This window comes from Schistocerca nitens, chromosome 5 (genome assembly GCF_023898315.1).
Source record: "Schistocerca nitens isolate TAMUIC-IGC-003100 chromosome 5, iqSchNite1.1, whole genome shotgun sequence".
NCBI lineage: Eukaryota > Metazoa > Arthropoda > Insecta > Orthoptera > Acrididae > Schistocerca > Schistocerca nitens.
This window is the reverse complement of record NC_064618.1, coordinates 484,673,597-484,817,775: the sequence shown is the minus strand read 5'-3', so window position 1 is coordinate 484,817,775 and position 144,179 is coordinate 484,673,597. Positions and strand designations below refer to the sequence as shown.

General features: G+C 40.5%; 1 protein-coding gene across 2 annotated transcripts; it reads right to left on the bottom strand.

Moving 5' to 3' along the window:
* Positions 1-26,944: 26,944 nt before the first annotated feature.
* LOC126259952 (protein arginine N-methyltransferase 5) lies at positions 26,945-113,037 on the bottom strand. Of its 2 annotated transcripts, none has more exons than XM_049957061.1 (11): positions 112,740-113,037; positions 104,388-104,506; positions 104,072-104,307; positions 65,107-65,219; positions 61,956-62,253; positions 50,602-50,810; positions 40,878-41,000; positions 40,628-40,803; positions 38,648-38,851; positions 36,710-36,891; positions 26,945-28,127 (listed from the first exon to the last, which is right to left on the bottom strand). In XM_049957061.1, exons 1-11 carry the CDS (start codon positions 112,826-112,828, stop codon positions 27,975-27,977), a joined length of 1,902 nt encoding a protein of 633 aa, XP_049813018.1. In that variant the 5' UTR covers positions 112,829-113,037; the 3' UTR covers positions 26,945-27,974. The 2 variants fall into 2 exon arrangements, with proteins under 2 accessions (XP_049813018.1, XP_049813019.1); XM_049957062.1 differs by having other exon boundaries at positions 104,072-104,289.
* Positions 113,038-144,179: the final 31,142 nt, after the last annotated feature.

Sequence of the window (144,179 nt, the reverse complement as noted above, 5' to 3'; positions counted from 1 at the left end):
TACAACACAGAACAAAATTATAAATGAAGAACAAAAAGGCTGTTGCAAAGGAGCACGAGGATGTAAAGAGCAACTGATAATAGATGCAGAGGTGACATATCAAGCTAAAACTAAACAAAGGTCACTACACTACGCATACATTGATTACCAAAAAGCTTTTGATAGTGTACCCCACTCATGGTTACTACAGATATTGGAAATATACAAAGTAGATCCTAAATTGATGCAGTTCCTAAACATAGTTATGAAAAACTGGAAAACCACACTTAATATCCAAACAAACTCTAATAATATCACATCACAGCCAATACAGATTAAGCGTGGAATATACCAAGGAGACTCATTAAGTCCTTTCTGGTTCTGCCTTGCTCTGAACCCACTATCCAACATGTTAAACAATACAAATTATGGATACAATATTACTGGAACATACCCACACAAAATCACACATTTGCTATACATGGATGATCTAAAACTACTGGCAGCAACCAATCAACAACTCAACCAATTACTAAAGATAACAGAAGGATTCAGCAATGATATAAGTATGGCTTTTGGAACAGACAAATGTAAGAAAAATAGCATAGTCAAGGGAAAACACACTAAACAAGAAGATTACATATTGGATAACAGCGACTGCATAGAAGCGATGGAAAAAACGGATGCCTATAAATATCTAGGATACAGGCAAAAAATAGGAATAGATAATACAAATATCAAAGAAGAACTAAAAGAAAAATATAGACAAAGACTAACAAAAATACTGAAAACAGAATTGACAGCAAGAAACAAGACAAAAGCTATAAATACTTATGCCATACCAATATTGACCTACTCATTTGGAGTAGTGAAATGGAGTAACACAGACCTAGAAGCACTCAATACACTTACACGATCACAATGCCACAAATATAGAATACATCACATACATTCAGCAACAGAAAGATTCACATTAAGCAGAAAGGGAGGAGGAAGGGGATTTATCGACATAAAAAACCTACATTATGGACAGGTAGACAATTTAAGAAAATACTTTCTAGAACGAGCAGAAACTAGCAAAATACACAAGGCAATCACTCATATAAATACATCGGCTACACCACTGCAATTTCATAACCACTTCTACAACCCTTTAGATCACATAACATCAACAGATACGAAGAAAGCAAATTGGAAAAAGAAAACACTTCATGGCAAGCACCCATATCATCTAACACAGCCACACATCGATCAAGACGCATCCAACACATGGCTAAGAAAAGGCAATATATACAGTGAGACAGAAGGATTCATGATTGCAATACAGGATCAAACAATAAACACCAGGTATTTCAGCAAGCATATTATTAAAGATCCCAATACCACAACAGATAAATGCAGACTTTGTAAACAACAAATAGAAACAGTAGATCACATCACAAGCGGATGTACAATACTAGCAAATACAGAATACCCCAGAAGACATGACAATGTCGCAAAAATAATACATCAACAGCTTGCCTTACAACATAAACTTATAAAACGACACGTTCCTACATACAAGTATGCACCACAAAATGTACTGGAGAATGATGAATACAAATTATACTGGAACAGAACCATTATAACAGATAAAACAACGCCACATAACAAACCTGACATCATACTCACCAATAAAAAGAAGAAATTAACACAACTAATCGAAATATCCATACCCAATACAACAAATATACAAAAGAAAACAGGAGAAAAAATTGAAAAATACATCCAACTGGCTGAGGAAGTCAAAGACATGTGGCATCAGGATAAAGTTGACATCATACCAATTATACTATCAACTACAGGAGTCATACCACACAATATCCACCAATACATCAATGCAATACAGCTACATCCAAACATATATATACAATTACAGAAATCCGTAATTATTGATACATGTTCAATTACCCGAAAGTTCCTAAATGCAATATAACATATACCGTACAGCAAAAAGGAAGTGACGCTTGATAAAGGTCCGCGTCACTCCATTCCTCACCAGACTTAACGTCTGAGAAAGTAAAGATAATAATAATATAGGGTGGCCCAATGATCATGAGCGGGCCAAATATCTCACGAAATAAGCGCCAAACGGAAAAACTACGAAGAACGAAACTTGTATAGCTTGAAGGGGGAAACCAGAGAGCGCTACGGTTGGCCCACTAGATGGCGCTGCCATAGGTCAAGCGAATCACAACTGCGTTTTTTAAATATGAACCCCCATTTTTTATTACATATTCGTGCAGTACGTAAAGAAATATGAATGTTTTAGTTGGACAACTTTTGTTGCTTTGTGATAGATGGCGCAGTAATAGTCACAAACATATGGCTCCCAATTTTAGATGAACTGTTGGTAACACATGAGCTTTTTGTAAATTAAAATACATAACATAGGTACGTTTGAACATTTTATTTCAGTTGTTCCAATGTGATACATGTACCTTAGTGAACTTATTTCTGAGAACGCATGCTGTTAGTGTGATTACCTGTAAATACCACATTAATGCAATAAATGCTCGAAACGATGTCCATCAACCTCCATGCATTTGGCAATATGTGTAATGGCATTCCTCTCAACAGCAAGTAGTTCACCTTCCGTAATGTTCGCACATGCATTGACAGTGCGCTGACACATGTTGTCAGACGTTGTTGGAGGATCACGATGGCAAATATCCTTCAACTTTCCCCAGAGAAAGAAATCCGGGGACATCAGATCTGGTGAACGTGCGGGCCATCTTCGACAACTAATCCACCTGTCATGAAATATGCTATTCAATACCACTTCAACCACATGTGAGCTGTGTGCTGGACATCCATCATGTTGGAAGTACATTGCCATTTTGTCATGCAGTGAAACATCTTGTAGTAACATCAGTAGAACATTATGTAGGAAATCAGCATACATTGCACCATTTAGATTGCCATCAATAAAATGGGGGCCACTTATCCTTCCTCCCATAGTGCCGCACCATACATTAACCCGCCAAGGTCGCTGATGTTCCACTTGTCGCAGCTATCATGGGTTTTCCATTGCACAATAGTGCATATTATGCCGGTTTACATTACCGCTGTTGCTGAATGACGCTTCGTCGCTAAATAGAACACATGCAAAAAATCTTTCATTGTCCCGTAATTTCTCTTGTGCCCAGTGGCAGAACTGTACATGCTGTTCAAAGTCGTCGCCATGCAATTCCTGGTGCATAGAAATATGGTACGGGTGCAGTCAATGTTGATGTAGCATTCTCAACACAGACTTTTTTGAGATTCCCGATTCTCGCGCAATTTGTCTGCTACTGATGTGCGGATTAGCCGCGACAGCAGCTAAAACACCTAGTTGGGCATCATCAGTTGTTGCTGGTCCTGGTAGACGTTTCACATGTGATTGAACACTTCCCGTTCCCTTAAATAAAATAACTATCCAGTGAACGGTCTGGACACTTGGATGTCGTCGTCCAGGATACCGAGCAGCACACATAGCACACGCCCATTGGGCATTTTGATCACAATAGCTATACATCAACACGATACCGACCTTTTCCGCAATTGGTAAACGATCCATTTTAACACTGATAATGTATCACAAAGCAAATACAGTCTGCACTGGTGGAATGTTACGTGATAGCACGTACTTATACGTTGGTGACTATTACAGCACCATCTATCACAAAGTGAAAAAAGTACTCCAACTAAAACATTCATATTTCTTTACATACTGCACGAATATGTAATAAAAAATGAGGGTTCCTATTTAAAAAAAAAAAAAAAAACTCAGTTGATATCCACTTGACCTATGGCAGTGCCATCTAGCGGGCCAACCATGGAGATGGGGAGGGAGAGAGAGGGGGGGGGAGGGGGAGGGGGGGGGAGAGAGAGAGAGAGAGAGAGAGAGTGAAACGAATGAGGGAGAAAAGAAAAGATGATAATGATAATAATAATAATAATAATAATAATAATAATAATGGTACATTACAATTGCCGCAGACTGTGCACTAACGCCATACATAGGTGCACTGTGTCTGAGCTTTTCTCTCTTTTTTATGGGTTGATAACCCTGGCTGGTATGGGCATAGCCTTAATTTTCGGCCACTAGAGTTATCCTACATGGTTATCAATTTATAAAGGCATGTCAGCTCCTTGAACACATACATAGATAAGTTTTCTCTCATAATAAAGTGCTTGCTGTAAGCGCATAGTCCCATTATTGCCACTCAGTATCTACCCAGTGTTTAGCTTGCAAACTATGTGCGCACAGCTCGATGTCCGTTACCATCCCTGCTTGCTTTCACATGTTTAAAACGAAGTCAGAAGCCCGTGTCGTACGATCACATAGTCTAAACTGCACAAAATTCGTGAAGCTCATGTTCAGGGGCGTGATCCTTTGTGAAATCTTCGATGCGGTGACAATTGGTTTCCATATAAGTGGCCCGAGGTATGTATTTCGACTCTTCGCACGCACTTATTCAGTTGGGACACCAGCCATACATCCGAAAAGGTAAGTTTCTTGCTGCTTCTACAACATTGTCAAGCACAGAAAATTCATGTTACACGAAGTATTGTTATTTTTAGCTCATCACACGCACAGCCACATATCTCACATGCACACTTAACGCTTTGCAGGCAGGTTTAGTATGTTTTTGCACTTTGTTTTTGAGTCTCTTTCATACTGTTGCATTACACAACATTTCTGGATTGTCCTTTCTGTAAACTATACACACGAAAAAAAAATACAAAAATACTTATCCTATTCATTTGCTGACATGCCATTATCATTGCTTATATACATTAGACCCGATTGTCATTTTGTTAAAAGAAAATTTGTTCAATTCCAATTATATGAGTACACTTTTTACTCTCGTTTGGTTTTACATATCATTCATGCAATAATATATTCGTTTTCGTTTAAGGCATAAATTGACATACATTTCATTGCAATTCACAGTGACTTCTTGTCGGAGCATATTTATCAATTTCAAAGAATTAAAGAAGTAAACAATAGTCGCTACAACAGATTCTACGTGCTGCTTAAATAACTACATGTGGCCTCTCTAGCCTTCTCCAGGAAGGATCTACACACTACAGGGTTGAGAAAATTTGATGGAAAGGCATTTATGTGCTCAGTTATGTCTCATTATTAGACTTAATTGTGATCCCAAGAACAAAATAAGTATGTTGCTTATAAACACAATGCAAACCTGATGATACCAATCACATTGAATACCTGTACAGTGTTAAGGTGCAGCTCTTTATCTAATTGTTATGTTCATTGTATAAAAGCTAACCATATCATATGCTGAGGCATACAGAGTTGTATCACCAATACCATATGTCGTGTACAATGAGCATAAAAGAGTATTTACATAAGTAACAAACGTGCAAAAAAAGTTCAATGTAAATCAGGTGTTTAATGCTTTCACGGGTAGTTGACACTCACCGTAGCTAGGTTTCGTCCCCTTGATTAAGTGTGCCACCTTAGTTCAGCATCATGATATGCGATGTACTGCAACTGTATTCTTCTACGCATATTTTCACACTATCACATTCATACATATCATAAACTTGCAACTAAATTTACGTGTGGTGCAGCCCTTTCTTATGTTTATATGTACCTAACATTCGACAAGCATTTATCTTTCTTCACTTTAGAATGTAACGATGCATCGTTCCCTAGAAGACAAAAACTTAAAACTAAATCTTCAAGGATAAGTGTACAGTGGCTTGGTGGTCACTAATACCTCTTTCGTATATTCAACCAAGTATTTATTTACTTCAGTGTGCAGTCGTGCTCTTGACAAACTCAGTTAATGGCATGTATATGTCTCTACTAACAATATAAATCTGAAAGAGAAGGTGTATTATAGGCATGATGTGACCACTTATTCAGTTTGCCACTCATATTCTACTCGCTTGTTTACCTGCAGCAAGTTTTCTGATCCCTCAATTATAATTAGTGCATATTGTTTCCACACTTAAAAACTTCAGTAAATATTTCGTAGTTTAGGATCCCTTTCCGTGTGTATAATCCCTTAGCTAATCTTCGTTTGTGTGTATTGTGTAGATAGTCGTAGTTGCAGTATAGACTCTCCCTTAATTTTCTGTGTCCCAGTTTATGCAATGGGCTTTAAAATTGCTAGTGCAGGCTATAGCTCATGGAGTTAGTTTGTTTTGGGCACTCCAACACTTTCAGCTGTGTCTGTCTGGCGCACACGTACTTGCAGTTTGTTGACTAGGTTTCTCCTCAATGCGCATGCACTGCGTCACACTCTTACCACTAACGTCATGGCGAGTTGTGTATTGCATTGTGCACTAACGTGCATTTCACAAGTTCGTTTATTCATTTACAACTGGGCTACGCGCAAGGTGAAGCATTGTGTTTGAAGTATTGTCATCTGAGTGGTCAGTGGGACAGAATATGAATCCTAAGGGGCCAGGTTCGATTCTCGGCTGGGTGTTGTATTGTCCAAATCATCATTTCAACCCCATCGACACGCAAATCGCCGAAGTGGTGTCAAATCTAAAGACTTGCACCCGGTGAACGGTCTACCCGACAGGAGGCCTTAGTCACATTTACATTTATCTCTAGACACACAAGAGTAAAATTCTTCCCTGTTAACATTCACATACCTTATCATTTATACATTTGACATATAAGACAAAACAAACAAAAATTTTCCATACAAACTAACAACATAAATTCTGGAATGTGATTTTCCAGCATTCTAAATCTAATATTATTATACATATATGCAACTTAGAGGGATCTGATAAAGCAAGTGTTGATCAAGCTCATACCCCTACTCTCCTTCAAAATCAAAGAACAGGGGCCTACTGTGACTGGTTTAAGTTTTCCGGCGTCGCCGTGGCACCGATTTCTTGGTTAGGCGTAACTTCTATGTTGATCATTGGTGTTTGGTTACACCAATTAGTGTTGCGAGAGGTTCTCAACTGAAATTCTATTTGCCTCTGTTATTCAGCATGTGTGTGTTACTTTTCTGGCCAAATTTCTCTGTCTGTGAGTTATTCGGTTGTCTGTTATTGTTTTGCATTTGCCAAGTGACTGGCTGATTATTGCCAGTAGCTTGTGTCTGCACATATTGTATAGGCTGGCTATACACTACTTGCCCATTGTAACTATTTCTGCTAAATTTTTGCCCATTTCTTTTATATTCACCTTCATATTTATGGCTTTCTCCATTGTCATTATGATTACTGTTACTATTACCACAGGTCCGTGTGGGGTAAAGTTGCCATCCGTGTTTTACCGTGAATCTGTTGTTCACTTGTTGGTCCATAAATTTCTGTTCCCTAATGTGGGCAGGAAGACGTCTCTCTAAATTTTCAGCACATCTACTTGAGATACCGGATTTGTCCAGTATCTGGTTTTATTCAAATATATTTCAAAATAGTCCCTTACGCTTCTATACTTGCTACTGAACGGAGCTGGATTCAATAAATGTCTGAATCTCTCTTGTATGGCCTCAGACCAATACTGATCCAGAAATACTCTCTCCAACTGTTGATAATAGTAGCAATGTTCCACCACATCCACAACCCATAGCAGAACATCACCCTGTGTGTGTCCAACAACAAATCTAATTTTCTGGGTTTCGGTCCAGGTGCAAGGTGAAACATTTCGAAATGCTCTGATAAAGACCACAGGGTGTGTTCTTTCCCTTTAGAAGTAAATATCAGGTATTGTCAATGCTTAAGTAATCCCTCATCTGCCACTAATGTTGACAAATACGCTGCACTGTCAGTGATAGGCGTGTTAATGTTCACTTGTGGGGTAGGGCATGGCATGGCAAATGCGCTTGCTCGACAGGTTCAACAGCCGCCAAATGATGTTGCATTGTGCAACCTTTGCTATTTCCCTTCGACAGACTAACCCCATATTGTGGGTAACCAGTGAAGGTATCTAATTTCTCTCAAAACATAGGTTTGTTTTGTCATATGTTGTTTTGGAATGTTAGTAGTTTTAGCAACACTGCCTCGTAGCCTTTCCTATACTTCCTTCAAACCAGAGTATTTTAGCTAGAAGTTGACTTACTTTCTCTTTTAGAGCTGCTTCTACAGTATCTACATAAATTTTGCATTCTTACACTACCTTTTCAACAAGCGTGTTGCCCTTACCCAGCTTCAACTTTTTCAGTTATTTCGTTTACATCTGCACAAAACTTATCTCTCTCTTTTTTTTTTTTTTTGCAAATTCTGTCTCTAAACTTAACTGATCTACTCAGACTCAACTTGTGTATTTCTTTAGGTAGGTTTTCGCACATGTCTTGCAGCTCACTGATTGCATTCATCACATTTTTGTCCAACGCATCCACTTGGGATTGCGTCTCCTGAATTTGAGAATATGCTTCACTAAGAATTTGTAACTCACCTGCAAGTTGTTCCTATTTACAATCTATGGATGTTACCTTATCCGTAAACGTTTTTATATAGCGGGACATGACAGCAATGATTTCTTGTTTTAGTTATTTACCGAGCACTGTCAATTTCCCGGAAGTTAGTCAGATAACTCGGTGCATTTAGTTTTGCTCACTTCACTGAACTGTTGAATAATACTATTCTTGAAATCATTAAATGTCTGATTTTGCTGTGTAAATTGTTGCCCTATAATTTCCTGTTGTTTTGTGAACTGCTGTCCTGTTTTCCTGATGTCTTGTGAGATGCTGTGTTACACTTTTAAGCTGTTGTTACACTTTCCGGAAATGCCTGTTTTTTGTAAGCTGTTGTCTTATTAGTTGCACGAGTTGTGTCAAATTGTGGGAGTCACTAGTATTTATACTGCTTTTTCGAGCTGTTTCCTGCTCTTCCGCTCACGAGGTCATGAGCAAATAATCAAAGGAATTTTCGCTGTCAGGCGCTTCAGTTTCACTATTTGAAAAAATGTCTCCCAGCCAGAACTGAGAAATTGTCTCCTGGATTGTCATAGAAGTGACATCATGATTAGTTATATTACCAGTGTCATCATTTTTTTAATAGTGGGACACCAACCTAGTTGTTTTGGTAGCCATCGGCTACTTCACGAGTTGGCACCTTACTTTCAACTGTTGCCAAGCTCAAATTTCTGGCATCTTGTAATGAGTTTTCAACCATGGCAATTTCCTTTGACTGCATTATGAACAGTGTTTAACAAAATTATGAAAAAAAAAAAAAAAAGATTTTCAAAAACGAAATTTTTTTATCAGTACTTTTCAATTAAAGCAGTTTTATGTGTATATTCATAAAAGAACCTGATATTCTTTGATGCAGTCTTACATAAATTGAATAAATTATACTGCACTTTATACAAATCACATCATACAAACTTTCATCTTTCCTACAGATATGCACTTTCTGTAAAGGATATTAATTGGAAGGAAAAGAGATTATTTACTGTGAGAGAGACGGCACCAAGTGTAGCCATATAAGCATACAGCTTCCTACCTTAACCGCTGAATGTGCATTCCCAGCGCGTCTCATTTGTAGGCAGTATCTCAACACTTGGAAGGTCTGTCCATATTCCCCTTGATGTCATCCTTTGAACAGTCACCATTAAATATTGGCGGGGGAATAAAATAAGGCGGTGTGCATAAAATATAATATATAGTGGAAACTGATTAAAAATTGGTGCTTAAATAATTAAAAAGGAATTTTGAAACAACAATTAAAATAAATTGTAAGGTACACACAACCTGAGTGAACTTTAACTGGCATTAATATCAACAGACCTTCAACATTCAATACATCTTAATATCAACATTCACCATTTAAATTTATGTACTTCCCATTATCGCCATTGTGCACAGAGCTGGTTATGACGATCGCCCCTCCACAGCTCATGCAACTTCCTCTTGTTTGCTTCAATCTTCTTGATGCAGGATTCTCGGCATGGGCGAAACGACGAACAGATGGTTCCTTAATCAACTTCTGTCTCGCAAATAATGTTTATAACACCTCTTTAGTGTCTGATTAAAATACACATTTTTGAACAATATTAATGCGGCGAAACTCTTAATACATCCGCCTGCTACCACTTATAAAAGATGAACAGATTTTTTTAAACAATGTTAACTTGGCGGAGCTCGTAGATGAATATAAAGAAATTCGAAGATCATATCTATACTTGTTTTGTTTCTATGCCAATGTTATCTATGGTACAAAATATGTGTGTGTGTGTGTAAAGAAAAGAATGAGGGAGAAAATAATAATAATAATAATAATAATAATAATAATAACAATAATAACAACATACATTACAGTGGGAAGCTTCGTTCTGCTGTTTGTGGAGGAGGGACGTAGCTGAAAAGGAGGCTGATGCCAATGCCATTGCAAAATGGATCATAAGAACTGATGGATCCGTACACAGGCGAGCTGGAGGGGCAAGGCCCAGAACGGAAGACTGCCACTGACAACCCTGGAGAGTGCAGAGTGTAGACCACACCCATGACCAAGGGACAGAAGAACCTAAGGAGAGATGGCATTCCTTACATACTCACTTGCTCTGTTTGATTAAGTGATGGGCTTTGGCATGAAAACTTTTAAAACTAAGAAGACCAGCAGAGGACATATGCTGCTTAAGATGTTGCAAGATGCAGTGGCAATCACGGATAGCATTGGCAATGGCTGTGCTCCACCATGAAACTGGCAGGCACCGGGTGGTCTCGTCAAGCAGGGAACGGCAATGCCAGCTGTGCAAATTGTTTTATCAAACAGATCACTGACAATTTCATCAATACAAACTAACAAAGAAGGTACAAACACGACCTGGGAGGTATATAGAGGTCAATCAGCACAATGGAAAGCGCACTGGGGTAACCTCGTCATCAGATTGGAAGCGAGTTAAAGAGTTAACGGGAAATGATCACTACTGCAGAGGTCATTGTGTGGCAACTAGTGTAAGGAAGGACAAACGGGAGAGGAAGTGAACGGAAGATCAGTGGCAGAGGTAGTGCCATAGGCAACACGAAAACGAGTAGCTGAACCACCGTCAAGAATGCACAGTTAGTGGTCCGCAAGAATTTTGTCAATGAGGAGACCCCAGCTACATGAAAAAGAACTGCACCAAAAATGGTGATAGGCATTAAAAGCCCCAAGAAGAAGGAAGGAAGGAAGGTGAGAGTTGCTGAAGGAGGGCAGTTACGGCAGTGGGTGTAGTTGGTGGCCTGACATGGGGGAGATAGAGTTTGCAAACTATGATCACAGAGTCCAAACGGATCTGGATGGCAACTGCTTCCAATCTCAAACGAAGTGGGAGAAATGTACTATCATCGTCTTCTGTACGGACAAACATGCAAATGCCACCAAAAGCCCCCAAAGAGCCAGCCTGGTTCCAACACAATGCATGGAACCCACAAAGGGTCAGTGAGTTTGCATCAGAAAAATGATGTTCCATAACAACACAAGCTGACAAGATTACAGTTTCATTGAATAAGCACCCAACAGGGATCCAAATGGCAGGCAGAGAAACTGGAGTCATCACACCATCAAGTCACCAACAAGAATGGGACGACATCTACAAATAAGAGGTCAGACTCAGGTTGTGATAAGGAGATGGCATCTTCAGGGCCACTGGAGGGGCCTAGTCTTGAAACTTATGCTTCTTCTTCTCTTCCGTTGGTCGAGAAAGGAAGGGCATGGAGAGAGAGCAGGCATCTGCAAGATCTGGAACACACACACACACACACACACACACACACACACACACACACACACACACACACACACAGAGAGAGAGAGAGAGAGAGAGAGAGAGAGAGAGAGAGAGAGAGAGAGAGAGAGAGAGAGATATGGGAGGGGGGTGGCCTTGAGGCGCACAGGCTGTGCGCCCCGTGGCTGTATTGTGGCAGCAGGCCTCCGTCCTGGGGCCCTATTCTGTATCATTCATACCGATCAGTGTAGAAGGTTAGTCTCGGTAGTGACGTCATTTTCGGTTCTTTATCGAAATATCCTAATAAGTAAGCTTCTGAGACTTGTTACAGAAGGTCCTCCCATCGATTTTACGACAATTGAACAGAGGGGTTTTGGATTTCAGTCCAGCCCTGCCGATCAGTGAGCTGTGGTTTATGTACACCTGTTGTTGTTGCGGTCTTCAGTCCTGAGACTGGTCTGATGCAGCTCTCCATGCTACTCTATCCTGTGCAAGCTTCTTCATCTCCCAGTACCTACTGCAACATACATGCTTCTGAATCTGCTTGGTGTATTCATCTCTTGGTCTCCCTCTACGATTTTTACCCTCCACGCTGCCCTCCAATGCTAAATTTGTGATCCCTTGATGCCTCAGAACATGTCCTACCAACCGGTCCCTTCTTCTTGTCAACTTGTGCCACAAACTCCTCTTCTCCCCAATTCTATTCAATACCTCCTCATTAGTTATGTGATCTACCCATCTAATCTTCAGCATTCTTCTGTAGTACGACATTTCGAAAGCTTCTATTCTCTTCTTGTCCAAACTATTTATCGTCCATGTTTCACTTCCATACATGGCTACACTCCATACAAATACTTTCAGAAATGACTTCCTGACACTTAAATCAATACTCGATGTTAACAAATTTCTCTTCTTCAGAAACGCTTTCCTTGCCATTGCCAGTCTACATTTTATATCCTCTCTACTTCGACCATCATCAGTTATTTTGCTCCCCAAATAGCAAAACTCCTTTACTACTTTCAGTGCCTCATTTCCTAATCTAATACCCTCAGCATCTCCCGACTTAATTCGACTACACTCCATTATCCTCGTTTTGCTTTTGTTGATGTTCATCTTATATCCCCCTTTCAAGACGCTATCCATTCCGTTCAACTGCTCTTCCAAGTCCTTTGCTGTCTCTGACAGAATTACAATGTCATCGGCGAACCTCAAGGTTTTTTATTTCTTCTCCATGGATTTTAATACCTACTCCAAATTTTTCTTTTGTTTCCTTCATTGATTGCTCAATATACAGATTGAATAACATCGGGGAGAGGCTACAACCCTGTCTCACTCCCTTCCCAACCACTGCTTCCTTTTCATGCCCCTGGACTCTTATAACTGCCATTTGGTTTCTGTACAAATTGTAAATAGCCTTTCGTTCCCTGTATTTTGCCCCTGCCACCTTCAGAATCTGAGAGAGAGTAGTCCAGTCAACATTGTCAAAAGCTTTATCTAAGTCTAAAAATGCTAGAAACGTAGGTTTGCCTTTCCTTAATCTAGCTTCCAAGATAAGTCGTAGGGACAGTATTGCCTCACGTGTTCCAGTATTTCTACGGAATCCAAACTGATCTTCCCCGATGTCGGCTTCTACTAGTTTTTCCATTCGTCTGTAAAGAATTCACGTTAGTTCAGTAATTTTCACATCTGTCAACACCTGCTTTCTTTGGTTTGGAATTATTATATTCTTCTTGAAGTCTGAGGGTATTTCGCCTGTCTCATACATCTTGCTCACCAGATGGTAGAGTTTTGTCAGGACTGGCTCTCCCAAGGCTGTCAGTAGTTCTAGTGGAATGTTATCTACTCCTGGGGCCTTGTTTCGACTCAGGTCTTTCAGTGCTCTGTTAAACTCTTCATGCAGTATCGTATCTCCCATTTCATCTTCTTCTACATCCTCTTCCATTTCCGTAATATTGTCGTCAAATACATCGCCCTTGTATAGACTCTTTACATACTCCTTCCACCCTTCTGCTTTCCCTTCTTTGCTTAGAACTGGGTTTCCATCTGAGCTCTTGATATTCATACTAGTGGTTCTCTTTTCTCTAAAGGTCTCTTTAATTTTCCTGTAGGCAGTATCTATCTTACCCCTAGTGAGATAAGCCTCTACATCCTTACATTTGTCCTCTAGCCATCCCTGCTTAGCCATTTTGCACTTCCTGTCGATCTCATTTTTGAGACGTTTGTATTCCTTTTTCCCCTGCTTCATTTACTGCATTTTTCTATTTTCTCCTTTCGTCAATTAAATTCAATATTTCTTCTGTTACCTGCCCGATTAAGGGATCTGACACTCCACGCTCCGATCCGTAGAACGCCAGTTTTCTTTCTCCTGATAACGACGTCCTCTTGAGTAGTCCCCGCCCGGAGATCCGAATGGGGGACTATTTTACCTCCGGAATATTTTACCCAAGAGGACGCCATCATCATTTAACCATACAGTAAAGCTGCATGCCCTCGGGAAAAATTACGGCCGTAGTTTCCCCTTGCTTTCAGCTGTTCGCAGTACCAGCACAGCAAGGCCGTTTTGGTTAGTGTTACAAGGCCAGATCAGTCAATCATCCGGACTGTTGCCCCTGCAACTACTGAAAAGGCTGCTGCCCCTCTTCAGGAACTACCCGTTTGTCTGGCCTCTCAACAGATACCCCTCCATTGCGGTTGCACCTATGGTACGGCTATCTGTATCGCTGAGGCACGCAAGCCTCCCCACCAACGGCAAGGTCCATGGTTCATGGGGGGGACACCTATAATTTGTTATTTTAAACAGATTTTGCTGTTTTAGCTTTGGATTTAGTGATTGTGTTACTAAAGGATGCATCTGTTTGGAAAGTGAGTTCATAATAGACTATTTTCGATTGTTATAAATATGGTTAGGTTGTTATGTGAATGATTACATTAAAAAAAAGTTTTCGGTCAATAATCTCTCAAAATATGTGTTATTTTTATGCAAATAAGAGTTTAAAGATCATTAAACATGAAGACATCGTCTCTGCTTACGTATATTACATGAGTGTAAACTGACGGACTAGTGCCTTTGTGCACTTTTTCCCCACAAATGGTTTAGTTAGTAATTATCGAAATGAGTTTACAATTTTCAAGTACCAATGGAAAGCAATTATGTGAAGCCCGATATTGGAAACCTTCCAAACTATCACGTATTTATGACTTACGCAGCACTGTTTGGCAATGAAGTCAGCCTGTTTGTCTACACAATACTACAAGAAATGAGCAGTGCGTGTGTTTTTTGGCGTTGCCAAGTGGTTAGCGCATGGGAATGCAATACGGAAGGACATGGGTTCGCGCATGGATGAACGCAAAATTTTTTTTTTCCTCTTTATATATGCAACACGTTCTGAAACATTGTTATTCATGTAAGTTAAGATTTTTCTGCAATATTCGTTATTACTTACATGTAAGAGCGCACTTCCTCAGTAATGATGTCTGTGTGTTTCAAATTTGAAATTGTTGGAGATGAAATTGCTATGAGTGAAACAACCGACAGTGACCTTAGTATTTTTTCTTGTCAGAGATAATTCACCATTTTTTACGAATATGTAGCGATTTCCGAGTATGCGGTTAGACAGGAATCTAAGAGCACAACTTAAATTACTGGGAATTTAACTAGCAGCCGTCATCTTCATAATCTTGCTTGACACTAGTATTTATCATTTTTTTTTGTTTAGGGCGCTCAACTACTACGGTCATTAGCACCCAGTCACAAACGTTAGTGCACTAATAGCGTAGAAAAATGCATGGGGGCAACACCAGAAGGTACTTACACAGACGCAGATAAACAAAATAAAAAGAGTTCAATCTGTTTGGACAAGTCCGTCAATGTAATAAAACTAAGGATACGAGCAGCTGCTCGAGCATCATCAGCTAAAAGTTCCTGTAAGGTAGACGGCAGACACAGGACAACATGAGAGTGAATAAAATGGGGACAGGACAATAAAATATGGCGCACACTGTCAATGGATGACCACAGGGGCACTGAGGGACGGGGTCACCAGACAACTGGTAGCGGTGGCTAAATCGGCAAAGCCCAATCCGCAACCTGGCCAAAATGACCTCCTCTCGCTGGGAAGGGCGTGAGGAGGTTGTCCAAGTCGTCGGGATCGGTTTGATGGCCCTAAGCTTATTTTCATGGAGAGAGGACCAAGCCTCATGCCACAATGATGAAACGCACCGACAAAGAACCCCACTAACATCAGTTGATGGGACACAAAAGGAAGCTGTCCGAGGCAGGACAGCAGCCTTGGCCGCAGCCATCAGCAGCTTCGTTCCCAGGCACACCAATGTGGCCAGGAATTAAAAGAGAGAGAGAGAGAGAGAGAGAGAGAGAGAGAGAGAGAGAGAGAGAGAGAAAGGGGGGGGGGGGGGCACGAGCGCCGGTATCAGCTACCGACTGAAGGGACCGTTGAATTCATTGCACGAGAGGGTGGTCTCAATAGGAGTCACAGAGACTCTGAATGGCACTCAAAGAATAAGAGCAGATGGCATAGGGAGAATGATGAGGGCGGCGGATATACTGAACAGCCTGATAGAGAGCAAAAAGCTGAGCTGTAAAGCTTGAACACTGGTCAAGGAGCCGGTATGGAAAGGTATCATCCCCAACGACAAAGGCACATCCGACGCCAGCGGTAGTCTTGGAGCCATCTGTGTAAATAAAGACGTTATTAGCGAGCCTCGAACGAAGTTCGACAAACCTCGAGCAGTATATCGAATCCGCAGTCATCTCCTTTGGGATTGAGCTGAGTTAAAGGTGAACGCGAACCTGAGCCTGGAGCCGAGGTGGCGTCGGGCTCTCACCCACTCGAAAAGTCGTAGGGAGGGTAAAATCAAGTTGCTGAAGCAGGCAACGAAAGCAAATTCCAGGAGGTAACAGGGCACAGACATACAGCCCGTATTGGCGGTCGAGACAGTCGACAAAAAAGGAGAAATATGACGGGTGGTCGGGCACTGACATCAGTCGGCAGTCGTACTGACAAAGCAACATATCGCGCCGGTAGTTTAGCGGTAATTCGGCAGCTTCAGCATACGGACTCTCAACAGGGCTGGTATAGAATGCTCCAGTCGCCAGACGTAACCCCCAATGGTGGATAGAGTATAGACAGCGTAAGATGGACGGCCGGGCAGAAGAATAGACAAAGCTCCCATAATACAGCTTTGATCGGACAATGGACCAATATAAGTAAAGCAGGACCATTCGATCTGCTCCCCATGACGTACCGCTGAGAACACAGAGGACACTTAGGGAACGGGTACAACGAGCAGCCAAGTAAGACAATTGTGGAGACCAGCAAAGTTTCCTGTCAAAGGTAAGATGTCAAAATTTTGTTGTCTCCACGAAATGGGAGAGCAACAGGACCGTGATGTAAGGATGGGGGAAGAAACTATTTGTAATGCCAGAAGTTCATACTGACCGTTTTCTCACCAGAAAAACGGAAACCATTAGCGACACTCCAGGAATATAGACGGTGTAGACAACGCTGAAGACATCGTTCCAGGAGACATGTTCTCTGAGCACTGCAGTAGATCGTAAAGTTGACCACGAGAAGGGAGCCTGAAACGTCAGCTGGAAGCCAATCCATTATTGGATTGATAGCTATGGCGAAGAGGGCCACGCTCAAAACGGAGCCCTGGGGCACACCATTCACCTGGCGAAAGGTATCTGACAAAACAGAACCCACACCTACCCTGAACATTCGATCCATTAAAAATGCATTAAAAAAAAGAGGGAGGCGACCGCGAATGCCCCAAGTGTGCATGGTGTGGAGAATGCCCGCCCTCCAACAGGTATCGTAAGCCTTCTCCAAATCGAAGAACGCAGCCACCGTCTGGCGCTTACGCAAAAAGTTGTGCATAATGAAGGTCGACAAGGTAACTAGGTGGTCAACAGCAGAGCGGCACCTACGAAAGCCACATTGGACATCGGTAAGGAGGGGTCGAGATTGAAGGAGCCAAACCAATCAAGAATTTACCATGCGCTCCATCACCTTGCAGACGCAGCTGGTAAGGGAGATGGGGCGATAACTGGAAGGAAGGTGTTTGTGCTTTCCTGGTTTGGGTATGGGAACAACAATTGCTTCACGCCAGCGTGTGGGAACATGACCTTCAGTCCAGATGCGATTATAGGCGCGAAGAAGAAAGCCTTTACCTGCAGGAGAAAGGTTGTTCAGCATCTGAATATGGATACCATCGGGCCCCGAAGTAGAGGATTGGGACCGGGCGAGTGCACTTTCGAGTTACCGCATGAAGGTGGCATTGTAACTTTCACGAATCAAAGACTGGAAAGAAGGTGGCCGTGCCTCCTCTGCTTGTTTTTGTGGGAGGAAGGCAGGGTGATAACGGGCAGCTCGAAACCTCCGCGAAAAAGCGGCCGAAGGCATTTGAGACATCCTCAGTATCCACAAGGACTTCATTCGCTACAGTCAGGCCAGAAATCGGGGAGTGGATCTTGGTGCCAGAGAGCTGGCACAGGCCACTCCAGACAACCGAAGGAGTAAAACTGTTAAATGAGCTGGTGAAAGCCAGCCAGCAAGCCTTTTTGCTTTCTTTGATAACACGACGACATTGTTCACAGGGTCATTTGTAACTGATACAGTTCGCCATCATAGGGTGGCGTTGGAAGGTGCGTAAAGCATGTCGCCGAGCACGAATAGCGTTGCTGCATGCTGTAGTTCACCAGGGGACTGTGACTCAACGTGGAGAAGAGGAAGTACGAGGGATGGAATATTCAGCAGCGGTGAGAATAATGTCCGTGAGGTATGCGACCTGACTATCGCAGCTGGAGAAGTTTTGATCATGGAAGGTCACAAGGGAGGTGAAAAGCCCCCAGACGGCTTTGGAAATGTTCCAGCTAGTGGAACGTGGAGAAGGGGGGTGATACAGGAGATGGATTGCACAGGGGAAATCGTCGCTCGAGTATGTGTCAGACAGAGCATACCAATCGAACTGACGTGCAAGTTGGATAGTGGATATTGAGAGGTCCAAGTGGGAATAGGTATGTGTTGCGCCCAAAAGGAAGGTAGGTGCACCGGTATTTAAGCAGACTAGATTGAGATGGTTGAAAAGGTCTGCCAAGAGGGAGCCTCTCATGCAGGATGCTGGAGAGCCCCAAAGGGGATGGTGGGCATTGAAGTCTCCAATCAACAAAAATGGTGTAGGAAGCTGGGCAATCAGTTGTATCATGTCTGCCCTAGTAAAGGCAGACGATAATGGAGTGTAAACAGTACAAATGGAAAATGTGAAAGTGGGGAGAGTAATTCGGACGGCAGCTGCCTGCAGATCTATGTGCAATGTGATTGGATCGTAGTAGACATCGTCGTGAACCAGCAACATGACCCCTCAATGAGCCGGAATAGCTGCCACAGGGGGGAGATCAAAACGCACGGAGGTGCCAGGTCAATACGATCTCATGGGCGTAACTTCGTTTCTTGGAGACCTACGACAAGCGGGCAGTGCATTCGAAGGAGCCTTTTGGTTCCTCTCGGTTGGACCGAATGCCGCAAATATTCCATTGAAGAAGTACCATTATGAAAATGAAAAGAAGAAGAAACAAGAAAGGGTCACCTCGATGGCCGCTGAGGGCCTGGCTTAAAGGGAGCACTGCTGCTGCAATCGATAGGTGGTGAGTCATGGTCCATCAACTCAACAGTTGCGTCTGCCACCTTCCTGAGCTAGTTAGGAGGGGCAGTTTCCTCCACCAGTGAAAGGCAAGACAATTGGCAACCAGCGGTGCGGCCTGGCAAAACTGAAGATGGCCGGGGACGGCAACTGCTGGGTGGCGCAGGAGAAGAAACGCACCTTGGCGGAGATGGAGAACTCTTTTTCTATGAGCCTTCATTGAAGAATTACGTTTTGTCAAAAGAAGAGTTGATAGCTGTGAAGTTTGTGTACGCAAGAAATCTTCGCTTTGAAGTTCCGAGCATCTGATTTAGAGGTCCTCGTCTTAGCAGTAGCAGATGATGATGTGTGAGCCTTAGGGTTGGTGGGAGGAGAAGAGACGTTGATCAGGCGATCTTAGCACTGGCCGATCTGACGACTGAATCGTTAAATGTTAGATCACATGTCTGTGTAGCTACCTCCCTTGTAGGCCGAGGAGAGGCGAGAACGGTACTGTATTTACCTGCCGGAAGCATAGTAGGCTTTCTGCTATTGAATAACTTGCGAGCAGCCGAGGTTGACACCTCTCTTTCACTCGAATTTCCTGTATACTTTTCTCATCTTTTTAGACGGGGCACTCGCGAGAGGAGGCAGCATGGTCGCCCATGCAGTTGATGCAACGAGGGGACGGAGGTGGACAGTCATCCTCATGGCCGTCCCTGCCACAGGTAACACATTTAGCCGCACTTGAACAAGATTGCCATGTATAGTTAAACCGCTGACATTGGTAACACCTTGTAGGGCTGGGTACATATGCCCGAACAGAAATGATCTCATTACCAGCTTTAATTCGTGAAGGCAATTGCACATTGTCGAATGTCAGGAATATGGTTCGGGTCGGTATGAGGTCCTTGTCGACCCTTTTCACGATCCGATGGACGGCTGTCACTCCCTGAGCAGAGGGGAAAGACAGAATCTCCTCATCAGTTAGACCGTCGAGTGAGCTGGTATACAACACGCCATATGACGAACTCACAAGGTGCGGTGGGCCTCCACCCGCACAGGAAAAGTGTACAAGAGAGTGGCTCGAAGTAATTTTTGGGCCTGGAAGGCACTCTCTGTCTCCAACAGAAAGGTACCGTTGCACAACCAAGTACAAGATTTCATTGGTCCTGCAATCGCATCTACACCCTTCTGAATGACGAAAGGATTGGCTGTTGAGAAATCGTGACCATCAGATCTTGTGACAACAAGAAACTTCGGTGCTGGTGGTAGAATTTTCGGAACAGGAGTTTCATCTAGCTTTCTTTTTTGGGCAGAAGAAGAAGAGAAATCCATTGCGGTGAATCCCCCACAACTTCCAGCCTCTCCGATGGCGCGCTCTTTCCTTGTGGGGGCCCTCTCAGAGGGCACTCCCGCCTTATGTGATTGTTCACACCTCAGGTCACACATCCCGAGAAACGAACGGAGGGACCAATCGGCACGTTTGGAAGGTAACAGCTCAGGCAATCACCCCTCCCTGGGCCTGGCCTTTACCAGGGGGTACATGCGTGCCTTACTTGTCTACCCAGGGTGGGGAATTACGCGTTACCCTGTCATCGGCTACGCGTGGGTTGGCCTTCAGACACGCACAGGGAGGAAAGAAGAGAGGAAAGGGAGAGAGGGATAGAAGAAAGAATCTCAAACGCTGAAGTGGATAATAAGACATGGAAAAGAAGACAAGGAGAATGAGGCAGAGAGAGAAGTAAGGGCATGAAGGCAAGGAGAAGAGTGAACATAGGGAAAGACCAACAGAGGAAGGGGAGAAAAACAAAGGAAATAGGATCCTGGAGTTTTCAAACGTCCTTCTTCGGATGAAGGCTCGATACATTACTCCCAAGAAGAGACAGTGTGAAGAGGAGGTAAAAGGGGGGGGGGGGCAGGATTGGGGATGAGGAGGGATGGGGAAAGGGGGGGTAGGGCAGCCCGGAAAGGAAGGAGAACTGCACTAGCTCGGGGCCCCGTGCTCACCACACACACATATCCACAAAAGAGTTGTGGACCCCCTGGAGGGTAGTATTTATCTGCGATCGAATCCTCAACCACAGTAGAGATGAAAGATCTCAGCCGTAATATGTTTAGACTGTAGCACCATATATGAAACGTTTTCATTCATGAGATGCATGTTAAAAACTTCAACAAACTGCAGGAGCTCTCGAAAATGCGTTTTTTTTTTTTCCAATTTTGTTTTTAAGACCCAAATCATTGACATATCATATAGGGAAGTAGGCTACTTAATCATTTGGATCTATAGGAGCGAGTTGTAACCACATTCTGTTTATCTTCTTATTCTTCGAAACTCTCAGAATCAATTTTTCAGGTGTTTTTATAGATGTATTAGTACGATGTGGTACTACACACTATTCCTAACTCATTTGACAAAATGTAAAATCCATGACACGATGTCAATGTGAATGACAATAAGATGACTTAACACGGCATTTACGACAATCTGCAGAATACAGCCAAATACGCTATTGTTATTATGCATGCATGCATGCATGGAAACATGCAATCAGAGAAACTAAAAAATTTATGCGTATCAGCTGAGAATCATCGAAATGGATATACTGCGCCTGATACTGTTACGGAGGAAGCAAGGGCGATGAAGGCAGGTGCGTCAGCTTAATGGAATGCAGCATCATGCGTGATGGCAACGTAAATGCAATTTTCTGTACTTGGAAGCATAGTGCACCTGTTTCGTCTGCTAGCCGCTTTGTGTTCGTGGTGCAGTGTGCATGCGCGGATCTGCGACCGCTTGCTTTTGATAGGCTTGCGCGACACGAACCGACAACAGCGCTTCAGTTCTCTAAACCCGAACGGTATTGCTACCAAAATGCATACTGAATAATGCTGGGACTCTTAATTCAAGTACTAGACCGTTCGGTGCTCTTGAGTACCAAAATGATCGGCACAATGGCGGAAAGACACAGAATAGGCAGGCGGCAGGGAGAGGGGTCCCCGGAGGGAGCCCCCTTACCGCCAGGCACCAAAGGGGGACACTTCTCCGGCCGGGGAAGTGGAGTGGCATCTAGAAAGGAGGGTGTGGAACCTATGGGTATGGGGAGAGGAGGGGGCCAGATGGGAGTAAGGAGAAAGAAGGATGGGGAAAGAATATGACAGAGTCAAAGTTAGATGTCATCAACACAGGGTGAAGAAGGCCATATTTCTGATGAGCCTCAGTACAGGATAAACAATCAAGGTACCTATACTCCTATATCTTCATCTCCTTATAAAACAGGCAATCTGGAGAGTGATAGTCATGACAATTAACACATAGGGGTATGTGGTGTGGGTGTCCACATTCACCACAGAGGATCCTCCATACAGAGGGAAGACATGTGCCAGAAACGCGAACACTGAAAACGCATCATGAGTGGCAGGGCTTACAGCTTCCATCACACCAATACTGACCTCCTCTGGGAGCATATCCTCCTCAAATGTAAGAATACAGACACCAGTATCAATGCGATTGGCCTTACAATCCTTCTGAACTCGCAGAATATGATAAACATCCCACCGTTCCAGATTGGCCCAAGTTCCTTATTAGTTTGAAGGATGAGGTCCCTATGAAAAATGGCTCCCTGAACCATATTCAAAACTGGTGAGGAGTAATGGACCCTAGGAGGTTGTCAAGATGGTTACAAGCACAGAGAGCTGCAGATTGGGTGTCAGAAGAAGTTTTGATCAACAGTAAATCCAACTGCATCTTACTGAAAGACTCCGCTTCGCCAAACTTGTCTTCGATATGGTCCGCAAAAAATAACAGCTTGTGGTGGTGAGTGTCCCCATGAGACACAGGTATGGGGAAAGCTTTTCATCCCAAGCAGGCATGCCTGGGGGCCACAAGAAGTATCATTAAATGATCCATTACCACCGGAAGAGATGGTCATAGAAGAATGGCCAGTTTTTCGAAGCTTAATGCATTTCATCACAAAGTACCCATTCTGATACCACCCAATCCAATCAGGAGCTCGCCCTGTGTGTGCCACCCAGCCACAGCAAGGACTGCCTGGCACGGTGGCTGTTGCTGAGAGTTCTGGTGCTCCATAATGACAAGCATCCACTCTAGGCATACACAGGAAGGCAACAGCTCAGGTATCAGAAGTGAGATGCCTGTGTCATCAGGAGGCTCAGCAAAACGGGCATATAACAGCCCACCACACAAACAGTCTGCAGGGGCTGGTGACCTAGCGGGGCAAAGGGGATGGAGGTGAGAGGGGGCACTGTGGTGGGGTAGGGGGAGAGGGAGAGGAATCCACACTGTAGATGCCAGGGGGGAATTGTTCTCCAAACACCTCATACCCTGGACAAAATTTAGGAAATGGATGTCAAATGCTAAGGGGAATCAAAATGCCAAAAAAAGAAAGGTCAGAAAGAAAAGGCGAGAGTAACAAAAACCAGTAGGAATACAAGAAACCAGGTTGATAGGCTGACATATGTAAGAACACTGTGTGAGGGTTAGGAGGGGCTGGGGTAAGGAAAGAGGACAGGGAGATAGGGGCAGAGGAAGCAAAGGTACCCAGGGAAGGAAGAAGAATGGGCCACAGTAGCTTGGGGCCCCATGTGCACCACACACAAAGTCAGGAAAGAGCCTTGAGCCCCCCTCCCGAGGGGTAAAATACACACTATGTGATAAAAAGTATCCGGAAAACTGGCTGAAAATGACTTACAAGTTCGTGGCGCCCTCAGTCAGCAATGCTGGAATTCAACATGGTGTTGGCCCACCCTTAGCCTTGATGACAGCTTCCACTCTCACAGGCATACATTCAATCAGGTGCTGGAAGGTTTTTTCACGGAGTGCAGCACTGAGAAGAGGTATCGATGTCGATCGGTGAGGCCTGGCACAAAGTCGGCATTCCGAAACATCACAAAAGTGTTCTACGGTATTCAGGTCAGGACTTTGTGCAGTCCAGTCCATTATAGGGATGTTATTGTCATGTAACCAGTCCGCCACAGGCCGTGCATTATGAACAGGGGCTTGATCGTGTTGAAAGACACAATCACCATCCCCAAATTGCTCATCAGTGGGAAGCATGTAGGTGCTTGAAACATCAATGTAGGTCTGTGCTGTGATAGTGCCACGTAAAACAACAAAGGGTGCAAGCCCCCTCCATGAAAAACACGACCACACCATAATACCACCAGCTCCGAATGTTACTGTTGGCACTACACAAGCAGGTAGATGAAGTTCACCGTGCATTCGCCATACCCACACCCTACCGTCAGATCAGCACATTGTGTACCGTGATTCGTAACTCCACACAACATTTTTCCACTGTTCAATCGTCCAATGTTTATGCTCCTTTCACCAAGCGAGACGTCGTTTGGCATTTATCAGTGTGATGTGTGGCTCATGAGCAGTCATTCAACCACGAAATCCATGTTTTCTCACCTCCCACCTAACTGTCGTAGTACTTGTAGTGGCTCCTGATGCAGTTTGGAATTCCTGTGTGATGGTCTGGAGAGATGTCTGCTTATTACACGTTACGACCCTCTTCAACTGTCGGCAGTCTCTGTCAGTCAACAGACTAGGTCGGCCTGTACGCTTTTGTGCTGTACATGTCCCTTCACGTTTCCACTTTACTATCACATCGGAAACAGTAAACCTAGGGTTGTTTAAGAGTGTGGAAATCTCGCGTACGGATGTATGACACCCAATCACCTGACCATTTTCGAAGTCCATGAGTTCTGCGGAGCGCCCATTCTGCTCTCTCACAATGTCTAATGACTACTGAGTTGCTGATATGGAGTACCTGGCAGTAGGTGGCAGCACAATGCACCTAATATGAAAAACGTATGTTTTTGGGGGTGTTCAGATACTTTTGATCACAGTGTATGAAGTCAGGTTTTAGACAGACAGTGCTATTGTTACATTGAATGCTTCGAACATTAGTCATCCAAGTAACCTCTTACCAGAAACTTTCACATGTAGAGCATGCAGGCAATCATGGAAGGGTGGCACATCAGTCACATCCATGTGTGGATTTTCGCCTCTGCTGTGAGACCTCTGAAGAACTGCACCTACACATTCAACAGAACACTTCCCTTAGGATTTATCACACTGCTAAAAGAGTGACACAATCTTCACATTTGTGCGAGGAGTGTCTCCAGCAACATGCCCGAGGTCAACTTCAATTTAGTAGCTGAGGTTACAGTCCAAAGTTTTTCTGGTGCCTCCAAAAGTCCCAACACAATCTTTTTTACCAATATTTTCCCCAATGATCTAAACCACAGGTGATTGCACTCAGCCTTGTCTTTGGCTTCAAAATACTGGTGACTTCACATTCACTAACTGACAGTTCTGTACTAGTTCAGACATTCCCCTCCCATGATTACTGCCTAGCAAAAAGACCTTGGTCTTTTTAACCCCTCTGCCTATTACAAGTCTTAATGTGCTTGCACTTTTTTGCCTGCCCGTCTGAGTGTTCCTGAGTTCTTAGGGAGACTGACCATTTGTCCATTCTACAGAGCAGTGAGAACAGCTAGAAACAGTACTGTCTTCAGAATCATGAAGGGATAGGTACAATTACTACAGCACTACCAATTGGCCACATTTCCATGCAAGATGATTGCTTCACACTAGTCAATGTCAAAAAGGAATAGACTATCTTCACAATTTCAGTCTCTGTAACTATTCTCTGATCGTTTTCACACTAGTCCATTGTGATCCCATTTACTAGTTTACACAGTTTATTTAGTCTACACAGATTATTTATCTATAACTGATTAAAAAATTGTTAATTACACAAATTTTGCAGTTTATTCAATAACAGAAACTGACATGTCGCTGAAGTAGTATGTGTGGGATATTTAAATGATACTTAATTACCTAATGTTAAGTCAATAACTTTTTTCAGCAACAGTTTATGTTTCTCATCATGATTTACCCAGCATTGTAACCACAAGAGCACAAATAAAATGAACAAGACCTTTAGTAAAATACAGTAAAGCAGTTATTTTAATCCTTTAAGATGAAACTCAGATTTAGCTGAATTAATGTAAGACCGAATAAATGTTTTGTTTTCCCAAGGTCTGTTAATGTAGGCTTTGCTGAAATTGTGTGAAACTCTCTCTAAACCTGTTGGTCTAAGTGAACGAAGGTTGAGAAGAAAGAGTTCAACCAGGCAAAGCAGTACAACTGGAAAAGGTCACAATGCTAAAATTCTTAAAGATTCGGTTAGCAACACAGCTTTCACTACACAATGGCATATATGGGTGAAGTAATGCCAGAAGTTGTGAAACAGAATACATCATCAAGATCAAGTAGTAAGGAAACACAGTAACTTCAGGAATTTTGCATGTGCAGTGAATATTTTCTGCTAAGTTAATCTTACTTTACAGAAAAATGAGAGTTATATGAAATTTCAAAAATTTTCTTATTGATAAGAAAGACAGGTTTGTATTAACTCCTTGAGAGTAACTTCCATGGTACCAGGAGTTGCAGAGGGCAAAAATTTTAAGTGAAGATAAAATTGACACACATACAACAAGTAATTGAGGACACTAAGAGTAAGGGCTTCTCTGAAGGAAAGGAAATCAAGATGGACCACATCAAAACAAATACTTATTTCATTGCTTTCAATGAAGTTTATTCTAAATTTTATTAATTCGGAATTTGAAATTTATCTTGCTGTTGATCACTGGCTCCTTTCAAAAATACCGGATACAATTACAAAAACTAAAATCAAGTTTCACCATATTTCATAAAATAAACAACACTGAAAGACAAATATCACATGGCGCTCTTTACAGTAAGGTGGTCTTAACATAATTATTCACAAGTTCAATGTTAAAGAACACAGAACACAACCTAGTAGGTCCATGACACAAACAGCTTTTTCCTACGTCAAAACATAAAACTCACTGAGTACCTTTTAATTAATTTTTTAAAAAAGGAGGAAAAGGTATTTTATTTAATCACCGCATCACATATTTTGCTTTCACAGAAAGATACACAAGTCTGAAATTGGTCATTTCATTGGCAGGAGCAACTGCTGTTGCACTCCATTACATGAGGTAATACACTATATGGTGCTGTGTGAAACTGAAAGATTAACAAAACAAAAATCTTGACAGAATGAGAACAGAACAACTGCAATTTATGAAATTGCATGTTTGTGAGCAAATAATAGTACTAAGAAAGCACACAGTTACACAATAAATCCTTTGCATAAAAGACGACATCAGGACACACATCTGTACACTTTGTCACATTACAATAAAAGAAAAATGTACCAATATCACAGACACCCATTAAAATTAAAGTGCACCAATATTCTGAATGTTGCGAAAATTGTGTGGCTCGAATTATGTTTCTTCAAGCAGTTGGTACTACAGTTCCAGCTGCTTCTCTGACTTACAAAAATAAAAATATTTCAGTAGAATGGCAGACACATTGTAATACACTCGACAAACTGAATTTATGAAGTGCAAATGAATCTTCTTTTTTCAACTTCTTGTATCTGTTGCAATACACCACTGTTTTTGAACATTAATAACCCTGTTTAACCCCACATTTATTAATGTAGAATCAATAGTTTCTCTTTAAAATTTAGAAGGTTCTGATAATTTCAGCTTACAGATCAAAAACTTCGGGATCATCTTACTGCCCAGATATACAGTATGGAGACTGCTGCATTCCTCTTCACAGACCTATAGTATATGACCTTCCATTTGGGTTATGCACTGGTCCAGGTGTTGGTTTTGTAACACACCATTCATACCACACACTTTTCTTGTTGGATAATCTCCAAAAATGGACTTCCAGTTGTTCACCAGCTCGGAGGTGCACCGGTTCCTGCATATTTATTTTGAAAAAAATAAATTTTTTTAGTCACTTCTTATATAGATCCACAATTATAGCAACAAAAACTACATTACGCAATTACAGAAGCCCAAGTAAAGATAACCTTCAATATTATAAATACACACAAAATGTCAACTTATTTCTTCATATTTAGGAATAGTTTCTTATACCATTCAATTGCAGAAGCCCAAAAAGTAGTAACTAAATTATGTCATATCCTTAACATTCTCCCTACTGTCCCTCATAAAATAAAATTTCAGAGTGACATATGGACAAAACTGCAACTGTCAAAATTCCACATTTACAGCAACAAACATGACTTAGTTGAGTTCTTAGAACTTTCAGTGAACTGACTTATGTAATGGCAATGCGACAAAAAGTACTCCACAATTTCTTGCAAAACTTGAAATGATTAGTATGCTGCAAGAGCTTTTTCTGGGGTGACATAATTAATTCACAGCTATGCTGCCACAAAAGTATGCCTTTATCACTGCTCAACTTTAAGTCACAGATTTCCATTCATTTATTTATTTTGCTGCTTCAGGTTTCACATGAGTGGACAGGTGTTGCAGAAACATAGTTAAATGGAGGAGGAGGAGAAAGATGGAGAGGGGACGGGCTATATACTGACACAACAACTGAAAATGAGAAGCTATAAATCAATGGGAAGACTGTCATTTCAACACAATTACTGGGATGACAGACTTATTCCTTCACTTTAAGGTAAAAGAAATCTTAGCACTAAAACAGCGGAAGGTATCTACTCACACCTTTCATCTTTTATTTACACAATATAAAATCAGTTTTTAACATCTTTCCACCAAACTGCTTTACTCTTCTCTTATTTCTTCTTCTTTCGACAAAAGTGCGCAGCAATTTGCTTAATTCTCCTGGTTTAACAGAACTTTCATGAAGTATTCATGCAACAGCAGGACGGATCAACTCCTTTTTACAATATTAATGTTCTCATAATTACAAATATATTCCATCACACTTTGTTTTCATCAATCGCTGCCTTGAATAATTATGTATGCACTGTTAGATAGGTTTCCCCTACAATGGGCATTGCAATGTAATTTATCAGCCAAATCCTTTTTCCACCAATAATACAAATTTTAAATTATGTCGTATTAACTTGGTCTTACTAGAGAACAGCTATTGCATCTTCTGGAGAACTCAAGATACTGAATTAGAAAGTGGCTTATTGGATTCAGCTGGTGATTGTCTGTGAGAGTCAACTTAAGAAGATAAGAGTTGTTACTGTCAGCAGATGATCTCCTCATCTCAGTTCTTGTCACAAGCCTCAGGAGCAGCATTTCCAGGCAGCCCATATTTCCCGGGACATCTTGTATTTCTGGCATAATTTTAAATGTCCCGCCAGGACAGGCTCTGTCTCGTATTTCAACTGTGTTTGATTATTATTGTGAAATCTTTCACGGTACAGCTAAAAAGTACCTATTATCTATGCAGGTACCACATGAAGATACAACTAGCTTGGCTATCGGTCTATGATAGTATGGGGCACGGCCAATCTTCACAGATTCCCACCCTCTCATGTGACGCTGTACGTCTCTGTTTGCCTTTATCCGTTTTTGTTTTACATTCTTATATTTATTTATTACTCATCTTACTTTCTTTCTACAATTTTTGTTTAACATTTTTGTTCATTTGCTAACTCTTTTAAATGCTATGTCAATGCGTATTAACAATAGTGGACGGATTTTTTAAATTTCATTCTTGATTGTCATTCTATTCTTAACTTTGTTCATTGTTTTGTGAAATCTGCCGACTGTTGATTGTGTTATGCTTGTGATTTATTTCTAAAACTATAGACACAATGAGTGATTTAAGTGACAGTGACACATAATTCTTCTAGAAGTGGTGGAATACCTGCTATGAAAGCCAATAGATTTACTAAGTACAATCCGATCTGGGAAAATAGTTATTCCCGGTTAAGGCAAGTACACGAAAACTCATACAACGCGTTTTGTTGCGTGTGCAATAAAGAATTCTTGTGTGCTGATGAAAAACAACAAGCATCTACTAAATCTCAAATACAACAGAGCATCAAGTACTTTGTCTAAATATGTGTCGAAGCTTGAACCATTTGCCTCAGAGACGGACAAAATTATTGCTGGAGAACTTGCTTCTGTTTATCACAAGGTAGAGAATTCTCTTAGTTACAATATTATGATTTGTTCACACAAATTATTATTGTTCACACAAATTATTACCTGTGTTTGCAATGATTCAAAAATCGCTCAATGTTTTAGCTGCTGAAGAACAAAAGCAGAAGTCACTGTATGCAGAGTACTGTTCAAAGAATCTGTTAAAAATATTTTAAAGACCATCCAAAGAAAAAATCTATACTTTTCTACATTTTTTTAAAAAAAAGATTCCAATTTGCTTACAATTCTATGATTATGATACTGGAGTTGTAAACAGTCTACTGGAATTTGTAGACTGTAACAATGAATGTGCATAATAAGTTTCTCAGTTTAACACAGACACACCAGAGAAGAATGGATTGTCTTTAAAACGTTTTGGCACCCGCCACTAACGTAAACTTGAAACTAATGTAAACTTTGGCAGAAACCATTCCATTTATACACTTCTTTTAGCTGAAAATGATAAAATTGCCAAAACTGGTTGGCCGTCCATATTCTCCACAATGCTACAAAATACAGTAGTGATAAACTGGAAGTGAATGTAGAAAGTTTGATACTGAAAATATGCAGTCACATCAATAGATCTGTGAAACAAAGAGCACACTTTTAACTCCAATTTGCAACATAAGAGATGCAATGGGAAGAAATAATAAAATATATTGCCATAAGAGTTTTATATCTTGGTCCTGCTGTCGAAAGACTGTTAAAAATATGGCCTGCACTAAAATCTCATTTTCTGGCATCCCGCAATGACTGTCCTCAGCTGTTAGAGAAGTTAATCGCATGTCGTTTCTGCATAAGATTACGTTTTCGGTAGAAACAACAATGAAGAAGACAGAATCAGGTTCTCTCTCTGTAACTGAGAGGCATGCTGAAATGCACGGGATTTGCAAAAAGATTTAGCAAAGAATAACAGCCAACTACTTCAGAAGTAAGACAAGAGAAATAACTGGTGAATTAAGCACTAACGTTTTTCTACACTTCTACATCAATTTTTTAAGATAACCTGTAACCATGATATGATTTATCAGACGACGACATTCTTTCCAAGATGCTGTTTTTAAATTTAAAATCACCAATAATTTACAGCCATTTTCAAAAACCTGTGGAACTTTTAAGGGTCAATCAATGGAACACTGACTCCTTATACGTAGAATTTCAAATAATCAAAAGAAGCGTGGACTTGGCACAGTCGTTTGATGACAAAATAAGAGTGTGATTGAGAAATGGAAGAAAATTGTGGATCCCAAAAATTTCACATCTTATCATTCGTCTTTAGTATTCCTAGTTCCCATTGCTTCGTAGAAAGGGTTTTTCACACACGGCATTAAAATGGACTGATGCACAAAATAAATGTACCCTGAATTTGATAAAAAATGGATTAATGATTGTTTTCAACTACGATTATAAGTGTATTGAACTTTTTAAATATGTAAAATCAAGCAAACATGCTTTAAAACTTACAAATTCTTCATTAAAATAAATAATGGCTCATAAATTACAAAAATAATTCTGTTTTTCATTTGTTCTGGGCAAAAAAATGGAATCTCCCCCCTCCACCCAAACTGATCATTTGTCGCTTTCAGGGTATTAAAAAAAAAAAAAAATTCTGGTAACACTACTCAGGAGTCAGCTGTGGCAACAGTGAGATGGCAATCAAGAGATGGAACAGAATGGAAGGCTATTAACACACTGTCGCCCTGAAAAAGGACTGCTTTAAATGTCCTGAATGAAAGAGGATGATCCCTGCATATCCCTGCCACCAAGCAGATAACCCCATCATCAGTTCCTTCTGGCTTTTTTTTTTTTCAATTAATCGATGCTGCATATCATGTAAAACACAAAGACCATTTCTGGAATGAAATCAACACCACTAGGATTGTATAACTGGAGGAATTGGAGGCAATGACATATATGCTAGAGATGATTCTTGTGCTACCAGCATTTGTTTGAATGACTTTTGGTTGCATTTTTGACGCCTAATTTTAATCAGGGACAACATGATGATAGAAAGATTCTGTGAACTCACCAGATTCCTTCACTATGATGAGAAGTCATCCTAATCGAAAACCATTCCTGCTAACACATTTGATCTAATTTATGAAATATGAAACACATTTTTGCAAAACTAACTCTGCTGTTACTGTCCCTATGAAAATACCATGACCGATCACATTAATGTGACCACCTGACAAAAGCCTGGAAAACCTCCTTTTGCAGCAAAACCTCCAACGCCATGGTCAGATGCTCCAGGTTTCTTGGTGGAAGATCAATAGAATGAACAGTCCGACTGAGTTGGTTCCCCAGATTCTCGATTGGGTTTAAATACAGGGAGTATGGCAGTCAGGGGAGTAGGGCAAACTCATTCTGGTACATACTGAACCATGCACATACACTACAAGCTGTGTTACACATTGCATTGTCCTGCTGATAGACGCCATTGTGCTGAGAAAAAACGAACTGCATGTTGAGATGGACATGGCCCTCATGAATATATGCATATTTGTGTTGATCATTGGGCCAAATACAATGACATGATCACCCAGGGAATAACATGAAAACATTCTATGGACCATATGCTCCCTTCTCTGGCATGGACATTTCTGATGAGTGTTGCTGGTGTTTGCTTTCAAATATTTCATGCCATACACGCCTGTGGTCATCTATCTCATGGAGCATGAAACATGATTCATGATTCCGATGCAGCATGAAACATGATTCATCTGAAACGGCCACCTGTTGCCACTCAGTGGACGTTTCCCTAAAACTGGTTACGGTGAGATAAATGTACTAACCGACCTTTGATCACATGAAATGACCAACTCCCAAGTTCAAGACCCAAAACCCAGAAATCAACTACCAAATCAACATAGATAAACACTTAATGTAATTATGATGATGATTACGGATTTCTTAAAAGATAAGCAGTGATAAACAATTATTTGTACTTTATTTTTGAAATGTATGCTTCAAAGACGATTTTGCACAAATAGATTGATATATGACAGCATTTTCATTGCTACATGTTGTTAGAGGTAAATCTTTGTCCTTGGGCAGTTCATAGTATGAGTTTGGAGTGCGAGTATGGAGTACAAGTTGTGTGTGTTGTGTTAGCATGATTGTTGATTTTAATTTGTAGTGTAAAGTGAAATAACTGGAAAATATATCAATTCAACAACAGAAACTCCACCAGTCTTCACATTTTTTAGCAAAATGAAGCCGAGCATCCTCTACACCAGTATATAAAGTTGCATTTCAGAATTGACTATGAGCCAAAAACTTTCAACAACAAAGAACAATAAAATATAAGTATTAGGAGAACTGTTCATTCAGATTATACCATTGCTACTTGTCTCCGTAGTGTGTCACTGCCTCAGCATGCCAAGTGCTGTGAAAATGTGGATAATAGACACCGAAATTTAAAAGTTCTTCAAAATTAATATATTGACTTTTGGCTACAAGAGGGTGGCGTCGTCCGGGATTTTCTCAAAGTGAAATATGAATACTGTGTTGGGCTATTTTTCTGGCTGCACATTAAAAGTATATATATTGAGAAAATTTTTTTGAACGATCAGCCAAATATGATGCACATCAACAAAACAGGAGTTTGCAATCAACAAGAAGAAGAAGAAGAAGAAGAAGAAGAACGATAGAAAATGAGGTCAACATTTAACAATGTCGGTGTCCAACAACAAAGTTAAGCACTGGAAATATTTTCTTTTAGTGGTAAAGTGTATCGTTGAATAATCATTAACAATGACAATCACTGAAAAAGAATCTGAAACAGTGTGGACTACTACAGACATGGGTGACTTACGTAGTGCTGTGAAACATGAACAAAAAGTTTTATTGATTAAGTAGCAGAACTGAAAAAAAGACAGCAACAAATAACGTAAATTAGTAAAACAAGATGATGATAACGACAGAAATACCAGGTTGGCATCATCAATAAAAATGAGTAGCGATAATAAGGATCAATTAATAAAAATGAATAATGATAAGGATCAGTTTGCAAAAATCAATAAGGAAATTGAAAATCATAAACAAGGAAGTAAGAACAAGTTGATAAAATTCAATCATTCAACAGCAGCATTATTTGATTGTATTGGTAAAAAGACAGCTCAAATAAATGATATCAATCAAAAAACTGATAGATTAGCTGTTCAAGTAGTGAGTCCAAAATGAAAGAAATTGAACTTAAATTCAATACTGAAGTCAAAAATGTAGAAAATGACATCACTGAAGATGGGGGTGCGGAATGCTTTTGAAAAAGTGCACGAGGAAATAAGAACTGTTGACAAAAATGTAAATAGTCAAATTTCGGCTTTGGAAATATAATGTTGACTGGCACTTGTTGAAAGCAGTTTCATTGAACAGGTGAAAACAGTAAATAACAAATTTGTTAAAAACGTAAAATTAAGTAACTACAAAACCACCACCACCAAAGAATATAGTGTTTCTGTCTTGTACAAAAAGTTTGGAGAACTGTCCAATGATGTAGTTAAAAGAAACCTTATAACCAATGTTAGCACCACGTTTTGCAACATTCCAGTGAAAAACTTTTCAGCTGAATGTAGTTTACACATTGCAGATTTAATGCAGAATTGCAGAGATGATTTTGTGTCTAATATGACTCATATGACTAAAATCAAGTTTGTTACAAAGTTTCCAGAAGGTGAAGCATTAAGTTGGTCTAATCAGTATACTATTGATGACACAACCTATGCACATTCTGAGAAAGAATTTTTAGATAGATTTTGGTTGAGACTGAACGAGCTGAATAACAAGTTAATTTCTCGATGGACCAAATTCCAGGGAAGGGCGTATTACCTGGGAAGTTTTGGGAAAAAATCAGATTAAAAAATTAGCTCATTTGAGCAAACTTCTTGATGAACTCACCCAGATTGATGCTTTAAAAAGGAGGTTTACAGCTGAGTTGTAGAAACAAAATGTTTTCTACCATAAGTAAGTAACTATGTAGTTACTGTTTAACATGAACTTTTGTGCAAACAGTTGAAATCTGGTAACATTATTTTTGCTTATGCTGTGTTACTTCTCTACAGTTTGTAATTAAGTCATGATTTGTACATTATTATGTTCTTTCATGGAAAGTAAATAGTTTTGCTTTACAGTGTTATTTGTCAATGTTTAGAGAAAAGTTTTAGCTGAATAATAATTTGAAAAGCAGAAGTACAACCTCAGTCAGTTCCCGGGCAGTTATTCAGTTCATAACATAACTTTCTTTGCGGCATAATGACCTACCGTTGCTATCTCTCTCTGCAAAATGTCACCTGTGTGCTAAGTGCTGTAAAAATGTGACCAGTTGCACACATTTAAATGTACTTCAAAACTAACAAATCTACTTTGGGCTACAAGAGGGTGGTGACTGTCAGAATATCTAGTTGTGACTCATCTGGGCAGTCAGTTACTCAACAGTTGCATGTCTATTTGCCCACACACATCTCCACGCGATTCATTCACCCTTGTCATCTAAGGCCCTTGGTGCACCTTTGTGCTAATTTAGGATAGTGCCATTTTACCACGCATAGACTTAGCAGTTTTGGAAATGTTTACCTCCTTGGCCCGAAAGCCAATGATTTGGACATCAGATAAATCACTCCATTTCCGCATTACAACTGCACTGTTTTCTGCATCCTCCCTCAACTGTTTTATGTATTCTCCACTGCTCTGACAGGCACCTGCTATATAAGTGGATACTGTACATTGACATCGAAAATAGGCAGTGATCACATTAATGTGACAGGATGTGTATTATAAATGATGAACAGCTACTTCCAACTAAGGTGCAGGATTACCCAGTTTATGCCTAACAAATGTGTAGATCATCTACAAACAAATAAACAAAGATAACCTGAGGGGAAGATGTTCATTCATCAACCGCTAAATGAACTCAAGCACAGGAAACAAAGAGCAAGATATCTAACTACACAAAGCAGCAACTGAAGTATCAGACAAATCAAACAATGAAAGAAGTGTCAAACTGTATGTATAAAGGAAACAATACATCGACATCTGAGGGGGAGAAAAAAGGTCGTCTGCCAAAAGTATATACGGAAAACACCAATGCCCACAGTTTAATTTCAATATTCTGAAACAAGGGAAATAAATGAAGAAATGTTATGAACTTTAGAAATAGGCCACATTTCTGGGTAGACAAATGGAAACTGTGCAAATCTAACTTTAATGATGTTGTAAATATAATGTAATTGGACAATAATGTAATTAATCATGTTGTAGAATTTTAATGCCTACTTCATCAGGGATCAAATGAAACCTTCCTGCTATTCTAGGGATGTCACTTTTTCCACTGTTTTTGTATTAAATATGCAGCAATTAGACTTACACACACAAAAAGCATTAACTTTTCAATTTTTAAACACTTACACGCAATGGGAAGAAAATTGGAAACCAGCTAAACATTCCTTTCGTGTGTGTTTCAGGGACAATGCTCAGTGTAATATTCTTGTAAAGAGTTGTATCAAAATATCCTGAGAAGCCATGAAGAATACTTCTTTGGTTAATGTCAAATGTAAGAGCTTTATACCTCGAATTGTCCATTACTTTACCTGAAACAAACTTTTTTTAAGTAACATTCTAATAACATAATAAAGATCAGAAACTGAAAATTATGAGAACAAGCACAAATCACCAAAATTAGCTTTATTATTTAACACACCAACTAAATAAAACTAAATTACAAGCAACCAGTTATTGTTCGATGAATCAAAAAACTGTATTACGAGGTTATGAGGGTAATCCCAAAGGTAAGGTCTCCAAAGCACTGGAGTCACAGGGGAACAGTTTGCGCGGCTGCGGACCAACCCCGTCCCCTCCAAACCCTACTGGAACTAACAAATAATCACTGGAGCTTTCAGTCTAGGCTTGGCAGCCAACTGTAATGGAGCTCGTATTAGCCACTACTTTCTGGTATGAAGTTCGCACAGTTATTCAGTTTTTAGGCGCAAAAGGTATTAAACCAACTGACAGTTGATGGAAGGGTATCGAGAGTTGTGCTTGGATGTCCAAAATGTCTACAAGTTGTGCAGAGAGTTTGCAAGCACTCGTACTGAAATTCAATACAAGGAAAGAAGCGGGAGACCACCAGTTCCCAAAGGGACAACAATCACAAACGTTGAAAAAATTGTACTTCAAGGTTGATGGGTCACTCTCAAGGACCTCTATAATGCTGTTCCTGAGGTTTCTCGAAGCACCTTTCACCAGTCTTTGACTGAAGTGTTGACATTTTAGAAGGTGTGCAAAAGATGGGTCCCAAGATTTCTCACATTAGACCACAAATGGTAGCATAGTGAAACTTCCCGGCAATTTCTTCAACACTGTCCAGACAAAAAGGACAACTTCTTTGATTCAATAGTAATGGATGATGAAACCCGGGCTTTCCACTTCAAACCTGTAACAAAAAAATCACGTGAGTGGCGGCATCCCGATTCATCCAAGCCACGAAGAAAAAAAAAGTTTGCGGTAAAGTCATGGCAACTTCATTTTGGGATCGAAAGGGGATATTGTTGGTCAACTTTATGGTTCCTGGTACTACAACAAATGCTGACAGGCATTGTCCAACATTAAAAAACTTCAGAGGGTGATTCAAAACCAAGTGGAGGAATGTTGAGCAAGGGCATAAGCCTTCTCCACAACAATGCTCCCCCCTTCATTGCCCGCAAACAGTTCTGTAACAGTTTAGATGGGACTTAAACACCCACCCACCCACCCTCTAGCCTGGACTTGGCACACAGGTGACTACCACCTGTTTCCAACGCTAAAAAAAAACACTTGACTGGAAAGCTCTTCAGTGATGACAAGATGAAAGGTGAGGTCCGACACTTCTTCAATAGCATGGCGGCTGGCTGGTATGACATGGGCATACAAGAACTGCTACAGCTTATACAAAAATGCATCAATCTAAATGGCAATTATGGACAAAAACAGAAAAATTTCAAGCTTCAAAATTATGTACAGTTTACTGTAAATAAAAGTTTCTTTATATCTAAAAAATTGGAGACCTTGCTTTTGGGATCACCCTCATAAATAAATACAACGCAGTATCCAAATTACTTGAAACTCTTAACCAGCTAATAATCTCAATAACAACTGTGCTAGTTGTTGATCAATTTAGTGATATATGTGGTAAATTATTAGCAATGGAGTCTATCAGTTTGACCTACAACCAGTAACATTTTACACAGCTATCTGCTGCTAAGATTTTTTAATAAAAATATTGCATTAAATCTTTAACTAATTATAAAATATCATGTTAATTTTTAATGGACAACTGATACTTGTAATTAAAAATATTCATAGACTCACTTCTATTAGGATGATCAAATCTAAAAAGTGGTTGAGTTGCTGCAAGTTGATACTTATTCTGGAGGTGTACAACATATGGCATCTCAAAATGCTGCAAAGGATGTTTATCTTTCTCTTTGCACAATCGCACTTCACCATACAGTTTTGATGATTGAACAGGACATAAGTACGATGTATAGCTACATGGAATACTCACACCATCAGCTGAAACAAGACAGAAAAACACGAGAGTGCAATAGGTAAAATCCAGGGTTGTTTTTTTTTTTTTAACTTGAATTTTATACTTTTCAAATATTTTAATTATATAAAAAATGAAAAATACACGTTCCAAATTTCCTGTCACCATTTACATATACAGGGTGTTTCAAAAATGACCGGTATATTTGAAACGGCAATACAAACTAAACGAGCAGCGATAGAAATACACCGTTTGTTGCAATATGCTTGGGACAACAGTACATTTTCAGGCAGACAAACTTTCGAAATTACAGTAGTTACAATTTTCAACAACAGATGGTGCTGCGGTCTGGGAAACTCTATAGTACGATATTTTCCACATATCCACCATGCGTAGCAATAATATGGCGTAGTCTCTGAATGAAATTACCCGAAACCTTTGACAACGTGTCTGGCGGAATGGCTTCACATGCAGATGAGATGTACTGCTTCAGCTGTTCAATTGTTTCTGGATTCTGGTGGTACACCTGGTCTTTCAAGTGTCCCCACAGAAAGAAGTCACAGAGGTTCATGTCTGGTGAATAGGGAGGCCAATCCACGCCGCCTCCTGTACGTTTTGGATAGCCCAAAGCAATCACACGATCATCGAAATATTCATTCAGGAAATTAAAGACGTCGGCCGTGCGATGTGGCCGGGCACCATCTTGCATAAACCACGAGGTGTTCGCAGTGTCGTCTAAGGCAGTGTGTACTGCCACAAATTCACAAAGAATGTCCATATAGCGTGATGCAGTAATCGTTTCGGATCTGAAAAATGGGCCAATGATTCCTTTGGAAGAAATGGCGGCCCAGACCAGTACTTTTTTGAGGATGCAGGGATGATGGGACTGCAACATGGGGCTTTTTGGTTCCCCATATGCGCCAGTTCTGTTTATTGACGAAGCCGTCCAGGTAAAAATAAGCTTTGTCAGTAAACCAAATGCTGCCCACATGCATATCGCCGCATCAATCCTGTGCACTATATCGTTAGCGAGTCTCTCGTGCAGCAATGGTAGCAGCGCTGAGGGGGTTGCCGCGTTTGAATTTTGTATGGATAGAGGTGTAAACTCTGGCGCATGAGAAGATACATGGACGTTGGCGTCATTTGGACCGCAGCTGCAACACGGCGAACGGAAACCGGAGGCCGCTGTTGGATCACCTGCTGCACTAGCTGCGCGTTGCCCTCTGTGGTTGCCGTACGCGGTCGCCCTACCTTTCCAGCACGTTCATCCGTCACGTTCCCAGTCCGTTGAAATTTTTCAAACAGATCCCTTATTGTATCGCTTTTCGGTCCTTTGGTTACATTAAACCTCCGTTGAAAACTTCGTCTTGTTGCAACAACACTGTGTTCTAGGCGGTGGAATTCCAACACCAGAAAAATCCTCTGTTCTAAGGAATAAACCATGTTGTCTATAGCACACTTGCACGTTGTGAACAGCACACGCTTACAGCAGAAAGACGATGTACAGAATGGCGCACCCACAGACTGCATTGTCTTCTATATCTTTCACATCACTTGCAGCGCCATCTGTTGTTGAAAATTGTAACTACTGTAATTTCGAAAGTTTGTCCGCCTGAAAATGTACTGTTGTCCCAAGCATATTGCAACAAACGGTGTATTTCTATCGCTGCTCGTTTAGTTTTTATTGCCGTTTCAAATATACCGGTCATTTTTGAAACACCCTGTACATTTTCAATCATATCCACTTCTTAATTCTTCAAAACATTTCATGATATCTCTGTCAAATTTATAATTTTCCTTACCTTTCAGGAATTTCTGTGCTCCATCCAGACACTCTGGTGATAGCTCATTATCACCAAATGAACCCAGAAGTTCAGAAACTAAAATGTCAGCCATTTCAGGAGCATCCCACTCCCTCATGTCACATGAAACTACAGTCACTTGGGAACCCCATAATTCTTCCTGCTGTGCCTGTAGCCTGGTACGGAATCTAGTATTAGTTGAAATATAACAAACAAATATTAAAACTTAAAATATAACAAGAACACTCACGTGACCACAGCATTTGGATTCTTCTCTACAGCATACACCCGTATCTTTCTGTCGGCCTTATGCGCAGCATTGAGTGCTGCCCGAACTAAGGGACCTCTGCCAGCTCCAACAACCATTAAAACCCTAAAAATTAAATAAATCGGAATTCAATAAGAGATGTATATAAGCATGTACACAAAATACAATAACTTTCAACATATAACATTAAATACTTAGTCAACCAAGGTAAGGATTCTTTTACGTTCCATGATTTAAATCAGGAAACACTCATCAAGCAAATAAAATTAAAGGAAGAATGGAAGAAAAGAGCAATGAAATCTTAAATTTGTGGAGCAGGATGTGGAGAGCTACAGCAGATATATTAACATCTACTGACAAACCTGACAAACCTGATTGCTACAATTTATTAGTACAGGGTGTCCCAGGTGGAATGGTCAATATTCAGGGATATGACTGGAACGAATTTTTGAAGCAAAAAAGTCTAGTAAACACGGGCTCTAAAACACATACCTTAAGGCAGGGGTATAGAGCAATTAAGCTTACCTGAGCCATATTGCAAGAAGACGAGTATGTCTGGACTGCACATAATATTCTCAGTAACAACAATCGCTGAAATTCTTTATGAACACTTAACCTTCGATATTGTGAGAAAAATATCTTCTACTGCAAGCTCTTTGTTTTCCATATCTTGAGATGAGTTAGTATGGACCAAAACAAGAAAAAAAGTCTAGTAAAGACCGGCTCTTAAGTGCATACCGTAAGAGCTATGAACACTTTTTCATCTTCACTACTGTGAAAAACAGAAGTAGTGCTCATAACTCTTACCATATGCATTTTAGAGCTCATCTTCACTAGACTTTTTGCTTCAAAGGATTGTTCCTGTCGTACCCCTGAATATTGGCCGATCCTTCTGTGACACCCTGTATATGCGGCTAAAGTTGTGACGAGGTCCATACAATTCTTAAACGTTATCGTGTTAAATAAGTTCTAGCCTCCTCGTACAATATGTCTATTGCTATTGCACTTGGTGATCAGAATTTTCTTTGGTCTACCCAACACCAAAGAAAATCCATTCATGGAGTAATATTCAACCTGCCTTAAATGTGAATGTATGAATTCATAATTTGGGTAAAGTAAGGCAAGAACATTAAAATTTTTTAGGATACATAGTCTTCACGTTAATGTTAGATCTCCAATGCCTCAGTATATGACTTTCTCAAGTAAATTCCTGAATTGAGATCATCTCTCTCTGGTATCCTTGCTACACTACCCACAGTTGCACTCCTTCACTTTTCCGATTTCTGTAAAATCATTGTCAAGTCATGAGACATTCCCAGACATTCCATTATACTTACCCCAAGGTTTCTACCTCTGCAATTATTCAACTGTAGAACCTGCCCTATGCAGCCGCTTGTCACCATTTATTCCAGCCCCAGTATCAGAAAATCTTATGTTATTAAAGGCAAAACAAGTAAAACCAAGCACCCTGTTCACACACAGATATGACCACCATTAAACTGATTGAGTATGTGAATGGATGCAACTTACTGAATGAGGCAGTAAAGCTTTTCAGACACTGGCCTCATATTCGGGATGATGGAGTTACTTTATCTGGCCATCCTGGTTTAGGTTTTCATGATTGTTTTAGATCTCTACAGATGGCAGTAGTATTGCGTACACAAGGTATAAAAGGCTGTGCATTGGCAGAGCTGTCGTCATTTGCACTCCATGATTCCTGTGAAGAGGTTTCCGATGTGATTACAGCTGCACAATGGGAATTAACAGACTTCAAATACGGAATGGTAGTTGGAGCTAGATGCGCAGGACATTTCATTTCAGAAATCATTAGAGAATTAAATATTCCTAGATCCACAATGTCAAGAGTGTACCGAGAATACCAAATTTCAGGCATTAGCTCTCACCACAGGCAACACATTCGCTGATGGCCCTTACATAACAACTAAGAGCAGTGGCATTTGCTCAGAGTTGTCAGTGCCAACAGCAAGCAACACTGTACGAAATAACCACAGAAATCAATGTGGAACATATGATGAATGTATCTGTTGGACCCAAGTTGTCAACAAGGTGCTGTGCATGCTTCATAATGGTGTGGGCTGTGTTTACATGGAATGGACTGGGCCCTCTGGCCGTAGTGAACCTATCATTGAATGGAAATGATTATGTTCAGCTACTTTGAGACCATTTGCAGCCATTCCTGGACTTCCTGTTCCCAAGCAATAATGGAATTTTTATGGATGACAATGTGTCACATTTTACCAGGCCACAATTGATTGCCACTGGCTTGAAGAACATTCTGGACAATTCCAGGGAATGATGTTGCCACCCAGATTGCCTGACATGAATCCCATCCAACATTTATGGGACTTAACTGAGAGATCAGTTACTGCACAAAACCCTGCACCGACAACACCTTTACAATTATGGGTATCTATTGTGGCAGCATGGTTCAATATTTCTGCAGGGATTCCAATGATTAGTTGACTCCATACCAAACGAGCTGTTGCGCAAAGGAGGTCTGACGTGATGTTAGGCAGTACCCCATGACTTTTGTCACTTCAGTGTATATCACTGTGAGATAAATCTTGGATAAATAAAGACAATAAATAAATAGATAAACAAACAAATAGAGGGATACACCCATTAATCAGTTGCTTAGCAGGTTGCACAGCTCAGCTCAAGGGATTTGAGTGTCTGTTACAACGCACAAGCTGTTTTGACCCTCTTATGCAGAAATAGTTTCCCTGAACTCTGAAAATGGACTTGTTCTCATATTGTGACACCCCCCCCCCCCCCCCCCCCACACCAACTGGTAGTATTTCATTATTTACTATATTACTTTCTTATTTTTTCCTCTCTGTTACAGGGTGTATACGCGGACAAGGGGGAAAAAATTCCCGGATTTTCTGGTTAAAAATATACTTTCTGCTGGGTGAAAATACACTTTTTCCATGGTAAGCGACAGTATACTTTCCCCCGGAACTTTAAAACTTATCAATCCTTTGAATAGTTATGGTTTTATACAGGGGCATAGAATTTCCCGGCACTTAAGAAAAAGAGATTCGGGTGGGGTTGAGAGGGGGGGGGGGACGACACATTTTGGAAAGATCTTTGATGTGCAGCAACATCTACGCTGCATGTTTTTGTATTATGAAAGCATAGACTCTAATTTCATCAGACACCGCATGTTACTTTCCGAAGCACTGAAACTGAGATTGCGATGCACTTTTGTAAGACAGTCATTACTCATGTCACATGATCTCGCCAGCCGACAACAGCGGATATTCAGAGTATAGGACACGTGATATAGTCAGCCAATACAAACATCACTGTTAAGTAGCGAAAAAAACACAAACAGGAAAAGTTAATGGTTTAAAGTAATACACACAGTGTTGCTACAAGAAAAGCAAAGCTTTCACATATAATATTGTCTCGAAGATTAATAAGCTGCAAGAGAAGCTAAGCTTTCACATATAATGTTCATCTTTCTTGCGCGTGTTACACTTTAAGATACATCACACAAATTTGCCAGTAAAATTTTTTTTTAATACTGACAAATCTCTGATCTTCTGGGCACAAAATTCTTCTAAATAGCTCGTCATCAAAGAGTTGATCTTTAAATGTGAGTCAAATGCTCCACGATTTAAGAAATTCATCGTACATTCACGCGCATAGCTCATCTTGTGGAAAAGGAAATTTATTTTGAAAATAACGCTTTTCAAATCATTATTCGCAGTATTTTCCTGTGACCTGTTAGAAATAGATTTGTTCCAGCAGTTGCCAGATAAGAGGCGTCACTACACTTGCGCAGCTACGATAACGTAGGAAGCCCGCATGTTCATACATGTAAAACATTAAAAGATCTTACATTATGTCATAAAAGAAACAAGACATCAGAGGATACTCCACGAGTGTCAGAATTAAAATTCATAATTTGCCTTAAAGTGCACATTCGTATGTCCAGATTCCCAATGAAGTAGGCCTCGACCTGATATTAAGCTTTTCAGTGTGGTTTTCGGGATGTAAATTTTCTTGGAGTACCAGTACTGAATTACCTCATGTTTGGTTCTTTATTATGGTATAATGCCATGCGTGCTAGAAGATGACAACGTGCACTAGAAATGCAGCGGACGGTTGAAACTAGCAAATAGTGTGGGATTAAATGCTTCGTTTCAAATAAATTGACTGCCTCAGCGGTAAATATTAATAAAAGACAAATTTCTTTAGCAAACTGACAAATATAACGTCATTGTTCTGCAAGGCGATTAATGCTTGACTGTCAGATAGTTGGAAATACAATCTAAAACTAATAACGTATTTTAGCCTTCCGTAATTATGTGAATGTGTTTTAATTCACTCGATAGCTCCCAGCCACAGAAATCCATCTTGTTTTCATTTGATGTGAGAGCAATAAATGAAGAGGAAACAGCAAAATCACTAAATGTACATACGGTTCACGTGGAGACCAGTAAAGACAAGAGACAAGCAAGACAGTAAACATTTCTTCAATCCTTAGGTCCTAGCGTTTTTTCTCTCTAATTTAGCTACAGCTTTACATGGTATGCTTTCCTTTCTGCGAAAGAATCTATTACCTCATCAAAGTTCGTCAAATGTTTTGCTACGGCGAAAAATCGAAATGTCGTCGTCTAATACCGGAAAAGCTGTTAATACAAATAGCACCCAAGACTGGTGTGGTTTCTCGATCTGACGATGTCTATTTTGTGACAGTCTGCTAGATAAAACAAAATAGGCCTTTCTAATATTTCAGCAACTGTAACACACACCAAATAAGCAAGACTGTTTTGGCAATAATGGATAACACGACAAAATACATTTCATTCATACGCTCCATGTTCTCCATTTCATTCATACGCTCTCAAGTATGAGAGCGAAAAGTAGTAGTATGAAATTTTTGTATAAATTTGGAATCATCATATTCACTATTTGTGTGAAGTCCCCATTTCTCTGGGTAGCATGTGGCTGCTTGCTGCTACTGCTTACACAGCCAACAGCCACATTTTTGTAGCCAGAAGCAGGAGAAGGTACTACTCATATGCGAATCAACTGCGCATGTGCATGAGGCCGCTTGTAACTGCTCAAATGAATCTAATATAAACAGTTGTGACATCACGCTCATTGGAGGCAATCTATCGTTATGAAGCATTGCCTAGTCTTCCTAAAGCCTTTGACACATTTTGCTATTGGCAGACACTTATGTGAGCAAAGTTTTTTTATATAGCGCATTTCATTTGCAATTTAAGTTTTATTTTCGTTTCTTCTCTCATTCATGTTTTATTGCTGCAATATTATTCTGCAGTAGTGGGATACAGTAATATCCTTTGTTAGAGTATCTGTTCTTACCAGTCACAATTCCAAAATTTAGCTAAAACAATGAAAAATTCCCGGGTTTTTCCCAGATCTCCAGTTGTCCCAGGTCGTATACACCCTGCATTATTTAGCTTTCCACTGTTCCATGTTCTACCTCATTAAATGCACTTTTCCTTTCTCTTACTCTCAATCCAGCATTAGTTCTCACACTATTCTCCAATTACCTCTGAACTGAAGTTGGCATAGCCAAAGTATTATATTTGGACCCCCACTCCCTCTTACATGCTCCCCCTTTAATCTTTGTCTCATTTTAACCTCACATCTAGTGGGTAGTTCCTCTCAACCTGGGAGCTGAGTGCCCCACTCCTCCTTTCCAACAAGCTATCACTCTCTTTTCTGAGGATGAAACTAATAGTTTCGTAATATTGTAATACTTTCTTTTCCTACTTTTAGATGTGACTATCAACATGATATGGAATTCACCCACTGAAAGTAAATACCAGAGCCAGTCACTCATCCTCCTTGTAATTTTACAGTTTTCCAAAGTGAATTTTCCTTTGACATAATTTATCACTTTTCCGACATTATTTCTTAACAGCTATGTCTTGATTGTTGCTGTATTACCTTTTTTGTGCTTTTGCTCATTTTAATTTTTAATTTATATTGTATTTCCTTTTTCTTGAGCACAAGATTACTGAATCCGAAGACAGCATTTGGTTAATACTGAAATTAGATCTTCACATTTTCACCAAAACACAAAATCCTGTGCAAGCAGAAAGTATCACTCATTTCCAGTGCAAAGAAAAGGGCACAGAGATGTGGCAACAGTCACTGTGGTGTAAAAGTAGTTGGTATTTATGGTGACACAGGTGCCGAGTTAAGGATATTATTTTTGTCAATATCAACATACAGTAAACATGTGACAGTTTCTACCACTGTGAGTGACTAAGTCATTGTTATAGTCACCATGTTTCATTTCACTGACACATTTGTAGAGCAAGTATCATTACCGAATATGTCAATGCTAATATATTTAGATGATTCCAGTTTCTATAGCATGAAATGCCTCAGCATTCCGTTACTTCTGCGCCATTTCTGGTTTCATAGACATTCCATTTGAAGCCCAGAGTTCACATTCATGGTTACTCTGCAAGAGGGTCTTTCAGTTTACTCCCAACACACCATGCCAATTCATGCAGCAATCAATTTTATACAGACCTCACTTCATGCAAATCTTTTCAAGACCCCTCTAAAACACAATTTGCAGTTGAGTAAATGTTGAATTATGCAGTGCTGCTGACAACAGGGCATGTGAATCTGAAACCAAAAGCTTGCCCTAGACCAGTGTTTCCCTACCCACGGGGCGTGGCACACCTGTCGGCCAAGGCAACATGGCAATGAGCCATGAGCACTAGTCAAGAGTCAAAGACAAGACAAAACTATCAGGAACTTCAGGGGTTGCACTCTTCAGTTGCCAAGGTCAGCAAGTACACAATGTAAGAAGAGTTGAAATGCTTGCCAGTTCTTTTTTATTTTGAAAATGACCAACATTGTGTGCCACTAGGCAGCTGAAAGGCTACAAATGCACCTCTACAGACTGCGCTACAGGGCTGGCTCGTGGCCTTGGTTGGCTGCTCCAGGCATGAACACAAAATGTGCCACATCTGATAGTAATTTGTCAAGTGGGTAGTTTTTTTAAGACACAACTTTACAGAAGAAAGACTTGCTTGAATTTTGCTCCTTCAATATCCTGCCACAAGAAGAAGGAAGGACGATTGGCGTTTTACGTCATACCCATGGTTATGATTATGAGCGACAGAGCCTTGCTTCGATTTCTTACAACAGGAGAAGGAGGAAGCATCCAACCCGAGATTTGCATGGAGCGACCTGGGTGATAGCAAAAAACTTGTATCTTGGTGGCGCGACCAGAGAATTGAACCCAGGTCTCAAATGCGAGTTGAGGGCGTTCGCCTGTACACTTCTTCACTCAGGCTCCATGGAGTTACTGCTGAATTACTGTTCACTGTGACACCAGACAAGCTTTTTGAGAATCTATCTATATCTATGTTTTCAAATGTACTCTTTTTGAAAAATAAGTACAAGAATAGATGGAATGTAGATAGTGGTTCAAATGGCTCTAAGCACTATGGGACTTAACATCTGAGGTCATCAGTCCCCTAGACTTAGAGCTACTTATTCCTCACTAACCTAAGAACATCACACATATCGATGCTCGAGGCAGGATTCAAACCTGCGACTGCAGCAGCAGCGCGGTTCCGGACTGAAGTGCCTAGAACCATTCAGCCACAGCGGCCGGCTGTAGATAGTGATTTGAGGCTAAAATTAACCAGTTTTAATCCACACTCTGAATCACTCGTGGATGACAAACAATGTCAAATTCCACCGAGTTCTTTTTAACACTGACCATTCGATTTTGAAATTTCATCTAATTGGGACAGCTAAGTGAATATACAACAATATTTTCTTTATAAGAAAAACACAAATATTTCTGAAACCTATTCGTACAATACATTATACTAATTTGGTGTGTCCCTCATAAGTGTGCATATGTTACTTTTATATTTCAGTACCAGAACTCTAAGCTTTTTTACGCATTCCAATATCCCTATTAATCAAACGTCAGGTTCTTTTATAGCACTGAATAAGCAAAAACTTTTGGTAGCAAATATATTGGGGCTTATGAAACAATAAGCTGATGAGCTCTGAATGAATTTAACATCCAATATCATAAAGTAAATGCAGCAAGTGGAATGCTAGAAACATGAACAAACATGATATATTTAAAAACAACTGTTGGATTTTATTTAAGCCATATTTAGTGTTGCAACCACAAGTTTAATCCAATTGTATATATTTCAGGGAAATTTATCAAGTTCAGACATAAGTAATTTAAGCCTTTTATGACCAGTGGGACATATGGATTATACCAAAGCATCTCCTTTCCAGTGCTCACAGGGACTGTGCTGTGATGTGCAGTTGGGTTTACAAACTGTTGGTAGCCAACATCCCCACTGAATGGGGCCAGATGCCCAGATTTTCGATACACTGTTTCCTACTTATATACTGTTCAGCATATACATTCAGTCCTAAATTACCAATGAAGTGGTTGGATGGTTTTGGCTTTAAGTACACAAGTGTAGTGAAATTTGTTTTTTGCCATTTATTTGATACTTGAAACTAAGGGAAACTAAGTCTTTATGTTTCTATTAACTATTTTCTTTCCTCTCAATGAGAATATGTACTGAAGTCATCAAAATGTTTTTAAAAAGAGTCAACAGTGAACAATTTCATTGTGCTGTGCGGAACTGCTGATTATGGTGATCAATGTGACCAAGTGTCTTCATGCTTTGCTTTTTGAAGCCAACTTTCAGAGGGACAAAATATGAAATGCAACCTGGTGACAAGCATTCGTCAGAAAAAACAAAACAAAAATTAGCAGAGTTCCAGACTAGATGCCACTGCAGGTGGTACGTAAACACCTGCCAGTAAAGAGTACAAGAATACAATGCATTAAAGAAAGAGATAAAAACTAATATCACACACAGTTATAACTAAGAGCCATTACGTATCCATCCTTGCCCAGAAATGTTTCACAGGTCATGACCTATTAAAAATTAAATTACACTACCCTACTATTAAGGCTAAAACAGGGTCAACTCATTTTCCTCATAAAACAGTTTCCTAAATTTATTTAATCTCGTGTCTAACGAGACATACATGTCACGCATAAAATAATGTTAAACTGTAAACAGTGGTGGAAAATTACAGACTCTGGCTTACTCATTAAGCATCCAAGAAAATTTACCACATTGCAACAATGCGGGATACAGAAATTTTTTCTTCAGAAGGTTAAGAAGCGTCTTTCTGAAGGCCAGGAATAGGTGGCATTTGTATTTCTTCTTTCTAAAGGAGAAAAAGAGGATAGTAAAGGGGTTTTCCTCTTGCAGCACTAACATCCTGACACACTTAGCTTTGCATAGCCATTTACGCAACAAAATATATTGAAGAAATCGCAGATTTTTCCATTGTGATGACTTGCAATGTCCGACAAATGCAAGCACTGAGTATACAAATCCTTTTGAAATAATGATGCAAATACTTATCTTTCGGAGGTCATTATTACTATAGAACACGAGTGTTTATAGCACTGACTACTTTCAGAGTACAAAATATTCTATTCTGCTTGAGCTGTATGCCAAAATAAAATAGCTTGCATATAAGTTGGGGAAAGGAATTTGCAGATGAAGAATAAAGTTGTATTGCAGTCTCATACAAGAGTGCATTCTGCCCACACATAATCTGGAATTTTGACCATGACACCATCTTATCTTAAAACAACAAAACAATATGTACATACTGCACATTGGTATTCTTCTCCTCAAACGGTATTCTGTCCAACAGTACTGTATAGATTGCCCTTTGATATTCATTGTATTTGACAGGATCTTTTTCAAATACTTCATATGTTTGCGATTCCAGATTGTCCATCAAAGGTTGAAGAGGACACTGTAAGTAATCTTCATAGCCACGGGCATAAGCTGTCAAGGCATCTGTGTGCAACATCGTCTGTAAAAGTATAAAACAGTCTTAGAGAACAACAATGTAATAGCTCAACACTAAAAATAAAGGTTTGGCACAATCAATGAATGTTCATACAAATGTTTCCAGTTGCTTAGTACAATCATGATTCATCCGATTCTCATGTACACGCCTGTAACGCTACTTCTGTTGAAACAACATTGTAAACACTGCAGCTAACTCTATATACAGTTGGATATGCCTCATTAGCTACAAGGCATGCCACTGATGGACCCTCAGCCTAAAAAAAGGCAACCACAGAAAATTACTCAATAGCACAGTGTCATCTTGCTCATACCCTCTAAAATATAGAATGTGGAAACTAAATCGTGGTTATGAGTTGCACAGAACTACAAAATGAGGTACGCCAAAGTCAAACCCAAAGGCTGGTTTTTGCACCACAATGCTTTGCTAGGTGTCGTCCCAAACGAGGCAGTGTGTCTGTGCTCTCCATCATTCATTGAACTTACCCAACCAGTAATGGGAGGGGAGTGTAGAGCTGAATGTTGATTCTGAACCATGCTGCAAATTTGCAGATTTTTTTTTCCCCCTCTCTCCACTTGTTCAAATTATTTGCCTGAGTTGAAAGCAGTGAGATAAATCCTAGCACCAACTGATGACTGAACCCCAGAACTCTGGATTTTTAATCTGACACACACCCAGTGGGAATAAGAGAAAATACATTCCCACTACACAGTAATATGGAAAACTGAGCTGATCAGAATTATATGGGATGCAAAAGCCAGTAATATGGAAAACTGAGCTGATTAGAATTATATGGGATGCAAAAGCCAGACAAAAGGACAAAATCCTATGTAATTGCAGTGAACATATTTTCCAAGCTCAAACAAGTTAAACGACAAAACAAAAAACCTATATCAATATTGGAGCATCATCAAACAGAAAATTCTACGAACAAGTGAGCAAACTGATGGAACCATAACAGAACAGATGAATTATGAAAATTTTAACAAAAAGAGAGTGAACCATTGACTGCTACAAATGTCCCTGCTGCTTTCTGTGGATAGCACAGCTTCGTTGTTGCCTCCATACTATGGCATGCATTGAGACACTGAGTTCCAACTGCTAGCTGTGAACACATTTTGCTGCACGGTCTGGTTCCTCTGTGCTGAATATTCCTGGAGGACTTGGCATGACAATTTCGTCTGCCACTCAGGATTTCATGGCCCCGAATACAAAATACAGTTGACTCTTGACTATGTGGTCTAACGTGATGAGAAGTCAAGCTGGATAACAAAAAAGCTGTATAGACCATAGTACTGCAATTAGCTCTTCCGACCCCAACTGTGTCATGAGAAACTTTTTTTTATGTCAAGCATGAGAAACTTTTTTTTTATGTCAAGACCTGATTTTATTAACATTTTCTGACGTCTTACATATCATCCATTTTGGACTCTTTAATTAAAAACACAAAAGACCGCACAAATCAACAGTTTTAACAATGCACACAATTTCAATGTTTGATATTCAACTGAAGAAACAAAGAACATAGTGTTTCCAACAGAACTGCTCTCTACGTGTGTTCATGGTTGTTTGTGAGCACTGGTATGAAGACGGCTTCAAGTATAGTTTGTTGAGGAGGGTTCAGTAATTTATTTGAATATTAAAAATACTGTATGTACCTTACACACCTGCAATTCCAGATCTGCTACAAGTGCAAAAGATGCATAAAACATTTTGAACAGCTACACAGCACTATATCCAGCACCTGCTTGGTAAAGCTTTGGAAAAGTACAGTACATACAATAAATTAACCTTTATTTTACCAGTAAGAAGTATTATTACGATATTAATGAAGTACGCAAATAGAAACAAGCCAGACAGTCGACGCACTACTGCAAAAGTTACTCTAATAATTTAAAACTCCTCTAGAAATGAATCACTGCATGGACAAAAACACAGGTATGTCAATATTGTTGTATGACAAGGAATTACAACTGTCCTAGTCATTTCGCGCAGGTGAGCAGACAGCCAATGAAATGCTTCTCATTCCATTTTACGAAAACTATTTGGTGAGTAAATTTGATTATTTCACATCTAACAGCATGATATCTTCACTTGATAAAGAACTGAATTACTTTTCATTATTAGTCTTAGTTAGTGTGCTCATAAGGAAGTAAAGCATTGCATGATATTTTAAGATTTTTACAGAGTTAAAGTTCCAGTGCATAGGCTTTGTGTACGTTATGTTTTACGTCACTGATTGCAGTGAATGAAATGTAGCAAATCTATCGAAATTGTGTTTAAAACTAACAGCAGAATGATATATACCACCATTCTCAAGATATCGGTTCTTATATCCATGGGACGGTTGCGCAAATTGCGCCCACTGATCTTTGCATATAAAATGAGAATCGTGTGGTTGTAACACCCATTGTATTTCATAAGTGGTTCAAGATACCAAAACAAGGCTTTTGAAAATTTTTTCAATGGAAAGATGTACATCTTTCAACAGCATTATCATATCCAGTCAAAAAAGAATATTGTGACATTGAACACACTAATATTTACAATATTCTTTGTGGGGCTTTCAGCTGTAATCTAACTTATTTTTTGTTATGCCACAGGATGTAGTGGCTAAGCAACTAAATGTTTAAATTATTTCAGCTTCCATGAGGATCTTTCGTTTATTTACAACATTTAGAATGCCAAGCACCAGCTGTAGCTGCCTCACACTGTATGTACGATTTCTTTCTCTCTACAACCACAATGATATGACATTTTCTCAATCAAAAAATGAAGATGAAAGCGCCGGCCAGGGTGGCCGAGCGGTTCTAGGCACTACAGTCTGGTACCGTGCGACCACTACAGTCGCAGGTTCGAATCCTGCCTCGGGCATGAATGTTTGTGATGTCCTTAGGTTAGTTAGGTTTAAGTAGTTTTAAGTTCTAGGGGACTGATGACCTCAGAAGTTACGTCCCATAGTGCTCAGAGCCATTTGAACCATTTGAAGATGAAAGCAACAACACAAATACGATCACAGGAGCAAAAGCAAACAAGGCTGAATGATGGAATGCTGCTGAGCAGCAGAAATGCTGCTACTTGGGGTGCTCTACCCAGCCACTAGTGCATCAACACATCTGGAGCACACAAAGACCCAAGCAGCTGGCCATGGTAACAGGAACACAAAGGCAGCACAAAGTGGTGTGTGTATAAATGTCTAGAGCCCCTGATGGAAGGATCAAAGGCATGCCTAAACCTATCCAAAGAGCCCGGGGACAGCAGCAGTGGCGGCGGCAGCAGCACACATTAACATGTCCAGAGCAGTCAAAGAGTAAAGTATCTAAACCATGGGTTTCAATGGCAAACATAGTGGAAATTAAGTACATTCCAGTATTTTATGGACCTAATCATAATAAAAAGGTGGAATTCACTGAATGGCTACAGCTTTAGTTGGTTTTGCATATATACTACTAATTTCTAGCTCTTAACATCCACATAAATACACAAGCATTTGGTCTCAGACTCTACAGACCAATGCCAGTCAATTATACCACTGCCTCATATTCCCTCTGCCATTCCTTCCAATGTTTACAGACAATAATGTGCTATCCCACTACTACTTATTACAATTTTCACAAAATATACCCCAAACACTGAAATTCTTTAACTAAAAAATGTACTACGTGAGGAACATCACAGCCCAGATATTTTCAACAGCAAAGAAAGACCTAAATAGTAGATGGTAGTGGAATACAAAAAATTACTTATATTGACTGTAGTAAGTTTCAGAATGGTCAACTGGGCAGAGATATATTAATGAAAACTGTTTAATGTGATTGTAGCCAGAGGTTATAGAATCCTGACTCCACATCTGCTGAGTATGTATTGAGAGAAGATCATAAATAAAGTAACAAACTCATACCTTCATTTGGCAACCAATGAGTGAAAACCGAGGCTGTTGGATCTGCTGGATATCAACAAACATCTAGCATACTGTCTTCATTTAATATTAAATGGTCAAATTCAGCTTTGTATTTCCACTCTCTAAGCTTCACTTAACCCTAGCAATACCAGCACACTTCCAATAATCTTAATGTTTCAATGATGTTAATACCACATGTAGGGAGGGGTGGTGGTACTTAATGACCACCACAAAAAAGCTTCATTAATTGTTGTTGACTTATTAACAACATACAGGGTGAGTCAAAAAGGACTTTACAACTTTGTGATTATATAGAAATTTATTGAGATAACTTACATAATCAGTATAATGTGTCATTTTGTAGCAAACAACCTCAAGTTTCAGTATCCCATTCCTTCACCAGGAGCAGAAGCATAGTGCACAGTTAAAATGGCTACTTTCATTTGTATGGAATGTGCTCGCTGTGCATTTTGGTTACGTGAAACAAGCTCTGCAGCAACTGTTCAGCGAAAATCCACATGCAACTCGGGAACATGTTCATGACAGACCCAAAGTTAATGTGTTTTGTGCCTTAGCAAACAGAAAGTGAGCAGCCCTTTCTTCTTCATACACGAAACTGTCACTGGCACAGTGTATCTGGACGTGCTTGAAAACTTTTTAATTCCACAGATCGATGAAGATGATCGAGCTGGGATGGTTTACTACCAGCAAGATGGTGCACCACCTTACTTCCTCACAGAAGTTCAATGTTTCCTCGATAATTGTTTCCCTGGTCGGTGGCCTGGCCATGAAGACCCAACAGCATGGCCACACTGCTCCTCAGACTTGAATCCATCGGATTTCTTTCCCTGCAGTTTCATTGAAGATAGTGTGTATGGTCCACCCCTACCATACAATTTAGCTGACCTGAAAAATCAAATCTATGCTGCCATTACACAAGTTAAGCTCAATTTGCTGCAACGAGTGTGGGAACAAATTTATTACTGGTGAGATGTTTGCCACATCAAAAATGGCAGTCACATCAAACTAAAATGACACTTGACACTTTTATGTGAGACTTGAGGTTGTTTGCTGCTAAATGGCACATCTACTGATCCCGTAAGTTTTCTCAAAAAATTCTGTACCATTCCAAAGTTGTTAAGTTCTTTTTGACTCACCCTGTACTTTCTAGAGATACTGGTATGCAAGAAGAGCCCAGAATCTGGAAATACTGAATATGACATTCATTGTGAAAAGACATATCTACTATTACAGGAAGGAAACTTTATGACCACCTCGATCAGACAAATTTTTGAATTAAGTCTAACAGAAAAAATTTAAAACAAGTATGGAATATAGCAAAAAACTTGTTAAAAAATAGAAATGTATTTCAAAATTTTAAAATACAAAGTACACAACTATGTTGAAATGTTTACAAAAGGTGGGTTACAGCAACACCCCCACCCCTGCCCCAAATTGGTATTGCCATGGATAAGCCTTTAATTTAGCATTTCTTTGTACAGTGTCTTTGTCACTCTGTTAATCCATTTTGCCTCTATTTTTATTGTGATTGTTAATATTTTCCAAACTGCTATATATCTCATCATTTCATCATCTCTACAATGAAGTTTAATATTTCATACACATTTACATAAAGTTAACCTAAAACATTTTCAACTATGTTAGTATTGTCACAGGTAACATTTTGCATCAAGTGATTTGTAAGTGAAACTGATGAAATGTATGATGAGATAAAAGAAATTATTCAGCTAGTGAAGGGAGACGAAGATTTAATAGTCATGGGTGACTGGAATTCGAGAGTAGGAAAAGGGAGAGAAGGAAACATAGTAGGTGAATATGGATTGGGGGGGGGGGGGGGGGGGGGGGGAAGAAATGAAAGAGGAAGCCGCCTTGTAGAATTTTGCACAGAGCATAACTTAATCATAACTAACACTTGGTTCAAGAATCATAAAAGAAGGTTGTATACCTGGAAGAATCCTGGAGATACTAAAAGGTATCAGATAGATTATATAATGGTAAGACAGAGATTTAGGAACCAGGTTTTAAATTGTAACACATTTCCAGGGGCAGATGTGGATTCTGACCACAATCTATTGGTTATGAACTGCAGATTGAAACTGAAGAAACTGCAAAAAGGTGGGAATTTAAGGAGATGGGACCTGGACAAACTGAAAGAACCGGAGGTTGTAGAAAGTTTCAGGGAGAGCATAAGGGAACAATTGACAGGAATGGGGGAAAGAAATACAGTAGAAGAAGAATGGGTGGCTTTGAGGGATGAAGTAGTGAAGGCAGGAGAGGATCAAGTAGGTAAAAAGACGAGGGCTAGTAGAAATCCTTGGGTAACAGAAGAAATATTGAATTTAATTGATGAAAGGAGAAAATATAAAAATGCAGTAAATGAAACAGGCAAAAATGAATGCAAACATCTCAAAAATGAGATCGACAGGAAGTGCAAAATGGCTAAGCAGGCATGGCTAGAGGACAAATTTAAGGATGTAGACGCTTATCTCACTAGGGTAAGAGAGATACTGCCTACAGGAAAATTAAAGAGACCTTAGGAGAAAAGAGAACCACTTGTATGAATATCAAGAGCTCAGCTGGAAACCCAGTTCTAAGCAAAGAAGGGAAAGCAGAAAGGTGGAAGGAGTATATAGAGGGTCTATACAAGGGCGATGTACTTGAGGACAATATTATGGAAATGGAAGAGAATGCAGATGAAGATAAAATACGAGATACTATACTGCGTGAAGAGTTTGACAGAGCACTGAAAGAATTGAGTCGAAACAAGGCCCTGGGAGTAGACATTCCATTAGAAATACTGGTGACCTTGGGAGAGCCAGCCATGACAAAATTCTACCATCTGGTGAGCAAGATGTATGAGACAGGCGAAATACCCTCAGACTTCAAGAAGAATATAATAATTCCAAACCCAAAGAAAGCAGGTGTTGACAGATGTGAAAATTACCGAACTATCAGTTTAATAAACCACGGCTGCAAAATACTAACACAAATTCTTTACAGACGAATGGAAAAACTGGTAGAAGCCGACCTCAAGGAAGATCAGTTTGGATTCTGTAGAAATGTTGGAACATGTGATGCAATACTGACCATACGACTTATCTTAGAAGAAAGATTAAGGAAAGGCAAACCTACGTTGCTAGCATTTGTAGACTTGGAGAAAGCTTTTGACAATGTTGACTGGAGTACTCTCTTTCATATTCTAAAGGTGGCAGGGGTAAAATACAGGGAGCGAAAGGCTATTTACAATTTGTACAGAAACCAGATGGCAGTTATGAGAGTCAAGGGACATGAAAGGGAAGCAGTGGTTGGAAAGGGAGTGGGACAGGGTTGTAGCCTCTCCCCGATGTTATTCAATCTGTGTATTGAGCAAGCAGTAAAGGAAACAAAAGAAAAATTCGGAGTAGGTATTAGAATCCATGGAGAAGAAATAAAAACTTTGAGGTTCGCCGATGACATTGTAATTCTGTCAGAGACAGTAAAGGACTTGGAAGAGCAGTTGAATGGAACGGACAGTGTCTTGAAAGGATATACGATGAACATCAACAATAGCAAAACGAGGATAATGGAATGTAGTCGAATCAAGTCGGGTGATGCTGAGGGAATTAGATTAGGAAATGAGACACTTAAAGTAGTAAAAGAGTTTTGCTATTTGAGGAGCAAAATAACTGATGATGGTCAAAGTAGATACGATATAAAACAGAATGGCAATGGCAAGGAAAGCGCTTCTAAAGAAGAGAAATTTGTTAACATCAAGTATAGATTTAAGTGTCAGGAAGTCGTTTCTGAAAGTATTTGTATGGAGTGTAGCCATGTATGGAAGTGAAACATGGATGATAAATAGTTAGGACAAGAAGAGAATAGAAGCTTTTGAAATGTGGTGCTAAAGAAGAATGCTGAAGATTAGATGGGTGGACCACATAACTAATGAGGAGGTATTGAATAGAATTAAGGGGAAGAGGAGCTTGTGGCACAACTGGACTAGAAGAAGGGATCGGTTGGTACGACATGTTCTAAGGCATCAAGGGATCACAAATTTAGGATTGGAGGGCAGCGTGGAGGATAAAAATCAAAGAGAGAGACCAAGAGACGAATACACTAAGCAGATTCAGAAGCATGTAGGTTGCAGTAAGTACTGGGAGATGATGAAGCTTGCACAGGATAGAGTAGTGTGGAGAGCTGCATCAAACTAGTCTCAGGACTGGAGACAACAACAACAACAACAACAACAACAACAACAACAACGATTTCTAAGTAGGACATTTTAAAAGTTGCACTGCATGATTGCAGAGTAAATGTCTTTCACTTATTTTATGCTGATTGTTAATGTAATTTAAACTGCTATACAGGGTATTTCCTTAAGAGCATGCGAATATGTAACAGGACATGGAGAATGCTCCACTGAGCAATTTGAGGTAGGTAACCTGGGGTCGGAGAAGCCAGTTTAAGGAGATGTGGAAGTAAACTTGTCTACTGCTTTGTCTAGCATTACTGTTCCCCAGCTTATTTACGACTAACATGCATACAAGTTTACACATACTGTGTTGTTATTTACATGTACATTCTCCATTTTCTGCAAGGAAACAAGGACGACGAGCTTGATTACTAGAAAGTCATGATGCAGGTTTTGTTTACTTTACTTGCCCATAAGGTAGCTCTGTTGTATTGTATTTACATTTTCTCATGACAGAATGTGCTATGAATCAATGGCAGACTTATTCATTACTCAGTGCTATTCAGAGATGTACAGTACAATACAATAGAGCAGTACTGGCACAGTTTCACAGAACTCACTGGAAGTGAGGGAAGTACGTTTCAATGATTTTGCTGCTGAATGGCTGTATAGGGAACGATTTCTAATAGACATCATCCGCCACAACAAGTGTTTATTTCTCTCGATCAATGAATGCAGAAGACTGGTTCACTGAAAAGAAGAAATGAGGGACCTGGCAACATGAGGACCAATCGCACACCCCATTTTGAAGAGGAGGTGCTGGAACGTGTTGCAATGTGCCCCACTACAAGTACTCATCGTATTGCACATGCAATGGGCACTGAACATATTAGCATGTGGTAAGCACTCCACGAACAAGAATTACACCCATTTTATCCACAAGTCCACGCAATGCTCGTAACTGACTATGCACCGAGGGTTGCATTGTGTCACTGGTCGCTACAACAATGGATTGATCGACCAGATTTCTTCCAAATTGTGCTGTTAACTGACAAGGCCTCATTTGATCATGATGGTATTTTGAACAGCAGGAATAGCCATGTGGGGGATGAGGAAACCCTCGCGCTGTAGTAGAGCCACACCATCAAGCAAGTTTTGCTGTGAATATCTGGGACGGCACTGTAGGCGACAATCTCATGGGGCCATATCTTCTACCTGGCCATCTGAATGTCCATCTGTACTTGAGGTTTGTGCAAAGAGTTCTATATGAGCTGTTGGAGAATGTATTTTGGCTGTTCGTGAGAGGATGTGGATACAATGTCATGATGCACCACCTACTTCAGTGCAGATGTCTGCAACCATCTCAATGCTGTATTTTCTGGCCGCTGGATTGGAAGAAGAGGTCCTATTCCATAACCCGTGAGGTCTCCTGACCTGAATTCCCTTGATACTTCCTACGGGGATATCTAAAGTCACTTGTGTGTGAGACCCCAGTGGATACAGAGATGGAATTAGTTGCCAGAATAGTAGCTGCCTGTGTCGGGATTTGAAATACACTGTGGATATTTGTCAGGGTGCGTGAGAATCTTGTTCACCAATGTCACGCTTGCATTGAGGCTGATGGCTGTCGTTTCAGCACATTTTGTAAGATACAGTGCAAATGGTATGTTTGTTGTGTCAATGATGGTATTTGCAGTTAACTGTAACTAATGTAAATAAAGTACACAGTAATGTGATTTTATTCTTATTATCTCCTTAAGCTGGCTTCTCCGACCCCAGGTTCCCTACCTCAAACTGTTCAGTGGAGTGTTCTCTATGCCCTGTTAAATTTTTGCACATTCTTACGGACACACCTTGTATACTTCGTTGTTTTACCATATATATGGTATCTCTGCAGTTATGTTCAATTCATCACACTTACACTGACAAATACAATAGCTATTTTTCATTGTTCTTCAATGTTAAGTGTTAGTGTTTTATGGTACAGTACGTTCCCTTTACATACATTTGCTTTGTAGCTTACATATCTTTGACTATCTTGCAACAGCAGCATCAAACATATAAAGTTTAATCTGCTTTCAAATCACACACTATATCTGTAATATCCTTTTCCAAGTTATTCACCACTATTTTATCTTCTCTAATGATGATAGTTAATATCTGATGATGGACTTAAAGATTGAAAATCAGTCCACAAAATAAATTATACCACTAAACATCCACAGCTAGCTTCCCACTTATAAAAAAATGTTTCTCAGGTTCAATGACCACCCAAATTATTATATGAGAACTGCACCAACATTTACTTCACCAAGACAGTTTTAACACTTGAGCAGGCACGCCATTTTTCATAAAACGAACGAGCATGTGGCGTACTTTGTGCGAACGTAAAGACTAGCTCTTTATGTAATCCAGGTAAATGTGTGAACAAAATCAAAGTTCAACCTTAGTTTAATTAAATGACGATAAAATAAACTTACATAATATGGGCTACAGCACTGTTTAATTGCAGTTGCATCAGATCCCAGCCTACTGTCTAATCAATTACTAACTATGTAGTAGCCAACTGCCTCATTGTGGTATTGTACAGTCAGTTTCTAATCTGATTCACTTTCTTGCATGGATCGTGAATTTTTTTTTACCTAGTTCGCTTTTAGTTTTAGAAAACTGCTGCTCACTTGGACATATGACAGCACAATTAATCATTGTGTTAGCTGAAGCAATAATGAAGAAATAGGTATGGGCTCGCAACTGTGAAGCAATGATAGAGTGGTGCAAACTCAACTTAATCTGTGGTTGGCACACTTCATACACGGGTGCACCCACTGAAGGCTTACACAACACACTGAGGGGTTAAACAACACACTGAGGCTTACCTTTCTGAAATGTGGAAAGGATTATGGATAATTCCATAGGGAAATCTACTGATGAGAAGAACAGTTCAATATAAAACAAAAGTGTCCAATCCATACAACAAGTACATACATTCCAAAAATTCTGATTTCTTCTCAGTAGTCTTTAATATATACATTGATCCTGTTGTTAAGAGACTAACCTGCCAAAAATGGTCCAAATACTGTTGGTAATATTTGCTGTAACCATGTCTAGTGGCTCCTCTTACAATAACTTGTACATCCAAATTTGCAAACTGCTTTACTAAATTCTGATGTGCACGTGATAGAACTGGATAACCTTTTTTGTTTGTTATGAACACAGTAGTAGGAAGTACAATACATTTAACAGGTTCACCAAGCCATCTAGTAATAACATCCTCTGGTGGTATATCTGCTGATATCTCCAGTGCCAGGCCGAGTTTCTTCTCAAAATTACTGATGCATCTTAACTTATTCCACCTGTCAAAGAAACATTTCTTAAGATAAGTGAACCACTATAAATTTAAAATGACAATTTTTCATTATTTCAATCAATAAGTACCAGGCAGCCAAAATAAAAACAGTCTTAACATTTTGCAATAGCCGTTAACAGTAGTGATAAAGATTTTTAAACACGTAATTACATGTTTTATGTAAGCACACTTACCCACAGTGTCTGCACATGGCGTCAAATGAATTTCATTTGAGATAATTTCCTAATGATTTTTTTTAACTGTTTGGATTACACTGTCATGAAAAGTCAAAAATATTTCTTGGAACAGTTTCATTCTTGCTACCCTGCATAAATTAGTATTTAGAGACTTGTCTTAGGATTTGAGCTGTTAGTGATGTGTTTTACATCAAACATATGTATCTGATATGAATCAAACAATGGAAAATCCAGGATGGAATGTAACAATAAAATGAAAAGGATAGTTGCTACTCACCATATAGTGGAGATGCTGAGTCGCAGACAGGCACAACAAAAATGTTGTCAGGGAGTTAGCTTTTGGTTGACAAGGCACAAGGCTTTTGTCAAAAACAGACAAAAAACACACACACACACACACACACACACACACACACACACACACACACTTGACCACTTCACCTCACATGACACTGGTCATGTGTGTGCAAGTTGTGTTTGCCAGGCACGTGCGACCCCGACCCCCCCCCCCCCCCTTCTGACAAAGGCCTTGTTGGCCTAAAGCTAACTTTCCGACACTCTATACAGTGAGTAGCAACTATCTTTTCATTACATTATCTGATATGACTGTCACTTTGACACTACTTCAGTTATATTTTTGATTCTTCTAAATTTGCTCCATCTCTTTTATTTAATTCCGACTAGAAATCAGACAGTCATGTCAAATCAAAAGATACATTTAAAATATGGCAGGTTACTTGTTCGTCTGAATTACATCTGTTACATTGGATCTTAATTTATCTCCTCAGCATATCCCTCCAGGTGTTCCAACCTTGTATATCTTCTTCCTCTGTGTCAAGTCTTCTCATTGTTAATTGTACATTTTGGAGTCAGGTGGCCATATAGTGTCCTCTTCTCTGAGTCTCCGGTTCCCATTCCAGGATCATTTTCGGAATTCTGGCTTCCTCCATTCTTCTCACATGCCCATACCATTTTATCATCCTTCTATCCATCACGTCATGTATTCTTTCTCTCATTTCCACTATTACTTCATCATTTTTTACTTTCTCTTCTCTACAAATTCTTGATGATCTTCTCTAGAAGATTATTGAGGTACTGTATTACAAACAGTTGAGACACAAACTTACATTCTATGTATAGTGGAATTGGTAACATAGTAGATTGTTATTTAACACCGTTCATGGTTCGCTAGTTCAAGTCTCGTTTGAGTCATTTTTCTTTTCCTCCCTCAATTAGAAATACCTACACCTCGTAATTGTAAAATTCATCATTATCTTTTATGAATAATGCATGCCTTCTTGTTTCTAATTACAAGTTGCACACAAAATTCCTGTTTTCGTTTCAAATATAAACTCTTAATAATTAAGAATAATTGATATTTTATGAAAGATTGTTATTAAAGGCTGCTTCAATTAAGACAACATAACAGTTTAATTTTTGAAGGCAAAAATGAAAAACCAAATACTCTTTATTTGGACTATGTCCATTGTTTTATACCACAGATGTAGATTAAGTGTCACAGAAACATGGAAAACAATAATTTTCACAGCATACAAATGCTGCATTTTTATATTTGCCGTTGTACCATTACAATATGAGGAACCAAGTTAAGTGATTTGGCCCAAGAAATAACAAGACTGTTAAGCTGCCAGACATACTGGAACTAACACATGCAGCTTTTTCACACGTCATACCAAACACTGACAAGATATAGAACAGCACCTCATAAAAGAGAAGAAAATGCAGCACCACAGTGGCTTCCTGGATTCTGTTGTTGATCGACTTGTTGTCAATATAGCAGATGACAGTTCCAGAACTGAAATGTATTTCTCGGATTTGGATAAGGAAGGAGCTAACAGATTACCTAATGACTGACTTTAATTAATACCTTTATTGTTTTCAGTATTCAACAGAATGGTGAAATCCCTGCAGTAAGCTTTTGCATCACACGTAATTCGCTCAGAAAAATTACCCTGTCTGTAAGTTAGGAATTTGCATCACTCCTGTTGGTAATTACGATACTATGTAAGGTGGGTACAAGATCATTTTATGCTTTCTGTCTGCTCACCTAAAAAGCATGCTGTAGTGCTGCCAGTTTTGTACAACATTATTTCATTCTTTTTAAAAATTAAATGACCTTTGAAGCTATACTGTTTCTCTGCTCTTCTCTTTTAACATCTGAACTGCAACTGCTCATGTCATTGCAGGTGGCTGACCAGAGCTTCCAAGTTAAAGGCGCCAATAAAGCTGTTGTCTCCAATTATCGCTCAGTGTGTGTACATGTAACACAGCATAAAACGTATCCTTATGATCGTACTTGACTGTACTGGCCACAGCTTGGCTTCCTCTCCAAGTGAAACTAAATCCAATGAGATTCAAGCAAACACACAATGTTTACATCAGATTTACTCTTATGATGAACGGAATATAGTACCTAGCTTTATTGGGTTGTCAAGTATTCTGAAGTTCTGCGTAACTACAGGCCTTAACAAAAAACAAAGTTGTTCTAATTTCATTTCACATAATATGGCTTACTAATAAGATTAAGTTCCTCTTCCCTTTAGGTAAAACTACTGAAATTTCTTACCCAACGCCCAGTAAATCTACACACAAACATCCTGCTAAACCATTATATTAAAAAACTGATTATTTGACGATATTACCAATCCCAAGTGTTGGCTTCTTCACATTCATTATTTTGTTCAAATTCTTCTGGATCAGATCTGCAATATGATGCTGCGACTGATGGACTCTCCATGGGTAAATGAACCCAAACCTACAAGAAAACTGATACTTGCACTGACAATATAAACTCAACTTATAAAAACTAGATACATAATTACATATGTTAATGTAACTAAGAATTTCATTTGTCCACTTGCATTTATATCAAACTTTAAAAATTGAATCAGATGATCTATAATGTAAAACTGTTAGAAACGATTGCAAAAAATTATATACTCAAGAAATAAACAGGAGAAGGAAATCAAGAATCTCACTCACTAACTAAAACATCAGCAGGCATTTGAATGAGTGATCTTTTATATATCAGAGAAATATCAACAGGGTGGCTACTCAAACTTTAAAACAAAATTCCCTGAGATTCCAAAGTATGGGGAGGAAGATGACTGCATAAGAAGCTACTGAGAGAGCAGATGTCCTAACTGTCTTCTTCAGAATGTATTGAACCTATTAACAAGTATTATGACACTGTGTGTGGAACAGATATGGTATTGTTATATTAAACAATATTATGGGAAATGTTTACAAATAATTTTAGTGAAGTATACTCGTGTAGAATCACATTATCTATGTCTAATGTGGGAGTCGTTGACTGTCTAGTAGATGTGCGTGTCATCCACTTAAGCACCATTTCAAATACGTGATTTGAAATTACTAGCTCTGTACTGTAGACGTTTGTCTTAAAACTTTAACACAGTGGCATTGGATCAAACAGAGTGTCAGTTTGCCACATAAAGAGCTAGTGACAAGCTCTGACCAGCTGAAGAGTAGAGGCACTAGTTTTAGGTTGCCTCTGGCAGGTAGCACTCCCGTCCATCCTCTATGCATTTAGCTGCAATGTGCAGCACGTGTCATTTCACATGCATATGTAAAATGTTTTGTTAAGTTTAGTTAAAATGTCAATTCTAGTAATGAATATGTACTTGTGAAATCACAACGCTGCTCACTGCAGCTCGGTGCATACAGGACGTGCAAGAGTGTGACCCAAGACTAATGCTCCTACTCTTCAGCCAGTCGGCGAATGTCACTAGCTATGTACGTGACATACTGACACTCAGTAGGATCCGATGCCATATTTCATACATAAATGTTATATATGCACAAATATTTGAAGTGGTACACTATACACTGATGGAGCCATTGTCAAATGTGTGATATTTTAAAAAGTTCTGTATTTTAAAAAGCTCTACAAATGAGAGCTAATACTTTCAAGTAATGTATTTAAAATGTCAATTAAGTGGATGGCATGCCCATGTACAGACAGTCAACGACTCCCGCACTGGATTTAGATAATATGTGATCCTACCAGAGTATAATTCACTAAAATTATCTGTAAATATTTCCTGTGATTTTGTTTATTGTAATGATAACACGTCTGTTCGACACACAATGTCGTAGTATTTGTTAATATGCACATTACCATCTGGAGAAGAGTTTTAAAACTATCGAAACCATAGTCAAGGTTTAATAAACATGTATTCTGCAACTGGTTGACATATTTCCAAACCATTGGAGCTCTTGCATGGACAATTGCTGAATTGCAGCCAGGTTCAAAATCTTTTCCAAATGAGTTATTAGTAGTGAGAAACAATGAAAAATTAATTCACAACAACAGCGTGTACTGGAAACACCAAAGGCTTAAAAACTGCTCAGTCTAAGAGGGAAAAACTTCACTTTCACTAAAAATATAATCTCCAAACACACTGGTACCGACAAAATTCCACACTAGAAACAACTTGTAAAGAAGTCTCCAAAGCTTATCTCATGCAACAATACAAATTAAACAGCTAAGTTTTAGACAGTATTCAGAAGACCATTCCCTTCAAACTGAAGTGTTAATGATGCCGCCCTGGGCATCCAAATCAGTTCTTAAGATTCTCTTTTAAACATCATCCACAGTTTGAGAATAGCAGCTACTGAGAAGATGGGCATATGGATACTGGGTTACAAGATCCAAAAGCTTAGTTACTACTGACTACAAAGAGGCTGCCCAGAAAGAAAAGAACATTTGACCTCTAATATTGGCATTAATGCAGAACAATTACTGCAATTTCAGTTTACATGCCATGGAGTTAGCACAGTATGAACCATTTGTCAAGATAATTCATATGTCTGTCTATGTTGTATACATGGAAGAGACATGGAGACACTGGATTGTATTAGATTGATTATGTACTGGTAAGACAGATTTCAGAAACAGATTTTAAATTGTAAGATGTTTCCATGGGCAGATGTGGACTCTTCCCACAATTTATTGGTTAGGAACTGTAGAAAAAAACTAAAGAAAAGACAGGAGTTTAAGGAGATGGGAGATGTGTAAACAGAAAGAACCAGAGGTTGTAGAGAGCTTCAGACAGAGCATTAGGGATCTACTGACAAGAACAGGGGTAAGGAATACAGTAGAAGAAGAATGGGTAGCTTTGCGAGATTAAATAGTGAAGGCAGCAGTGGATAAAGTAGGTAAAAAGTCGAGGGCTTGTAGAAATCCTTGGGTAACAGAAGAAACATTGAATTTAATTGATGAAAGGAGGAAATATAAAAATGCAGTACATGAAGCACCCAAAAAGGAATACAAACGTCTAAAAAATGAGATTGACACGAAGTGCAAAGTGGCTAAGCGGGAATGGCTAGAAGACAAATTTAAGGATCTAGAAGCATGTCACATTAGAGGAAAGGTAGATACTGCCCGCAAGACAATTCAGGATGTATACGACGCGGGACAACCGGGAGATCCGGGAAAAACCTGGGAATTTTTTCATCCAAGAGAAAACCAGGAAAAACCCGGGAATTTTTTGTTGTTTTAGTTTTCAGTTAAATTTTTGTAATTATGACTGAAAATACTGCAGCATTAAAACATGAATGAGAGAAAAAAATTGAAAATAAAACTTAAATTGCAAAGGAAATGCGCCATACAAAATAACACAGTGCACATCTAAGTGTCTGCCAACAGTAAAATGTGCCAAAGTCTTTAAGAAGACAGCCAATTGCCTCCGATGAGCGTGACGTCACAACTGTTTACATTAGATTCATTTAAGCAGTTAAGGGCAGGTTCATGCACACGCGCAGTTGAGTTGTGTATGAGAAATACCTTCTCCCGCTTCTGGCTACAGAAATGTGGCTGTTTCCTGTGTAAGCAGCAGTAGCAGCAGCAGCAGCAACCAGCCACATGGGGTACCCGGAAAAATTTTACTGGCACCCCCAAGCTGCCAGATTCACACGTGCGCAGCAGGCCGGAATCTAGTGGAGGGGTGAGGGCTGTCTGCAAACCGAGGTATCTGAACCAGGTGGCAGTTTCGGTGGGAGGGGACAAATCTATATTCTTGAGGGAAAAAAACCTTGTTTCACAAAGCACCTAGCATCCAGCGCACATTGTTCTATCGATTATTCATATGATTTTGAAACGCACCCCTGACGGTTTTTGGACATTTTTGAACACATTCTAAGTTGAATTCTGAATGAATTGTAAGTTGTTTTTGAATGTGTGCTTAGTGTACGTGATGTCTCTGCCAGGGGAATCCTCATCACATCTAGAAATGAACTTTCCTGCAGACAGAACGGGACGGGGCTATACGAGCTTAGCGGAATAAGGCCGAACCGGTGAATGCCAGCTGCTGCTTGTTTATGTGGTCGATTCGGTTTGCAAATGTTCAGCGTTGTTATAATTACAAGCAAAATCTATAGATTCAGACTACCAGAGTGGAAATAAACGACTAACAGGAATAAGAGATAAGAAAGATAATACATAATTTTCTCGGCGTATCCAAGAAAGTGAAATTCTGACAGAAAAATTTTGGCCAGATCGCTACAGTAGACAGGGCCAGTTGTAGTCCCTGGCTAGCAGCCGCTTAGGTTCCATTCTGGGAATAGTGCGGAAAACGCATTGTACAAACACGTAATGACGCCTAACCGGAGAATACCCTCTGGATATCTAAACCGGTGATAGTGGAAGGATTATAAAGTTAACCGGAGAATGAGTTTTGACAGTGGTAGGAATAGTTAACAGAATTAGTGATGACAAGATTGTTTGTTAGAATGAGGAAGGAGAAGAAACGGGGACATCACACAAATTATGAAAAAATATGACGATTCCAAATTTATACAAAAATTTCGTTCTACTACTTTTCGGTCTCGTGCATGAGAAACTGGAGCGTATGAATGAAATGTGAAACTATTTCCTAACATAAAGCTTTTTGATTGTAGTAGGCCAAATAGGTATTTCATATTGGTACTTCATGGATTATATTGTCGTGCTGCAAAAATTATCATTATTACTAAAACAGTCTCGCTTATTTGGTGTGTGTTACAACTGCCGCAATATTGGAAAGGCCTATTTTGTTTTATCCAGCACACAATGGCAAAATAGATGTAATCAGATAGAGAAACCACACCAGTCTTGGGTATTATTTGTATTAACAGCTTGTTCAGTATTAGACGACGACATTTTGATTTTTTATGTAGCAAAATGTTTGATGAACTTTGATGACTTAATAATTCTTTCGCAGACAGGAAAGCATGCCATGTAAAGTTGCAGCAATATTAGAGAGAAAAATCGCTAGGACCTAAGGATTGAAGAAATGTGTACTGTCTTGTTTGTCTCTTATCTTTACTGGTTTTAGGTATCCAGTATTTAATTTAATCTCACACACAAGAGCAAGTTATTAGCTAATAGGCAATAAAGAGTCCAAATTTTCTGAAGAGTTCTTGTTCTCCCAGTTACAAATAATCCCATCAAGTATTAATTGTGATTTTGTAATTTCTTTTTATTTTTTAGAGGGGCAGGATGTCTGAACGGCCGACTGGGAGCAGGAGAGGCACTACAGGACATTTTAATTTCCACTGTCCTGAAATAGTTAATGGCATCCATTGCAAAATATACACGTTTGAGTTCCGCAAAGTGAAATACAGTGATGTGCGGTATAAGAATGTTGTTTGAAGAGGCGTGGCACTGCACTTCGGCACACTAAAGACCAAATAACATGTCTTACATTTCCTTGAAGATGTCTGAGTGGGGAGTGGATAGTCTCTTCGTGACCCGTGTTTACATTTAGTGATTTTCCTGTCTCCTCTTGATTTACTGCTCTCAGGTCAAATGAAAACAAGATGAATTTCTGTGGCTGGGAGCTATCAAGTGAATTAAATTCATTCCATAATTACGGAAGGCTAAAATATGTTACTGGTTTCAAATTTTATTTTATTTCTACCTTTCTGACAGTCAAGCATTAATCACCTTGCAGAACAGAAAAGTTATTTTTGTCGGTTTGCTAAAGAAATTTGGCTTTTATTAAGCTTTCCTGCTGAGGCAGTAAATTTATTTGAAACGAAGTGTTTAATTCCACACTATTGGCAGTTTCAACTGTTCGCTGCATTTGAAGTGCACGCTTTCATCTTCTGGCACATATTGCATTATGCCATAATAAAGAACCAAACATGCAATAATACAGTACTAGCACTAAGAAAATTTACGTCCCGAAAACCATACCGAAAAGCTTAACATCAGGTCGAGGCCTACGCCATTGGGGATCTGGACATACAAATGTGCACTGTAAGGCGAACTATGCATTTTAGTATGGTTCACAAAATTCCGACACTCTTGGAGTATCCTCTGATGTCTTGTTCCTCCTATGACATAATCTTCTTTTAATCTTTTAATGTTTTACACATACGAACATCCGGGCCTCCTATGTCACCGTAGCTGCGCAAGCGTGGTGACACCTCTCATCTGGCACTCTCTGGCAACTGCTGAAATGAATCTATTTCTAACAGGTCGCGTAAAAATGTTGCGAATTGTGGTTCAAAAAGCGTTATTTTCAAAGTAAATTTCCTTTTACGCAAGATGAACTATGTGCGAGAATGTACGATTAATTTATTAAATCACAGAGCGTTTGCTCTCATTTAAAAATCAACTCTTTGATGGCAAGCCATTTAGAATAATTTCGAGCCCAGAAGATCAGAGATTTATGTCAGTATTAAAAATTTTACTGGCATATTTGTGTGATATATCTTAAAGTGTAACATGCGCTAAACATATCAACATTATATGTGAAAGCTTAGCTTCTCTTGGAACTTATTACTCTACGAGACAAATATTATATGAAAAAACTATGCTTTTCTTGTAGCAACACTATGTATAGTAACTTAAACCATTAACTTTTCCTGTTGGTGGAATTCAAATTTATACTTTCGTAATACGAAAATATGCAGCGCGCATGTAGCTGCATATTGAAGATCTTTCCAAAACGTGTTTTCCCCCTGAGTTTCGTTTTGTAAAGTGCCGAGAAATTCTACGCAGCTGTATAAAACCATATCAATTCAAAGTCTTGATAAGTTTTACAGTTCCTACGGAAAGTATACTGTCAATTAACACATTAAAAGTTTATTTTCACCCAGGAGAAAATATATTTTTAACCGGGAGATCCGGGAATATTTTTTCCTTGTCCGCGTATACACCCTGAAATTAAAGAGGCCTTTGGGGAAAAGAGGAGCAGCTGCATGAATATCAAGAGCTCATAGGAAAACCAGTCCTAAGTAAACGAGGGAAAGCAGAAAGGCGGAAGGAGTATGTAGACCCTCTACACAAGGGAGATGCACTTGAGAGCATTATAGAAATGGAACACGACATAGATGAAAATGAGGTGGGAGACATGATATTGTGTGTAGAATTCGACGGAGCAATGAAAGATCTAAGTTGAAACGAAGCCCAAGAGCTGACAACATTCCGTCAGAACTACTGCTATCCTTGGCTGAGGCAGCCATGACAAAACTCTTCCATCTGGTGAGCAAGATGTATGAGACAGGGCGAAAAACCCACAGACTTCAAAAAGACTATAGTAATTCAAATTTCAAAGAAAGCAGACATTCACAGGTGTGAAAATTACGGAACTATCAGGTTAATAAGTCACGATTACCAGATATTAATACGAATTCTTTACAGAAGAATGGAAAAACTGGTAGAAGCCGACCTTGGGGAAGATCAGTTTGGATTCTGGAGAAACATGCGAGATAATACTGACCTACGACTTATCTTAGAAGATAGGATAAGGAAAGGACAACCTACATTTATAGCACTTTTAGACTTGGAGAAAGCTTTTGACAATGTTGTCTGGAATAAAATACAGTGTGTGACAGGTTATTTCCATTTTTTTCCAGGTTGCGGTAGGTAGTTACTCGGAGATAAAGAGGCTTGCACAGAATAGAGTAGCATGGAGAGCTGCATCAAACCTGTCTTCGGACTGAAAACACCACCAACAACAACATCTGTCAGACATTCTTAAAATGTGTAATAGAACTGAAATTTTTGCAATGACTGAGGATTACCTTTGTATTAGCAAAATTCATACAGAAATAACAGAAGCCTGACATGTTCTACTGATGAAAAAAGCATGTTAGAACTCATGTAATGTTTGAAAGGTGTCTGGTTATGAAAAATTCGTCAGGCTTAGTATTTGCTAAATATTTTGTATGTTGTTAATTCATTACACACATGTTTACAACTCAGCAGTACTGTTTCTCGGTGGAAAATCTGATACCCACACTGTTAAACTTAATAAGCATAAAATCTTAACATATTACATACAGTTGACAAAAGCGGGTTAAGTTCCACTTTGGACATTCACAGCGTGTACAGCTGTAGTGCCTCGAGAATTTTGAGGTAAATTCTAGAGACATCGTATTTCCACCATCTCTAAACACGTGTTATTTTAAAGAGTGGTGTGTGTGAAAGTGGAACTGTGTCTACTGTGCCACGAATGTGTGTGTGTGTGTGTGTGTGTGTGTGTGTGTGTGTGTGTGTGTGTAGGACTGGCATGTATCGGACGATTGATCGGCACAGGCAGGTAGTCGCAGCACTCACCTCAGGAGTTGCACGCCCAGCACAAGGAGCAAACGCAATGTACTCCGTGACGGTGCTACGTCAGTCATTATTGAGAACACTTGAAAGTTGTTCAAAAAAGAAAAGACACTTACTTATTCACTTACTTTCGTGAGGTCCGGATGGTGGACTTACTAGAGATTTCTGGATTGTATATGTTATAAAGTATGTTAGAGTATCTGTCGGACTGGTAATTGTTGGGCTTACAGAAATGAATCATTTATATGGTGTCTTGTTTGTGGAAGTGAAAGTATAGTGAGATTGGTTTAACAGTATCCTGAGTGTATGGAGTTATTTTAAGAGTATAAAAAGTTCCTCCAAATAAGCATCCTATCTTCGGAGAAGAAGTTGGGCAGACAATCGCAGCCAGCTACCCTGAAAAGAAGATCGGCGAAACAACTCCACATAAGCTCAATAATAACGTGGGAGTGTGAGTCTGGCACACCAGCATCACACTGCTCCCTCTAGTCGCCGGAAACTGCCAGAACGTGGCGACCAAAGTGATCAGGACTCGAAAAGGAGGAATTTTTTTAGAGTAAATTGAGACAAGAAGAAGTTGGAGAGTTGCCACAGCAACCCTTAATAACAAGACTGAGAAATTAGTTCGTAGGATCGATTAAGAAGATTTGGGTTTGGGAAGTCCAGGTAGTATTAGTGATTATGTACGTATATTTAAGATCAAAGATGATACGCCGTTGTTTTGTAAACTGTACCCGATACCGGTGAGCTTAAAGGAAGCGGTTGAGGAGGAGATAAGTAAAATGGTAGTTAATAAAATAACAGAACACAGTAAGAGTGTTATAAATAATCCCTTGGTAGTGGTGAAAAAGGCTACAGGAGATGTGCGTCTCGTACCGGATGTGCGCACCCTGAACAAACATATACAAACCGAAAGAGATAGACCTATTAACATTGACAAATTACTATCCAAATTCGAAAAAGCGCAGTATTTTAGCTTGATGGACACACTACGAACGAAGTCAAGAGTTGAACGAACCTTGACTTTTGCATTTATTACAAAAGGGAATACCATGGAGTTGAGCCCAAAAGGCACATGATACATTCAAAAAGGTAAAGCGGCCACTATCAGAATCACCGATATTGCATCATCTGGCGATGGGGGAACCATTTAAGGTTTCAACCGATGCATCAGACTATGGTGTCGCCGCAGACCTTTTCCAAGGCGAATGGGGTACAGAAAGTATTGACCATAGGCCAATAGCTTTTGCCAACAGGAGTCTCAACAAACACGAATTATACGGCAACAGAAAATGAATTATTGGCCACAGTATGGGGTATACAAAAATTCCAAACACTGATATGGGGGTCCGAAATATATGTCTATACAGATCACCAAGCACTGTCATTTCTAATGAGTAGCTGATTACTACATAGTAGATTGATGCAGTGGATGTTGTTTCTTCAAGAATATGACATTAAGATCCAGTATGTAAAGGGTTCAGAGAATATTGTACCCGATGCTTTGTCTCAGCTACCAGTAGGCATGAAAGAACTAAAGCGTACAGAAGGACCTGGCATAATTTTTGCGATTAATTTTCTAACCTTAGAATATCCAAGTAACAAGGTGCAAGAGATGGCTCAGAAAATAATGGAGAACATCCAACATGATCCTTATTTTACAGACATTTTTGCTATGTGTGTTAGAAAGTCGCTACCACCTAATCAAGAGGGACGGTGGAAGATTGTAGGACATAATCTGTTCTGGAAAGACAGTAACACAACACAACATTGGCGTTTATGTATACCGAATTTAGAAGACGAGTTAGTGTGGTACATTCGACATTTTGGTATAAAGAAATGTATTACACATATGAATAAGTTCTATTACTTTAAAAAGCTGGGACATAAAATAGCATCAGTCATTAAAACGTGTGCAATTTGTCAGAAGGTTAAAGAGGATAACACTCACATTAAATATAAAATGTATACAATTATTCCTAAAGTATTACACGATCTAACAGCTGCAGATTTCTTTGGGCCAATTTCAAAAGGAAAGGGAGGAGTAGCTTACATTTTTGTCCTCATAGAATGTTGGTCAAAGTATGTGAAGTTCTACCCTATTAAGAAAGCAAACACACCGACAGTGATACACTGTCTACAACAATACTTTCTCGAAGTGGGCAAACCAAAATGATTTCTTTCTGACAATGGATCTCAATTTGCTAGTAACAACTTTAGAGTGTTTTTAGCATGGGAAGGGATTCATCAAATATTAATATCCAACTATAACCCATCTTCTAGCCCGTTTGAAAGAGTTATGAAGGAAATTGGGAAACTATGCCGCACTTACTGCCATGAAAACCACACGTCATGGGCGACAAAAATTAAAGATTTCGAGCTTATTTTAAATGAATTAACACATTTATCAACTGGACTAACACCTTTGAAGTATGTATACCTCAATAATAACGTGGGAGTGTGAGTCTGGCCCACCAGCATCACACTGCTCCCTCTAGTCGCTGGAAACCGTCAGACAGCCTTGTCGCAAATTGTGGCAAAACTTGTGCACCATTATTGCGCATGTTGGTCGGTAGTGACAACATATTATCATACCAGAGAGATGCATTAGAAATTAATAGCAATTAAGCATTATACATGGAAGTACAGACTGTCGAAGGTGATCATGAAATATATAGCAATTTGACTGGGAGCACTTGCTGTGGTCTGAAGGTGGTGTTCCATCGCTGTGCAAGTAACTGAGAGTCAAAAGTGACTGGCAGTCACTCACTGAATCAGAGTTCGGTTCCACCATCTGACCAATATTTTTTATGTCCCTGTAATGGTAGGTACCGACGGTCTTTCTGTGGTAGCGCCTCGTCTTGATGAGTGCATATTATTTGTAGTGATTTGAAAGAACTACTGTGGTATGAGGGAAAAAGAACATAAAAAAAATAAAAAAACCTATATCATGAAATTTTAAACAAGATTCATGTAAGTTATTTGCGGGGCTTTCATTTGATAGAAATGAGAGAATATTATTACTTTGAGTAGTAAGTGGTTTTAGTTCCATTAGACTTCGATAGAGTAACTAATCGAATGATTATTCAATTCTTTGGCAAAGATGATACTGGCAATGGTGTACTTTTTTCAAATTACGTACTCAAATGTTAGCACGAGGCTCAATAGCAATTATTTTACCGATTGATTCGGGATCACTAACATACACTACCAGTCTCAATTTCAAAAAGAAGCAGGTTCAAATTAAGTTTCTGAAGAGCAAGTTTTGTGTGTATGCATGAAACTATTCACAGAAGTAGCTGACAGTGCGGGATAGATGCAGCAGAAAAAATCATTAAAATGAAACTGAATCACGCAGAATTAGTGTTTGACAATGAGCTCTTGATTTTCGTCCCCAAGTAAAATTACAAATACACCAGGTGGAAAAAAGTTTCATCAATTCAGTGCAATGGGCCTGAATAAGACGATTAAATTCTGTAAGACAATATTTATTAAAATCTGGTAAAAATTTTCTAAAGCCAAACTGCATAACTATTTCTTTCTTTAGAACAACTTGTTCAGAGAGGTCTTCAAAAATGAAGAAGACAGCAACGTCCGTCGAAACCGGTTGTTGTAAATAAAGACATATTTATGCGATCTTCCAGTCTTCCATAGTCTGGCATAAATAAAATTGAAGACAATGCTTCATATGTGCAATCTGAAGACGACACTGAATGCATACTCCACAATGGTAGTTTCTCAGTCCATAAAATGCTATCCTTGGGCTACCAAAGAATGTTAACTTGAAAGAGTTTTTGTATGCCCTGACATTTTTCACAAAAAAGGCAGACAATGTTGGAGAGGCAGTACGCAAGAGGATATTATTTTAGGGTTTATCTACTCTCATATTCGCCGATATGTTTCTTTATTAGGACACCACTTCTATTTTGATTCAAATTGATTTTGATTCAAATTGAACTGCTTTTTTTTTTCAAATTTAAATGCACTGAGTGTTAAGTAACACAAATTCAATAACTACAATGTAAAGTACAATGATTTCTGGAGATTTACAATTAACAAACACATAGTTACATCAAATGTTGTAATATAAAGAGGAGTAATGTGAAATGGGGAAAGTTTTGATATCGGGGATGAGGCTAGTACAAGGTCCACCCACCAATGCAGGACGGAGGTCAGCATCCAGAAATAGTCTCATCATCTTTATGACTTTCCCATGTATCCAACAGTACGTGTCACAGCTCCGGGCCAGTATCGGGTAGTGTAAGTTCACCTGATGCTTCACTTTTGTCCTCAAATTTTGAGTGGGATTTAAGTTCAACACTCAAACAGGCCAGCTGATCAGATTGAGAGCAGCCTTTTGCAAAAATCATTGCTGCACGTTTAAAACTGTGTTAAATCAGTGAGTGGTCCTGCTAGAACTGGATCACTCCAACTGGAGATCATGTCCTCATACTTGGTGCGATAGTATGTTTCATGATGTGCACATAGTGATTCATGGCGAGGTGACCATTAATTTGATTAAGTGTCCCTGCCTCATTTGATGACATCCATCTTTGGAATGAGAATGTGATATACTCAATACACAGGTGTTGCGCCACATAGGTTGCGATGTGCTCTCCATAGCTTGTAAACTATCATGATATCATAATTCCCTGAGCTAAATATGGACTCATCTGAAAAGATGACATGGCACCAATCGCAGTCTACTTCTAATTCAGCAAAGGCAAGCATGTAAAGTTTGTGATCATCAGAGGAGGACTCTGTATAAGCAGCATACAGTAAGCGGTTGCAAACGGTTTGCAAGAATCCAGCGAAATTACTCTCATTCTTGAGTTGGACAGTGTTTAAAAACAGACATTTCATACAGGTGCCAACTAACACATTGTCTTACTGGAATGTCAACACCTTTTCTAACCCCAACCTTTAACTACATATAAGCATAAAGTCACCAAGTTTAAAATCACAAATATAAGATTACAAACATTCCCAATATAAAATTGACTGTGAAAGAAAGCATTCTCAACATGAAAACTAGTAAAAACATTACTTTAACTGGTGGTATAGATAAGCTAGACATGTACAATAAGCTGGAAAGATGACGCCTACATGCAAATGCAATCCACTAGTACGAAGTTAGAAGCTGACAATTGCAAGAGTACACTGAACAATCACACGGAAACAACTGTTCACTCAAATCAGCTAAGTGTCTGTCTGCTGTTGATGAGTATATGTTTTTCCATCTGTATTTATGACTTCCAAAATATTCCAGTCTGTAGTAGCCACCAGAAAGATCGCGGGAGGCGCACATTGGCACGGCGCGTCACGGGCGGTAGTTGCCGCAAGCAGAGTCCCGTCCACCAGAGGGCACGCGAGAATTCGGACGCGACCTCTGCCGGCGGAACAACAACAACAACTCCAGCAGCACGGGCCGTGCCCAGTTAGTCAACATCGGGCATGCCTAGGACACAGTCCCGGTCTACGCTAAGTGAAGTGCGACGTAAACGTGAACAGTGTTACTACACAATTGGCGACGAGTAGGGTCGTTCTTTCGCGTGTTGCGTCGTTGTTCCGGTTTCGCAGTTTCTCCACGGAATGGAGGATTTGGTGCGAGTTTTGGTTGCGCAGCAGACGGAACTCATGGCCACCATGAACCAAGTGCTTCCGGCGTTGCTCTCCACGCCGTCTGCTCCGGCGCAGTTCCCTCCTCCCTTTCCCCCGTATGACGAGACGGCGGAGGATTGGGACGCATATGAACATCGCCTTCGGCAGCATTTCCAGGCGTTTCATGTTGCCGATGCGGAGGTATGTCGTGCTCTCTTCTTGTCTTGGATATCTCCCTCGCTGTATCAAGTTTTGCGGCAGCTAGCGCCGTTGCAGGAACCCTCGTCCTTGGCTTTTGACGCATTGTGTTCGTTGCTGTCTTCATATTATCGCCGCCGCACGCATGTTGTGGCGGCTAGGGTCGAGTTCTATCAATGCAAGAAACAGCCTCATCAGTCTTACCGGGCGTGGGCCGCTACCCTGCACGGTCTTAGTCGCAAGTGTCATTTTGTCACGGAGCAGTCGCGAGAGTCGTATGCCCACGTTATGGTACGCGACGTCATTGTTCGTTCGGCCCCTGATAGGGAGGTCCGGCAACGGGCCCTGCAGTTAGAAGACCCTTCCCTCGAGGAAGTTCTGTCCATTGCTCAATCGTATGAAGTCTCTCACGCGGCAGGTCAACAGCTGGAAGCGTGGTGCGACGTCGCGGAGGTTCAGGGTGGCGCGGCCGCGTCCACTGTGTCCGGGGTGGACGACGTGCGAGCGGTACAATCCGGCCGTTACGGCCGCTCCCGCCCAGCGCGTAAACAGAATTCCGGCCGCCGGCCCCTGTTGCCGTCCTGTGCGTCGTGCTATATACATCACGATCGGTCAGAGTGCCCCCAGCGTTGGGCCGTTTGTCGCAAATGTAATAAAAAAGGTCACATTGCTAAAGTTTGCCGCTCAGCCTCAAAGGCATCGAAGGAAGCAAGTACAGAGGACATGGACGTTGACATTCAGGAAGTTTCATCGGGCCAGGCTCCCGACGCATCGGCCCACAAACTCTTTATCGAGGTGTCGGTTCGGTCGCGCCGGTTACAACTGCAAGTAGATACGGGGGCGGCGGTTTCGTTGTTGAATGCACAAACTTATTCCGACCTTGGATCGCCCCCGTTGGCGCCAGTTTACCGGCGTCTACGCGGTTATGGTAAACAGTTCATTCCCCTACTGGGTCAATTCACTACCGACGTGACTTACAAATCAGTCACTCGGCCTATTACTTTTATTGTTGTCAGTGATGCGAGCTCCGCTAACCTTTTTGGCCTGGATGCCTTTCAGGCTTTCGGTTTTTCTATTGCTGACACCATACAGTTGGTCTCCAAAGACGTTCCCTATCACTCATTGGAATCTTTGATCTCAGACTTTCCAGATATTTTTGAGGAGGGCCTGGGGCGTGTTTCCGATTTTGAAGCTCACTTAACGTTGAAGGCGTCGGCTCGCCCGCGTTTTCTACGCGCGAGACAGATCCCCTTGGCTCTCCGCCCTCAGGTAAAGGAAGAGCTAGACCGGCTGACAGCCCTAGGGGTCGTTCTTCCCGTTTCTTCCAGTGAGTGGGCTTCGCCCCTAGTTATTGTCAAGAAGCCCTCAGGAAACTTACGTCTTTGTGGCGATTTCAAGGCCACCATTAATTCCCAATTGGTGGTGGACACCTATCCTTTGCCTCGTGCTGATGAATTGTTCTCCACCGTGGCGGGTGGCCAATATTTTTCGAAAATCGATCTGTCGGAGGCTTATCATCAGATACCTCTTGATGAGTACTCCAAACGGCTGGCGGTCGTCAACACCCCGTTTGGCCTTTACCAATACCAGCGGTTGGCTTTTTGAATATCCAGTGCCCCGGCGATATTCCAGCGTTATCTTGAGCATGTCACGTCGACAATCCCTCATTGTATTAATTACCTGGATGACATAATTGTCACAGGCCGCAGCACGAAGGAACACTTGCACAACCTTCGCACCCTTTTTCTCAAATTCAGGTCTGTGGGCTTGCGTTGCAACCTGCATAAGTCAACCTTCTTCCAACCGTCCATTGAGTATGTGGGCTACACCATATCTCGGCATGGCATACAGCCACTAGGAAGTTTGGTCCAAGGTATCGTCAACCTTCCTCGGCCCACTTCGCTGAAAGAGTTACAAGCTTTTTTAGGCAAGATAGCCTATTACCACCGGTTCATTCCCAGGGCTTCCACTATAGCCCACCCCCTGTACTGCCTTCTGCACAAGGGTGTTCCTTTTGATTGGTCGCCTGCATGCGAGCGAGCGTTCACCTCGTTGAAGGGCCTCCTCACTTCAGCTCCTTGTTTGGCTACTTTTGATCTCCGTAAGCCGTTGGTCCTGGCTACAGATGCTTCGCAGTATGGGGTGGGGGCGGTCCTGGCCCATCGCAACGCAGACGGTTCCGAGCAACCACTGGCGTTTGCGTCTAAAACGCTTAGTCCTGCGCAGGCCCATTACTCCCAGGTGGAAAAAGAGGCTTTGGCCATTGTCTACGCTGTTACCAAGTTTCATCCTTTCTTGTACGGCACGAAGTTTCAGTTAATCACTGACCATAAGCCGTTAATATCGTTATTTGGCCCCGCCTCTCAGATTCCGGATAGGGCTGCCCACAGACTACAGCGCTGGGCCTTGTTCCTCTCTAAGTACCATTATGACATTCATTTTCGCCCTACAGGACAGCATGCCAACGCCGACGCTCTTTCCCGTCTTCCGGTGGGCCCGGATCCTACGTTCGATCGAGAGGAGATTGTGTGTTTTCATTTGGATGTGGCATCCCGCCAAGCAGTTGATGGCTTTCCAATCACTAGTTCTCGAGTCGCCAGGGAAACGGCGGCTGACCCGGTTCTCCGGCAAGTAGTTCGCCTCATTCAGCAGGGGTGGTCCTCCCACCCTCCAGGCCGGGCCTCGGACCCTCTTCGTAATTATTTTCTTCTACGAGACCGCCTCGCGGTCTTGGAAGGAGTTCTCCTTCTGGCTACCGATGATACAGCTCCTCGCGTGGTTGTTCCTGCAGGTTTACGAAGGGAGGTCCTCACGTTATTACATGCGGGGCACTGGGGTGTTTCCCGTACTAAAACCTTGGCTCGCAGACATGTGTACTGGCCCGGTATTGACAGAGAAATTGAGCACTTGGTGGCCGCCTGTTCCCAGTGTGCGAGCCAACAAGCATCTCCCAGGGCAGCGTTCTCTTCATGGCCGCCGGCAACACAAGCATGGGAACGTGTTCACATCGATTTTGCGGGCCCGTTTCTCAATGGCTTTTGGCTCATTGTCATTGATGCTTATTCCCGATTCCCATATGTGGTTCGCTGCTCCTCAACCACTTCAGAAGTTGCAATCCAGGCACTAGCAAAAATCTTTTCTGTGGAAGGTCTGCCAATCACCCTGGTCTCAGACAATGGACCGCAGTTTATTTCGCAGACCTTCAAGGATTTTTGTAGGCGCTTCGGTATTCAGCATGTTTGCTCTCCCCCCTTCCATCCACAATCGAATGGGGAAGCCGAGTGCATGGTGCGCACTTTTAAGACGCAGATGAAAAAGTATGTGCACGAATTTCCTGCAGAGGAAGCCTTGACGTTTTTCTTGACGGCATACCGGACCACACCAATGGGCGACCGCAGCCCCGCAGAGCTCCTCCATGGGCGTCAACCTAGGACTCTGCTGCACCTCCTCCGGCCTGGTCCTCGCCAGTCTTCACAAAACGAAGTACCTGGCTTTCCACTGGGTATGTCGGTCTGGGCCCGTGGGTTTGGTCGCAATCCACGTTGGATACCGGCGGTGGTCCTGCGCCGAAATGGCCGCCGGCTCTATACCTTGCAGGCAGGGGATCGGGTGGTACGTCGTCACCAAAATCAGCTACGTCCACGTTCGGGCACCCACCCTTCGACCTCTCGGACACCGGCTTCCCCATTGCCGGCACATGTATTGGTTTCACAGGGGACGTTACCTCCTCTCCCCGCTGGGACACTGCCGCACTGCGATGGTTCTCAGCCTTGGCAGCCTCCAGTAGCTCCAGCACCGGCATCGCCATCATTCGAGATGCCCCAGCGAGAGCCGGCCCCCCTAGCAGGTTCGGTTTCTCAGGGGGCTAGTTCACCTGTGGTTGTCCCTTCCCCTTCGTCCCCACCACTGGGTCTTGCCCCTCCCGAGGTGGAACGGGATCCGGAGTTCGACAGCTTGTCACCCGTTCTGTCCCGAGCTCCGGTTGGGGGACGACGGGGGCCTCTTCGTGTGGGTCACTTCCAGCCGTATTCGAAGGTTCCAGCTCGAGGGTTGGCAGATCCCCTCGACTCCGGCCATCCAATGGATGTGGAGGTCATCGCTCCTGCCCGACGCTCCACCTTCCGACGCAGTGGATCACAGTGGCTTCACCCCCCGAAGGAGGAGGAGTGTAGTAGCCACCAGAAAGATCGCGGGAGGCGCACATTGGCACGGCGCGTCACGGGCGGTAGTTGCCGCAAGTAGAGTCCCGTCCACCAGAGGGCACGCGAGAATTCGGACGCGACCTCTGCCGGCGGAACAACAACAACTCCAGCAGCACGGGCCGTGCCCAGTCAGTCAACATCGGGCATGCCTAGGACACAGTCCCGGTCTACGCTAAGTGAAGTGCGACGTAAACGTGAACAGTGTTACTACACAGTCTTATTTTTTTCTCGCGATATTTGTGTTTTGATTTCCCTCTTGTGGACAAGGACATTCACTTCAATCAGTAATGTCGCATTTTCGTTACTCATCATTACTTTTCACGAATACGTCTTCCTCTCATTTATAAATTATTCAATTGTCCCCACTAATCATCCCTCTCATGTCTGAGGAGGCACTCGTGGATAGCATTCAGGGCTGGAAAGAAAGCCAATCTGCAATCAATACGTCTGGCTGAGAGGGGAGGGGGGGGGGGGGCGGCAAGAAGAGGGGCGGGGATTTCTCAGCCAAGATGTGGAGAAGGTCTTGCCTGCAGCTATCAAATGGGTACGGAGCAGTCCGCTGCAAGTTGTGACTCATGTCGGCACCAATGACGTCTGTCACATGAGCACTGAGGCCATCCTTAGTTCATACTAGTAGGTGGCGGGAGTAGAAAAGACTGCTGTCCTTGTGCACGGAGTGCAAGCAGAGGTGGCAATTTGCAGGACTGTGTACAGAGATGACTGGGTTCCTTTGGTTTGGAGCCAAGGGTCTCAGCCAAAGCGTCCTCAGCTCTGTAATGGTCACAGCTGCAGATTTCTGGAGCTGCACTGGTTGGTTGGTTGTTGGAGTTAAAGGGACCAAATTGCAAGGTCTCTTCATCTTATATGTACTGAACCAGGAGTACCCTCAGGAGGATGCAAAGGCAAATCTTGGGAAGCATGACTGCAAGCAAAATACAATAATACAGATAAAATCAAAGAGAAGTAGAAGGGGTGGGAGAAGCATGGAGGGGGGAGGGGGGTGTACAGTGGGCAAGCTGCTCTGCTCAGTTGGAACTTCCTGGAGCATGGTAGGTGACGGGAGAGGCACCCTCTGCATCCCACCCGCACCTCCTCACCACCCATTACCCCAAGCAAATGACAAACGTTTAGGAATGACGAAACGTTGAAAATGGCAAACATAAAAGAACAAGGGGAATAAGAAGGTGGGAAGGGTATGGGCCAGGCCCAACCAAGGACCTCCTCTGGGCCAGAGCAGGTTAGAGATGCCCCTCCAACTGCTCAGGCAGTCGATAAGGGCAAAGTGACCCATTTCACATGCTCAGGCAATCAATGAGGGCAAAGTGCCCCATTTAACAGAGAAGTATATACTACCTTTGCAGGCGAAACGTAAAAACAGGTCAGTCGTTTCGGCATCTTCTGCTACCACTAGCACTAATATGCCAAAAAGTTTTAAGATATCGTCACAAAGCAGCCAAATTTGGGCAGTCTAGTAGGCTGTGGACCACCGTCAGGTGGGCACAACGTTGGCAGTAAGGTGGGTCCTCATATTTGAGAATGTGGCTGTGAGTATGCCAAGTGTGGCCAATGCACAGCCAACAAAGGATTTCCTGCAAGAAGCACAGAGAGAAAACTGGCACATGGTCGTGGTCTCCTTTGCTCTCAGTTTGAGGAGTCCAAGGCGAACCATTCACAGTTCCAGACATCCAACAATTGATGGCATCAAGCTGACCGAAGGTCCAGTTCTGGGACTTCCATTTCCAAAATCAGAATCCCGGTAGCCAACTTTGCCAACCGGTTAGCATGTTCATACCCTAATATACCAAAATGTCCAGAGGTCCAAACAGGTAGAGGTGCTCAGAAAGGAGATCATATACAGTCGTGACTACTGGGTGACAAGGTAGAATTGATCTTCAACAGGAAGGCTGCTCAGGGAGTCGCCACAGATTAGAAATATCTTTCTGTTGCAAGAATGAGCATGCATGGCTAAGGGCTTGTCTGATGGCCACCAATTCAGCAGCGAAGAGAACACATCCATTCAGCAAGGAGTGTAGTTCACTGCACATTGCATGTGTGTATTCAAAACCGGATTGTCCACCGACTATTGAGCCATCAGCGTATACCACTTGCGAACCTGGAAATGCATCGAGGACAGCCAGGGATAGGTGGCGAAACATCATGGGGTCAAGTGAACTTTTTGGTCCAAAGGATAAATCAAGACAGATCTAAAGTCAGGGTACACACCATGGGGGCATACACGATTGCTCCCTGACCAAGAGGTGACAGTGGGGAAGTTGGAGTTCTTAGCAGACACTGTAGTCTAACTGCAATTGTGGCCCCCATTCTGCGCCTCTGTTCTGGGAGGTGGAACACCCTACTAGGAAAAAGGACATAGTAGTTTGGATGCTTAGGGGAATTGTGAATATGTATAGCATAACTGAGTAGCTGTTGTCAGTGCCTGATCCGTAGGGGAGTGACCCCAGCCTCTGGAAGTAGGGTGTTCACAGCGTTAGTTCAAAAGGCTCCTGTTGCAAGTCGTACCCCGCAGTGGTGTATCTGGTTCACTGATTGCAATGTTGAGAGCATGTGGAACCACATATCAGACTCCCATAATCAAGATGGGACAGGATCAGGGCTCAGTACAGCTGCAGAAGGGTAGTGCAGTCTGCATCCCAGTTGGTTTTATTGAGGCAGCAAGTGTATTAAGTTGTAGCCAGCAACTTTGCTTAAGTTGGTGAAGATGAGGAATCCATGTCAGTAGGGCATCAAAGACAAGTCCCAAAACGCGATAAGTCACCATCACATTCAGTAATTGGTCATTGAGGTAAAGTTCTGGTTGTGGATCAACAGTGCAATGGTGACAGGACACGGATCTTGGTGGCAGGAAACAAAGCCGTGGGTGAGGATCCATGACTGCACCTTCTGAATGACAGACTGCAGCCAGTGTTTAGCAATTTCCACATTAGAGGAGCAACAGTAAAGCAAAAATCATTGGCATACAGGACGTTGATTCTGAAGGCCCTACAATTGCTGCTGGACCCTTGATGGCCACTGAAAAGAGATGGACACTCAATACATAGCCCAGCAGGATCCCCTTCTCTTGGATAAAGGGTACTGTGGGAAGCAACAACTTGAATGTGGAAAGTATGGTGTGACAAGAATTTCTGGACAAAAATTACAGTTAACATTGGTTAGACTAACTGGGTGATAGCTTTCCATCTCTAGGGGATGCTTACCCAGTTTCTGTACCGGGATGATGGTGCTCTCCTGCCACTGAGGTGGGACCTCACTCTCACTCCATATACAGTTGAAGATGGTAAGGAGATGATGTTGACAATCCACGGCTAGACGTTTTGAGCATTTGGTTGTGGATGCGGTCTGGTCCTAGGGCTGTGTCAGGGCAAAGGGCTAGGACACTGAAGAATTCCTTCTCACTGAATGAAGCATTGTAGAGCTTCAGGTGGCGTATAGTGAAGGATAAGTGCAATCACTCACAATCTGCTGTTTAAGGAAACGAAAAGCAGGTTGATGCAGAGGTTCGAGCATAATGCAGAGCAAAATGTTCACCTATGGTATTTGGATCAGTGAAAACAGCATCATTCAAGGAAATACCAAGTACACCTGCAGAGAAGTGGTATTCACAGATGCATTTGATCTTTGCCCAAACCTGCGAAGGAGGTGTTTGTGGTCCAATGGTTGAAACCATTCCCAATATTCTTGCTTCTGAGGACCTGGACACTGAGCCAGTTAAAGGCAATGAAGTGCTCGAATCATGGATGCCGCTTATGGCATTTGAGAACCCGCCTACAATCTCTTATGGCCTCAGCGATTTCCAGGGTTCACCAACTTACTACTTTCAAGCAAGGGGATCCTGAAGTATAGAGGATCGCTAAGTCGGCTGCCGATTAAATGGATGCTGCTGCATTTTGCACAGCCTCGTCAATGCCTGCATTTAGCAGACAGCTCAGAATGACATTGGAGGTGAAAGCACCCAGTCGGCATCGTGGAGAGTCAGTCTAGACAGGTGCCCACGGGAGATAGTTTGTCTGTTCATTCTGTTTTAGGATGCAAAAATAACTAGGTTCATATGCATCCATATCAGAACTGTAGAACACTAAGAGAAAAAAAGGAGTTAAAAACGGCTGTTCATTAGGCCCAACTGATAGAAGGAAAGGCAACTAAAAACAAGAACTTTGAGAACGAATCATAACATACGCCGTACAGGAACAGAGGTCCTGAACTAAAAATTAAAAGTCCTTCGCCATATTGCTAAGATGGATAAAAAGTAAAACACGGTCAACAGCCCACCTGTCTGTGCTGCTCACTGTGAGGGTGTAATTCAAGACGACAAACATGAATGAGAAGATATGTGGTTTAAAAAAAAGTCATTCTGTCAGGAAATGGCAAACTGTCAAGAGGTTGAGGGCAATGTGCACATAGTGGTGGGGAAGCACCACCTCACAAATCGCGATGGCTACAAAGACAGTGCCCAATACACAACCTACCTAAAATGATGATCTAGTGGCGAGAGGGCCAAGAGGAGGTTGTCCAAGACGATGGGAGACACTTAATTCCCCCGAGCTAGTTCCCATGAAGGGAGGGCCAGTGGGGATGCCAAAGTGACACCTCCTGTTGACAGACAACACAGAGGTCATCGGAGGGAGCGGAAGAACTAGCGGGCTGAGGTTCGAAGACTGCAGCCTTAGCAGCAGTGACAACGGCCTTGTTTCCTGTCAGACCAATGTGACCAGGAACCCACATAAACATCACAATGGCTCCATCAAGAGTGAGAAAGTGACAGCTTTCCTGTACCCACTACACTAAGAGACGGACAGTGAACAGCACACTGATGCTCTGAATGGCACTGAGAAAGTCGAAGCAGATGTGTCACCAGATGTACTGCATGGCCTGATACAGGGTGAAGAGCTTTACTGTAAATACTGAGTGGGGTTCTAGAAGCCAATACCAAAAAACATCAGTGCCAATGACGAAGGCACATGACACCACGGTCAGTCTGAGAGCCATCAGTGTACACGAAGGTACTATCACGAAGCTCTGTGCAGAGGTCATGAAACTTACGGCGATAGAGCGAGGCTGGAGTAATGTGTTTTATCAAACGAATGAAGGCCAAGCGGAACACAGACTGCTGCATAAACCCAAGGTGGTGATGAGTTGACACCCATCGGGAAAGTGGTAAGTAGCATGAATCTAAGCTGCCGGAGCAGCCAAAAGCGAACTCCAGGAGGTGGCAGAGAAGAAGGACGTGCCCCATACTGGCAATCAAAGGAGTCGTCAAAGAAGGAGGCATAGGATAGGTGGCTAGGCACGGGAGACAAACGGCATGCATATCTGCTGAGGAGAAATTCATGGCAGTATGACAGCGGTAGTTCAGCTGCTTCAGTATACAGACACTCAACTGGGCTAGTGTAAAAGGCACCAACGGCCAAATGGATGTCACAATGGTGGACAGTATTGAGACAGCATAAGAGGGATGGGCGTACACATGCATAAAAGAAATGCCCATAGTCTAGTTTCAAACTGACGATGGACTGATACAAACGGAGGAGGGTGATATGATCCATCCCCAGGAAGTACCGCTGAGGGGACACAGGATGTTGAGGAACTGCATACAGTGGGCGCCCAGGTAAGACATGTGGGAGGACCAAGAAAGTTTCCTATCGAGCATGAGTCTCAAGAATTCCGTAATTTCAACAAACGGAAGACCAACCAGATGGTGGAAGAAACCAACTGCACAGACAAAAATTCAAACAAACGGTTTTGTCATTGGAAAAAGCGAAAGCAATTGTCGATGCTCCATGAGTAAAGACGATTGAAGCATCGCTGAAGATGCCATTCTAGGAGACAAGTCCGTAGAGAACTGCAACAGGTAGCAAAATCGTCAATGAAGAGAGAGTCAGAGATGCCCTGCAGAAGACAGGCCATAATAGCGTGCTCAGGGAAGTGATGCTGAGGAAGGGAAAGGAAGATTGGGAAGTAGTCGCTACCACACAGGTTGCTGTGGATCCTCCAGCGGATGGACGAGAGACAACCAGGACTGCAATTAGAAAGATCAATGGCGCAGTAAATCCCATGTGCCACACTGAAGTGTGTGGGGGCTCTAGTGTTTCAGTGACAAAGGTCAACCATCTGCGAGTAAGTCTTGATCGTCTTTAACACAGCCAGTGATTGTCGTTACACCCCACAAAGGGTTATGGGAACTGAAGTAACTCAAGATAAGGAAAGGTAGGGGAAGTTGAGAAAGCAAGGCACACAATACGTTCTGAGGTACTCTACCACTTGGAGGGAGATAAACGTTACGCATGGTAAAATCCTGACATCCTATTATTCGAACTGCCACAGCCTCAAAGTTGTATCGAGAGGCACAAGTTTGCAATATACACAGTTCAGAACATATGTGCGAACTCCACCTGACACCCTATCATAATCAGCGTGATTCTTAAAATATGCCTGGTAGCCACAAAGAGCAGGGGTCTGTGCTGCTGGAAACCAAGTTTCGTGAACAGCTATGCGGGTAGCAGGGGAGCGGCTTAAGAGAAGTCATAGCTCAGCCAGGTAGTGGAAAAAGCCACTACAATTCCACTGGAAAATTGTGCTGTCGGTATACTGTGAGGGTGTGAAGGGACCAAGGAGGCAGGTTATGTCACAGGGTCACCTGCTACCACCAGTTGAGAAGGTACGGTACCAAGACACATAGGTTCTGACACACACCGTGTGGTGCGATCTGCAGCCTAAAGGGCCACCAGGATCCGTGCCGTGGCCACAAAAGCAAAATATGTGGGGGCCACTAAACCTTCCTTCGTGTTGGATGGCTTCTGTTTTGTCTTTCTTTCCTTTAGGGGCTTTGGATGATGGAGAGCTTCCCAGAATTAGTTTCGCGGACTGAAGCAGATCATGAAACACTATGACCAACAGCCTGTGGCTCCTGCAGCCACTGGCTGGTATCCAGTTGCAGACTGGCAAAAACCTCCGAGAGGAGTGTCCTGAGGGCCCCTTCCTAACATGAGAAGCTGGACGAGGGTGATACATCTCCGGCTGGGGAAGGTGGATTGGCAACCCCAGTGGGTTGGGAGAAGTAGCATGAGGAGAACCCTCAACTATCAGGGGCCAGGGGATTTACAAACTCATACTTTTTCTTGGCCTCTTGGTATGTCAGTTTATCCAGAGTTTACACTCTTGTTGCATTTTTTCTCTCTCTGAAAGACAGTGCAGTTTGGTGAGCACTAAGAATGGTGCTCTCCAGACTCAGTCGGGGGAAGGAGCCCAAGGAACATTCACGACAAATGGTCATCCGCAATCCCTACGAATTGGGCTGGCACCGCAACACTAAGACATGGGCCGGAATTGAAGCACTGCATGGAAGGGGGGAGAACATACAGTTTCACATCACATCGTTATACCGTAAAGTTGAGCTTTTCAGGTAACAGGTCACAATCGAAGGCCAAGACGAAGGCCCCATTGCGAACCCTATTGTCCTTTGGTTCCCTATGGATACAACGGACAAAGTGTACACACCGTTGCTCCAAGTTGGCACGTAGCTCATCACCAGACTCCAAGAGGAGGTCACAATGAAAAACTATGCCTTGAACTATGTTCAGACTAGTATGGGGAGTGTTAGTCACTGAAATGTTACCCAGCTTGTCACAAGCAAGCAACGGCCATGACTAGGCAGACTGTTTTAATCAAAACTGACCCATTCTTCACTTTGGAGATGGCTGCAACTTCCCCAAACTTTTCCACTACAACCTCTACAATGAATAAAGGCTTTGTGGCCAAAAAAGAACCCCTATCTGTCCTTGCACAAACCAAGAGTTGGAGGGAGTATTTCTCTGCCCGTTGCTTAGTCCAACATGTGTACACCCGTGGTGTAATCAGGGAAAGAATCACTTTGGGGTCATATCTCTCTGCACTGAATGACTGCTTTCCCTCTGAGGAGACTGCTGTGGCCATTTCACCACCAGCAGGAGAAAGCTTCTTCCTCTACATACGCAAGTCATCCGCCATGGTGGAACTGACTCTGAACGGTGGTTCTCCCCATGGGTGCCACCCTGCCTCAGCAACTACTACCTGGCCAGTAATGCGTTGCTCAGAGTCCCCATGCCCCAGTCATGACTGGCACATACTCCACAGCAAACAAGGGGACATATCAGCTCAGCCACACACTGTGCAATCCCCGCGAGGTCAGGGGGGGGTACTACTACAATGCAGGTACTTGACAACTCCCCGCCCCCCTCCCACAAAGGATGGCTACCATGCTAAGTTTCAAGTGCACTATCTTACGGAAAAGGAAGGGTGCTAAAGTGGAAGGGTACAAAAGTGGAACAGGCACCACATTAGCCAACCTACCCTGCACAATCAGCACTTCTGAAAAATTTGCAACAATGGTGGGAAGTCAAACCCAATAATGAAGACCATGTATTTATTAACGAAAAGATGTAGAGTGCCGGAAGTGAAATGGAAAACGAGGGCTCTAAATCATGTACCAGGTCAAGCAGAACCCACATCAGAAAGGCCATCCGATGGAACGGCAGTGGGGGAAGGAGTAATTGAAGTATAGGCTTGCTACAGAGAAAGGGTAGTGTTGCATAAACTGCATCCCCATGGCAGCCAAGCATATACCCACTAAGGAGTTGTGAGCCCTCTGAGGGCGTGGGACACCTGCCTTATCGTTGGTAGGACAACTGCAGTACCCACCTTGCTAGGTCAGGGGAGCACTGTACAAAGCAGCTGCTTCTGTAGCAGAGTATTTGTGGAGTGCACATGGGTGTTTTTTCAGCTAGGAAGTAGGTTGAGGTACTCGGCAGATAGCATAATCAGACCACATTTCAGTGTAAAGACACTGCAACTGTCAACATTTTATCATTAAATTGTCAAAGTACTCATAACAAAGTTCCAAACTGGATGCCATAGGAGGGGGCAGGTTCATTGCAGACAACAGAAGTATTTTTTTTGTTGAGGTTGAATCTGTGTGCAACTGAAATTACCTGAATGCGTAAAACAAAGAAAGAGACTACAGATAGTGTGTTGCTAAAAAACATACACACATTTGGCTATCAGGACAGCAATGTGTGAAGCCTTTAATGACTACCATAGCAGAATATTGTCAAATGATCTTTCACAAAACCAAGAGATTCTGGGTGTACGTAAACACTGTCAATGGCAGCAAAGTTAGTGTCCAGCCCTTAGCAAATGACACAGGAACTGAAATTGAGGGTAGCAAAGCAATAGCTGATATGCTGAACTCTGTTCTCAAATGTTCCTTTAAAAAATAAAACCCAGGAGAAATGTCCCAGTTTAATACTCATACCACTGAAAAGATAAGTGATATAAGTATTAGTGTCAATGTTGTTCATAAACAACGGAAATCGTTAAAATAGAACAAAGCTCCGGGGCCCGAAAGAATCCCTATCAGATTCTATACTGACACTGCGGCTAAGTTAGCCCCTCTTCAAACTATTAACTATCATAGACCCCTCGATCAAAGACAGCTCAAAAAACAGTGCCAAGTAGTTTGAAGAAAGCATAGGTCACGCGCATCTACAAGAAGGGTAGTAGAAGTGCTCCACAAAACTACTTTATACAAATATCTATAATGAAGTACTCTCCGAAAGAAGCTGCATAAAAATCCAATCAGTTTTCAAAGTGGTACAAAGATTGGCAACTTGCTTCAAATGTTTATGAATGTAAAATTTTGCACTTCACAAAATGAAACACAAAACAGAATTCTATGACTACAACATCAATGAGTCACAGCTGGAGTCTACCAACTCATACAAATATGAGGGTTGGAACTTTAATAATGGCAACTATCTATTTACAGCGCATACAAAATAGATGTGTGTTTCAAAGTTTTACTGACCTTCAAAGTAGTCACCAGCATGGTACGTAACCCGTTGCCAGCACTGTGCAAAAAAAAAAAAAAAAAAAAAAAAAAAAAAAAAAAAAAAAAAAAAAAAAAAAAAAAAATAAATTGCTGGATTTTTCCCAGATTTCCTGGTTAAAAATACACTTTCTCCCGGGTGAAAACACACTTTTCCGTGTTAAGTGACATCATATTTTCCCTGCGAAACTTATAAATCCTATGAATGGTTTACACGGGCATTGAATTTCCCGGCACTTTAGAAAAGGAAACTCAGGGAAAAAGACACGTTTTGGAAATATCTTTGATGTGCAATAACATCTACTCTGCGTATTTTCGTATTACGAAAGTATACATTGGAATTCCATCAAACACTGCATGTTACTTTCCGAATCATTGAAATCGAGATTGCGATACGCTTCTGTAAGCCAGTCATAGCTCATGTCACGTGATCTCGCCAGCCGATGACAGCGGATATTCAGAGCATAGGGCACGTGATGTAGTCAGCGAACAGCAACATTACAGTTAAGTACCACGAACACTCAAACAGGGAAAGTTAATAGTTTAAATTAATATACATAGTGTTGCTAGTAAAGGCTACAAGAAAAGTAAAGCATTCACATATAATATTGGTCTCTAAGGTTAATAAGCTGCAAGAGAAGTAAGCTTTTGCATATAATGTTAATCTTTTTTGCGCGTGTTACACTTTAAGATCTATCACACAAATGTGCCGATAAAATTTTCAATATTGACAAATGTCTGATCTTCATGGTTCGAAATTCTTCTAAACGGCTCGTCATCAAAGAGTTGACTTTTAAATGAGAGTCAAACGCTCTGTGGTTTAAGAAATTCAAGGTACATTCTCGCACATAGTTCAACTTATGTAAAAGGATATTTACTTTGAAAGTAACGCCTTTCATACCACCTTTTGCAATATTTTCCCGCGACTTGTTAGAAACAGGTTCGTTTCAGCAGTTGCAAGAGAGCGCAGATAACAGGGGACACTGCGTCTGCGCAGCTACCATGACATAGGAAGTCCGTATATACATACATGTAAAACACTGAAAGATAATACATTATGTCATAAAGGAAACAAGACATCAGAGGATACTCTAAGAGCATCGGAATTTCATGAACCATGCTGAAATGTGCACATTTAAAATGCATAGCCTACTTAAAGTGTACATTCGTATATCTAGATTCCCAATGAAGTAGACCTCGACCTGATATTACGTTTTTCAGTGTGGTTTTCTGGATTTAAATTTTCTTGGCGTACTAGTACTGTATTACATCATGTTTGGTTCTTTATTATGGCATAATGCCATACGTGCTAGAAGATAAAACGTGCACTTTAAATGCAGCGAACAGTTGAAACTAGCCAGTACTGTGGAATTAAACATTTTCATTTCAAATACATTGACTGTCTCTGTGGAAAAGATTAATAAAAGTAAATTTTTTTTAGCAAACAGACAAAAATAACTTCACTGTCATAAAGGTGGGAATAAAATAAAATCTGAAACTAATAACATATTTTAGCTTTCCGTAACTATGTGAATGTATTTTAATTTACATGATAGCTCCCGGCCACAGATATCCGTTTTGTTTTCATTTGACGTGAGAGTAAACGAAGAAGAAACAGCAAAATCACTAAATGTAAACACGAGTCACATGGGAACTACCCACCATAACTCAGACTGCTCTGCGCATCAGCCCCGGATCTACGATATTTGCTAACCGTGTCAATACTAAAAAAAATCGAATTTTCAAAAATATGTTCATCTTGTTGCGCACATCTTTCTGAAAAGTCTGAAACAGAAAACTGTGTGTTCGTCGAAATGTAAGACATGGTTTTTGGTCATAAGTGTGCCACAGTGCAGTGCCACATCTCTTCAGACAGCATTCTTCTATCGCACATCACTGTATTTCGCTTTGTGGTATTGAAATGTTGATATTTTGTAATAGATGCCACCAAACTCTATTCAGGACAGTGGAAATTGAAATGTCCTGTGGTGCCTCTCCTGCTCCCAGTCAGCCGGTTTGACAGCCTGCCCCTCTAAAAAAATGAAAATCTCGCAATTAATAGTGGATGGGATTATTTGTAATCAGGAGAACAAGAACTCTTCAGAAAATTTGCACTCTTTATTGCCTATTAGCTAACACCTTGCTGTTTTGTGTGACATAAAATTAAATATAGGATACATAAAACCAATAAAGACAAGAGGCAAGCAAGAAAGTACACATTTCTTCAATTCTTAGCTCCTAGCATTTTTTTCTCTCTAATCTCGCTACAGCTTTACATGGTATGCTTTCCTTTCTGCGAAAGAATCTATTACCTCATCAAAGTTCATCAAATGTTTTGCTACGTGAAAAATCGAAAAGTCGTTACCTAATACTTAAAAAGCTGTTAATACAAATAATATCCAAGACTGGTCTGGTTTCTTGATCTGATTACATCTATTTTGTCACTGTCTGCTAGATAAAACAAAATAGGCCTTTCTAATATTGCAGCAATTTTGTAACACACATCTAATAAACGAGACTGTTTTGGCACAAATGGTCATTTTTATAACATGACAGAATATAATTCACGAAATATAAAATGCCTATTAGGCCTACTACAAGCTTAAAGCTTTATGTTAAGAAATAGTTTCACATTTCATTCATACGCACCAGTGTCTCAAGCATAAGATCGAAAAGTAGTATTACGAAATTTTTATATAAATTTGGAATTGTCTGATTCTTCCATAATTTGTGTGCTGTCCCCATTTCTTCTCCTTCCCCATTCTAACAAACAATCTTGTCATCACCAATTCTTTAGCTATTCCTGCCATTGTCAAAATTTTTTCGCCGATTAACTTCACTAACCCTGGCAGAATCACAGGTTTAGTTATCCCGCGATTATTCTCTGGTTAGGTGTTGTTACATGTTCGTACAATATGTTTTCCGCGTTACTTCCAAAATATAACTTAAGCGGCTGACAACTGGTTCTTACTAGTGTACCGATCTGACCAAAAATTTTCTGTCACCATTTCATTTTCTTGGATACACTGAGAAGGTAATACGTAATCTTTCTCACCTGTTATTCCTGTTAGTCGTTTATTTCTACTCTGGTAGTCTGAATCTATGGATCTCACTAGTAATTATAACAACGCTGATCATTCACAAACGCAATCAACAACATAATCAGACAGTGATTGGCATTCATCCGTTCGGTTTACTCCGCTCAGCTCGTATAGCCCCGTCCCCTTTTGTCTGCGGAAATTTTATTTCTAGATGCGACAAGGATTCTCCTGAGAGAGACATCACATACACTATGCACGCATTCAAATATCAACTTATGATTCAACTTAAAATGGGTTCAAAAACCAACAGGGATGCGTTTCAAAATCATATGAATAATCGATAGGCAAATGTGCGCTAGATGCTTTGGGGAAAAAAGTTTTTTTCCTCAAGAATATGAATTTGGCACCCCCTTTTCCTGGTAGCATCTAGTTCCTTGCTGCGACTGCTTGCACAGCCACATTCCTGTAGCCAAAAGTGGGAGAATCTGCTACTCAAACGCGACTCAACTGCGCATGCGCCCTCTCTTAACTGCTAAAACGAATCTAATGTAAACAGTTGTGACTTCACACTAATCGGAGGTAATTTGTTGTTATTAAGCATTGCATAGTCTTCCTGAAGCCTTTGACACATTTTGCTTTGGCACACGCTTGCATGAGCACTGTGTGTCTTAGTTGTATATGGCGCATTTCCTTTGCAATTTAAGTTATTTTCCTTTTTTTCTCTTGTTTATGTTTTATTGTTTAAATGTTATTCTGCAGTAGCGGGATACAGTAATATCCTTTGTCAGAGTATCAGTTCTTACCAGTCAAAATTACAAAAATTTAACAGAAAATTAAAACAATGAAAAATTCCCAGAATTCTAAAAAATTCCTGGGTTTTTCCTGGTTCGTATACACCCTGAGTATTCTCTTGGCAATGCCAGTTGTGTTGACAGTTCGAGTGGCGCGGTCTATTGCCCGACAAATTTGTAGCAGTTCTAAAGCGAATGGCATGAAGTGTTTCCTTCAGTTTAGAAATAGAGTTGAACTCACAAGGGCTTAAGTCAGCGGAGTGCAGTAGGTGGTATAGCACTTAGCAGCCCCATCAGTCAAACAAATCAGTAACAGCTTGCACTGTACATGGTTGAGCACTGTCCTGCAAAATGATGGTCAGGTCCTGCAGAGAGTGTCATCACTTCCATCTCTAAGCTGGTCGTAGGTTGTGTTCCAAAAATGAACAGCATAGAGACAGAAGTGGTGACACTTCCTGCAGGACCTGACCATCATTTTACAGGACAATGCTCAAGCATGTACAATGTAAGCTGTTACTGATTTGTTTGGCTGATGGGACTGCTAAGTGCTGTACCACCTACTGCACTCCCCTGACTTAAGCCCTTGTGAGTTCAACTCTCAATTTCTAAACTGAAGGAAACACTTCACGCCATTCACTTCAGAACTGCTAAAAATTCATCGGGCAATAGACCGCGCCGCTCGAACTGTCAACACAACTGGCAATGCTAAGAGTATCTTACGGCTTCCACATCCCTAGCAATGGGTTATACACAATGCTGATGACTACTTTGAAGGTCAGTAAAACTTTGAAACACGTATCTATTTTGTACGAGCTGTAAATAGATAGTTGCCACAATTACAGCTCCAACCCTCATATCTTGGTGTAAAACACTTTTTAAGGATATGAAATGGAAAAATCACATGGGCTCTGTTGTGAGCAAAGCAGGTGGTAGACTGGTTTATTGGTGGAATACTGGGGAAGTGCAATCTGTCTACAAAGGATACAGCTTACAAATCACTCATGTGACACATCCTAGAATACTGCTTAAGTGTGTGGGATCCCTACCACATAGGACTATCAGGGGATATTGAACGTACACATAGAAATGCGACACGAATGGTCACTGGTTTGTTGGACCTGTGGAAGAGTGTTACTGCAATGCTGACGAAACTGAATGGCAGATGCAAACATAGATGTAAACTACCCAAAAAAAATCTACTTATAAAGTTTCAAGAAATGGCTTTAGATGATAACTCTAGGAATATTCTACAATCCCCTACAACCGCTCACATACGGATTGTGAGGGCAAGATTAGAATAATTACAGCAAGCACACAGGCATTCAGACTATCATTCTTCCTGCACTCCATAGGTGAATGGAATGGGAAGAAACCATAGTATGTGGTACAATAGAAAATACCCTCTGCCATGCATTTCATGGTGGTTTGCCGAGCATAAATGTGGACGTATAACAGGTCTAGATGAAATCAAATTAACTGTTGCATGTTTTTACCTGCCACCTGATTCCACTGCACCAGTTTTAAAGTTATGCCTATTGTCAGTAGCAAAGAAATATGCATATAATCCAATACTAGTTGAGGGTGACTTCAAACTATGGAGTCTAGACTGGAATAGCTACGGATTGATTGCAAGGGGCACGGACAGGCAGTTTTGTGAAGTCCTTCTGTACATGTTTTCTGCAAACTGTCTTTTGCAGCTAGCTCAAGAGGCCACACACAATGAAAATAGTTTAGGTCTTGTAAATACACTCCTGGAAATTGAAATAAGAACACCGTGAATTCATTGTCCCAGGAAGGGGAAACTTTATTGACACATTCCTGGGGTCCGATACATCACATGATCACACTGACAGAACCACAGGCACATAGACACAGGCAACAGAGCATGCACAATGTCGGCACTAGTACAGTGTATATCCACCTTTCGCAGCAATGCAGGCTGCTATTCTCCCATGGAGACGATCGTAAAGATGCTGGATGTAGTCCTGTGGAACGGCTTGCCATGCCATTTCCACCTGGCGCCTCAGTTGGACCAGCGTTCGTGCTGGACGTGCAGACCGCGTGAGACAACGCTTCATCCAGTCCCAAACATGCTCAATGGGGGACAGATCCGGAGATCTTGCTGGCCAGGGTAGTTGACTTACACCTTCTAGAGCACGTTGGCTGGCACGGGATACATGCGGACGTGCATTGTCCTGTTGGAACAGCAAGTTCCCTTGCCGGTCTAGGAATGGTAGAACGATGGGTTCGATGACGGTTTGGATGTACCGTGCACTATTCAGTGTCCCCTCGACGATCACCAGTGGTGTACGGCCAGTGTAGGAGATCGCTCCCCACACCATGATGCCGGGTGTTGGCCCTGTGTGCCTCGGTCGTATGCAGTCCTGATTGTGGCGCTCACCTGCACGGCGCCAAACACGCATACGACCATCATTGGCACCAAGGCAGAAGCGACTCTCATCGCTGAAGACGACACGTCTCCATTTGTCCCTCCATTCACGCCTATCGCGACACCACTGGAGGCGGGCTGCACGATGTTGGGGCTTGAGCGGAAGACGGCCTAACGGTGTGCGGGACCGTAGCCCAGCTTCATGGAGACGGTTGCGAATGGTCCTCGCCGATACCCCAGGAGCAACAGTGTCCCTAATTTGCTGGGAAGTGGCGGTGCGGTCCCCTACGGCACTCCGTAGGATCCTAGAGTCTTGGCGTGCATCCGTGCGTCGCTGCGGTCCGGTCCCAGGTCGACGGGCACGTGCACCTTCCGCCGACCACTGGCGACAACATCGATGTACTGTGGAGACCTCACGCCCCACGTGTTGAGCAATTCGGCGGTACGTCCACCCGGCCTCCCGCATGCCCACTATACGCCCTCGCTCAAAGTCCGTCAACTGCACATACGGTTCACGTCCACGCTGTCGCGGCATGCTACCAGTGTTAAAGACTGCGATGGAGCTCCGTATGCCACGGCAAACTGGCTGACACTGACGGCGGCGGTGCACAAATGCTGCGCAGCTAGCGCCATTCGACGGCCAACACCGCGGTTCCTGGTGTGTCCGCTGTGCCGTGCGTGTGATCATTGCTTGTACAGCCCTCTCGCAGTGTCCGGAGCAAGTATGGTGGGTCTGACACACCGGTGTCAATGTGTTCTTTTTTCCATTTCCAGGAGTGTACAAACAGGCCTGACCTTATTGATGGTGTCAGTACCGAAACGGGGATTAATGATCATGATATCGTAGTGACAATGGTTATTAAAGTTGATAAATAAATCAAGAAGGCCAGGAGAGTATTTTTGCTAGAAAGAGGAGATAAGCAGTTGTTGGCATCCCACTTAGAAAATAATGGACATCATTTGGATCCACTATGATGGACATAGAGGAATTATGGGCCTAGTTTAAACTGATTGCAAATCACACTCTGGATATGTTTGTACCAAGTAAGTGGATTAAGGATAGAAAAGACCCTCTGTGGTTTAACAATAAAACTCAGAAAATGCTGAGGAAGCAAAGAGTGTTGCATTCTCCGTTTACAAGAGAACATGCAAATATTAGTAGAGATTTGTGCAGCTGTAAAAAAAATTCATCTGCGACACAATTACCATCGTCATACCTTAGTAAAAGGTCTTGCTGAAAACCTGAGAAAACTCTCAAGCAGTTCTAAGGCTTCTATCCAGTTACTTGTTGACCAGTGTGGCGTGGCAACAGGAGGCAGAAAAAGGAAAGCTGAAGTTTTAAATTTCGTGTTCAAGAAATTGTTTACACAGGAGGATAGTACAAGCACACTATTATTTGACCATCGCACAGACCCCAAATGGAAGACGTAGTAATAGGCATCCATGGCTCAGAGAAGCAACTGAAAGAGCTGAAAACAAATAATTGAGCAGGTCTGGATGGAATCCCAATTAAAAAGTTTCACAAAGAACACTCTAGCACATGGACTCCTTACTTAGCTCCCATTTAATGTGAACCTCTCACCAAGTACCGTATTTACTTGAATCTAAGCCGCACCTGAAAAATGAGACTCGAAATCAAGGAAAAAAAGTTTTTCCGAATCTAAGCCGCACCTTAAATTTGAGACTCGAAATTCAAGGGGAGAGAAAAGTTTTAGGCCGCACCTCCAAATCGAAACAAAGTTGGTCCATTGTAATATGAGGGACAATTTAGGTCGAATGAATGACGATACAGATACAGTAGTTTGGTTCGAGTCGTAAGCTTAGCAGTTAAGCTTTACCAGGTAGCCATTGCTATGTGTCATGCGCTCCGTCCGTATTTATATGGGTACCCTTCCTTTTTCACGTGCTTCGTCTGGTTTGAATTGATTGCTTATTTTTCTTTGATCTGGTAAGTGCCATTCTCTTTGTATTAGGTGTTGACGTCACTCTAAGCTGAAGATGCATTACTGTACTGTGTCATGAATTGTTTGTCGCATTCTGATAAGGAGGAAAAAAAAAGAGAGGAATCATCTCATTAGCGAAACAATGGCAAGAGACTGCTATTTGGTGTTACTTACACTGCTGCTTTCTTTGATAATGATCAACAAAAACCAAATAATAGACTGCGTATAATAGATGATTTTCTGACCGAGAGTTTAGCGAAAATTTTTCTCCGTTTGAAAATCTTTGCAGACGCCTCTTTAGTTCATTACTTTCTGCGCAGAAATTAGAATCATCTTAGATTTAAAAATCTAGTCAATTGCCGTGCTTCATTTCTGACTTTATCACTATTACGCGTAAGAATAATCGAATATAAACATGACATGATATGTATATTCTTCCGCGTTTGCTGTTGTCTCACTCTAGTTTCATAGTTTATTAGGCAGACAGAATTTAAATGAGATACCAGTAAACACGAAAGAATACATGGCAAAATGTTTATATTCGTATTATTCTTATGGTGAAGAGAATACTGCATGTGATTCACAATTCATAAAAGTTCCTATTAGCAACCATCTCTTCTCACAGGTAGGAAAAAATTCAGAACGTAGGGTTGGCCATATTGACAAACATCCCTAACAGTCTTGCCAGTCGGATTTTCATAGTACATTGAAACGCTGCAACATTCGAAGATGAACAATATGGAATTTGTATTTACTTCGATGGATAATATATGAAAATGCAGTGGTCGAAACTCGGGGCGGAGGAAAAAAAAAAGCTCGTCTTCCACCTTTTTTTTTATTTTATTTATTTACTGACGCAGAGGTTTTGGCGCCAGTATTTATCTTTGTGCCTGCATAGCATGCCTGTGTAGCGCTACATATATTCGACGGCAGAAGTTAGTTGTGGCGGCACCTACCAACATTTTTCAGAACTTCCGCTTACTTTGCACCCTATTCTAAGCCGCAGGCGGTTACGAAAACCGGAAAAAAAGTGCGGCTTAGATTCGAGTAAATACGGTACATACTCTCCAGTGACTGGAAAAAATTGCTGGTGATGTAAAAAGGATAAAAGAACACATCTGAAAAATTTTAGACTAATGTTCAACATCAGTATGTTGCACAATTCTTGAGTGTATTCTCAGTCTGAATATAATCGATTTCCTTGACACACAAAAACTTCTGTCTACAAATCATTGTCATTTTAGTAAGTATCACTGGTATGAAACTCAGCTAGCCCTTTTCTCACATGATGAAGGGCAACAGGCAGATTCCATATTCCTAGATTTCCGAACAGTGTTTGACACAGCACACCACTTCAGTCTGTTAATGAAGGTATGGAAGGAGGTTCCCAGATATTTAAATGGTTCTAAGACTTCTTAAGTAATAGAACCCACAGTCTTGTCCTCTATGGCTAGTGTTCACCAGGGACAAAGGTATTGTCATGAGTTCCCGGGGAAATGTGATGGAACTGCTACTTTCTCTATATACGTAAAGGATCCGATGGACAGGGTGAAAAGCAATCAGCAGCCGGTTACTGATGATAATGTGGTGTGTAGTAAAGTGTCCTTGTTGAGTGAGTGTAGAAAGATACAAGATGACTTTCACAAAATTTCTAGTTGGTGTGATGAATGGCAGCTAGCTCTAAATGTAGAAAAATGAATGAGTAAGTTAATGTAAATGAGTAGGAAAAAACAATTCTGTAATGTTTGAATACAGCTTTAGTAGTCTGCTGCTTGACACAGTCACACTGATTTAATATCCATGCGTAATGTTGCAAAAGGATAAGAAATGAAACGAGCACATAGTAGGGAAGGCCAATGGTGACTCATTTATTGGGAGAATTTTAGGAGAAAGCAGCTCTTCTGTAACGGTGACTGCATACAGAACACTAGTGCATCCCTTTCTTGAGTACTGTTCAAATGCTCGGGATCCCCACTACATCAGATTAAAGGAAGACATCTGAGCAATTCAGAGGCAGGCTTTTTACCAGGAGCTTCAAACAACACACAAGTATTATGGAGATGATTTGGGAATTCCAATGGGAAAAAATCCCTGGAGGGAAACAACATCCTAGTCAAGAAACACTACTGACAAAATTAGAAGCTTACTGTAAAAACTCTACTGCTGCCAATGCACATTCCATGTAAGGCAGATGTTACAAAAGAGCAACAAATGGTTGTTCATGTTGCTAGATTCCACCACAATTGTTATGTCTGGATTCAGTGAAACATGGGCACACTGCGTGGAAAATACTTACCTATGTTTTCATCGAATCATTTGCAGTACAACAAATTACACTTTTCATTCAGAACATTACAAGCCACCAGATAATAGTGATTTGATGGACTTGTGCACATAAAAATAGCAGGAAACATTTCCACAAAGTCATATAGAATTATCAGATGACGTATTTCTGGTACTTCACATGCAATTTTGAAATTTGGAGGCCTACAATATAAACTGGAATGAAACATGCTCCTCCACAAACCACTATTCTATAACTCTTCCCCTCTGCCAGTAACAATTATATTGGTCAAAAATATAAAGACCAGTGAAGAAACCATCAGTTATGAATGAATGCCAGCTGGCAGTAATAATACTGACTTTGTCCATAGCTAACACTGTGTCACAATTACTTATGTGATCAGTTTTCCTTACTATCTAAGCAAGCAGTTGAGAGCAATTTATCTGTATAGCAAGAACTTGTCATGTGCCTTTTGTAACAAATAGTAAGCACTCCATGCAACCAAAGTATACTGATCTCTACATTACAATGATAGTTACAATGTTCTGCTTGACCAAAGAATGCTACGCTAAGGTGGGTGGGTAGGTGGGGGGAACAACTCAGGAAGTTGCACACACTTATATATCTCCCAAACATGAATGAAGTTTATAATAATACCATGAGATGTAATTTATTTGCATTATAGATACTGAACAACTACAAAACTAATTTTACCTGGTAACAACATCCGGCCAGTAGCTTATTATTCAGCAGCCTTGACAAGTTGACATTGTTCGCACTTCTAAGTGTAAACATTATTGCTGGGAGGCCAAGATGAGCAGCATATGCCAATTCTTGAGCAAGTGTTTCCTCTGACTGTTTTCTATAAGTGTCGTCTGGACTATCAACATCTATGTATGGTGAGAGTTTGCCCACAATCATGTTGTTCCAATCTGCAAAAAACAAATTAGCTATATTGTATCAGTCTCACGAATCTGAATCAGAAAGCATAAAAGGAATAACAGTATGTAAGTTACAAGATGTAACATACCTGAACTCGACAGAATTAGATCTGACCGAGTGAATGGCCCTGTTCGATCTTTACTTTTCCCATGAAGGAACTCTCTCTTAAATCTCGGATGAACTATTGGTAGACATGCAAAATCATATCTGAAACAATATTTTCAATGTTAATATGAGCACATTCTTCTAACGAAGAAATGGGAGTCTGTAAAATGTTTCTGAATTTGTTACTGTTATGATAAGTCTACCTCAATAACGGGAAATGTGAAGTCAACATTTGCTTTCTATGGAATACGTGCAGGGTAGGTTTGCAGATATCGTGAGTCATTTTGTGCCAGCAATTGATTTAGCTGTTCACATTAAAGAAATGCTTTAACAATGATTAGAGAAGTTAAATGTAAGATTTAGTGAAATCCTCTAATGTTCTGATGAAACAGCCTAACCGTACTTTAAAAGTAAAATTTCTCGTGAAAGGAAAAGGAATCCGTGGGGAAGAACAAGTAAAGATCCTCCAGTAGTTGCAATGAGAAACAAAAATAAATAATCACAAAATCTACAGGAAATGGACACTTCCCTTGACTTATATAGGTCAATGGGTGCTGACGATACCAAAACACCAATGCTACAGCAAAAACTACGGAAATTGGAATCAGACATTTTCCTTGACCACAGATGACAGTACCAAAACACATGTATCTACATACAAAAATTGGAATCAGTCATTTCCCTTGCCCTATATAGGTCAACTATAACTACTGACATGAAAAAAACCAACACCTACATCTACAAAAAACAAAACCAAAATCACGAACACCTCAAAAATTAAAAACTCAAAACATCCCTACGAAAATTAAAACACATTCAATACACAATAAATACACAAAACAATACAACTCGAGAAAAATAGAGCCAAAAAAACAATTACTTACCACCAACAAATTTCGGCCGGCCATCACACACACACACACACACACACACACACACACACACACACACAGAGAGAGAGAGAGAGAGAGAGAGAGAGAGAGAGAGAGAGAGAGAGGACACCATCAAACACAACAAGACGATATCTACAAACCTAACCAAATCAAACTCTGTGCCGTAATGATGTCACACCCTTATATCATGGGTCAAAGCAGACAGGTGGAATCGGACGCTTCTGTTGAACCAGTAATTCTGGTAACAGACTTAAAGCTATACAGAATTTATCAAAACAAGAGACAGTACAAAAACCTAAGGAACAGGGTAACATCATTATTAATTTAAATGGAAGGGCAATAAATGATGATTAATAATGATTTCTTATGTGTAGTAGAAAACATAGGGGCAAAAAGTTCAAGAGAAAAATCAAAAAACTGTGTTGAACAAGCAACTTCAATCTTGTAGTTGTCACCCACTTCTTCTGAGTCTCAGAAAATTAAGATATTCTTCCAAAAATAGAAGCTCATCTGGATATGATGATGTTTCCCATAGAGTACTAAAGACTTTTGTCCCCAAGTAATAAGTACCGTCTTTGTTCCCACATAATAAGCACAGCTTTTCCAAAATATGTAATGCATCAGTAACTTGGGGCATTTTTCCAAGATAGACTGAATTATGCCATTGTTAAACTACTCTCCAGGAAAGATGTCAGGAGAGATGTCAATAACTACTGCCTATTTCACTACTGTCATTATTTTCCAAAATTTCTAAAATAGTTGGGTCGAGGAATATTCAATACAAGTCACTGGCTTTGACCAGTGATGTTAGTGTATATATGCAGCTTTGTTGTTAGTTAAGCCAATGAATGTAGAAGTGAAACATCTTTGTCCTGGTGATGCACTGATTTGTAGCTTAGCGAGATCCAGATCAGGTTGGAAGGTAACTGTTTGGTCGAGAGTAAGTGAAGCCAACAAATGTGAAAGTAAAAAAGCCTGGCTGTGGTTACATACTGATCTGCAGCTTTGTTCAACTTATAGATTAGGCTGGAAGGTAACAGTTTGATTATGAGTCGGTGAAGCCAATGATTGTGACACTAAAAATTATCTTGTTGTGATGACAGACTAACCAGTAGCTCAACCCACCTGAAAAAACAGCCACTTATTTCATGTTACAGTCATGTTATACAAATACAGGGCTATTACAAATGATTGAAGCGATTTCATAAATTCACTGTAGCTCCATTCATTGACATATGGTCACGACACACTACAGATACGTAGAAAAACTCATAAAGTTTTGTTCGGCTGAAGCTGCACTTCAGGTTTCTGCCGCCAGAGCGCTCGAGAGCGCAGTGAGACAAAATGGCGACAGGAGCCGAGAAAGCGTATGTCGTGCTTGAAATGCACTCACATCAGTCAGTCATAACAGTGCAACAACACTTCAGGACGAAGTTCAACAAAGATCCACCAACTAACTCCATTCGGCGATGGTATGCGCAGTTTAAAGCTTCTGGATGCCTCACGGTTTAAAGTTGACGGCCCCTTTTTCTTCTGCGAAAAAAACGTTATAGGACACGTGTATCTGGACATGCTGGAAAATTGGCGCATGCCACAACTGGAGACCGACAGCGCCGACTTCATCTTTCAACAGGATGGTGCTCCACCGCACTTCCATCATGATGTTAGGCATTTCTTAAACAGGAGATTGGAAAACCGATGGATCGGTCGTGGCGGAGATCATGATCAGCAATTCATGTCATGGCCTCCACGCTCTCCCGACTTAACCCCATGCGATTTCTTTTTGTGGGGTCATGTGAAAGATTCAGTGTTTAAACCTCCTCTACCAAGAAACGTGCCAGAACTGCGAGCTCGCATCAACGATGCTTTCGAACTCATTGATGGGGACTTGCTGCGCCGAGTGTGGGAAGAACTTGATTATCAGCTTGATGTCTGCCGAATCACTAAAGGAGCACATATCTAACATCTGTGAATGCCTAAAAAACCTTTTTGAGTTTTTGTATGTGTGTGAAAAGCATTGTGAAAATAGCTCAAATAATAAAGTTATTGTAGAGCTGTGAAATCGCTTCAATCATTTGTAATAACCCTGTAGTATACCTCCTGATACTATTTGTATAAAAAAGAATATTATATAAAAGTCATGGACTTCGACCAGTGACGTAGGAAATATGTGACAAACAGTGTAAACATGGGGAATATAACATGAAATAAGTGGCTGTTTTTTCAGGTGGGCTAAACTGCTGGTCAGGCTGTCATCACAACACTTTTTTCCCCCTTCCCACCCTCCACAAATAGTATCCCCCCTGAATTAGACATGTGCTCTAGGGGTAGTGTCTTTGATTCATAATCAAAACATCCTCGGTCACAGGTTCGAATCCCGCCGATGTTTACATTTTGATTAATAATCAGCATTGGTGGCCAAAGACTTCCAGCATAAAAAGTCACCCTCATTCTGCCAATGGTCTTGTCAATGAGGGCGGAGGAGCAAACAAAGGTTCAGGACACTCTCTTGTCCTAGGGGTGGAGAAACTGCCCCTAGAGGCAGAAGAATCAGCAATGATCAATGGCATGAGGATGCAGAAGGCGATGGAAACCACTGCATTAAAGACACGTAACATGTAGCCACAGGACATGTGACCTGTAATTGAAGAAATGTCTTGATGATCTCTCCATTAGCAAAAGATTCCAGAATAGTCCCCCGTTCGGATCTCCGAGAGGAGACTGCCAAGGGGGGTTACCAGGAGAAAAGGATTGAATAATCAATGTAATGATAACGTTCTACGAGGCGGGAGGTGGAATGTCAGAAGCCTGAACGTGGTAGGGAAACTGGAAAATCTGAAAAGGGAAATGGAAAGGCTCAATCTAGATAAAGTAGGGGTCAGTGAAGTGAAGTGGAGAGAAGACAAGGATTTCTGGTCAGATGAGTAACGGGTGGTATCAACAGCAACATAAAATGGTATAACAGAAGTACGATTCGTTGTGAATAGGAAGGTAGGGCAGAGAGTGTGTTTCTGTGAACAGTTCAGTGGCAGGGTCATTCCTATCAGAATCGACAGCAAACCAACACCAACAGTTCAGGTATACATGCCTATGTCGCAAGCTGAAGATGAAGAGATAGAGAAAGTATATGACGATATTGAAAGGGTAATACAGTATGTAACGGGGAATGAAAATCTAATAGTCATGGGGGACTGGAATGCAGTTGTAGGCAAAGAAGTAGAAGAAAAGGTTACAAAAGAATACGGGCTTGGTACAAGGAATGAGAGAGGAGAAAGACTAACTCAGTTCTGTAACAAGTTTCAGCTAGTAATAGGGAATACCCTGTTCAATAATCACAGGAGGAGGTGGTATACTTGGAAAAGGCCACGTGATACGGGAAGATTCCAGTTAGGTTACATCATGGTCAGACAGAGATTCCGAAAACAGATACTGGATTGTAAGGAGTACCCAGGTGCAGATATAACTCAGATCACAATATAGTAGTGATGAAGAGTAAGCTGAATTTTAAGACATTAGTCAGGAAGAATCAATACGCAAAGAAGTGCAATATGGAAGTACTAAGGAATGACAAGATATGCTTTAAGTTCTCTATGGCTACAGATACAGCAATAAGGAGTAGCTCAGTAGGCAGTACAGTTGAAGAGGAATGGGCATCTCTGAAAAGAGCCATCACAGAAGTTGGGAAGGAAAACATAGGTACAAAGAAGGTAACTGCAAAGAAACCATTGGTAACAGAAGAAATACTTCAAATGATCAATGAAAGGAGGAAGTACAAACATGTTTCAGAAATCTCAGGAATACAGAAATACAAGTCGCTAATGAATGAAATAAGTAGGAAGTGCAGGGAAGCTAAGACAAAATGGCTTCAGCAAAAATGTGAAAACATCAAATAAGAAATGATTGTCAGAAGGACAGACTCCATGTAGGCCCTACAGGAAAGTCAAAACAACCTTTGGTGAAATTAAATGCAAGGATGGTAACTTTAAGAGTGCAACAGGAATCCCATTGTTAAATGCAGAGGAGAGAGTGGATAGGTGGAAGGAATACACTGAAAGCCTCTATGAGGGGGAGATTTGTCTGAAGTGATACAAGAAGAAACAGGAGTCAATTTACAAGAGATAGGAGATCCAGCATTAAAATCAGAATTTAAAAGAGCTTTGGAGGACTTAAGATCAAACAAGGCAGAAGGGATAGATAACATTCCATCAGAATTTCTAAAATCATTGGGGGAAGTGGCAACAAAATGACTACTCATGTTCGTGTGTAAAGAATATGAGTCTGGCAACATACCATCTGACTGTCAGAAAAGCACCATCCACACAATTTCCAAAGACGGGAAGAGCTGACAAGTGCATCCAAGTTGCTTACAAGAATAATACACAGAAGAATTGAAAAGAAAACTGAGGTGCACAAGGTGACGATCAGTTTGGCTTTAGGAAAAGTATAAGCACAAGAGAAGCAATTCTGATGTTGCAGTTAATAATGGAAGCAAGGGGGGGGGGGGGGGGGACATCAAGACACGTTCACAGGATTTGTCGACCCGGTAAAAGCATTCGACAATGTAAAATGGTGCAAGATGTTCAAAATTCTGAAAAAAGTAGGAGTAAGCTATAGGGAAAGACAGGTCATGTAAAACAGTCAAGAGGGAATAGTAAGAGTGGACGGCCAAGAATGAAGTGCTCATATTAAAAAAGGTGTAAGACAAGGATGTTGCCTTTCTCCCCCATTGTTCAATCCGTACATCGAGGAAGCAATGATAGAAATGAAAGAAAAGTTCGAGAGTGGAATTAAAATTCAAGGTGAAAAGATATCAATAATATGATTCACTGATGATATTGTTATACTGAGTGAAAGTGAAGAAGAATAACACGATCAACTGAACGGAATGAACAGTCTAATGAGTACACAGTATGGATTGACAGTAAATCGAAGAAAGACAAAGGTAATGAGAAGTAGTAGAAATGAGAACAGTGAAAAACTTAACATCAGGATTGATGGTCACGGAGTAGATGAAGTTAAGGAATTCTGCTACCTAGGCAGCAAAATGACCAATGACAGACGGAGCAAGGAGGACATCAAAAGCATACTAGCCACGGCAAAAAAGGGAATCCTGGCCAAGAGAAGTGTACTAATATTAAATATCAGCTTTAATTTGAGGAAGAAATTTCTGAGAATGTACATCTGGGGTACAGCATTGTATGACAGTGAAACATCAACTGTGGGAAAACCGAACTTAAGAGAATCGAAGCATTTGAGATGTGGTACTACAGACTAAGGTTGAAAATTAGGAGGACTGGTTAGGTAAGGGATGAGGAAGTTCTATGCAGAATTGGAGAGGAAAGGAATATGTGGAAAACACTTATAAGGAGAAGGGACAGGATGATAGGACATCTGTTAAGACTTCCATGGTACTAGAGGGAGCTGTAGAGGGCAAAAACTATAGAGGAAGACAAAGATTGGAATACATCCAGCAAGTAATTGGGACGTAGGTTGCAAGTGCTACTCTGAGATGAAGAGGTCACAGGAGAGGAATTCGTGGCAGGCTGCATCAAACCAGTCAGAAGACTGATGACAGAAAAGAAATCCCTCCCGAGGAATAATAAAATCCTCAGTAAATCACAATTTGAATTTTAGGAGAGTTGCTATACCGAGAATGCCATTTACATATTCGCTCACCCAATTTTAAAAGCAATAACTAACAGTAGCACCAGCTGGTGTTTTCTGGGGCCTACCTTAAGATATCTGATTGTGCGAAACTCAATATCACATTTAATAATTCAAACAATGTCAGCAGGAGAGATTCTTCTGAAGGGGGAGAAAATTTTTGGGGTTCCACAAGACTCAATCATAAGTTCACTATTGTTCCTCTTATATGTAAACAAACTTCTGTCCAACATACAACAGGCAGAATTAATTCTTTCTATGGATGATACAAGTACTGTGTTCTGTCCAAAAATACATACAGCAACAGAAGAAATGATAAATAATATTCATAAAGACTGTCTATTATTGAGAGGTTTTCTGCGAAGTCTCACTCTCAGTTTCAAAAAGGCACAAAATATTCAGTTTCCACGTCTAGAGTTACAACTGAAGTGATAAATGTAGCACATAGTGGGGAAACAGTAACAAGGGTGGAAATGTCAAACAACTTTCGTGTCCATATTAACGGAAAAAAGTCAGCGCATTTTGGAACTTAGTTCTGACAGATTTGCACTTCAAATTCTTACAAATCTTTGTGAAAAAGAAATCACCAAGCCGACACAGTTAGTGTATTTCCATTCAACAGTGCCACATAGAATAATGTTCTGGGCTAACTCAACTTTAAGAAAGAAATTCTTCATTACACAAAAATAGTGCTGTATGAGTAATATGTGGTGCTCACCCACAATCATGTTTTAGACATCTGTTTTAGGAATTAGACAGTTTGAAGTTTATTGTAACAATCCACTGTACATCAAACAATACTATGTAGATCGACCACAGTACCATAAGGAGAAAAATTACTTTCGTTTCTTCTCATTAAGACGTCTTTAGTACAAGAACAGGTGTCCAACACTGCCCCAAAATTTGTCATCAGTTAACAAATGACATAAAATAGCTGACAAACAAAGAAGTCAAATCTGAAAAAGCTTCTCCTTCACAACCCCTATGTTGTAGAAAAATTCGTAATTTTGTAACTCTGTAAAATGAGGTGGTTACAAATTAATAACTCACAGCAGTAGAAAAAATTTTCCTAGCTCATCAGCATGTAGCCAATTTCGATGGGAACTGGTAATGTGAATGGAAACTGACTAGTTCCACATCATTGCGATTAATCTAACCAATGAATCACTTAACATGAAACTAACCAACGATGTCCCTTTCCTGGGAAAGTAAAAGGGTATTTGATCGTGCTGTCCTACGATTGATTAGCAATTTCTTATAACTATTAGCGATTTTCCTATTTCCTTTCACATATTCTGTTTCAGAATGGACGGGTTAAAAAAATTTCACAAAGCAATCGAGCGGATGAATAACAAAAAACAGATTACTACTGCTCGTGTAACAGACACATGCGTCCACGGTTACGAGAAACTGCAAACAATGCCCCCAAACAATCTTTGAAAATGTTATTACTTACGCGTAGTAATTTTACTTTATTAACCAAGATTTCGAAAGGAAAAGGCAAATTATAACAGTAGATACGCTTTTATTCATACAGCGGCGAATTAGAACAGCTAATTTTTAATGCTTGATAAACGATTGGAACCTAAAATCAATGCAAAAATGTTATCAACACTCAAAGTGCGAGCTTATGCCGCCGGTTATTTTGCTCTGTAAACAATTGGTATACTTTTGAAACACACAAGCATAATTCTAGAAGAATATAAAATTCATACGATCATGTAATAAGTGTAAAAGATCATCGTTAAAAACTACCGAGTGTTCAACAGAATACATACCCAGATTCGGAAGCGAGCTGAAGACTTGCTCTAATATCCGGAACACTGCAGAAGTCCAAACCACATGATATTCGACGCGAGGTACTCATTTTTAAGATTAAAGGCTTTAGTACGGCACTGGAAATAGCAACCTTTTCTCAATGTAAACGTCTTAATTCTTAGTTATACGCTATCACCTTGTTACATGATATAAATACAAGGTGTCATCAATAAATATTTCCCTCATTAGGTCAACGCCACTACAACTAACTTGAACAATCCCTCCCTAAACACTCAGCCACAACGAGGTTAAAATCAGTCAAAGATGTTTCATGTCAAGGATTCTCAAGAAATATGTCTTCCAACAAAGCTAAGATGGAAGCTTTCGACAATGTACAAAATTACTTGCGACGTCCTTCACTGCACCCTTAGCAACATTAGCAACGGCCATTCATATTAAATAAAGAATTTAGAAAATTAATCTTGATTTATACAATCTGAAACGCAGTAAATGGCTTGAGAAAATTAATGATAACTGAAGACTTCATAGTGTTGCTTCCTACTTTGGGAGAAATTTCGGAAAATCTATTCCTTGTAATACAATAGGAAAAATAATTCAAGGATCACCGTTAGTCGTAAGTTGTTTTATGATGTCCTGAAACACGAACATTTATAAAAGCTCTTTGTTATCCGTTTTGAAACTTAACTATTCCTGTCCTATGAATACATCACACATGTATAAGGATATTGGGCAAATTAAATGATTTATAACAAGTTACAGCAAAACTATATAAAGTGTGCGACGGATCGGAGTTGGAACCCGAGACCTTTGCACTTCCTAGACAAATGCTCTACCTATGTCAAAGGTCCCAGGTTCGAATCCCAGTCCAGCACACAACAATGCTCTGCTGGGAAGTTTCATATTGGCGCTCACACGGCTGCGGGCAGAAAATACATTCTGGGTGCAAAGCCTACTTTTTAAGCAATTAAAGAAATCCTGTGTGTTCACTGAGAAACCTGTGTTTATTGAAACCGCCGGTAACGGAAACATCCCATAAAAACCCGGGTGCCATTGGTAGTTTCAAAGTGGATATTGATAAATTTAGTGGATTCCACGATTTGCGCCAAATGGAAACAGCAATTCATTATGGTGCTTCGTTCATAGGGACTCGAGTTCATTATTAAAGGGACGCGCTGGCATGTGGTCTTGCCACAAAAACCTCCAAATGAACAAAAGGATGCATATGTAGACTGACAAGGGAATAACGCGAAAGCAGCACGTCTGATAGTAGCAGCGCTAAGTAAAGCAGCTGATACTCAGTACTTCTACAGTAGTATGCAACAAATTACATGCGAGATCAAATTTTCAGAACATCATTTACATATAGTAAGTGAAACTTATCTTCAGGCCAAGCCCGACAAAACAGAAGATATAAATGCACAGGAGGGGAAGCTGCATGTGTTATTTGTAGTTATAAATGATAAATGAGTGGTACGCAAAGGGAAAACTTAGTTTCAAAAAATTTAATTGGTGGAATTTTATCTGCAAATGCAAAGGAATGTAATAATTTTTAATATTTCTTAGACATAATACCATCGGAAATTAGTGTCTGAAATTATATACTGCAAACACTGTCCTATTGAATTGTAAAGCAAAATTACAACATAAACAACTGCATTTGTAGTTTCTAAAGCAGGAAGAAAATAAAAAGTCAGGTGAATGTGTCATAAGAACTTGAAAAGTAAATATTTCTGTGAAGTTATTTATTTATTTAGTGTATAACATGACATGCAAAATACAACAAAAAATGGTTCAAATGGCTCTGAGCACTATGGGACTTAACATCTGAGGTCATCAGTCCCATAGAACTTAGAACTACTTAAACCTAAGTAACCTAAGGACATCACACACATCCATGCCTGAGGCAGGATTCGAACCTGCTACTGTAGCGGTTGCGCGGTTTCAGACTGAAGAGCCTAGAACCGCTCGACCACTCCAGCAGGCCAAAATACAACATTAAAGAAAAAAAACAAGCTATAGTTAAAAATGATACATTAAAGTAACGAACAGTTGTCATATGCTAATGTCCATTCTCCTTGTCCATGCTGATGTCCAGTCTCCTAATCCACTCAAGGTTTGATGGTGCAGACATGAAAAAGTCGTTTGGATCACCCAGACAGTTTCTGAAGTTACACTCTACAACAATGTGCCAGATGGTCTGATTCAGTGCTCCACAAGTACAGCTTGGGCTGTACTGCTTATCCCATTTGTCTACACACACATTCTGTGTCCTGTTCTGATGTAATTTACATTCTTCCACTCACGCCATGGGAGTTCAAAGCCCTTGGGTCTCTATAAAGCGCCATTAAGGTATCACGCTTTAGATGGAGCATAATAACTGACCTTTCACGCCATTTGTTGTAAGTAGTGAAATTAGGATCAGCAACCTATTGGTCCAGCTTTATGGGTAGATTTCTGAAAGAAAGTCTGTTTGTTGTCAGCACAGGAATATGTTCATAAACGAGAAATAGGAGGTTATTCATTATTTTTGAATACTTTTTTGATAGGGCTTCTTGTCTCCTTAACAGAGGAGGGGCTATGCATATGAGTGTTGTAAAGCATTATAATGGTGTAGTCTTTCAGCAACCAGAAATGATCCCCATGTTGTGTTGAGCAGAGTATCTATCTTGTTTAGGTGAGGGCTGCACAGCCACACCAGAGCACAATATTTAGCCATAGGAAAGACAATACTGAGTGCATAAGTTTGAAGCATATCTGCTGATACTCCCCAATTAGTAACGCAGAGTTTCTGGATAGGGTTGGTTTGCACTTTTAATCTATAAGAAGTTTTTTTCGAGATACTTCCTGTAAGATAGCGTCCTCTCAAGAATCATTCCAAGATAATTTGTTTGATTCTAGTAGGAAACAATGTATTGTTAATGTTGACCTCCATTTTATAGCCTGTTAACTTCGGTTTTAGGTTGGTTGGATATAACTGTCCACATGGTAAAATATTTGTTTAGTTTCTTGAGATCATTAGTTTAAGTGTTTCCAGTACTTCTGAAATTTTTGTGCTGAACCACAGCTGCTAGATCAACAGCAAATCTAAACTTTATTGCACTGGTTTCAGGTATGTTAGAACTTTAAAAGTTGAAAAGCACAGGTGACAGTACTGACCCCCAAGGTGGACCATTATTTAGTTTCTTTTCTTTGCTTATGAGATTATCCTGGACAATTCATAAGTGCCTATCTGATAGCATGTTATTGAATAGTCGCAGTTTGGTTGGCAGAGGATAACTCTCATTAACTTACATAAGAGTCTTCTTGGCATGCTTCACTGTAAGTGGCAGTCAACTCGACAAAGACCGCAGATGTGTTCAGTTGTTTCTGAACTACAGCTTTGATGAGTGTAATCAGGCTTAGAACCTGATCCATGCAGCTTCTATTTGGCTTGAAATCTGTTTGTTCTACAAGGATGTTTTCCAGAATACTTGTACCTATCCTGCTCAATAGAATCCTCTTCAAAAGTTTGTAGCAACAGCTGAGAAGAAATGCTGTTGGGCGATAACTTTCTACTTCATCCTAAGATTTCTTCAGTTTCAGGAAAACGGTAACATAAGTAATTCTGGAAGCTTCTGGTAGAATCCTGATTTTTAGGATCTATGTAAAAAATTTGATCAGCACTACCCGAGTCCTTTTTCCACAGTGAGTTAGAATGTAATTGTGTATCCCATCAAAAGCAGGTGTCTTGCCTTTCTTTAAATCCTGGAGAGTTGTTTCTACTTCCTGCAGTGAGAAGTCCTGAGAGAACTGTGTATCAGAAGGTGCTACTTGGTGAATGTTACTAATACAGAGACTGGGGGTGATGGGCCTGAGTGGTGGGTGGTGGAACTGAATTGGCAGAGGTCCGTTGGATGGTAGAACACCACCTTGGGCATGGTAGCAGTGAAGTGGTTAGTGGATGCCTGATACTCGCGAGACAAAACGTAACAAAAAGTCATTGTTAAGACACAGCATCTCTGACTATGCTCAGGGTCCCCAGAACATAAACTGCATACAGCCAGTGAGAAGGTGTGGCCATCAGGAGGAGGCTTGGCAGCTTACAACGTCACACAGCTGGTGTCATGATGACTGCAGTGACAGACAAGGAAAATGAGTCCTGCAGCACAATGCAGGCTGAGACAGCCTGGCTGAACAGGACAGAGGGCACCAACACGCACACAATCACGCCATGGACCTAACAGGATGGGATGGTTCACAGCAACAGCATCTGCCCACATGAGCTGATACAAGCACCAAGGAGTTTGCTCAGTCATATGATGGTGGGTGAATGGCTGCACAGCCTCAGGCTCAGATTACAGTTCACCAAGGTATAGTCCGTCAGTAAACTCATGAGCGAGCAGTGCTCTTACATTGATTCTGTTCGTGTGTTTTTAAGCACCAGTGTCAGTCAGTTCAGTTTCTGTATATTATGATATACTTTATTATTCAGAAGTGATTGGTAACCATACTACATTGCAAGAGAATGTACTGAAATAAAGAAGAAGTATTTTCAGAGTAAAGAGCATTCGTTCCAGCTTGTGTTGAAGAGTGGAAACAAAAAGAACTGTTGGATAAAGCTGCCAGTCCCAAAAAAGGTCTGCAATTTATACAAAAGTCAATCTTGCCACAAAGAAGGAAACGCAAAAATAAACTACATTGCCTACTGGAACCGACAAGAAAGAGCGCTAAAAGTTTTGCGAGGGAACGCATCGTTATAGACAGCTGTAAAAAATCGATAGTTCGACAAACGATGGAGGATTTTTAATCTATTAAAAACTAAAAACCTTCCTTGATTGCGAAAAAAGCACCTAGTGTTAAGTGTTAACCCAGGTTTCGGCGTAGATAACTACACCTTCTTCAGAACAACAATAAAACCCACAAGTGCCTAAGAAGACCTTTGTCAGTGATTAAAAGAACACCAACGCTATTTATAAACGAAAAGGAAAACGAAAACACCAACAGAACATATGTACAAAGTCAAAACCACAACTTAACTTAATGGTGTACGCTCTACCTCACACCGGCCTATTCGATGGGCAATGACCTGCCATAAACTGCAAACTACAACATGTTAAAGACATATCCTCAATGACCAACTCCTCCTAAGAAATAGAAAATGTTTTGAAGGTTTCGCGCCTTCACTTTGTTCTTCATACTTGGAAATTTGATGATCTGGGAATTATCACATGCGCTCGCTGATTGGCGAGAATAGTTGGTCAAGCTGTTCATCTTCCTTCTTTTTATCATTTTCCTTTTACGATGAAGGTGATTTTAGCCCGTTGAACACCTCACGTTTTATCCATATATCTTTATTACCGCGACGTCTTTAGATTACGTCCCCTCAGCCCCCCCCCCCCCCCCCCAGTCTAACTACTGGCTTTAGGTATAGTTTTTAAGAGTTCCTCCTGTTGTCATAGGTAGCTTCATATATGAATTTCTTTACTAGCATAAGCAACCGTTTGCGGTTATTTTTAGGTTTCATCTCCTATTTAGCTCGTCTCTTGTTCTATCCATTTCATTTTTTTATATACATTGATCCACAGTTGGGAATATATGGGCTATTTAGCCCCAACCCTTGTGTAAACTTTCTTGTATTCGTATGCGCATGCACATTCAAGTAACTTCCCTTGTCTTGCGCATGTGCATAGATAACGGGTCAGGCTTGTAAGTGAGCGACCGTTTGTAGCTGCAATTGATGGTGGGTCATGGCTCGTCGATCATAGGTCGGTGTCAGGTGGAGCGTACACCATAAAGTTAAGTTGCTGTTTCGACTTTGTACATATGTACTGTTTGTATTTTCCTTTTCCTTTTCGTTTATAAATATATAGCGATGGTGTTCTTTTAATCATTGAGAAAGGTCTTCTTAGGCATTTGTGGGAATTATTGTTGTTCTGAAGAAGGTGTAGTTATCTACGCCGAAGCCTGGGTTAATGCTTAACACTAGGGGCTTTTCTCGCTATTGTGGTGGGTGTTTAGTTTTTAATATATTAACCAACGACTGCTGATGCGCTGCGATGTTGAAGGTTCTTCGATTTTTATTCAGTGAACAAAATTCTGCCGATGTCATGCAAATTGTTTATTCCAATAAAACAATAAATCCATTTTACTTGGCAGAAAGTCGTTTTGCAGAAGACACTGTGTGAAATGGGATTTATCTAGAAGGGAACAGTAAGTAAAAGAAATATCCTGAGAATTGATGTAATTGACTGGTGATACGAACTTGTGATACAAGTAAGGCAACTTAGAGAATATTGAGCAAAAAGAGTTCTGAGTCATTTCGTTTCTGGAGGTTGCATACATTCAGGGCCAACCATTGTATTATAATAATAAATAAAAGATGATGATTTATAATAAAAATGAAAAAATTAAAAGATAGTACAATTGCATTTTCAGTAAATTTCTACATATACGAAATTGTGCTATTCTTAATTCACTTTACCTTGCGTTGCTTTTTTTTTGTTTGTGTTCATCACTATACATCTTTTAATTATATTAGTCGTCTGCTGAAGGCTCATACGCTTCTGTTAATCTTATGAAATAGGAGCATGGACTTCCTCTCCCACATTTCAATTGTAGATGCAGGCAGCCAACTCCAAGGACACCAGTACCTCTCAAGATGAAGGAAATGCCAACTTTGCTCCACTTCACTTCAATAAAAATGCTTAATACTGTTATTAAGTCTTCTCTTATTCAGAATCACATATAATATAAAACACCCGTAGCATGTCATACTTCAAGAAATACATCTTAAGCATCCTTCTACATACGAGAGAGAGTGAAACAGAATCATGTACAAAGAAAAGTCAATAACGTTTTTTTCTTTATTTGTCTGCACCTTACAGCGCATTCATAATTAATGTCTTTGCTGACACGATTGCTTTTTGCTTCTGTTATTATCACTGTTTCATTCATTTTTTAAATAAATTCTAACTTTACCATTTCGGGAGGAGGGGGTCTTTCACCATGCACCTACACAGTTGCCCCCACACTGTACGTTGACATGGTATGGAGCCATACAGTGTTTTTGCTTGTACATATTTATATTCACATTTGCCGATAGGGGTCGATGCCCTTTATTTGTCGGCTTCTCTTTTATTTAACAGAATGAATATGTCAGCTTATCCTACGTATGTTAAAGTTCTGCAAGAAATTGAAAGTTTATATACATAATATGATAGTTCATTATATATTTGAATTTAGCACACTGACTATAATGTTCAGTTTGCTTCGAACCTCACTATGGGTTTTGCACTTGCACACTAGTAGGTTTGGCACCTAAGCACGAGCCGCTATTGGTCAATGTTGCTACCGTCGCACTTATATGCACTCGTTTTCTTAGTGTTAATTTCATATTGAGTATCATACTTTCACTAGAGTATTACATATTAAAGAATTGCCATGGCGTTTGTCTTCATTCTGGGTGAAGTATGTGTGTGCTTATTGTTCAAAATTCGACATTGTGGTAGAAGACCTCCCTGGCATCATTATTACCCGTCATACTCGCATTTTCAGTGGAGAGGACCCTGGCCAACAGCATCCATCGATGAGGAAAGTACTGGCTCGAACAACTATACTTCACTTATCAACGTGCCAGGCGTTGTGAGACACAATACTCAGAGATTAATTCATTGCACACATGTGTTAATGTCACCACACTTCACCATCCACTTTGTTGAAAGACACATATAGCTGTCCAAAACATTGTATAAATTGCTTGTCTTTAAAGTTCACTCCTTTACACAGAGTTTGGTTTTCAATGAAAATTCTTAGAAGTATTGAGTTACAACAATATACACTCCTGGAAATTGAAATAAGAACACCGTGAATTCATTGTCCCAGGAAGGGGAAACTTTATTGACACATTCCTGGGGTCAGATACATCACATGATCACACTGACAGAACCACAGGCACATAGACACAGGCAACAGAGCATGCAAAATGTCGGCACTAGTACAGTGTATATCCACCTTTCGCAGCAATGCAGGCTGCTATTCTCCCATGGAGACGATCGTAGAGATGCTGGATGTAGTCCTGTGGAACGGCTTGCCATGCCATTTCCACCTGGCGCCTCAGTTGGACCAGCGTTCGTGCTGGACGTGCAGACCGCGCGAGACGACGCTTCATCCAGTCCCAAACATGCTCAATGGGGGACAGATCCGGAGAGCTTGCTGGTCAGGGTAGTTGACTTACACCTTCTAGAGCACGTTGGCTGGCACGGGATACATGCGGACGTGCATTGTCCTGTTGGAACAGCAAGTTCCCTTGCCGGTCTAGGAATGGTAGAACGATGGGTTCGATGACGGTTTGGATGTACCGTGCACTATTCAGTGTCCCCTCGACGATCACCAGTGGTGTACGGCCAGTGTAGGAGATCGCTCCCCACACCATGATGCCGGGTGTTGGCCCTGTGTGCCTCGGTCGTATGCAGTCCTGATTGTGGCGCTCACCTGCACGGCGCCAAACACGCATACGACCATCATTGGCACCAAGGCAGAAGCGACTCTCATCGCTGAAGACGACACGTCTCCATTCGTCCCTCCATTCACGCCTGTCACGACACCACTGGAGGCGGGCTGCACGATGTTGGGGCGTGAGCGGAAGACGGCCTAACAGTGTGCAGGACCGTAGCCCAGCTTCATGGAGACGGTTGCGAATGGTCCTCGCCGATACCCCAGAAGCAACAGTGTCCCTAATTTGCCGGGAAGTGGCGGTGCGGTCCCCTACGGCACTGCGTAGGATCCTACGGTCTTGGCGTGCATCCATGCGTCGCTGCGGTCCGGTCCCAGGTCGACGGGCACGTGCACCTTCCGCCGACCACTGGCGACAACATCGATGTACTGTGGAGACCTCACGCCCCACGTGTTGAGCAATTCGGCGGTATGTCCACCCGGCCTCCCGCATGCCCACTATACGCCCTCACTCAAAGTCCGTCAACTGCACATACGGTTCACGTCCACGCTGTCGCGGCATGCTACCAGTGGTAAAGACTGCGATGGAGCTCCGTATGCCACGGCAAACTGGCTGACACTGACGGCGGCGGTGCACAAATGCTGCGCAGCTAGCGCCATTCGACGGCCAACACCGCGGTTCCTGGTGTGTCCGCTGTGCCGTGTGTGTGATCATTGCTTGTACAGCCCTCTCGCAGTGTCCGGAGCAAGTATGGTGGGTCTGACACACCGGTGTCAATGTGTTCTTTTTTCAATTTCCAGGAGTGTATAACATGATAGCTTATACCTATGGCTGACATTCCATCCATCACTTATACTAGGAGCATAAATTTCTTAAGTTTTAAAATATCATGAATTTTTCATTAACTTGGTTCTGTGTGTTTGTTAATTTTAACTTATCTTCATTCATATCACATATACAAATTAATTACATAATGCATTATTATGGTACAAGCATATGATTCATTTGTACTTCATTTTATAGATAGGCTTTTTTCACTTAGTGGTGCTAATTTCTTCCTTAGGTAGAGGAGGGAGAAAAACATTCGAAATATGACTAACACATTATGCATTGGTGGCCTAACTATGCTTGGCGAGGCCTCCTTTGTTTGGGAAGGAAGAAAGGTAATACTCATCTACTGGTTCAAGGATTTATGAGGAAATGTTACTCATACAATCATGGACTAGTTGCCAAAGAACTGTTATTTTATAGAAATGACATGTACTGACTAATCATTCATGTACTATCAAGTTGGTGCTTACTTCACTCACGTGTAGCTTAGTGTTAATTTGAAGGAGTTTCAACCATCATAGACTTATCTTTCTCGAATGCCTGGAAATCTCATTATTTATGCTTTCATGTGATATGATTAAAATTAATTGGTTTTTGTAACATCACATGCTTAAATGTTTATGTGTACTCTGCAGAAAAAAGGTACTGGTAAATGTCACAGAGCTATACTGTGACGATGCATATTTTTATGTTTCATTGCCTTATGACCTTAGTATAAATATCCTTATAACTAAATTGTTTACTCGAAATGCAGCCCCTTTCTTCATTTGATACCTGATACTCTCGACATAATTCTCTTCTTCTGCGCCGTGACGATGCACTGGTCTTTGAAAGAAAAAATAACTTAAAACTAATTGCATTACATCGCTCGGTGGCCACTGATACATTTGGTCATTACATCCGTCTGAATATATCTCCATACTTTGTTTAAATTCATAGACATTCGTTTATTCTTTTACCCTTTATGATCATTTTCCCTGCAAAGAGGATTATTTGGCATTTCCTATGGTATTTTATCATTATTAGCTTACATGTCTCCTATATTTCTTCATAATGCTTCCTTTTGCTTGTGAATTTGCTACATATAGCTTAGTATTTAATTAAATCTCTGTGTTCATATATCAATAGGTTCCTTAGTTCTTGGGCAGTAGATGTAATTGCCTAGTAGCGCCGTTTACTTTGTATTTAAGTTAGGTACTTGTACATATCGCCTTCCTATTTGGTCTGTCACCCATGCGCACTAGTCAATGCCTCCTCTCCTACTACTGATGTCAGTGTGTACTGTTGAGCATGCACAGCTGAGCCATAAGCTAATTTTGTTTATACTTTTGCTTCATGTGAAGTGGTTTATTACTTCTCATTCCTGTTGATTTTTTGCTTGCATGTAAAGATGAAAAGAATAACTTATACCTATACACATTACTTAAACCTAAAATACACTCCAGAAGAAAAAAATTTCACTTAGAGTTATGTACATTGTGTACAATTATCTTGTGATAGAAGGAGAACGCAACCTTGCTTCATCATTATATAAAAGCATTTATATCTTTGTGAGGGTGGAGATCCTTGTCTCTCCCTGTTTTCTCATAGACCAATCTGTATGCTCTAGGATAAGGTGTTTTGGAAATTATATATGGTCCTGAACAGAGTAATTGCCACTTCTTATTCACTTTGCCACTTTTTGTCACTTTAGGGTGCGTCCATAAGAGGACTCGTTGCCCTTCAAAAAATTGTGTAACACGTTTCACTATCTTATTATAAATTTTCTTCCTATAATCAGCCCTGTTTTCGTTTGTAATCACGGCTAGTTTGATTTTGTCTCATAGTGTCATATCTGTAGTGGGTACTTCTGGTATGGGTGACTCCCACACATTCGTTTGTTTTGTCCAGAACATCAATTCGTCACGTGTGAAATCTGTTGAAGAATGTGGAAGGTTATTGACAATTTGCATGGAAAGAGTTATGTATTCTGCCCATCGGGTGTATATGTGAGGGGTGGAGGAGGATATTAGTGTTTAACGTCCCATCGACAACGAGGTCATTAGAGACGGAGCGCAAGCTCGGGTGAGGAAAGGATGGGGAAAGAAATCGGCCGTGCCCTTTCAATGGAACCATCCCGGCATTTGCCTGAAGCGATTTAGGGAAATCACGGAAAACCTAAATCAGGATGGCCGGAGACGGGATTGAACCGTCGTCCTCCCGAATGCGAGTCCAGTGTGCTAACCACCGCGCCACCTCGCTCGGTATGTGAGGGGTGTATATCCTAATAAACCGGTTAAATTCTTTAAAAACTCGTTCTACTGGGCTTGCTTCTGTGTGAAAAAAGCTTCCTAATACAAGTTTTATGCCCTGTGAGGTCATAAATTGTTTCCACATTTGTCCAACGAAATATGAAGCATTATCAGTTAGTAGTACCTTTGGTTTATTTGTTCTTCTCAGTTCTTTTTCTGGTATTTGTGGCCATTGCATTTTTAATGGCATATATTTTGATATGTTTTGAGAAAATATAGTACAGTGCTACAACGCATCTTACTCCTCCTTTACCTCTTCGATATGGACCAACTATGTCCAGGGATACTATATCTAGAGGTTTTTTTTGTGAGGATTGGGTGTAGCTCAGTATATTTTGACACATTGGAATGTTTTGATTTTTGACATGTTGCACAGTTTCTTAATACCTGTAGGATATGCCTTCTCAAATTTGGAAAATAACAAAGTGCTGAAATTTTTGCAGTAGATTTGCCTGCTCCATAATGTGTCTTAAAAGTTCTTCTATATAAGTTTCAGTAATACACACACACCATTGATCAGATTTTTCATGTTTCCTGTGAAACAAAACACCCTTGTACTCCTGATACCATTTGCTTACCTTTCCACCTTCATTGTGCTTAAGATTTTGCGTGACTTTACTCCATCTGCCAACTTATTGTTTTATAATTTTCATTTGCATATAAAACTTGTGCTAGTCAGACTGTTGTGTTGTACCTTGCATTAGTAACGTTTTGATTTCTGCATCTTGCTCTGTTAATTCACTAAATTCCTCTAAACCTTGTGGTAGCCTAGACAAGGCATCTACAATAACATTCTGACTTCCTTTACTATAAATGACCTCGAAATTGAATTCTTGTATATATAGACACCACCTAGCCAATCTACGGTGCAACAGTTCACATGTTGAAAGAAATGACAGTGAATGATGGTCACAGTAAACTTTGGTATTCTCACTGCACAAAAAATATTCAAACTTTTTAAATGCCCATATTTCGGCTAAACTCTCCATTTCTAAAACAGAGTAAGATTTTTCTGCTCCAGATAAATTTCGACTAGCAAAATTGATGACCTGGGGTACTTCTTTACCTTCTTCTTCTCCCATCTGGAACAAGCATGCCGCTAGCCCTGAGATGAGGCATCCTTGGACACATGAGGGTAGTGAAGAGCTTTTGCATTGACTAATGCCTGCTTAATGTTATTAAAGTCCTCCTGACACTTATCAACCCATAACCAAGGCCTATTTTTTCGTAACAAGTTGAGTAATGCATCACTGTTCATCAGTTGCTGTGGTATGTGTGGCGAAATAAATAAAAAAATTAAATTTATTGATTTTCTGAAAAGAGAAAAAATTATGGATATGGAACTGTAAATTTAGAATTTTTGAAAGGCTTTTTTACAGACTGTATTGACTGGCTTGAATGTGGACAAATTCAGTGACGTGTAAAATTTGCCTGTAATATAATTTACCATTCCGATTAATTACATTTTTGAATTCTACGTCATTGTTGATTTATTCAGAGTTCTCACCTTAGATGCAGAATTCGTCCTCCTGCCACAATATTAATTCATTAGTCGTCATCGATGTTCTTCTCTTTGTTGACCATGTGTATCTTCCTGCGTCGGCATCGGTTCACTTCACGAAGACGGTGGAAACCAAGGAATACAATGCTACGTCACTTTAAATAATTATCGTAAAACTTAGATACTTCTCACTATTTTTTATTCACCAGACAATAATATTTGCTCTGCTCGTCGCACAAACCATAAATACTAACAAGATGGCTGCCTTTCCGCACACACCAAAAATTGCATCCATCCCCTACAAGGTAACAATCGAAAGTGTCTCTTAAGTCCTTCGTGGAGTATGAAACAAAAGAGAATCCAATATGAACATTACAGAGATTATATTCTACATCCCTCTCAATTTAATCTTTGGCGCAGCCTTTAAGGTATTGTATGTCTCTGTGTCGGAATGTGTCATTACAACTGCCCCCCTACTGTATACTGTCACTAGAAAATATTATTTGGTTGACAGAATACAGTAGTCGACCTCACAAATGATAGGTTTGGGGGTCTTTTATGTACAAACTTCATTTTTACTGTCTCGTTTTCATGGCACTGTGAATTCTTTGGTATTATTGAGTGTGTGTCAGGTGTTTGGCATTCTTATGCTAATATTTACAAACCTTAATCCTAATACACAAACTTTTGATTTATACTGACAAAACGAAGTTTGTTCAATAAAATATACAATGAATACAACGTTATTTACAAATATTTCCTTCCTCATCAGAGGTGAAAATTAAGTCCTTGTATTGCTTTCTGGGGCGACGTGCTTTGTTCGCTAATCCCAGTGTTGAATATGGGCGGGCGATACGCGCGCCTGATAGTTTGGTCGTCCGTTAGCGGGTGACGTTGGTTGAATGCGCGCGCCAGTGCAGTGAATATACACCGACGTGCGGGTGCCGTCTAGACTTCGGAACCTCAGTATGCGTGTGCTTTTTGTAGTTTCTTCCAGTACTTAGACTGGATACGACGAGGTACATTGGAATATGTGCCCCGAAGAACACACCATACTATGTGCCAGGCGGAGGACGATCCTGTCGATGCAGCTCCAGGTAAGAAGCGTACCATGTCAAACTTGTTTGGCATTGTCTTTTCTTATTGTGACGCCATGGGTCGTTGACGATACAAGCTTCAATTATCGATGTCACTTGTTTAGGCTCGCTGACACTGGCAACGTAGCACTACTTTGCACAATTTTAATTTTTACACACACCACTTTAACCGGGAGTATTGCGATCGAAACTTTCTTTTTCACCACACTTTTTTCTTCGCATTAACCCTTTTCACCTATTGTACCGAGATTAATTCCCCTCAATACTTCTGGTCAATGTACATAAGTATTCACAAATTTGTAAGTCACGGGACTTGGCATGAAATACAAAATACATCACATACAATGAAATAACATATAACACATACAATACATTGTTCACATTAATTACAGGAAAAAAACTATCGACGAAAATTGAAACTTTTTTGTCCACTAATAGTGGCTTCTTCGTCTTGGATTTTACTGACACACACACCTTTTTCCATTAATCTGTTAAAAGAAACAAGTCCTTTGTTTTCATTCTTGAACTCGAGTGTAAGTTAAGATTTACCTTATGTTACGTATTCTTCATACATAACGACATGCATCAGCATGCAGAGAATACACCTGTAGCCGCTCCACTGAAGCTTGGGAAGGGAATTTTCTACCTTCTACTTACGGTAATGCCAACGACTACGTGTTTGCTACGGTTTTTTTACGTACAAAATCTGAAAGTGCACGAGATAATCATTTATGTGCAGCTTAAACCTAATATGTACAGTGTTTTGTGCTTAAGCACGTTCTGGTGTGCTTGTAAATCATCACCCCTAATAAAACTTCCTACATTAACATGGACATATAAACATAAAATCTTGAAGCTCAGGGTGTAACTACTGTTACTGTGTACAGTGTTTCACAATAGCGGCACGCCCTTGAGTGCGTGTATCATCTTCGATTAAAGTGCGCTTATGGGCGTGTTGTGTTATCATGAGAAAAAAAATACAAATATTTTAATGCAAAGGTTCTCACGAAAATCTATGTACACGAATAATCCGACTTTCATAGATTCAGTGCAGCATAAAGTTCTGTATGACGTTTTTGTTCATAATTCATTTTATAGACGATTCATTTGCTTACAGGTCGTCGATCACACTACTTACCTGTTTCTCGTATAGCGACGATATCACTTTCATTCTTTCTGACTGTAAATCGTGATATGTATGAAAGATATAATTTTGAAATGACTTATCATTTCATGTTTCAAGTGTGTAAAGTAAGCCGGCCGAAGTGGCCGTGCGGTTAAAGGCGCTGCAGTCTGGAACCGCAAGACCGCTACGGTCGCAGGTTCGAATCCTGCCTCGGGCATGGATGTTTGTGATGTCCTTAGGTTAGTTAGGTTTAACTAGTTCTAAGTTCTAGGGGACTAATGACCTCAGCAGTTGAGTCCCATAGTGCTCAGAGCCATTTGAACCATTTGAGTAAAGTAATTCATACCTTTCTTCTGCATACATGAGTGAAACATCGCTAATGTTGCACTGTGCATCAGGTTTTTCGTATTTTCTCGTAAACTCGTAGAGTCTCACAGTTTTAATTAAGTTGTTTCTTGACGTTAGGTATGAATGTTTATATGAGGTTGTCTTTAGAGTTTGTTTTTCCTTATACACTTCTGTGTTGTTTAGGTTCCGTACATGTACAGAGCTTCTATTGCCTTTCACATATTCATACATACGTTTATACACACAAAAAATATCTACCACTATAATATACACTTTGCTGGTGGGGCCGTTTTTCGGTACCCTGCACCATTCCCTCAATATTCCAAAATAATTCAAGGTGTGCTGAGCATCGTCCCCTCATACTAATAATACAACTAAATATACAATACTGCCTTACGGTCCATTAATGCGCAATCATTCCATATTTTCCTCCTTTACACTTTGGCTTTCGTGGATGTACTCTCGTGTATAGCTTATATATTCTACAAAGTTGTTTGCTGAGTGCTTTAGGTGTTGCCTAACGTTAATGTGTTTCTCTCTCTATAAAGCCTAGATATTTGTTTTGAGGGCGATTCAGTTCATTACTCACGTTGCATGGATCTGTTTATTATTTTCCTATTTTAAAGCTTGTGTCATTCTCTTCCTTAGTCACAAAAATTCACGCTTTTATCTTGTTTTTCATTCTGAAAATCGCTCGCTACTGTCTAATGTAAATGTATGCGTTATCTCTTTGCTGCTAGCTTTTCCCTATATGTAATTGTGTGTTGTTCTCGTGTACATAGCCTTTCTTCCGGTTATATATCTGCATTATTTATTTTTTTCTGTTGTGCTATTTTCTTTCTCCTTCCATGCAAGCTAAGATTTTACTCAATATAATATAAGATTACAATACCGTCCATGACCAGTATGTACTTGTATGTTCACTTTTATTACGTACTACCAGCTAATAATTAAATTTTCTAAGCTACTGTTTACAAGACTTGAGTACCCTTTTCTTTCTTGTTTTTGAATGACTTTCGTCGTTGTGTCTCATAGTAAGCGTGGTCTCAAAACTGTTAAACGTTCCGCGCATGCGCTCTTATGTACCACGACTGGACTGTAGGAGCGGGGAAAACTCTGCATTGTTGGTGAACATTATTCGTGATAGCCGCCATCGTGTAATATGAGTCACGTGTCGTCTGGACTCGACCGCGCATGCGCCTTCGCGCTTTGTATACACTCAGCTGATCGGACAGTGAAGGGGGAAGATTTCTGTTTTGATATAATCCATTATGGAGTCGAGGTAGCAGTTGTCGTTATACTGGTTATCACTGTTAGCATTCAACCGCGATTCTTATACATATTTTAACAACGCGTTTCAAGAGACAATGCTCTCATCATCAGGTTGTAAAATCTATGTCATGAAGTTAAACGGATTAAAAAGACAAAATACCATCACCAATAGTTGGTAACTCTATGGACTTACCAACTATTGGTGATGGTATTTTGTCTTTTTAATCCGTTTAACTTCATGACATAGATTTTACAACCTGATGATGAGAGCATTGTCTCTTGAAATGCGTTGTTAAAATATGTATAAGAATCGCGGTTGAGTGCTAACAGTGATAACCAGGGAAGATTTCTCCCCGGCTCGCTGCCTACAGCGCGGCCAATGCCCTCGTCTTGCCATGCAGTTATCGCGTGCTCAGCAGCTGAGCGTTGGATTGCAACTTCGACGCGTGGTTTGTTGCTCGTCTCAAGCGAACAAACTCTGACCTTCGCGCTAATTTGTCTATGTTCCTCTCTCTTAAATAACCGAGTTAGACTACAAAAGTACCGTATGTTTTATTTTATAATGTTAAGACTCACAGTAACACATGTTTCATTAGGTGTGGTTAACTATGCGTTTTTAAGCTGGCATATGCCCCCCCCCCCCCAGTTGGTTACTAGTTTCTATGTTTAATTGAAACTTCAGTTATGTTTTCTAGTTTAATGCATGTATTTCACTAACTGACTGTCTTTTTCAATGTACTTCTTAAACTACGAACACCGGACTTAGAGCATTTTTTTTTAGTGTTCGCAAGTTTCTTAGGTTAATGACAACAATTTTACTATGTGATCCAAGGTTGTATAATTTCAATTTTGCTAAAATAACATATAACCTTTAATGAAAAAATTCCTTGATATCCTTGTGGGGGTATAACCCTTTCACCTTGCCCGTTCGTGTGTTACCTAACAGGTAACATCCTGTGTGAGGTTTGTCTATTATAATGAAAGGGCCATCATACAACAACTGGCACTTTTTGTTTAATGCCTTAATTTTAGAGGATTTTGGGTGGGTATGTAATAGTACTTCCTTTCCAATGTTATTCTGTAACCTTTCTTACCTTTTTGTTGAACTGTTTTCTCCTTTTTTCTGCTTGTTCTTCCATCTGTAGTAATGCTTGACGTACCTTTTCGTCTAGTGTTTGTGGCTAATTTAGGTAAAGGTTTAGCCCATTCGTCAAGTTCTGTGCCTTGAAACATTAACTCTGTAAGTGTAAAGCCTGCTGAAGTATGAATTAAATTATTTACAATATGCTGAAATGGGGCTATGTATTCTACCCATTTTGTCTGTTTATTTGGTATATAAGTTCTTTTAAAGCGATTAAATTCTGTAAAATTTCTCTCAATCGGGCTCAATTCTGGGTGAAATTTGAATACCAATATATGTTTTATGTTTTGAGATTCGAGAAATGTTTTCCATTTATTACTAGTGAAGTTTGTTGCATTATCAGTTAATATAATTTTCGGTTTTCCCACTAGTGGTATGTAGTCTTCCATCATGCGTTTCATTATTGATCCTGACAGTACTGCTTTTATAGCATACAATTTTAAGTACTTTGTGAAGACATCATAAAATGTGATCACATATCTAACTCCCCACCTAGCTCATGGATATGGTCCAGCTGCGTCCACGGAAACTAGTTCTTTTGGTCTAGTTGGAATGATAGGGTGTAATACGTCCAAACAAGATCTATTAAGATGTTTAACCTTCTGGTATATTGTACACTTTTCTATTATTTGTTCAATCCTGCGTCAGAGATTCAGGAAGTAACAATACGTTGATATTTCCACTGTACATTTTGATACCCCATAGTGTCCCCATACTCTATGTGTGTGTCTTATCAAATTGTCTATGTGTTCTTCCAGGATGCATACACACCAGGTGTTGGAATGTGGATTGCGCCTGTAGAAAAGAACATCGTTTGACAGTGTGTAATATTGTTCAACGTACTATTGTCATCTGCCTGCAGTTTTTGTACAACTTGTCTCCATCTATTGTCTTCCTTTTGTAGTTTGCTCATGTCTGTACACATCTTTCTGTAATATGGTTGAAATGTGCCATCATGCATCAGAGAAACTCTAAAATCGGAAGTCTGTTCGATCAATTCATTGAACTTGCTCAAGCCTTGTGGCAGCGCTGTAATGCGTCGGCAATTACATTCTGTTCACCCTTGATATAAACTATCTCTAAAGCAAATTCCTGGAGGAATAAACACCAAAGTGCAATCCGTTTGTGCAACAATTTACATGTGAGTAAAAACGATAATGCTTGATGGTCACAAAACACTCATGTATGGCTTCCCCAGAGATAGTATTGGAACTTGCAGAAAGCCCACACTACAGCTAACGCTTCAAGTTCAGTTGCCGAATAGGTTCTTTCACATTCCGTTAACGTTCTACTGGCAAAACTAATTATGTTTACTTTCTGTACTCCAATATCATTTACTAATTGGAACAGACAAGAGCCTAATCCCTGACATGAGGCGTCCGTGCTCAAACAAAAATTGAAGTTCATGTTAGGATGCTTCAAAATGGGTACGTTTATGAGTGCCTGTTTGATTTTTACGAAATCTTCCTCACATTTTTCTGTCCACATCCATGTGTGGTTTTTCCTTAAAAGGTTGAGTAGGGAATCACTATTCAGTAACTGTTTGGGCACGAATTTTCGAAAAACTGACGTGACCCCCAGAAAAGCTTTCAATTGTTTGTGGTGAGGGTAAATATTTTATGGCATTAAGCTGTTTTGGATCTGGTAAAATTCCGCCTGGTGAAATAATGTGGCCTAACAATTTTATTCGATCCTACATCTACATCTACATACATACTCCGAAATCCACCATACGGTGGGTGGCGGAGGGTACCTCATACCACAACTAGCATCTTCTCTCCCTGTTCCACTCCCAAACAGAACGAGGGAAAAATGACTGCCTATGCCTCTTCCGAATTCGGGCTTCTTAAAATTTACTGTGACGTCATATTCTCGGAACTTTTGGAACACCTTGTGTAGCAATTCTACATGCTCTTGCCAGGTTTCCGTGGCTTTTAAGAGATCGTCTGCATACAACGTCACTTTGCTAATTAGTTCTGGACCCAATACTCTGTCTAAAGCCTCTATAAATACCCCAGCACTCACGTTGAGTCCAAATGGCAGTACTTGGAACTGATAGCGTCTGCCAGCATGAATGAATGCAGTATATTTTCTGCTATCACTATGTAGGACTATTTGCCAATGCAAAAGCTTCATGTCACGAATGTTAAATACTTCACTCCATGAAATTTAAGCAATTGCTCATCTAAGTTTTCCGGCCTAGTGTGTATTGGTACTATGATCTTATTAATTTCCCTCGCATCAATTACTAATCTGACTGACCCATCAGGTTTGCTTTGGCGCAGCCTTTAATGTATTGTATGTCTCTGCATCGGAATGTGTCATTACATACGGATTTCCGAAGAAGGGATGCTAGTCCTAAGTAAGCTTTTAGTTGATTTTTATTCCTTGGAGCTGGGCAATCGCATATGGCATCACGTTTTTTCGTATCAGGTAATATACCTTGTTCTGACACAACATTTCCTAAAAATTTGACTTGCTCCTTACCAAAACTAGACTTTTTTTAAATTGGCTGTGACTCTGTAATCTGCAAATTGTTGAAGTACCTGTTCAATAAGCCTGATACATTCTAACCAAGTGGGTGTGGCTACTAGCATGTCGTTTACATAAACAGTGATTTTACTAAGCAGTTCTGGTCCTAAGATCATATCCATTGCAGATATAAACACGCCTGCGATGATGTTCAGTCCAAAAGATAGTACACGGAATTTGTAACTTCTGCTACCAGAAACAAATGCTTGACTTTCTTCGTGGAGCTTTATTTGGCTGTAGGACGCCTTTAGATCGAGGATACTGAAGTGTTTGGTATTGTAAAACTTTAAAAGTTGTTCGTCAAAGTTGTCTGGTCTTATGTGTACTGGTACTAAAGTCTTATTGATACTTCTAGTGTCGAGAACTAATCTTACAGATCCGTCGGGTTTACTTACTGGTAACATAGGTCTACAATGGGGTGAAAATGAAGATTGTATAATTCCCCATTTAATCAAATGATTGGTCTCTTCACTTACTGCCTCTCATTTCGCCCGTGGAATAGGATATGACAATACACAAAATGTTTCATGTGGAAAAACTTCAAATTTATATTCATAATTTCTGATTACTCCAGGTTCCTTACTGAAAACATTTGCATACTTAAATAACAAGTTAGAAAGTTCTTGACGTTGCATATCATTTAATATATGTGATTCACTTAATTTCTGCTCTACTATTTCGTAACTAATATCAGTGTTTGCTTCTTGTTCAGGATCAAATTTGTTTGTGAAATATATAGTTGGAAAGGAATATTGTACTGTTACATTTGACTCTGGTTTGTTTTTGTTACTTTTATCAGATGTTTTGACTAAAGCAATAGAAAAAAAATCTGAAACTTTACATAAAAGTGGCATTTACCATTACATATGTCAATCTGTGTTTTGTATGTTCTAAACGTCTCCATGTCAATAAGACAATTAGCTCTAAGTTTGTCAATTGTAAGAAAATTGCACTTCACTGTAAAATGTTCAGTTTGTAATGGAATAAGTGCCTGACGCTTCACCAATTTAGTCTTACTGCCTGTAGCAGTCTGCACCCTGCAATTTTGGACAGGAAATATAGGAAATTTTCCTCTCTTCTTCAATTCACAGAAAAATGCGTTTAACATTAGGTTGGTAGCTAAACCTGTATCTGAAATTAACTGTGAGTTAATATTAAATATTTTCACCTTAATGATTGTTTGTACTTGTTCCTCCTGGATATTATTTGTTGTATCTCATACAGATCATCCTTGATGTCACCTTGTTTGTCAAATCTTAAGAAACATGTATGTAGTTTTGCTTTGTCCCCACTCCCAGAGATGTCAATAGCCTGGGGCTTTACTACGACTGGTTGGGGTTTTCTGACGGCGTAGTGTGACTCAACTCATTACCTGGAGTAATTTCAGTTAGTTGCACAGTGTGGGTCTTCGCGAATTTGTGTTGTTGGCTTCTCGCAACATTCCTTCGCGAGTGCTCATGTTGTTATTAGTAAAAACTGGTGTGCCGTTACTTTGCTGCCCAAAGGTTGGCTGCTGCACAGCGTGGCATTGTTGCCACGTGTCGGTCACTGTTACGGCTGACTGTTTCTGTTTATATTCGGGATATGGCCTTGTGATGGTGGATTTAATTCGATCATGCGTTGAAATTACTCCTGTTGTTTTGAAAATTTCTTTTAAATCGTTTGTTGTTTCCGTTCCCGTTACCGTACTCGTTACCTCTGGGTATGTAACTTTGATGTTGTGTGTACCATCACTGCTGTGTGTTTAAATCGCGTTTCAGTGATTGATTTACATAACTATGTTGCTGTTGTGCCTGATTTTCTGTTGCTCTATTCGGCACAGGTCTTTCATCGTACATTAAAGCCTGTATTACACTATGCGCCAAATCGTACACCTATGTACCAGTACTACTAACGTGCATACCTGTAACTACAGACTGGCTCTCTTCCGACCTATTACACCATCCACGTGGGATATATCTAGCGGGCACGCGCAGCAGCAGACTATACGCGCGAGCAGTAGACGATGTGCACGAAAAAAAATTTAACTATCTGTCTTGTAAAGTCGTTCGTTCTACCGTGCGCAACTCAAGCGTCACACGTTCAAATAATTTCTGTGAGCTCAAGGTTCCTATTTAACAAGAAATCGTTTTTTACCGTTATTTATTAGGTAATTGTTTTTCTCTTCTGTAGGTTAGTACAGATCTGAATTATAGACTCAAAAGTTCTGTATTACGACACTGGCAGGTATATGTGTATCGAAATTTACATTTATACAGGATATTGCACATGGAAGATCCACTTGTTTTTGGAGATATTGCCCTGGCAGTGACAGTAAATCTTCGGATTAGGGCAGAACGGCGACGAAAACGGAAAGTCAGACGTTGTTGGATTCGATCCTAGCAGAAAAGAAGGGACGAAGGCAGGCGAATATATTCACTGTTAATGAAAGAACTGAGGTCCGAAGATCCGCAAGAATTTCGGAAGTTCATTAGGATGAACATGGCCTGTTTTGAGAAGCAGATCTTTATGATACAAGATGGATTTAGCAAGTAAGTAAGTAAGAAATAAATCATATGTTTATACGTTTTGTGATCATACCAGCCTAGACACGGATAAAATACCAGTTAACACCCTGTTATGTTGCAGGCTGGTTGCAACTTTACATTTCCTGGCGAATCGGAAATCTTTTAAGGTTATGACTTTTAGCCACAGAATATTTATTTCTTTATTTACTTAGCATCCTTGTAATTGTCATACATTGCCTTACATAGAAAATAGGAAATGAAAAGATTTACAATTACATGTCCATAAATAAAATATTATTACATATAACATGAAATCATACACATAACAACGTTCATAATATGCTAAATCAGAATAATAAATGAATACAATTTAGTTTTCAATTAGCATTTTGGGTCATTATGATGAAGGAAATAAGCTACTGTATAATGAATGCTTGTGATTTAAGTATTCCTAGACACTATAAAAAACTCTTGCTAATTAACATTTTCTTAAGTTCTATTTTGAATATGTGGAATTTTGGTATACTTTTAATTTCCTTTGGTATGCACTAAATAAAATTTTTGGTTGATAAAGAACAGTTTTTTTGATACATAGCTTTTGTGTGACTTTCTCTGTGAAAGTCGTTTTGTAGTTATGAACTTGACTGTTTATAAAAGAATGTTTCTGGTGTGCCTTCATAAAACATATACTTTCATAAATATAGATACGTGGTAGATTCATGATTTGTAGTTCCTTGAAAACTTTTTTACATGATACTCTATGTGTCATACCTCTGATTATCCTTATTGCCCTCTTCTGGAGCACAAAAGAGTGTTTGGCCAAACTGGTATTCCCCCAAAATATGATACCATATCTTAGTGTGCTATGTATGAGTGCAAAGTGTGAACATAACACTGCATCAACACTACAGGAATTTTTTTGTATTCTCAGAACATAACAATTTTGACTTAATTTTTTGTTTAACATTTCTGTGTGTTTCTCCTACATTAAATATTCATCTAGCTATAATCCTAAAAATTTAATATGGGGAGTTTGCTCTATCTTACACTGCCCAAGTTCCGCACTTAGGTCAGATTTTACTTTGTTTGTTACATGTCTGAAGTCCATCCAAACTGTTTTTTTGTCATTCCCAATTAATTTGCTGTTTGTAAACAACATATTTGCTTCTTTTGTGGCTACAGTGACTCTCTCCTGAAAGTCAGTTTCATAGTAGCTTTGTCAAACAGACTGGTGTCATTGGCAAACAATACTGTATCTGATGTTGATATATGGCTTGGCATATTATTTATAAATATTAAGAACAGCAATGACCCCAGTACAGAGCGCTGCAGCACGCCATATCTGACTCTTTGGTATGCTGATGAGTAAACTTTACCCACATGCTGTATCTCTACCTTCTGATACCTATTAGAAAGATAGGATTTGAACCAATAATGTGCTACTCCATGAACCCTGTAGTAATATAGTTTCCTGAGAAGTAAATTAGGGTCAATGACATTGAATGCCTTAGACAGATCCAAAAACAGGCCACAGTTTAATTCATTTTTGTCTACAGAATTTATGACCAAATTTAAAAAGTTATAAATTGCTGTGTCTGTTGACCAATTTTTCCTAAAATCGTTTTGCCCATTAACTACCGAGCGAGGTGGCGCAGTGGTTAGCACACTGGACTCGCATTCGGGAGGATGACGGTTCAGTCCCGTCTCCGACCATCCTGATTTAGGTTTTCCGTGATTTCCCTAAATCGCTTCAGGCAAATGCCGGGATGGTTCCTTTGAAAGGGCACGGCCGATTTCCTTCCCCATCCTTCCCTCACCCGAGCTTGCGCTCCGTCTCTAATGCCCTCGTTGTCGATGGGACGTTAAACACTAATATCCTCCTCCTCCTTTGCCCATTAACTAGAATTTGATTTTTATAAGAAAATGAGACTGTCTTCCATGCATTACCCTTCCTTTTGAAATTACTTTTGAAAATCCAGGTAACAATGATATAGGCCAGTAATTGGTAACATCAGACTGGTCACCCTTCTTGTAAATAATCTTGACAATCGATTTGTTTGGGATGACTCCTGTGGTAAATGACACATTAATTACGTAAGCAAGTGGGGAATCTATGTATCTAGCACTGTTCTTTATTACTTTATCTGGAGTCCCATCACAGCCACATGCCATTTTATTTTTTAACTGATTTCACGCATTTTGTGCATCTAATGCAGGGATAGAATATAGAAACATGGTTTTATCATTCATTGGTTGTTGCAATCTGGAGCTCAAATCACATCTTTCTTCAATTAGTTTTGTTGCGATATTTGCGTAATGTGTGTTGAAAATGTTGATATCTGTAGTGGATCCTCAACTGTTTTTCCTTCCCTTTTAATTACAAGAATGCTGTTTTTACTTTTTTGTTTACCTATGCCCCTATTTATTACCTCCCAGGTTGATTTTATTTTGATAGTACCTTTCCTGATATACGAGTCATTATTTAGTTTCTTACCCGCTATTATAACTTTTTTATATGCTTTCCTGTAAATTTTATAGTTTTAACGCAGCAGTATTTTTTGCTGATTTTTTCACAGAGTGTCTGCAGATTTTTTTATTCCCTGTGTTAGCCATGTCTTTGTTTTGGTTTTAATTTTGACTCATTTAATAGGACATGCGATATCATAACAATGCCAATAACTTGCTAGGAATGACTCAATTTTTTTATCTACATCACAGGTTGATTCTATGTCCCAAGTTATATTTTTTAACATGTGATTAAAAACCCTTATGCCGTTTCACTTACAAATCTTTTCTCTCTGTATTTTTCATATACCATTGGATCCTTAATGGACATATTGTATAATTTTAACATGACTGCCTTATGGTCTGAGAACCCCATATCTATTACTTCAGTCATATGCTCACACTTATTCTTATTGACAAATACTTGACAATTATTGTTTCAGACACATTTAAACATCTAGTGTTTTCTGTTACTGTTGCTGTCATAAGATATGAACAGATTTGTCAGTTGTTGTTGTTTACTGCAGATAGTTTTAAAATTAACATTAAAATCTCCAAAAACAATTGTATTTGGTAATTGTTGTTTCAGCAGATTTAGCAGTGTTTGAAGGCTATGGAGAAAAGAAGTAAAATTCCCTGATGGTGATCGTATATATGCACACAATAAATATTTTCAGTTTTTTAACTCACATACACAGTATTCAAAGTCTTTTTCTATGCATTTTACATTACTGTATTTAATTTATTTTGCATCAAGACCTGTCCTAAAATTTATGCATGTACCACCACCCTTACTATTAACTCTACAAGACATACTTATCATTTAAAATTCATGAATAGCACAACTCACCATTTCAAAAGTTGTTGTGGATGTATGCACTGCAATTTGCAGCACTTGAAAGGACCAATACTTAAAGGTGTACTTGTGTTATTTGTCAAAGTTATGAATATACGGTATATAAGTGCTACTCAGAGTTTTTCAGTCCTTATCTATCTCACTGGGAGAAACTACACGAACTTCGTCACCTATCACTGCCTGTTTCTCTTTTCTGGAATGCTGAAATAAACAAGAGATGCAATCAAAACAAACATGAACTTCTGTAACCTAAGGCATTACGATACAAATCGAAAATCACCGTGTGGCTTTATATGCATATTACTCAGAAAGAAACGATTGCCGACGTATCGTATTATAATACAGCGAGTCACACACACACCTTTCCTCGCGGTATGCCTGAATTAAGACGCTTAACGCCTCTTCGCTCTATTTCATTTCTAGAATACGAAGTAATCAATAGAAATAATGTTTTCGCAAACAGCGGCACAAAAGAAAGTCTACTGCAAAAAAAAATGTTTTTTCTTTGCACTTATGAAATCCTACTTACTGAAAAAAACGCGGAAAATGCCCAACACAATCTGAAATGAGCTACTAGCCACCAAGCAGTAAGCAAATAACAAGCAGACAACATTTCGGTAGCCCCTTCTGTGCAAGCGCGCCTTATCGCTGCCTAGTGCGCATGCTCGGGTTGATGGCAGTTTAGAACTGTTCTCTATTCTGGCGCGCGGATAATGTGTCTGCTAATTTTTGTAGTTTCACCCATTCTACCACTAGATGGCTGTCGCGGTAGACCAGTACCGTTCACGGCGGATCGTCGTGTAATACCCGTTTAAGTCGATAGTATATAGCACTGACAGAAAATACACACATCAAAAAAGTTTTGCATCACCCTGGTTCCAACAACTCCTGAAGATAGTCGTTGACTGTGGATATTGTATCACAGACCAGTACCTCTGACTGTTCAGAGACGTCACTAAACTCGCCCAAAGATGTAAACTACCATGCATGAGTAGCGCCTCTTAGACGGAGGGGGTGCGACATCCGATCAGTTCCAGTCATTCCACGAGGAAGGAGGAACACGGCTTGTGTTGTCTGTAGTTAACCCATGCCTAGACGGTCAATACCGCGGTTCCATCACATCTGCATTATTACTTTGTGCCAGGAAGGGCTCTCAACAAGGGAAATGTCCAGGCATCTCGGAGTGAACCAAAGCAATGTTGATCGGACGTGGAGGAGGTTCAGAGAGGCAGGAACTGTCGATAACATGCCTCCTCAGGTTGGTTGGTTGGTTGGTTTGGGGAAGGAGACCAGACAGCGAGGTCATCGGTCTCATCGGATTAGGGAAGGACGGGGAAGGAAGTCGGCCGTGCCCTTTGAAAGGAACCATCCCGGAATTTGCCTGGAGCGATTTAGGGAAATCACGGAAAACCTAAATCAGGAAGGCCGGACGCGGGATTGAACCGTCGTCCTCCCGAATGCGAGTCCAGTGTCTAACCACTGCGCCACCTCGCTCGGTCATGCCTCCTCAGGCCACCTAAGGGCTACTACTGCAGTGCACGACGCTACCTATTGATTATGGCTCCGAGGCACCCTGACAGCAACGGCACCATGTTAAATAATGCTTTTCGTGCAGCCGCAGGACGTCGTATTATGAGTCAAACTGTGCGCAATAGGCTGCATGATGCGCAACTTCAATACCGACGTCCATCTTTGCTCTCTATAGACTCTATAGAATAGAGGTTCATCTTTGCAACCACGACACCATGCAGCGCTGTACAGATATGCCCAACCACATGCCAATTGGACTGCTCAGTATTGACACCACATTCTCTTCACCGATGAGTGTCGCATATGCCTTCAACCAGAACAATCGTCAGAGACGTGTTTGGACGCAACCCGGTCAGGCTGAACTCCTTCGACACACTGACCAGCGAGTGCTGCAAGATGGAGGTTCCATGCTGTTTTGGGGTGGCATTGTGTGGGGAAGACGTATGCCGCTGGTGGTAATGCAAGGTGCCATAACGGCTGTTCAATATGTGAATGCCATCCTCCAACCAATAGTGCAACCATATTGGCAGCATATTAGCGAGGCATTCGTCTTTATGGATGACGATTCGCGCACCCATCGTGCACATCTTGTGAATGACTTTCTTGAGGATAACGACATCGCACGACTAGAGTGGCCAGCATGTTCTCCAGATATGAATCCTATTGAACATGCCTGGGATACATTTAAAAGGGCTGCTTATGGAGGACGTAACCCACAAACCACTCTGAGGGATCTACGCCGAATCGCCGTTGAGGAGTGGTACAATCTGGACCAACAGTGCCTTGATGAACTTGTGGATAGTATGTCACGACGAATACTGGCGTGCATCAATGCAAGAGGACGTGCTACTGGGTAGTATAGGTACCGGTGTGTACAGCAATCTGGACCAATACCCCTGAAGGTCTCGCTCTATGATGGTACAACATGCAATGTGTGGTTTTCATGAACAATAAAAAGGGCGGAAATGATGTTTATATTGATCTGTATTCCAATTTTCTGTACGGGTTCCGGAACACTCGGAACCGAGTTGATGCGAAACTTTTTTTGATGTGTGTATTTAGTTTCATGTTCTGGCATTGTGGCTAATTTTTCTCTAATGTGCGATGGAAAAAATTTTTAATTCGTCTGCTTGTGATATTGGGTTCGTGCAGTAGAGGGTCTTGTTCATATATTTCTAAAAGTATCCTCATAGACTACCGTATTTGCCATTGAATGGTGCAGGTTTGAAAACCTCGCGTCTGAGTCTTTCTTGTACTGCCTCAGACCAGTATTTGTCGAAGAAAGCTCATTCAAATTGTATGTAGGAGGGTTGGAACTTATATAATGGCAACTATTTATTCACAACCGATACAAAAGAGTTACATGTTTGCACCTATTACTGTCCTTCAAAGTAGTCACCAGCGTTGTGTAGAACACGTCGCCAGCGATGTGAAAGGCGTAGTATACCTTTAGCAGAGCCTGTTTTGTTGATGATGCGAATGTAGCGGTGGTTCTCGTGTACGACTGCGATGGTGTTATCCTAACGCATTACGGTTCCTTCACGGCAGACCGTTAATGCACAATATTACTGTTCGTTTTTGGCGCATCACCTGCGACGGCGACACTTTCTGCACAACGCACCCATTCATTTTACACGACAATGTGAGGGCACATACAGCGCAAGCAGTGGCTGCTCTGTTCAGTCGTTGGGACTTGGAACTACTGTACCATCCACCATACTCCCTGGACTTACGTTCTTGTGACTTTGATTTGATTCTGAATATGAAGGAACCGTTTCGTACCATTCGCTTCAGAACTGTTCCAGAGATTCAACAGGCAGTAGACAGCTCCATTCGCACCATCAACAGAACAGGCTCTGCTAACGGTATACTATGCCATTCACATCGCTGGCAACGGGTTCTACACAACGCTGATGACTTCTTTGAAGGACAGTAACAAGTGCAAACATGTAACTCTTTTGTATCAGTTGTGGATAAATAGTTGCTACTATTTAAGTTCCAACCCGCGTAAGTGCTGCAAAGTTTGGCCACTTCAGTTGCCCATAAAAGAAAGTCACCTTGTTTATATCCCACGACAAATCTGATTTTCTGTACTTCCGTCCAGTTGCTTGGAAATACATGACGAAAAGCACTGATAAATATTACTGTGTTCATTGTTTTACCTTCGGTAGTGAATGTAGGGAACTGTCAATGTCTTAGCAAACATTCGTCTGCAAAAATAGTTAATAGACACGTGTCATTTTCGGTCGTATTTATGTTGTTATTGTAGTTACCTGTAATTCCAGTTGGTAATTACTCAGGTGTTGGAGTTGTGAGTAAGTTTACATTTTGCACTCTACAACTGTCACTGGTACCTGCTGTAGGACTTTTAACAGATTGTGTATACATACCGACGGGTTGCACTTTGTTCACTTTAGCCTGTGTATTATCTACATCCATATTTCGAGATCTGGTAATATCTTCTTCTAAAAGATTGCGGATCCTACCTTCCGCAGCTTGTAGGTTAATGTTTACTTTGTTCACTATGTCACTTTCTTTTTCTGAATAGCTTTTTCTACTTCATCTGTGTATAACTTACAATCGGTTACTAACTGCTCTGCAATCGTATTACTCTTATCCAACATACCTGCTTCAGCTTGACTAGTGATATCACTTAGATCTTCATTGATCTTCTCTCTGTCCTTCTTAGCACATGCTAAGTCAACTTCTAATGTTGCTAACCTTAAAATAAGCTCTTCTACAGCTAGAGGTACACCTTCACAGTCTTTGTTTAGTTTGTTAACGACAGTGGTTATCTCTTTTCTGTTGAACACAACTGGTTTTATGTGGCATCAACATTTGTGTTCGCATCTGTGATTGTCTTTATCTGTTGCTCTACTAGATCATGATTGTCGTTAAAAGAATCTACCTTCTGTTTTAACTCTATAATATTACCGTTAACTTCAGAAAGTACTTCATACTTTACTTGTTTTTTCATACTATTCAGTTTTTCGTCGATGGCAGTGTGATAATTTTTGGCTAAGTTATTGAACAACTGTGAGACCGTGTCTTGCAAATTCTTGAATACTTGTTTTTGTTCTTGTTTCATTGTATTTAGATCTTGTGTAACAGTGTTTTGTTGCTGTTTTATTGTGTTCATATCTGGTGCCAAACTATCAATTTTGGTATTTATATCTTGTTTCATATCAGTGAAATTGGTGTTCATGTTATCTAATTTGGTGTTTATGTTAGATAATAACTGCCGTAGCAGTGAGTCAGTTGTGCTACTGTGATTGCTGTCAACTGTATTTTCCAAGATGATGTTTGTGTTGTGAACAAGTGGTGTCTGTAATGTGTTGTCAAGATTCATAACTGTATCGCTCACCACTGTTTCATTCATAAGCAGTGTATCACTCTGGGAGATGTGTGACATTGTCTCATAAGCTTTAAATATTGTGTCGTCGAGGCTATTCTGTTGTGGAGCATTGCTAT

What these genes read in the sequence shown, in the direction of transcription:
- LOC126259952 (XM_049957061.1), bottom strand. Translation starts at nt 112,828, where the DNA reads ATGAGTACCTCGCGTCGAATATCATGTGGTTTGGACTTCTGCAGTGTT. An exon ending in CAGCTCGCTTCCGAATCTGG is followed by an intron (nt 104,507 to 112,739) that starts GTATGTATTCTG and finishes ATATTGTTTCAG; the next exon opens with ATATGATTTTGCATGTCTAC. An exon ending in TGGCCGGATGTTGTTACCAG is followed by an intron (nt 65,220 to 104,071) that starts GTAAAATTAGTT and finishes GTTTTCTTGTAG; the next exon opens with GTTTGGGTTCATTTACCCAT.